Here is a 144,179-nt window from a genome sequence, read left to right as displayed (position 1 = left end):
AAGATGTCATAAAGATCTGAGCAGAAATAAATAAAAAAGAAATGAAAGAAACAATAGTAAAGATTAATAAAACTAAAAGCTGGTTCTTTGAGAAGATAAACAAAATTGACCAACCTTTAGCCAGAAAGAAAGGGAAGAATCAAATAAAATTAGAAATGAAAAAGGAGAGGTTACAATAGACAATGCAGAAATACAAAGAATTATAAGAGGCTATTTTGAACAACTATATGTCAATAAAATGGATAGCCTGGAAGAAATGGACAGATCCTTAGAAAAGTTCAATCTTCCAAGACTGAACCAGGAAGAAATAGAAATTATGAACAACCAGATTACAAGCACTGAAATTGAAGCTGTGATCAAAAGTCTCCCAAAAAACAAAATCCCAGGACCAGATGGCTTCACAGAATTCTATCAAACATTTAGAGAAGAGCTAATGCTTATCCTTCTAAAACTCTCAAAAAATTGCAGAGGAAGGAACACTTCCAAGCTTATGCTATGATGCCACCATCACCCTGATACCAAAACCAGACAAAGACAACACAAAAAAAGAAAACTACAGGCCAATATCACTGATGAGCATAGATAAAAAAATCCTCAACAAAATTTTAGCAAACAGAATTCAGCAACACATCAAAAAGCTCATACACCATGATCACCCTGGGTTTATTCCAGGGATGCAAGGATTCTTCAACATACACAAATATCAGGTGTATCAGTCAATGTGATACACCATATTAACAAATTGAAAGATAAAAACCATATGATCATCTCAGTAGATGTAGAAAAAGCCTTTGACAAAATTCAGCACTCATTTATGATTAAAACTCTTCAAAAAATGGGCATGGAAGGAACCTACCTCAACATAGTAAAGGCCATATCAATAAGCCTATGGCAAATATTATTCTCAATGGTGAAAAACTGAAAGCATTCCCCCTAAGATCAGGAACAAGACAAAGGTATCCGCTTTCACCACTATTAGTCAATATGGTTTTGGATGTCTTAACTACAGCAATCAGAGAAGGAAAAGAAATAAAAGGAATCCAACTCGGAGAAGAAGTAAATCTCTCACTGTTTGCAGGTGACATGATACTGTACACAAAAAACCCTAAAGGTATTATCAGAAAATTACTACAGCTAATTAGTGAATTTAGCAAAGTTGCAGGATACAAATCAATACACAGAAATCACTTGCATTTCTATATACTAACAATGAAAAATCAGAAAGAGAAATTAAGAAATCAATCCCATTCACCATTGCAGCAAAACAAATTAATTATCTAGGAATAAACTTACCTAAGGAGACAAAAAAACTGTACACAGAAATTTATAAGACACTGATAAAAGAAATCAAATATGGTATAAACAGATGGGGAGATTTTCCATGTTTTGGGTAGGAAGAATCAATATTGTGAAAATGACTATACTACCAAATGCAATCTACAGATTTAATGTGATCCCTATCAAATTACCAATGACATTTTTCACAGAACTAGAATAAAAAATGTCACAATTCATGTGGAGACTCAAAAGACCCTGAATAGCCAAAGCAGTCTTGGGAAAGAAGAATGGAGCTGAAGAAATCAACCTTCCTGACTTCAGATTATACTACAAAGTTACAGTCATCAAGACAGTATGGTACTTGCACAAAAACAGAAATATAGACCAATGGAACAAGATAGAAAGCCCAGAAATAAACCCATGCACCTATGGGTACCTTATTTTTGACAAAGGAGTCTAGAATATACAATGGGGCAAAGGCAGCCTCTTCAGTAAATGGTGCTTGGAAAACTGGACAGCTACATGTGAAAGAATGAAATTAGAACACCTCCTAACACCATACACAAAGGTAAAGTCAAAATGGATTAAAGACCTAAATGTAAGACCAGAAACTATAAAACTCTTAGAGGAAAACATAGGCAAAACACTCAATGACATGAATCAAAGCAAGATCATCTATGACCCACACCCTAGAGTAATGGAAATAAAAGCAAAAGTAAACAAGCGGGACCTGATTAAACTTAAAAGCTTTTGCACAGCAAAGGAAACTATAAGCAAAGTGAAAAGACAACCCTCAGAATGGGAGAAAATAGTAGCAAATGAAACAACTGACAAAGGACTAATTTCCAAAATACACAAGCAGCTCATACAACTCAATGCTAGAAAAACAAACAACCCAATCAAAAAGTGGGAAAAAGACCTAAACAGCCATTTCTCCAAAGGAGACATACAGATGGCTAATAAACACATGAAAGGATGCTCAGCATCACTCATTATTAGAGAAATGCAAATCAAAACTACAGTGAGATATCACTTCACACTGGTCAGAATGTCCATTATCAAAAACTATACAAACAATAAATGCTGGAGAGGGTATGATGAAAAAGGAACCCTCTTGCACTGTTGGCGGAAATGTAAATTGATACAGCCACTATGGAAGACAGTATGGAGATTCCTTAAAAAACTAGGAATAAAATTACCATATGACCCAGCAATCCCACTCCTAGGCATATACCCTGTGGAAACCAAAATTGAGAGAGACACATGTATCGCATTGTTCACTGTAGCACTATTTACAATAGCTAGAACATGGAAGCATCCTAGATGTCTGTCGACCAATGGATAGATAAAGAAGCTGTGATACTTGTACATGATGGAATATTACTCAGCCATAAAAAGGAACCCATTTGAGTCAGTTCTAATGAGGTGGATCAACCTAGAACCTCTTATGCAGAGTGAAGTAAGTCAGAAAGAAAAAGATAAATATCATATTCTAATGCATATATGTGGAATCTAGAAAAATGGTACTGAACAATTTATTTACATGGCAGCAATGGAGAAACAGACATAGGGAATAGACTCATGGACATGGGGAGAGGGGAGGAGAGGGTGAGATGTATGGGAAGAGTAACATGGAAGCTTACACTACCATATGTAAAATAGAGAGCCGACGGGAATTTGCTGTGTGGCTCAGGAAACTCAAACAGGGGCTCTGTGTCAACCCAGAGGGGTGGGATGGGGAGGGAGATGGAAGGCTGGTTCTAAAGGGAGGGCATATATGTACACCTATGGCTGATTCATGCTGAGGTTTGACAGAAACCAACAAAATTGTGTGAAGCAATTATCCTTCATTAAAAAAAAAATTAAAAACAAAAAGGGAGCTTGGTGAGCCTCCCAGACTCACTGATGTTGCTAGTACTCTATGAAGATAAGAGGCATAGGAACTTATGTCGTGTCCATCCGTCAGTTCAGTTGCTCAGTCGTGTCCAGCTCTTTGTGACCCTGTGGACTGCAGCATGCCAGGCTTCCCTGTCCATCACCAACTCCTAGAGCTTGCTCAAACTCACGTCTGTATAGTCGGTGATGCCATACAACCATCTCATCCTCGCTCATTCCCTTCTCCTGTCTTCAGTCTTTCCCAGCATCAGGGTCTTTTCAAAGGAGTTAGTTGTTTGCATCAGGTGGTCAAAGTATTATAGCTTCAGTTTTAGCATCAGTCCTTGAAATGAATATTCAGGACTGATTTCCTTTAGGATTGGCTGGTCTGATCTCCTTGACGTCCAAGGGACTCTCAAGAATCTTCTCCAACACCACAGTTCAAAAGCCTCCTCAGCACTCAGCTTTCTTTGTGGTCCAACTCTCACATCGATACATGACTACTGGAAAAACCATAGTTTTGACTAGATGGACCTTTTTTGGCAAAGTGATGTCTCTGCTTTTTAATATGCTGTCTAGGTTAGTCATAGCTTTTCTTCGAGGAGCAAGTGTCTCTTAATTCCATGGCTGCAGTCACCATCTGCAGTGATTTTGGAGCCCAAGAACATAATGTCTATTTCCATTGTTTCCCCATCTATTTGCTGTGAAGTGATGGGACTAGATGTCATGATTTTAGTTTTTTGAATGTTGAGTTTTAAGCCAACTTTTTTACTCTCCTCTTTCACTTTCATCAAGAGGCTCTTTAGTTCTTCGCTTTCTGCCATAAGGGTGGTGTCATCTGCATATCTGAGGTTATTGATATTTCTCCCGGTAATCTTGATTCCAGCCTGTGCTTCATCTAGCCTGGTATTTCACATGATGTATTCTGCATATAAATTAAATAACCAAGGTGACAGTATACAACCTTGACATACTCCTTTCCCAATTTGGAACCAGTCCGTTGTTCCATGTCCAGTTCTAACTTTTGTACAGTTTATGAGATTTTTCATATTTGTGTAGAAGCATAAATCTTGTCTTTGAATCCAGACAAGTGAAAATCTTGTCTCTGAGTCAGTTTCCTTAGCATATTTAGGAGGTCAATTTTATTTGTTCACAATCTGTTCTTCTCATTCATCATGTTAACAAAGTCTTGCATGCTAAGTGGCTTCAGTTTTGTCAGGCTCTTTGTGACCGCATGGACTATAGCCTGCCAGGCTCCTCTGTCTGTGGGATTCTCCAGGCAAGAATACTGGGGTGGATTACTGTGCCCTCCTCCAGGGGATCTTCCTGACCTCCAGATGGAACCTGCGTCTCTTATGTCCTGCATTGGCAGGTGGGTTCTTTACCACTAGCACCACTAGCAAAACCCAAAGAAGTCTTACAATAACCTATAATTACTGCAGAGTCTGCAGTTCCTCCCCACTTTGCGTTTGACATATCCTCTGCTTGTAATGCTTTTCTCCTAGATATTACTGTGGCTGACTTCTCATTAAGTTGTTGAAGGTCACCATCACAACAAAGTCTTCTCTGATCTTACCCTATTTTCAACTGAATGCCTGTCCCCTTCTCTAAACCTGAAAATCATTGTCCTTTCCCTTGTTTTATTTCTTTTACACACTCGCTTACCATCTTTATTTTCTGTGTATTTTATTTCACTTAACTATCTCATTCATTACATTTTTCCTTCTTCTAGAACGTAATTTCTATAACTGCAGAGGTTAATTTTTTAGCATTTCTTAACTGCTGTATATCCAAAAATTTTAAGAGTGCCAGGTTGCTCAAAAATATTTGTCCAATGAATCTTCACTATGTGTCTGGTTGTGAATCTAACTTCACTCTGTCATTGACATTAACAAAGAGAGAGGAACGGGTAAAGTCCTTTAGATCCTTCTTTTCATCAGCCTTGAGCTTCGTTTGTATATATCAGTCACCCAGCACAGTGAACTAGGCTTCTGAAGGTGTTTTTATTATTTTTAACTTCAGTATCAAATTAACTTGAGGAATCAGATTGCCGTAGCACTTGGAACACAGGAGAATAACACTTAGGCTAACAAAATGCTCAAATTCACAATATTAGAACTGTCTACAGAACTTACCAAGATTTTATATGTTGGAGTATGACCTCATGCAAAATGAGAGCAGTGCTTCACGCACCACCCAGTTTTGTTGTCAAGAGCAGCTCATCTCCATGACTCTCTCAGCCCTAGACTACTTTGCTAAGTGTTGATGCGGAGTTATGGCTGGAGATGCAGGTGGCTATGCAAAGTCTTTCTCAGCATGTACTTCACACATGCGTTTTTATGGACCCAGACACCTTAGCTGGTGTCCTATCTGCTCATTTGCATCTTCCGTTAGAAATGAATGGCTGATCTGTGAGCCAGAAATGACTCAGAGGGAGAGCTGGAACTGTTATCTTCTTAATTTGCTTCAAAGAGGGATTAGTCCTATTGTTAATAATTCTGAAACACCAAGTAGAAAGGAACATTTTGTTTGAAGACATAAATGTTCAAATTTTCAGTCTGGTCACCAACTTTGAGTCCAGTGAACATCTGGCTTAAGGGTGTAAGAAAAAATAAAACTTTAAAAAATAATTAATCTTCATTTCTTTTATGCCAATTTTTCTCATGAGCTCGAGTCTTACTTAGCAGTCCCAAGTCAAATCCTAGGTCTTACTATGAGACATGAGGAGGAAAGATAAAGAAGCAGAAACTTCAAAGTGAATCTTTAGTTTATGGTGCTTGTGCCTTTGGCTTCCCTCCAATTACTTGGGGTCTTTTTAGGTTTCTGCCGAATTTTCTGTAATAAGTGGGGCCTGACATTTCCTTATCCTATCCAGGAGGTCAGTTTTATTTCTTGCACAGACTATTTATCTCATTTATTACATTAACAAACCATCGAGATGAGAAACAAACTGGTCTGGACAGAGGCAGCTTTCCTAATTCATGTTAGCAGATGAGGCAAGATTGCAACATCAACCCTCTTTACAGAAAACAAACAGCAAAAACACAGAAGGTCCAAACCCACCGCCCAAGCGAACAAAAAGTCCACTTTTATGAATTTTGCAGACTCTCCAGGTTGTCAGAAGGATTTTTGCTCATCATGCATTGTAGACATTGAAGTTTCAGTAGGATTTACCTTCTTGTTCTTTTATTTTATGGAGAACCAGATCTTGTAGAAATGTCTGTACATTATTTGAAAGAAGACTGATTGGAAATAGAAGCCAGCACTGAGCCCTGAAACATGAAATCCTGAGCCTGAATGGTGACTTAAAAATTCATCCTCTCAGATAACCTTACTTGATGAAGCTAGGCTGATGAGAATCTCATATATGATAGGCCGTGTTTCTAATATTAAAGGTCTTTTCCTTTACTTTCCTAAATATGTTTTTCAATTTGGTTTCAAGTTGATTCAGCTGCCTCAAGTGGCGTACAGCAAAAGCATAACTGCCCTGAAGATGACAGATAGCTAGCAGCTGTTGTTGAAAAACTGACATTGCATTGGAACTGTCTCAGCAGCAAAGCTGTGCTTTGCAAAGGCAACATGCTCTGAAATATTTGTGTCTGTGATAAGCTTTTGCATGAGGCCTCTCCTGATGGTAACCCTGAGAAGGTACATTTGCCATCTTCAGTTTTTGAATCATGAATCTTTCCAAGAAAGCAAAGTAAACCATGAGATGCTATGTAAGTTTATCAATTCAGGCTCAACATTTTCTACACTAATTTCATAGATATTTTTGTTTCCTATACCGTATATCACAACAGACTCCATCTATGTACGTTTGAATTTACTTTATGACTTTTGGCCTGATGAATGTATTTTCATGTAGGTAGATAATATGGCAATATGTAATGTTAAGTGGGTCTTTGGGAATAAAATGGAATTTATAAAAATAATCTAATCCATTTAGATATTTTTCAGCTCATCTTGGTGATCTTTTAATCCAAGCTTTTTCTTAAATACTGTATTTGCAATTTAAGCACTGCCACATGCCGCCACTGCTGTTACAAAGATACATTAGATTGATAGAATGATGCTGCATTCTTTATGACTGGAGAAAATAATGACTTCCTCTGTTCTCTCTAATCATGTTTTTATGGTTTGTTTTCCAAAATACTGCATACTTGACCTTAAAAGGGGATAAAGACTGCACATTTCATTTAACGAGTAATAAAAAGTTGGGTTCTCATTTTGCATTTAAACCTATGGGGAATGCATTTTACTATAAGATATTTTCATTATGATCCCCAGGTCTCAGACAATTCTGGCTGACTCTGGCTGCTTAAGGACTGTGTATCTCAATAATTGACAATAGATGCAGTGGACTTTGACCTATTTTACTTTCTGTGTCTCCAAGTTGAAAACTACTTTTTAGTCTTCCATGAGATTTTAAGAAGCCACTATTTCAAGGAAAAGGAAAAAACAAAAGAAAACTCACGCTTCATTTTTTTTTTCCAGTTCTTCACTGCTACCTTTTCATGGTCCTACCATTATAAATCCTAGAATGAAAGGTGAAAATGTTGCTGTCTGTTGCACCTTGTTTAAAAGGCAGAGAATATCAAATGTGCTTTCTAAGAAAATCATGTTATTTGAACAGTTTTTTGCTTTAAAATTTAGATTTAAGAAAACAGGTTTTCTTCAGACCTTCAGATCTTACATGAGATAATTTGTGTCTCCAACATTATTCATGTAAATGGGAACAGACTCAAACAGAACACTAACAATAGTTAAAATAAAACTCTTTTGAACATAATAAAAAGCTGAAATACTCCCTTCCTTTGGAAATGAAATGACGTTGTAGATAAGAAAAAAAATAGTTTGAAACTGTACTTTATTTGGTTATGAACCTGACTTCCCCCAATTTTGGCTACCTTAGACTTTACTCCTAAGTTGTGAGGTTGAGGGCAAGAATGGATTAAAAGAAAAAATAAAATAAATTTTCAGAATTTCTACCTGTCAATTTGGGCCAGAGATTTTTAATGAAAGTGCATTATTATTTGTGTACTGAAATGTCCAAAGCACTTCAGTAATGTCCATTAACTCAATAAACTGCAAAATTTACATGGTGGTGGTGGTAGTTTAGTTACTAAGCTGTGTGCGCCTCCAGGGACTGTGGCCCCTCAGGCTCCTCTGTCCATGGCATTTCTCAGGCAAGAGTGCTTGAGTGGGTTGTCATTTCCTTCTCCAGGGGATCCTCCCAACCCAGGGATCAAGCCCGGGTCTCCTACATTGCAAGTGGTTTCTTTACCAACTGAGCCACCAGGGAAACCCAGAAAATTTATATATGGCAGAGTACATCATGAGAAACGCTGGGCTGGAGGAGGCACAAGCTGGAATCAAGACTGCCGGGAGAAATATCAATAACCCCAGATATGCAGAAGACACCACCCTTATGGCAGAAAGTGGAGAGGAATTATAAGAGCCTCTTGATGAAAGTGAAAGAGGACAGTGAAAAAGTTGGCTTAAAGCTCAACATTCAGAAAACTAAGATCATGGCATCTGGTCCCATCACTTCATGGCTAATAGATGGGGAAACAGTGGAAACAGTGGCTGACTTTATTTTTCTGGGCTCCAAAATCACTGCAGATGGTGATTGTGGCCATGAAATTAAAAGACACTTGCTCCTTGGAAGGAAAGTTATGACCAACCTAGACAGCATTTTAAACAGTAGAGACATTACTTTGCCAACAAAGGTCCGTCTAGTCAAGGCTATGGTTTTTCCAGTGGTCATGTATGGATGTGAGAGTTGGACTATAAAGAAAGCTGAGCATGGAAGAATTGATGTTTTTGAACTGTGGTGTTGGAGAAGACTCTTGAGAGTCCCTTGGACTGCAAGGAGATCCAACCAGTCCATCCTAAAGGAAATCAGTCCTGGGTGTTTATTGGAAGGACTGATGCTGAAGCTGAAACTCCCAATACTTTGGCCACCTCATGTGAAGAGTTGACTCATTGGAAAAGACCCTGATGCTGGGAAAGATTGAGAGCAGGAGGAGAAGGGGGCGACAGAGGATGAGATGGTTGGATGGCATCATTGACTTGATGGACATGGGTGTGGGTGGACTCCGGGAGTTGGTGATGGACAGGGAGGCCTGGCGTGCTGCGATTCATGGGGCCACAAAGAGTCAGACATGACTGAGCCTGTCAGTCAGACTGAACTGAACTGAACTGATGATAACGCATATGGGCTTCCCGGATGGTTCAGTGGTAAAGAATCTGCCTGCCACTGCAGGAGGCACAGGAGACACTGGTTTGATATGTAGGTCAGGAAGATCCCCTGGAGGAGGAAATGCAACCCAATCTAGTATTCCTGCCTGTATAATCTCATGCACAGAGGAGCCTGGCAGGCTGCAGTCCACGGGGTTGCAAAGAGTTGGACACGACTGAGTGACTGAGCCACACACATGAAAACCCATACAATTGTTGCCTTAATTATTGAAGATGGTACAGTATTCATCTTTATGAAGTCTTTGGAAATTTCAAGTAATTTATTTATTTTAGAAAATGTATCAGGGATCTGTAAGCTTTATTTTATTCTGACTAGCAACAAATGAGAAGTAATTTGATAAGTATATTTATTTTCTTCTTGGACTGATTGTAGAAAGATGCTGAGAATTTCTGTTATTATGCTTCTCTTAGCTTTAGTAGAGTATTGAATCCATGTTCTGTTGCCTCTTTTCAGAATAAATTATTAGCTTTAATGAAACAAAATATTCATAATTCACCTAATTCATTATTGATCATTCACAAATTTGATGTTTCTGTTGCTTTCTAACACAGTGTAGAAGACATGCTTCATTTACATTGATTTGATGAATGCCAACTTATTTTCAAAATATCTAAGTAGATCAGCGTTAAAAATTTAATCAGAAATTTGTGACTAAATTATGACTCAGCCTATACATAATCCAGGCAATATACTGCCACTTTCTAAGAACATTTTCAGATTTGTTTTGTTCAGTCTTCACAATTGACACTCATGACTTCCCAGGTGGTCCAGTAGGTAAATTTCAGCACTTCCACTTGAAGGGGCGCATTAGATCCCTGGTTAGGATCTACGACCCCACATGCAGCGCAGGGCGGCGCTCCCCAGAGAAGCTCACAGGTGACACTCGTAACCACAGGAAGCCTCACTCCGTAAAGGCGGACAAGCCGCAGAGTCTGTCTAGATGTCCGCGTGTGCATAGAGGGGCAGCTCTGTGGGTGGGGAGCTGTCGCAGAGTGCCCGGTATCACCGAGCGTGCTGAATAATTGCACGAGCCTCATTTCTGTGATGTGAGCTCGTGTGCTGGGGAAGGACGTCGCACCTTGACGAAGGTGGCTCGTGCCTCGTCTCTTAGCTCTGACTGTTGGTTGCTTTCCTTGTCTCCGCTCGTAGTGAAATGACAGAGCAGGAAAGCCGTGGGGATGTTCTTATAGATCAGCAGATTTAGTTACAGGGTCTTGGAGATGTTAGGGGTTTTAGAGCTCACATAATCCAATTCCCTAATTTTACAGAGAAGGAAACTGGGACTCAGGAAGGTTATGCAACTTTTTCAAAATACCAGTCACCAAGTTATGGGCTTGTCAGTCTTCTGGACCATTTTCACGCATTCCAAGTGTCATTTCGGTGGCGTGTGGATAGACTTTCTTAGGCTGAGGATCTTTGGATTAGATGGATTCCCTTATTTTATTTTTAGACATCCATCTTTGCTTTCTCTGCCATCTTGTTCCATTTCCTCTGGTGACATGTGGATCTCAGCAAGTGCCCTGCTGTAGCTTTGCTGGGATTGAGGATTCTGAGAAACCAAAGCAGAAATTGGACACCATGCGGCTCAGGTGAAAGTGAACCACGACTTACCGGGTATACCAGGGAGCTCAGCCGCAAAACTGACGCGATAACAGCCGAAAGCTGCACTTCTTCCCGCGTGTTTCAAAATGCATCCTTTCGTGCCTTCATCACCTGTTAAAATTTTATCAACAGTTTTTTATTCAAGCCAGAGCTTGAAGAATGAAAAGCGTAGGAAAGGACCACAGCATTTATTCCTCAATTTCCTTGAGCTGTGGTATGAATCCCTTGACACTGGTGAATCTATTCATAGAAACGTGTAACCTTCTGAGAAAAAGAAATCACCCAGTATCCAATCCAGTCAGTGAAACACTCATTCCTTGAGTGTGTGTGTGTGTGTGTGTTAAGATATTATTTCTGTAAGCCCATACTGTCTTTGTCCTGGCATTGGGATACTATTACTCAACAAGCTACCTTGAATTCATTGTGAAAATAATCTCCCCTGACAATTTAACAACTATTTTGTAATTTTTAACTTAATAACTATAAAAATTGAAATATCTTAAGATAGCACCATGTTTATTATAATAAATGAGAACGCCTTCCTGACTCCCAGCTTTCATCTTCATGAAGTTCTTTTCTCAGTGATTGTTTCTGGCACGTTTGTGCCATTATGGGTTAACGTGTTTCCACCTTCTTATTACACAAGAAGAGGGCTGCTCTTGAAAGTGTGTGTGGGTGTACTTAGAGCTGGTTTTGGGTGACACAACTTAATTAGAAGTATAAATGATTACATGACTCTTCCATTCTTCACTGGGAGCTGCAGTTAAAATGCTGGCACTGGCTAATTAACAGGCTCGATCCTGCCTTGTCAGTGAGGCTAGTCCACAAAGGATTTGATGCTTTCTTTCCTGAAACAAACAAAAACAGCTTTGGAACTGTCAGGAAATAACAGCAGCTCTTGAAGGCTAATCATTACCAGCTTTTGTCATGTGGTTGTAATTGTTGCATGAATTCTGCTTCAATCAGGAAAAAAATATGCTTAAGTGCCAGTAAAAGTTTTTATGCTGCTATGAAATTTTGCAATTTATGGCTTTGTACAGATCAGCTTGGGTTACTAGGCAACACTGAATGTGTCGTTCACTCAAATTATTCCTTAAACCCCTGCATTGCTACAAACTCTAGCAGGAAAAAAAAAAAAAAACCCCAAACTGTAATAAACTATGATAACATAGGGTTAAATCTGATGAGAAAAGTGAAATGGAAGTTGTGATACTAAAAAAAAAAAAAAAGCAGTATTTAAAAACTACCCTGAATGGAAAGCAATATGAATATTTAGAGCTGTTTACCTCAGGAAAAAAAAAAAGTAGTTCCAAATGAATTTAATGATCGTGTAGTTCTCTGATTGGCCATTAAGCAGGCCAGGTTTTTGGCACTTAAGCTATCATATTTGTGATGCTGGTTTTAATTAAGAAGTACACTGTAGGATATTCAATGACCAGGGAAGTGTGGTGTTGCTGCTTGCTTGCTGTGTACCCATATGCATTTGAGAGAATATAAAACCCCAAGATATAATGACTCTCTCTCTCTCCATCTTTAAATAGACAGTCTGCCTTTAAATAGACTGCTGCACAGGCTGAGTCTTAGAGTCTACATGAAGTCTGAGCAGTGTCATTTAATAGGCAAGAAATTGCAACTTGTTCCTCAAAGCAGTACCAAATTAAGTGGCAGGGACAGAGCCATAGACGCTTCTGGGGTGTCTGATGACTCAGAAGGATATCGTGGCAGGGACAGAGCCATAGGCGCTTCTGGGGTGTCTGATGACTCAGAAGGATATCAGGGAAACCCGAGAATCAGTGTGGGAGTGGCTGTAGTAACCTCGGTTTGTGGTTTGGAAGCTTTCTGGTTTGAATGGTTTTAGTGTTTTAAGTTTCTGTTATGATTATTCTCAAGCAGCCAAAATGATATCTCACAGTCATCATGTCAAAAGTAACAAAAAATGAGTTTTGGCAGAAGCTCCCCAAATTTCATTTTAGCCCAATGTTTGTATGTGGGACATGCTTCCGGGGTGAGAGCATGTGGCTCACATACCTTGGAAGCAGGAGACTGGCATTCAAACTCTGACTGAACTCTGACTCCCGTGCTGGGTTGTCACGTTCAAGTTTGAGGAGCACTGCTTCAGATTCCTCCTCGATGGGAGGGGAGGCCCTTTGCTTTGCTGGTCCAGTGTCTCCGTTGCTGGGAGTCATGACCCTGGGGGCCTGTGGAAGTTGTCACTATGAACTAACCAGGACGAGCTGCTACTGAGCTGGGTTTGGCTTATGAGAGCTGCTTCCACGTGGAGCTGGGTTTCTCTTTCCAAGGTGCCTGCTAAGTCACTTCAGTCGTGCCCAACTCGTTGTGACCCCATGGACTATAGACTGCTGGCTCCTCTGTCCATGGGAGTCTCCAGGCAGGAACACTGGAGTGGGTTGCCATGCCCTCCTCCAGGGGATCTTCTCCACCCAGGCAGCAACCCAAGTCTCCCATGTCTCCTGCCTTGCAAGTGAATTCCTTACTGCTGAGCTGCTAGGAAGCCCTTCTCTTTCCTAATTACCTGCAAACCAACCTTTCCTTGTCTCCGTTCCCAGATCCCCTGGGGTTGACATGTCATTTCCTTTAATTACCTTTTTCTATTATCAGAGCTGATCAATGGTACAATTTTAAGAGTCCTAGAAACATCTTCTGCTCCAAAGTTCTCTTTCCTCGGATGATGTTTAAGAGTTGCCATTCTGCTTCTGAAATTCCATTCCTTGTAAGGCATTGTTCTGTGTAAAAGCAAAACGCCTCTGGAAGGCCAGGTTCACCTTCCAGGGCTATGGTGTCATTAATGAGGAGGTTACAGAAAATCACTTCCAGTAACTTCTCCTTTCTTATAATTGATGACAAAAGAAACTTTATTAGAGACTTTCTGATAGAACTGACTCTTAACTTGAAAAGGGGCAAGGGAAGAAAATTTTATACAAGTAAGGTATTTTTAAGTAAGAGGATAACCAAGAAGATTATGAAAAGAACGTATAGTTCAAGGGAACAAAAATTAATTTTTAAATTCAGTAAATTAATATATCCCCCCAGTATCTTAAAAAATGTAAGGTTATATTGACAACATCACTAATTTTTATGTTTGCACGTAGTAAACAGAAAATTATTACTTAGAACGTGTAGTTCTAGTTATTAGTTACATCAGTTCAGTTCAGTTCAGTCGCTCAGTCCGACTCTTTGCGACCCCATGAATTGCAGCACACCAGGCCTCCCTGTCCATCACCAACTCCCGGAGTTCACCGAAACCCATGTCCATCGAGTCGGTGATGCCATCCAACCATCTCATCCTCTGTCATCCCCTTCTCCTCCTGCCCTCAACCTTTGCCAGCATCAAGATTATATTTTAAAATAAAGATGATGTTTAAAATTTTTCAGATAACTGTGGAACATGGGAACTTCTTAAAAACTAATCCCAATGATATGTTAAATGGAGATAAGGAGAAAAAAGGTTGAAAAGGTAGTACCACTTAAAAGTTCATTGGAAGAACTCCATGAGTGTGTCTTCATGAGGGGATGTCCACAGAGATCATGGGGACCCTTCCATACACAAAGACGTGGATAGTCCCTGGCATGTAGGAACGGCAGGAAGTGATGTATCAGATTGTCAGAAAAGCATGGGGATTGATGGAGCATGGATCCTGAGTAAATCAATGATGGGATCCTCCATTCCATGAGAAGTTTTTCTGCTTTCTGCCATTAGGACTGGCACTGCTACTGTTTGAGGATCACTGGACTGTCAGTAACGGGTAAACAATCCTTTATCTTAGTGGTGTGTGCTGAAATTTCTCTAAGGAAATATTCTGAGAGTCTACTTTGGGGAGATGAGTCTCTGCCTCAGGCAAGGCTAATATTCATCACTGGGGAGCTTGTGACGTGAATGACTAGGTTGTTTTCTGTCAGAAAATAAGAGAAACTGGATTTGCTTCTTCCAAGGGAATTGGTGATGAAAGAGTGCAGAGAAGGAAGGGGATGATGTGTGAGATGGGGTGAAGATGGGGACTGCACGTCCATAGAGATGGGGGGCTTTTTTGATTTAAGGGTATCCCTTGGTTCTTATAGATGTGTGTGTGTGTGTGTGAGTGAGTAATTGGAGCTGTTTCACCTTTGTGTCCCATAGAACAGGGATATTCTGGTTTGGAATAGTGAGATGTTATCTAACGTGAACTAGGGGAAGCAGATGTCTATAATTAGACCACAGAAATGAAAATTTCTGAGACTTCTGCAGAAAATTCTAGACATCTTGGACTTTCTCCGGGAATCTGAGTTGATCTCATCTAAGACTTTAATGGACCTAGAGGTCCCACTTATGTCACAATCACTATACTATGTATGACTCACATCACAGTACTGGATACCCCCACGTCACCACCCCCACTGAATTGTCATGCTCTCAGCTTTTATAGAACATTACAAGAACAATATAAGAATTACACCTAAATGAAAAATGTTGCTTAGAAATGATCTGTGAGGTGGCTCTACCTCTCCATCCGCAATTATTTGTGAGAAATTCCTTTAGGAATTCAGCATCAAGAAGACTCTGCTCCATCTCAGAGCCTTGCCTCTTGTCACTTCAATGAAAATTGCTGGAGATGTTGTGATATTTGTCCCCAGAAGGTCAAAACTCAGTATTTTTCTCAGTCACAACTACTCTGTTAAGCCTGCATTATCAGTGGGTTTTGCGTCTTCCTTTTTCCCGTCTTTATTTCTGATTTCTAGTTTTGTCCTGTTTTAAAGCCTTGTTTATTGAAAGTGAAAGTGAAAGTGAAGTCGCTCAGTCCTGTCCGACTCTTTGTGACCCCATGGACTGTAGCCCACCAGGCTCCTCCATCCATGGAATTTTCTAGGCAAGAGTACTGGAGTGGGTTGCCATTTCCTTCTCCAGGGGATCTTCCTGCTCAAATCCTCTAAGGAAATATTTAGAGGAAAAATAGTTCACCCTGATTTTGTTCAATAAAAATTTTGTTAGAATCACGTCAAATGCTAGAAATACATAGAGTGTCTTGGTGGAGCCACCAACTGCACCGCCGTGCCCAGTCGTTTCATTTCTGCATTTAGCGTCTTCTCTGTGGATCAACTGCCCAGTGGAACCCACACCTTCATGTTGTTTTCCATGGCAGTGAGGATGTAACCATTGGTTTTACATCATGCTACAAGCTGGCCTTTGGTCCTAATACTCGAGTGAATTTAACATATACAACGTGGGGACTTCCCTGGTGGTACATGAATAAGAGACTGTCTGCCAGTGCAGGGGATGTGGGTTCAGTTCCTGGTCCAGGAAGATTCCACGTGCCTCAGAGTAAGTAAGCCTGGGCGCCACAGCTACTGAACCTACGCTCTAGAGCCCGCGAGCGGCAGCTGATGAAGCCCATGCGCCTAGAGCCTGCCGCCCCACAGGAGACGCCGAAGCCCAGTCACTGCGGCCAAGAGTAGCCCCCTGCTCGCTGCAACTAGAGAAAAGCTGCCTGCAGCAGAGGACTCAGTGCATCCAATAAAATAAATAAGTTAAAAAAATAAAATATGCAACCTGTCCCACCAGCCTTAATAGGTTTGACGGCTTGTCCCCCAGCACGCAACACTGCTCTTTTTAATGCAATTTTCCCTGAAATATATTATTTGGGTGACGTTCACATGCAGTGACATTGGAGAAGGTGAGTAGGAGCACAGAAAAGAGGTGGGTTACATCTCATGGAGGATAGAAATCAGGAGACCAGTACTTCCAGAGGATTCCATGCACAGCAGGTAATTCACACTGCTGAAACGGTGCCCTTCCCTTCCTGCTGGACCCCAGGGATTCTCAGCTTTGACCCTAGTGACATTTTGAACTAGATCCTTTTTTTTTTGTTTGTTTGTTTTTGCTATATGGGACTATCTTGTGCATTAAAGAATGGCTAGCAGCTTCCCTGGTCTCTAAACAGTGGACGCCAGTAGCACTTTCCTCCCCTAAGTTGTGACATTCACAGCTGTCCCCAGACGTTGCCATGTTTCTCTGGGGCGTGTATCATTCCCAGCTGAGAATCACGGGTCTACCTCTTTGCTCAACTTTTCTATCATGATATGCTGTATTAATACTTTCTTCATTGCTACGTTTTCTGGATGTTTGCAAGTTCTGTCTCGTTATTTATTGAAGCACGGTTGAGTTACAGTATTAGTTTCAGATGCATGGCACAGTGCCTCTGTTTTTATAGATGATATAAAATATCATATATTTTAGATAGATATACTAAAAGCTACTTCACGTAATGGCTGTGATTCCCTGTGTTCACACGCTTGTCCATCAGTCATGTCCGACTCTTTGTGACCCCGTGGACTGTAGCCTGCCGGGCTCCTTTGTCCATGGGATTCTCCAGGCAAGAATGCTGGAATAGGCTGCCATTTCCTACTCTAAGGGTTCTTCCTGACCAGGGATTGAACTTGAGTCTCCTGCATTGGTGGGCGGCTTCTCTATCACTGAGCCACCTGGGAAGCCCATGTGTGTATATACACACACACAATATCTTCTTTATCCATTCGACTGTTGATGGAAACTTAGGTTGCTCCTGTTGTAAATGTTGCTGCTATGAACATTGGAGTACCTGAATCTTTTTGAGTTACTGTTTTCATTTTTTTCCAGATACATACCCAGGTGTGGAATTGCTGGGTCACACGGAAGTTCTATTTTCAGGTTTTTGAGGAACTTGCAGACTATTTTTGCATAGTGACTGCATCAATTTACACCCCCACAAATAGTGTACAAGGATTTCCTTTTCTTTACATCACCAACATTTGTTATTTGTAGACTTTTTGATGGTAACCATTCTGACAAATGTGAGGTGATATCTCACTGTGGTTTTGCTGTAAATTTGTCTAATAATTAGTGATGTTGAGCATATTTTAATGTTCCTGTTAGCCAACTGTATTTCTTTGGAAAAATGACTATTTAGGTCTTCTGCCCACCTTTGATTTTTTTTTAATTGAGTTTTATGAACTGTTATATACTTTAGATATTAACCACATGTCTTTCAATTCATTTGCAAATATTTTCTCCCATCCTGTTGGTTGTTTTTTGTTATTTTGATGGTTTCCTTTGCTGCGCAAAAGGGTTTACGTTTAATTAGGTCTCATTTATTTATTTTTGCTTTTATTTCTTTTGCCTTATGGGCAGATCCAAAAAAGATCACTATGATTTATGTCTGCTTATGTTGTCTTCTAGGACTTTCATGGTTTCAGGTCTCACATTTAGGTCATTCATTCATTTTGATCTTATTTTTGTTTGTAGTGTGAGGAAATGTTCTAATCTCATTATTCTACATGTAGCTGTCCAGTTTTCACAGCACCACTTGTTGAAGAGACTGTCGCTTTTCCATCATATATTCTTGCCTCCTTTGTCATAGATTAATGACTATGAGTCAGTGGATTTATTCTTGGAGTTTGTTTCACTGATCTGTACGTCTGTTTTTGTGCCAGTACACTTCGGTTTGATCACTGTAGCTTCGTAGTATAGTCTGAATATAGGGAGTGTGATACTTCCAGCTTTGTCTGTTTTTCTTCTTTTCAAGATTTCTTTGGCAATTAAGTGTCTCTTGAAGGTGCATAGAAATTTTAGGACTACTTATATTAGTTCTGTGAAAAATGTTATGGTATTTTGATAAGGATTGCATTAAGTCTATAGATTGCCTTGAGTAGCATGGTCATTTTAATAATATTAACTCTTCCAATGTGAGAGCCTGGGATATCTTTACATTTCTTTGAATTGTCTTCTTTCCTTGATCTGTGCTTTATAGTTCTCAGATGACAGGTCTTTCACCTTCTTGGTTAGGGGTATTCCTAAGTATTTTAATTTTTTGACATGATTTTAAATGGGATTGTTTTTACCTTATTTTTATGATATTTCATTGTTAGTATAAAGAGAGGCAAACATTTCTGTATGCTAGTCTTATATCCTGTTACCTTCCTGAATTCATTTACTGGTTCTAATTGTTTTTGTGTGTAGTATTTAGGGCTTTCTATGTAGAATATCATGTTATCTGCATATAAAGACAGTTTTAGCTCTTTCCTTTCAATTTGGATATCTTTTATTTCTTTTTCTTGTCTGATTGTTGTGTGTAGGACTTTGATACTATGTGAATAGAAGTCATGAGAGCGAGTATTCTTGTCTTGCTCCTGAATAAAGTGAGAAGGCTTTTGGCTCTTTATTCTTCAGTATTATGTTGGTTATGGGTTTGTCTACAATGACCTTAATTGTGTTGAAATATGTTCTCACTATACTTGGATAAGAGTTTTTATCATGAATGGATGTTGAATTTCATCAAGTGTTTCTCCTACAGCAATAAAGATGACCATATGGGTTTTGTCTTTCCTTTTGTTCATATAATGTATCACATGGATTGATTTGCATATATTGTACAATCCTGTGACCCTGAAATGAATCCAACTTGATCATGGTCTCTGATCTTTTTTGTGTATTGTTCTATTTAGTTTGCTAATGTTTTGTTGAGGATTTTTGCATCTTATATTCATCAAAGATATTGGCCTTTAATTTTATTTTCCTTTTCTTTTTTTTTTTTTGGTTTGGTCTGTTTTTGGTATGTGGGTAATGGTGGCCATGTAGAATGAATCTGGGAGTGTTTCATCCTCTTCAGTTTTTTTCCGAATAGCTGAGAAGGGTAGGTATTAACTCTTCTTTATATGTTTAGTAGAATTTCCCTGTGAAGCCATCCAGTCCTGGACTTCCATTTGCTAGGTTTTTTTTTCTTTAAATTGCAAATTCAGTTTCACTACCAATGATCAATCTATTCAGCTTGTCTGTTTCTCTTTGATTCAGTCTTGGCAAGTTATATGATTTTAGAAAAAAGTCCGTTTCTTTTAGGTTGTTATAATATTCTCTTATTTGTGTGTGTGTGTGTCTCTGTGGTATCATTTGTTATTTCTCCTCTTTCATTACTTATTTAAAATCTTTTTAAATTAAAAAAATCAAACTTTTTGCTTTATATTGGAGTATAGTCGATTAAGAATGTTGTGTTAGTTTCAGGTGTACACAGAGTGATTCATTAATACGTATATATGTATACGTTCTTTTTCAAATTCTTTTCCCAGTTAGGTTGTTACAGAATATTGAGCAGAGTTCCCTGTGCTATTCAGGTTCGAGTTAGTTTTCAAAGAGAATTATTTCACGTGTGGATTTATTTTTGACATGTTCACGGGGGGCGATGAGTTCCATGTCCTACTCTGCCCATCTTGATTCATCTCCTCTATTGCTACTTTCTGATTCACACTGGCTGTTGGAATGTTCGTCATGTCGTGGTCGTCCTCTCAGCCTGTGGCTGAATCACCTTGCTTTTAAGTGTTTCTGGGTAACCACCCCTTTATACCTGTGCTGCACCCGAAGCAAAGGTGAAGGAGTGAGTATCCGTTTCCTGAACTGTTACGCTCTCTTCTTAGCTTTCACTGTTCTGAATAGTATCCACTGTGAGATGATTTTCAATGATACGGCTAGAACTGTCTTCCAAGACTCATGGCTGTGATCTTACTGCCTTTATTCTTCTGGTCTCTGGACACAGTTGAGATAAATTACACTTCTGTTTTCATTATTCCAGGTATATTCTTCATCTAAATTTATTGCCAAATCTAAGCTGTATAACTTAAAAGGAAATCTCTCAGAATGTAATTTCTCCAGAATGTTTTCTCAAAAGAACATCATTCCATTAAGTTGTAAGAAGATAAAATTTGACATTAAAAATTAATTTAGGAATTTCTTTCCCCCTTCCATTTAGTAAATGCTGTCTAAATTCTTGGCTGCAACAAGGACCAGAGCGTTGAACTAATTACTGTGGCAGTTAGCAATCATAACCTGTTTATTTGCTAGACTCAATATAAACTCATCCAAAATCAAATTACAATAAATGTAAAATCCAGTATTATGCTATATAAGGTCAATTAGTCCTTTCCATTAATGAGCCAAACTTTCATGGACAAATATTATTGGAATTCTAACTTGAGACCTAGTAACTATGTTTAAAGCAAAGCAAAATAATACACATGTTGATTTTGTGTAAACAGACTTGGGCAATATTTTGGAAGGTACCCACATGATTCATATTTTGTGATGCTATTTTCTTGGAAGGGGGCAGCATAGTTTAACAAATAAGAACACAGATTTTGGAGTCAAAGTGTCTGGGTTCAGATTTCAGTTCTGGCATTTGCTAGTCATGTTACCTTGGATCAGTTATAAAAATCTCTTAGCCTGTTTTGTCTCATTGGATGATAACAGAACTGATAAGACCAATTGTTTTTAGGATTACATAATATAATGCAGATAAGCAGAGAACTTTGTCTTATATTAAGAATTTGATAAATGGTGGCTATAATGATTTTGCTGAAGATTGGATTTTAGTGGATTTTTTTGACAGGAAGCTCATCCCCAACAAGCTTGAGAAAAAAGGGGAAGTTTGGAGGCTAGTGCTGGCTCCTTGCACAGAAAGTCAGTTCTTGAATGGTATCTTAAAGGCTTGGTTCCTCTCCAGTTCTTGGTCCATTCTTTCATTATTTTGGTCTCATACATTGCCTTTGTTCTTATGTTCCCTGTGAAAATGAGAGAAAATTTCTGCCTTGCCTTTTTAGTGACCAGATGCAACATCTGCTTCTCACATCTACTTAATAAGTTCTGTATGATGAGAAGTATCAATAACCTCAGATATGCAGATGACACCACACTTATGGCAGAAAACAAAGAAGAACTAAAGAGCCTCTTGATGAAAGTGAAAGAGGAGGGTGAAAAAGTTGGCTTAAAGCTCAACGTTCAGAAAACTAAGATCATGGCATCTGGTCCCAGCACTTCATGGCAAATAGATGGGGAAACAATGGAAACAGTGAGAGACTTTATTTTTCTGGGCTCCAAAATCACTGCAGATGGTGACAGCAGCCATGAAATTAAAAGGCACTTGCTCCTGGGAAGAAAAGTTATGACCCAGCTAGACAGCATTTTAAACAGTAGAGACATTACTTTGCCAACAAAGGTCCGTCTAGTCAAGGCTATGGTTTTTCCAGTGGTCATGTATGGATGTGAGAGTTGGATTACAAAGAAAGCTGAGCACCGAACTGATTCTTTTGAACTGTTGGTCATAGCTTTTCTTCCAAGGAGCAAGCGTCTTTTAATTCTGTGGCTGCAATCACCATCTGCAGTGATTTTGGAGCCCCCCAAAATAAAGTCTGCCACTATTTCCCCATGTGTTCTCCAGCACATTAAAAAGCAGAGACATTACTTTCCCAGCAAAGGTCCATCTAGTCAAGGCTATGCTTTTTCCAATAGTCATGTGCGGATGTGAGAATTGGACTATAAAGAAGGCTGAGTGCCGAAGAATTGATGCTTTTGAACTGTGGTGTTGGAGAAGACTCTTGAGAGTCCCTTGGACAGCAAGGAGATCTAACCAGTCCATCCCAAAGGAAATCAGTCCTGAGTATTAATTGGAAGGACCGATGCTGAAGCTGAAACTCCAATACTTTGGCTACCTGATGTGAAGAACTGACTCGTTTGAAAAGACCCTCATGCTGGGAATGGTTGAAGGCAGGAAGAGAAGGGTACAATAGAAGATGAGATGGTTGGATGCCATCACTGACTCAATGGGCATGAGTTTGAGTAAGCTCTGGGAGTTGGTGATGGACAGGGACACCTGACATGCTGCAGTCCATGGGGTTGCAAAGTGTCGGACACGACTGAGTGACTGAACTGAACTGAACTGGAGAGTTCAGCCAGGATTCCGATTTCTTCTATTGTTCAGTTTTTTAAAAAAGCTTTGTAAGACATGAAAAGAATCAAGAAATGGGCCCGGGGCATATATGCCTCATCATTATTTTGATATTTGAAGCAAAGCAATCGTAACAGCAAACTGGCTTTTAATAGTTTCAAAATTAATATCATTTATTTATCAAATTTAACTCTTGGGCACATAGATAAATATTTTCCTGTCATGCTGTTTGAAGGGCAAATCTCGGGGTGTTTAAACCCTTAGAGAGTTATTATGCAAAGTTTCTTTATATGAATGACTTAGAATTAAATATTAATAAAGCTAAGTTCTTTCATTCTAAGGTTTTTTTTGCTTTTTTTTGGTGGTGGTGGGGGAAAGACAGTAATCTAATTCTGCCTCTTTCTGATTGTGAAAATTCAGTTATTTCTCAAGTAAGGTGGGTGGACTTGTTGAATGAAGGCCTTTGCTGTTTTATTTGGACAGGGTAGGATGCAGTGTTCACAAGGCCTGTTAGATCTGGAGAACATCCAGATCATGGAGAGAAGGCAGGGGCCAGGTAGCATGTACACCATATATTTGAGCAGGAGGCTCAGGGTGCTCATTTCCTCTCTTTACTTATATTTAATGGTTCACTTAGTACTTACGATTTCTCTGGCAAGAGAAGAGTGTTTTATCAGTGTGACACCTGAGGGGGAGATCTCCGTTTATAATCATTTACACTAGTGGGTGTGTAGTACCCTTAGTGCCGGCTAAATTTGGGTCCTCTATCAGCACACCTCTTCCCCTCTAAAACACTACTGGGTGTTCTGGTCCTCACCCTTTCACAAGGACACTTGTGAAAAAAGGACAATCCACATGATCCCTTATTAAAGATAGAGTTCAAGATATTTGGGGCCTAGACTGGTATCTTCTTGCCGGATCATCAGTGGGTGATGTATTGACCGTAACAGAATGGAGATTCGTCTTGGTGAAGTAGGAAGGAACCCATGCAGATCTCAGCTCCAGAATACTGTATTCTGTCCTAATTAGAGACATGAATGCTGGTTCTAAGTATAAGGTGGGCAGAGACAGAGCTGGGCATATAGCACAGAAAGATTCAGGGACTCAGGTATCTCTAGAACTTCTTGCTCTGTTAACTTCACTCTCAGTAGAGACTAGATTTATCCAGAGTGGCAACATGGTTGCTATTAGATCCCAAGCTTACATCACACAACTTCTCTCTCAGTAACTTTCAACACTGGAGTTGGACCAACTCATCAGTGTCTGTTTAAAAAGTCCTGAGGGAGAAGGCTGTGAATAGTTCATTCCAAGCCTTATTGATGAACTATGGCCTGGGGATAGAGTTAGGTAGGAAAATGGACATATTCTTGGGTGAGTTGGGAAATCCCCATGGTAAGAGGAAAGGGACATTGTACAGACAATTCCACAGTGTCCTCTACACAAATCCATCAACAAGAGTGGCTGCCGTTATGGATGTCATATTTTAGCTGATTTAGTCACATTGTTAAATTTGGAGAGTCTGGCTCTCTGATCATCATCTCCAATATCCCAACTCTTCCATTTCCCTTTACATTCATTTTCAGTCTCATCAAAACCAACAGTGGATAATTCAGAGGACTTTTTCTTTCCCCAAATGCAGCCTGCAATATATAAAATTTGTTGCATTTTCCCCCATACCATTATCTGCTGTTTATCACTTGCTTCCCTTCCTGATATTTAGATTCTTTCTTCCTCTGGTTGGTCTGGATCCAGGGGATCCACCGTGGTTCTAGTGACTTAAGCGTCCGTATGCAGCTCTCCTGGAGGCTTGCACCCTGACTTCCGAGGCCGTTTGTGGCTGCACCCAGGCCTCCGCCACTTCTCAGGTTTTTCATATCTCATCTGCTCTTGATTAATTTTCTTCACTGCTCTCAGGGAAATCATCCTTTATACCAGTGTTCAAAATCCCCTGGGACTCCATTTTTTCACTCATTTCACTTCACTTTTGTGACCTGTCTGAATCTATTTTCCCTTCTTTGGAGACTTTCTGTGGATTGGCAGTCAAGCTACTTCTCACTTGGCTTCCTTTCATATTCCCCATAACAGCTGGTTGAAATGTTTACTGTGCATTTTAAGCTGTATGTTACATAACTCTAGTCCCCTAGCATAGAATAGGTAACCATACAAAATTTATTGAATCCATGAATTGATCAATTATTGGCTGAAAAAATGAATTTATCATGGGGGGGAACTAGGATTGAAATGTAAATAGGAATATACAAATACATATATTGCACTTGAGTTCCATTAAGCACCTAGATCCTCATGGTGAATATTCCTTTCTTATTAATTTACAGAATATTCTAAGGAATAATGAATCCACCTAACCTCTAAATATGTTTATAAATAATAAACCATGGCATACCATCTTAAGATTTAGGTTAAGTAGTTTCAACTTCAATATTAAGTTGGTCTCACTGAAAAAGCAAGATTAATCATGAAGTTATCAATATCTATTTCACAAAATGGGGTGGGGAAAACCACTGTATAATTTGATGAAATAAAAGTGAAAACAAGACCTGAAACTTATTTACACCAGTTAATCAACACGTGAGATAGAGGTAGAGGGTATCTGAGTACAATTATTAATATGTACCAGAAATCTTATCAGCTATGACTTATAAAATGTTCTAGCAAGTTTGAAGTACTGGTAATCATTTAGCTTAAATGACTATTGAATAAAAAATGAACTGTTACACAGCGGACGTGGAGGGAACTCAAATAGGGTAAGTTTATGCTATCATTTGGAGAAGGCAATGGCACTCCACTCCCGTACTCTTGCCTGGAAAATCCTATGGACGGAGGAGCCTGGTGGGCTGCAGTCCATGGGGTCGTGAAGATTGGACAGAGCTGAGTGACTTCACTTTCACTTTTCACTTTCACGCATTGGAGAAGGAACTGGCAACCCACTCCAGTGTTCTTGCCTGGAGAATCCCAGGGACGGGGGAGCCTGGTGGGCTGCCGTCTATGAGGTTGCACAGAGTCGGACATGACTGAAGCGACTTAGCAGCAGCAGCAGCATGCTATAATTTGAGACCAGCTAGAATTTATTTTTTAGAAGTGATTGTGAAAATAGTAGAGGATCTTTGGAGTTAGTGGCTGGTATTATATATCAGTGAAATTTAAAAAATCATGTAAAAGGAAAACAAGGCACATGTAACCACATTTATTCACTAAATAACTGTATCCTTGGGAATGTGAACATAATATGATGCTTCATGAATTCTGCCTAACCCCCAAGGCCTCTGTAAATGCTCCCCCCACCACACCTCCCATCAGCTCCTTTATTTATCACACTAGTCTTTGGCCACTATTGATGGAGTCAGATGAGTACCTCCACCTGCTCTCTGCGGATTCTCCAGAACAACGGCCTCTAGGATGAGGCAGCTGCCAAGGGCAGGAGAAGCATTACCGCACTTTGTTCAGTGCAGTTGCACCCCTGCTTTTGCACATGGCACTTGCATCCTTCCAGTAAATTTTCCTTTTCTGCTGAACTCTAATAAACATTCCTTGCTGCTGAGGCTATGGTGAGATATGGTAGCATTGAAAACAGTTACTTTTTCTGGAAAATGTTTGGCAAAAGCTATGTTAAGAATATTAAAAATGTTCATATCTGTATAATCATTTATACCACTTCTAGGAGTGTATCAGAAAGGATTTATCAGATTCATGTACTTGAATGTTTATGTACAATACAATTCATGATACTGAAAAATCAGAAAAAATTAAATGCTCAAAAATTTGAAACTGATGTGTCTATATTTGTAATGTTATACAGTTACTTATTTATTTTTGCATTTATTTGTTTGGCGGTACCCAGTCTTCGTTGTGCACACAGGATCTTTAGTTACAGCTTGTGGGATCTAGTTCCCCGACCAGGGGTCAAACCTGGGTCCCCTTCACTAGGAGCATGGAGTCTCAGCCACTGGACCACCAGGGAAGTCCCCTACAAAAAGACCCAGTAACTGTTTTTCTAAAACAAGTATTAAATTGTTTTAGAAAAAAAAATTTAATGGTGTAGCAAACTACTATGCTATGTCATTAAATGGAAAATTTGCATACAAAATACATTATGATTTCTATATCATGATTTAAACATGTATGTGTGTATAATGAATACAAGAAAAGTAGAACAAGGTACCCAAATGTTAAAATGGTAATTTTTGAGCAGGAGAACTAAATATGACTTTTTTTTCTTATATATTCTTATATGTTCTATATTTGTTACAATTATCATGCATGTGAATAGAAAAACCCTATTAAAATTTTGTGTAAAATAATGTATTATTTTAGTGTTATAAGGAACGAGTTTTTTCTTTGTTGCATGACAAACTTTGGAAAACTCAAAATGGTATATTTATTCCATGTTGTGCACTGGAAGAAAGTGTGTTCTTTGTATTTTCAATAGCAGGATATTGAATCTAAAACCAACAGTATTAAACTATCAGTTGTATCAAGATTTAATTAAATGGAAATACATTTATACTTATTCACAGTTGTCTTGTTTTAAAAATAAACCAACAATCTACTTTAAGTAATGAAGATTAAATACATTGCAATAACATTATTTTAATGTGACTATAACTTCGCCAAATTTTAATAAGATAACAGCAGTTTAGAGAGATACATGCACAGGTTGAATATATACTTTTTTAAACAGTAAGGCATATTTTATGATATATAATCTTTTCACCACAAAATATATATACTTCTCAGATCTGAAATAAAACTAAAACGACTACCTGGGACTGGAATAACACCTTTACAAGTAATTTAATTTTTATACATGACTACAGTAACATCATTATACAAATAAGCCACTCAGCTGGCATACTTTGGCAGTGTGAATCTATAAGACACGGGTTGGATTTCAGGAAAGCTTCTGAAACCTGACAACTGCCGCTTAGCGAGTCTTTGTATGAAATGTGCAGTAGCAGGTACAAGCGGGCCGCAGTTGCTAATAGCTAAATAGGCACGAAAGCTTTGCTGCCCTTTGGAAATTGGGCATGGCAGTCTTAAGCTCTCTCCTGTTGCTCCTCTTGAGGTTTAACATATTCTAAGTACTTTCATGTGGAAATCAAAAATAACAGAACAAGAGCAGCCTAGGGAGAGGACACTTCTCCCAGTAAAATTTCCAAATCAACGCTTTCATCCAGTTTCTGACATCAGTTCTTTGAGTGGGCATCAGCTGTCTCATGCAAAACATGGCAGAATGTGGCTTCGCGTTGCTGAGTTGCAAAGGGCAGAACGTTTGTTCAGGGCTGTAGACGCATCAGTCCAGTCCACATGATCTATTTCTCCTTTAATTCTGAAGTGTAGCCCATGCTCACTTGGCAGTGAGGTGTTGCACAAGAATGCTTTTCTTGCTCCTTCTTTAAGGTGACTTCGCAGACAGGCTTCAAGGGTGTCACTCAACCTCAAGGCATGGGGCAGGCTTCTTGGTAGAAGAGTTTCCATTTTCCGAGGGGCGGTAGGAGAGTGTGCTCATTTTTGTTGACAGGTTTGAGTGGGATTTGGTCTTTGGGGGAATGTATTTCAGAAGCTGTAGAAAATATTTTTTAAATTTTTTCCCTAGAAAGCCATAAAAGAGAGGATTCAGGCAATTGTTAAAATAAGCCAAGCAAATAGTGATGGGCATGGCCGTGTCAACAATATCTTCAATTTTACAGTCACGGATGAGGCCCAACTGAATTAACACATCCATAAAAGTGAATATCTGGTGCGGAACCCAGGAAAAGAAAAAGAAAAGCACGATTGCCAAAATTATCTTGAAAATGTCATCTTTTCTTGGTTTGTTCTTCTGAATTTCATAAGCCTTCTTGAGGGTCTTCCAAATAAGAGTGTAGCTTGTAAGAATGATCAGAAAAGGAAACAAGAATCCCAGTATATTCTTGGTGAGGCCCAATCCTACCGGGAGGGTAGAATTTTGGGATTCGTAATGGAAAGCACAAACTGTGATATTGGTATTCTCGATGAAAAATACATTGCGGTGGATTATAGTTGGCAAACTGGCCAAACCTGCCAGCAGCCAAATAATGATGCAGGTGACTTTGGCTACAAGCATTGTGCGCCGGAGGCGGGACTTCATTGGGTGAACAATAGCCAGGTAGCGGTCAATGCTTAGGCATGTGAGGAGAAACACACTGGCGTAGAGGTTGAAACTGACGCTGGCTGAAGCGATCTTACACAGGTAATTGCCGAAGGGCCAGCGGTATTCCATAGCAGTGTAGACAGCCCACAGTGGCAAAGTCAGTAAAAAGCATAAGTCAGCCAGAGCTAAATTCAAAAGAAAAACACTGGCCACAGTCTTCAGTTTCATGTAAAAGTAAATGACAATCACCACCAAGCTGTTTCCAAATATCCCCACCACAAAGATAATACTATATAAAGTAGGGATCATGATGAATATGTAATTGTGCCTTCCAGCTTTGGGACAATCATCTTGGATTCTTTTAATACCATCTTCGGTGGAAGAGTTGAGGATCATTTTGATCTCTTGGGTTAGTCAGTCTCAGACACTATGCCAAATGCACTAGAAAAAATAAAAATGAAAAAAATGAAAAAAATGAAACGTCCAGTTGTAAACAAATAGTTTTATTTCTTATTCATAAATACAGTACCTTAACTTTAGTTTTAGGAAAAGAAATAAGATCATATTTTCTGGAGAAAAGCTGTGAGCAGATAAAAATCTAAGATTGCACATTTAAATTAAGTTTCAGAACACATTGCTTTTCTAGGGAATGATAAATATCCCCCAGATCAATGGAAGTGGGTTCCTAGGTGAATACTCACATAGGTCCTTTGCCTTTTTTTCTAAGACTAAATCCTAGATTAAAAAACATAATATAAATCTCAGAAAATACTACTGAATTAAATTAGTTATTCAGAAAGACTTGAGATTTTCCTTAGGTAAGCAAAGCTAATTGTCTTAAACCTCAGAAATGTGACATATCTGTACCTTATTCTTTGAACCATTCCTTTCATCTCACAATCTTAGGTATAAAGATGATTAGCATCCTCTCTTAAGTGGTTGGAATTCCTGCCTCTAGGTTGAGGAAGGATTTGCCTGAGGAATTGATTTAAGAGGGGATAAAAGGGAAGGCTGAAGGCTTTGGGGAACAGCATTCTCTGTATGGTTTTCCAGGTCATTACATGCAGTCACCACTTACTCTTTAACTTCCAACTCAGTGTAGCAAAAGGGCCTGAATCTCCTAACTTTGTGCCCACAAGCCATTTCTGGAGTTTAATCTCAATTAACCATTTGTTTAATAAAGGATGTAAAATGAATAGATTAGGTCAGGATTAACAATAAAATGTGTTTTGTCAGGGTTCAAGGCAGCAGCAGCAGTTCTTTAGGATTTTAGGAAGAATCAGATACTCTGAAATGAGCTCCATAAAGACCTCTGCAAATATTTGCTCCAATATTTTACATAATCAACAATCAAGCTTCTCATTGATGTGATTTAGAGAAGCATCATATTCTGCCGTATACAAGAGTCTATCTAAAAACCCTTGGAGGGAAGCTGAAGGTGCTGTGAGGGTCACATAGCAGGATGGGGCACAGGCACGCTCTGAGTTGAAAGACAGCCCCAGGCATTGGCAAGGCTGGCCAGGCAGGGGAAAGTTGGCTAAAGACCCCATTGCTCCACCAGGAGTGTGTCCCTGGAAGAGCATGGGTCCCTAGATTTGCTTCCCCTTGTAGCAAAGTGTCCAGGGTAAGAAGAGGAACGGGAATAAGACACTTCTAGGCTGCCCAGGTGTTCCTGCCTGGAGAATCCAGGGGCGGGGGAGCTTGGTGGGCTGCCGTCTATGGGGTCGCACAGAGTCAGACACGACTGAAGAGACTTAGCAGCAGCAGCAGCCTCCCAGGAGAGCTGCATCTAGTGTCTGGGAGAGCTGGCTGAGCACAGGCACCTAAGGCAGTAGTGAAGTGGTGCTGTGAGAAGGATGAGTCTCGATTAGCCAGATTATAAAATGTAACACTGGGAAGAAGAGGGTCTTAAGTGGTCTCTCTGCCTCCCCCTGGGGGGCACTTATTCTCCCTACCTGAGGTTTTTGGCTCTTCTCCTTTTGTAGTCAGAACTGTATGAACTAAATCCCTTTCTTATCTTTTCATTCACAGGGGTCTCAGCATCCACCCACAAGCAAACGCCACATGCTCCGTGGGGCCTTCCTAACTTGCCTGGGCAATTGGCTGTTCCCTTGTTTTGTGCACTTTGGATGTAGGTTTCGCTCAGTGTGTGATAACGACATGTTGACTTATCTGTCTTCTCCGCCCGTCTGTCAGCGGTTTGAGGATAAGGCCTATTTGGCAATCATCTTGCTCACTAGTGTAAACCCTCATACCTTCCAGAAGGCAGACAGTAAATGTCTGATGAGTAAGAAAACAGGTGAACACATGAATGGGTGAATATTATATAACTTAAAGCTGTAAGCAGACAGTATTGAGACTAATTTCTAGGGGGCTAATGAAATCAATTCACACTCTGCTCCCAAAGAATCTGATAGAAAATGCTCAGTGTCAACCTGAGCCTCACCTTTGATAATAAGCTAAAACCTAAACCCAACCCAATTTAAATTGACAAAATAAACCCTTGGCATTTTTAGAAATCTGTAGTTTACAAAACAAAAGAAGATGAAAATAAGGAATAATTTAATAGAAACTAGGGCTAAGTTACCAGGGAGGTTTGACCTATTTCTTTTTCACCCAGAAGGATTTCTCTACACTTTCCTGATTTTTCAGTTTTTAAAAAAGTCATAGTTACTAAAATTATGCCAATTTAAAAGTATATATTCATTTAGGTAAACAAATATTCTCTATTAAAAATTAAATACTTCATAAATGGCTAGCAGTCATTTACACCTTAATGTGGATTAATTATTTGTTCTTCTAATATCTAGTTGAGATAAGTTGGATTTCGCCTAGGAAAAATTGAAAATGTCAAGGTTATAGAATCTCAAAGATTAAAAATGTCCTGGGTTGAACTCCATAACTCTGTAACTGAACATAGGGAGAGTTAAATATTTGTTTCACTTTGGGCATAAGGGCACTAAAAGGAAGGAATAAATTTGGGTGCCCTGAGTTGGGTGCCCAAGAGCAGGGAGGAAATTCTCTTTCTTTTCTTCATCTTACTTTGAGGGCACATAACTCTGGTTGGTTCCATTAATTTTTGTCTAGAGGGGGTAAAATTTTATTGAGTAGGCCTGAAATGGAACCATCATTTATAAAAGAATCCCTGTGGAAAATTTTGTATTTGAAAGGACCAATTTATAAACATGGATTTATAGTCCAATTCTTTCACATTGTGAGGTCAGCCTTTTCATAAGTTTCCATCGATCTGTATTGACTAATATAAAAGGTTGCTCTGAGCAGCTAGAGCAACATCCCTGGAAATTTGAGTGAGGCATCTATTGTTTTAGTGAATATTACTTGAGAAACTCTGAGCATAGCACTGAGTATACTAATTGGAAGAACCTTTTATATAAATGTTTATGTAAGTAATGACCAAGACTTCCTACCTAGTGAGGAGAGAGGGAGAGGAACTTCAGTGATGAAAACATCAGGGACAAGCACAAGGAAGCAGAAATGCAAACGGTGCATTCATCAGGCCGTTATCCTTTCATCCCATGTTCACTCAACACCTGCTATGTGTTGGGGTAAGGAGTGCAAAGTTAATAAAATCACAGTCCTTCTGCTCCTCCTCATAGTCTAGCTGGGGGATTAGGAGTCTTAAAGCCAGAATTGTCTCTAATGTGTTGAATCCTTATACCATACCGTAGGCATGTGAAATGTTCTGTATTTATTACCAACCCTGCCTAGTGGTGAGGATTTTTGAGAATGATCAGGGACGCTTCCCAGAGATGGCGCGTAGGCTTTGGAGGATGTATGGAAATCAGAGTGGTTAGCACTTAAAGGCAAGCATCTGGCCAGCTAGGGTAGACTAGAGATGTTGTCATCGCTTGAACTTCTCCTTCTTTATGAATGCCTGCAGCTTCATCTACGGGAAACGGCTCCGGTAAATTTATAGATACTGCAGAACCTTCTGGGCATGGATGGTGTATGAATGTGTCCTGGATGGAAGGGTGCCACGGGCCATGCGGGTGTGTAAAAAATATCGTTCTCTTAGTCTGCACTGTTACCACCCATAGCCTTCCCTGGAGAGAGCTGGTTCTAAGCAGAGAAAAATGGAACTCCTGTGAGTGGAGTCGCCTTCGATTGATAATAAACAAATGGAGAAGACTAGGCTGCTTCTCTTTGAAGCTTGAGAGGATGCTGTTTTGGTGAGCAGCTGAAAGAGGAAGAGATGTGGGCTCCAAACTTTTGAGTCTCGGAAAGCAGCTATTTTTTTGTTTCATTCTGCTGCTTCTCCCAGTAGGGTCACAGGCGGGTAGGATGCTGAGTGAAAACGTCGGGGCGGGGGGCCCTCTCTATTTCTGGGTCTCGCTGTAGCTTTTACTCAGGCTCTGCGCTTTACATGAGCTCCACAACATCATCTCTTGGGGAAAGGAAGATGGAATTCAGAGTCAAAATGCTTGTCAATAAATCTTCCTTTCCCACGCACAGGTATGTGGACTCTGAGTAAGTCATCCCATTTCTCTGGATGTAAGCCTCAGTTTCCTCATCTATAAGAAATAGGAGCAATGCCTCTCATTGCACTAAATTGTTGTAATTAAATGAGATAACTTAAAAGTACTGGGTCTATCTCTCAAGCAGTAAGTATTTAATAAGTGTGTTTTATGTGGATCTTTACTATTATTATTTTGAATGCAAAGCAAGGGCTGGTTCAGCCATAAGTCAAAAAAGCATGAGCGATTAAAAAAAAAAAAGTTTATCACTGGTAAGCTCTTTCTCTGGCCATTAAAAGGCTAAAAACACCAAGCGGTTGTTCTAACAAAGTATTAGTAAAAACTAATCTTAAGCAGCTGAATACATTTTCCATGAGTCAGGTGGGAACTCTCAGGCTGCTGCAAACACAAAGTTGGCTCATGGTGGCCACACCACATTTACCTACGGGTTGTTTAGTAGGAATTACCTTGCAATCCTTGATAACTTCTCTGGTTCTTAAAAACAAACCCAAGAAAGATTTTCTTTTTATCTTTTTTTTTTTTTTAATTCTAAGAATATTTCCCCAAGACATTCGATTAGAATATTTGTTTGACTTTTCAAGAACAGCTTTGTATTTTTTCCTTAATTTTTATTGGAGTATAGTTCCTTCACAATGTTTTGTTAGTTTCTACTGTATAGCCAAGTGAATCAGCTTCACATACACATATACCCCCTCTTTCATGGATTTCCTCCCCATCTAGGTCACCACAGGGCACTGCTCAGACTTCCCTGTAGAGTGGGTCCCCATTAGTTTCCTATTTTCTTCTTAATATCAATGGTGTATATGTGTCAATGCTAGTTTCCCAGTTCTCCCCACCCCACCCTTCCCCTTTGGTATCCGTACATCTGTCCTTTATGTCTGTGTCTCTACTTCTGCCTTGCAAATAAGATCATCAGACCATTTTTCTAGATCCCACATACATGAGTTAATATGTGATATTCACTTTTCTCTTTCTGACTTACTTCACTCTGTATGACAGTCTCTAGGTTCATCCACATTCCTAAAAATTGATTAGAATATTAATACCTCCTTAAGCTTTTATTCAAGCCCAAACCAATCTAATTAAATTGTCCATTAGAAGCTCCTTTTTAATTAATTATTTATTTATTTTTATTTTATTTATTTATTTTTTTAGAAGCTCCTTTTTTAAATGAGTTTACAATCTGAAGGGAAAAAAAATACCACGAAGTTTCCTATGATAATAAAGAGAGAACTAAGAGACCAAGTAATTATATTTTAGGATAATCTATCAAAGTATCTTCTTAAATATCAGAAAGAGTAAGGTCAGTGTTTGTAAGTTTCTTGTCGTGATGGAGAGCTCAATAAACCATCCTGTTCAAAGGGCATTCCCTTTATTGAGCTTATGTTATAATTCAGACATTAGAAAGCAACTGATTTTGCTCCTGTGTGTTTTTCCCCCAGTAATGAGTGAGGTATTCTACAGGGAACAACTTTAAGTCAGTATCTATCTGTGAATTCATTGAATCATAGAAGCTGGCACTAAAATTTTTAGAGTTTTACTTGTTTCTTTTTCAAATCCGCTTGTTCCTATATCTTAACCTTCTGTTCTTATTTTATGGGATCTATTTCAATCCTTACCTCCTTAAACATTTTGAACATCTGTATGTTAAGAGCCCCTATGCAATTGCTTTACTGTTTGTAGTTCTTCAGATGTAAATTCTATTTGTTTCATCTAGAGACATTCTTTCTTGGCATTTGCCTTCATTTTAGGTTTTGTAGTCTTTGACTGTGAGCCCATCTCTAGTGAAGATTAGCTTCTTTAGGAGGTCTGAGTGTCCGGGTGGTGGTGGTGGGTGAAATTTCCGCTTGGACATACAACACTCAGTTGATTGGAAAAGCTCTTGGAGCCAGTCCTCAGCCAGGTTTGTGACCCCTTACTTTGCAGATGCTGCGTGTTAGGCCCTCTGTGCTCTGCTTAGTCACTCAGCTGTGTCGTGTCCGACTCTTTGCAACCCCATGGACTGCAGCCCACCAGGCTCCTCTGTCCGTGGGGATTCTCCAGGCGAGAATACTGGAGTGGGCTGCCATTCCCTTCTCCAGGGGATCTTCCCAACCCAGAGATCAAATCCAGGTCTCTTCGTTACCATCTGAGTCACCCCCAAATACTAGAGTGGGTAGCCTATCCCTTCTCCAGGGGATCTTTCTGACCCAGGAATCTGGGGTTTCCTGCATTGCACACAGATTCTTTACCAACTCAGCCACCAGGGAAGCCATTAGGCCCTCTACCCTAGAGGTAGAGGTAAAAATTCTCACATTTTTACTGGTCTACAAAAGTTATTTTAGTCTTAGATCACAGTGGGCAGTAGTTTTCCAGTTCCTGGCTTTAACCAGGAAAGCCAGTTTCAGTTGCCTTCAGTACGTGAGTCTAATGGTCTTTACTTCCATTCTGGTAAAGTCATTAGAACTTTATCTCAACTGTCTATCTGGTGTTGGTTTGTCCCTGGCCCATGTGGTCTTAATTCTTATTCGGTGCCCTAACGTGATATTTAAAGTAGAGAAAAAAGGTTAATATCCATGATTGCGTAATCCATTGTCCTCATCTTGACTGGAAGTTGCTCTGCACATTATTTGGTGATAACAGTTAAGTTGCTTGGATCCAATAAGCTTTAGACTATAGTCTTGTCCTTCTTGCTCCACCCTCTCCATCATGGCCTTTGATGAAGCATCCAGGTCTTTCTGGATGGCACTCTCATTTATGCTGGGACTCCTCGCAGCCATGTAGAAGAAAGCATGGCAGAAAGTCTATATTATAAGGCATGTGACCTACTGTCAAGTCAGATACACAGGAGAATGCCATGCTTTTGGTTGATAATCCCAGCCTGACTCCTTCTCTGTTACTTTCCTTGGAGATGATTTCGTTTGCCCTCTGCAATTCCCTGATGAATCTTTCTCTTAATACAAAAATATGTAGTAAAAGTTTTAATGTCATTTTAATTAAATACTTAAGATTCAATCTTCTCAAACTTAATGAATACAAGTGTGGTATGTCTAAGTGGTTAAATATGGTTTCTGACCCTCTTACAAAATCAGTATCATCCACCGTGGCCTGCCCTCAGAAGAAATGAAAGCAGTGCAAACTACTTTCTTATTTCTGTTCATACCAAGTGTAACCAACTCTGATGACAGTGGTTAAATGTTGTGTCATCCTCAACCCGTCCTGCCCTTTGCTTTGTCCAAAATAGGCCGGGAAGCTGAAGAACTCAGCGTTATGAAAGGAAATTCAGAAGCTCTTTCCAAGTTAGGGTATAAACTTCAAGGAAAGTATAATGTTAATACAAAACTTCTCCTTCTTGGATATTATTCAATACTTTAGTATCTAATAATGTAACACTGCCGGGAGAAATATCAATAACCTCAGATATGCAGATGACACCACCCTTATGGCAGAAAGTGAAGAGGAACTAAAGAGCCTCTTGATGAAAGTGAAAGAGGACAGTGAAAAAGTTGGCTTAAAGCTCAACATTCAGAAAACTAGGATCATGGCATCTGGTCCCATCACTTCATGGGAAATAGATGGGGAAACAGTGGAAACAGTGGCTGACTTTATTTTTCTGGGCTCCAAAATCACTGCAGATGGTGACTGCAGCCATGAAAGTAAAAGACGCTTACTCCTTGGAAGGAAAGTTATGACCAACCTAGACAGCATGTTAAAGAGCAGAGACATTACTTTGCCAACAAAGGTCCATCTGGTCAAGGCTATGGTTTTTCCAGTGGTCATGTATGGATGTGAGAGTTGGACTGTGAAGAAAGCTGAGTGCCGAAGAATTGATGCTTTCGAGCTGTGGTGTTGGAGAAAGCTCTTGAGAGTCCCTTGGACTGCAAGGAGATCCAACCAGTCCATCCTAAAGGAGATCAGTCCTGGGTGTTCATTGGAAGGACTGATGCTGAAGCTGAAACTCCAGTACTTTGGCTACCTCATGCGAAGAGTTGACTCATTGGAAAAGACCCTGATGCTGGGAGGGATTGGGGGCAGGAGGAGAAGGGGACGACAGAGGATGAGATGGTTGGATGGCATCACCGACTCAATGGGCATGAGTTTGAGTAAACTCTGGGAGTTGGTGATGGACAGGGAGGCCTGGCGTGCTTCGATTCATGGGGTCGCAAAGAGTCAGACACGACTGAGCGACTGAACTGATCTGAACGGAACACTAGTCTATAGTTAAATTTCTCTCCCCCTGAGAAGCTCCTGTTAATCAGGAGCTTAAACAAGATGGTTGTGATGAATATCCCAATCTCCCCAAACAACTCTCTTCATTCCTATGGTATTTTCTCCCACTCTTGTCTGTCCTAAACTCTTGGGTATTTCTGTTGTATGAGTTTTCTTTTCTTTTTTTTTTTAAGTTCAAAAAGAAAACATAGGGATGAAAGATATGTGATTAAGTCTAATCAGGTGCTTAATAATTTTCCTTTAATATGTTGGTGTTAATGAAAAATATTCTTATGTTAAATATAGAAGGTCATGGAAGGTTTTCTAATGAGTATAGAAAGAGGAGTACTCCAGAGACTAGGCTGCTGCTGCTAAGTCGCTTCAGTCGTGTCCGACTCTGTGCGACCCCATAGACGGCAGCCCACCAGGCTCCCCCGTCCCTGGGATTCTCCAGGCAAGAACACTGGAGTGGGCTGCCACTTCCTTCTCCAAAGCATGAAAGTGAAGAGTGAAAGTGAAGTCGCTCAGTCGCGTCCCACTCTTAGTGACCCCATGGACTGCAGCCAACAGGCTCTTCAAACCATGGGATTTTCCAGGCAAGAGTCCTGGAGTGGGTTGCCATTGCCTTCTCCCCAGAGACTAGGAGAAAAGGAAAATAACATCTAATTTGGAAGAAATCTTGTACATAAATGAACCGCTGTCCTTTAATACTCCCAAATTCCTCAAACTTATGGACTCACAGAATTTCCCCCCAGGGAATCATAATCACATTTCAGAAGATCAGTATCTCAGCCACCAAGGAGGAGGCAACATCATTTTAATGCTATGGCTTTTGGAGACTGTTTACAAGCCTCTTTTTCAACACAGGAAAGAGGCAGTTCCTAGGTAGGCATCTCAGTCAACAACAGCTGCTTTATCCAACTTTGTGAACAAACCCCCAGATTTCATATGTGAAGCCATTCCATATTTGCATCTTTGAGACTTTAAATCAGGAGCAGAAACTGTTTACTTCATTTCAAATTCCACTTTAAGAGGCATGAGGAAAGTTATTGGGAAGGAAAGGATGCACTAATTAATTTATACTCCTAAGAAATGATGATAATATTATAGAATTTCCATGTATTATGAATTTTATGGTAGAGATTACTGGCCACATGACAATTCATTGCAGATTAAAGTTTTTAATGTTATGCAAATCACATAGCCATAAATTTTAATGAAGCTAGGAGGATTAAATATTCAGTATATTATACATGTTCCCCCAAAGTGCCCAATTTCCTGATTGCAGCAGGAATATTCTTTGAATGATAGTCTACAGATTGGTCCTGCACAATGTGTAAGGAGGCCTGGGTTCTAATTTTGGCTTTTCAGATCATTAGCTAGGTGACTTTGCATGAGCCACTTAGCTTCTCCAGACCTCTCTATTGTCATGCTTCAAAAAACCTCCTGAAACACTGAAATTTCATAATCTTTCTTCTGAATAGGTATGCATCTTTTGAAAACAAAGGCAATAATGGCTTGACAAGTAGAAATTACATGATAAATCATAAAATCATCCAACTATTTATCTGTTGATATAGGTATTATTAGTGTCACAATGATTTAATAACATTGTATAACTAAATCTAAGAACTCTTTTTTTATTAAAAATGAAATGAAAAGAATTTTACCTTTTACTGAAGATAAGTAAGCTCTACTTAAGATCACTAACCAGAGTTAAGCTGACTCACTGGAAAAGACCCTGATGCTGGGAAAGATTGAGGACAGGAGGAGAAGTGGGTGACAGAGGATGAGATGGTTCTATGGCATCACTGACTCAATGGACATGAGTTTGAGCAAACTCTAGGAGATAGTGAAGGATAAGGAAGCCTGGCGGGTTGCAGTCATGGGGTTGCAAAGAAACGGACATGACAGAGTAACTAAATAACATAAGTTCATTATGTTATAGTGATAGTGGGTTTTTCTTCCCATTTTTTTTTTATATTAATTATCTACCCAAAGAAAGGTTTCCTCAGCAGAGCATTTGGATATCTGGTTGTGACTCTAGGTTGATGAAGTCAAGATTACAGGTTTGGACATGATCTAGACAGAGGATGAGATGGTTGGAAAGCATCACTGATTCAATGGACATAAACTTGGGGAAACTCTGGGAGATGGTGAGGGACAGGGAGGCCTCGCGTACTCCAGTCCATGGGGTCTCAAAGAGACACGACTTAGCAACTGAACAACAAGAGCATGATCTAGACTAGCTATTTTTACTCCATTTATGATCAAAGACTGTGAACCTCTCCTGTACCCCTGCATTATTCACTGGCAGTTCTGGTTGCAAGGTAAAGACAGACTGGTTCATGGTTGCAAGACAAAATTAAAAGCATACTTTGCTGTTAGGGAGCCAAGATAACATCAATATGAAAAAAGCGGCACAATGTGTTATTATTAAAATAATTTATTTGAAACGAACCTACTCTCAAATTATTTGTGGAGAAAACACAACTTTTTAAAGTTTAGCAAATGCTTACAGTAATTCGGGCCTTCCCTGGTGGCTCAGATGGTAAAGAATCTGTCTGCAGTGCAGGAGACCTGAGTTTGATCCCCGGGTTGGTAAGATCCCCTGGAGAAGAGAATGGCAACCCACTCCAGTATTCTTGCCTGGAGAACTCCATGGACAGAGGAGGCTGGCAGGCTACCATCCATGGGGCTGCAAAGAGGCGGACACGACTGAGTGACTAACACTTGCACTTTCTTATAGTGGTTCAGTTGCCTAGGTAAAACATAGAGGTGAGGTCAGAGTATTACAAAGGAACCTCACAGTAATATACTGTGTAGTATAGTACTGCAAAGTATTATACTAGTTAATACTTTGAAGAGTTAAATGGACTTCTGTGCTAAGAAAATGAGCCGAAGAATGCATGCTTTTGAACTGTGGTGTTGGAGAAGAGTTTTGAGAGTCCCTTGGACTGCAAGGAGATCAAACCAGTCTATCCTAAAGGAAATCAGTCCTGAGTGTTCACTGGAAGGACTGATGCTGAAGCGCCAATACTTTGGCCACCTGATGTGAAGAGCTGACTCATTAGAAAAGACCCTGCTGCTAGGAGAGATTGGAGGCAGGAAGAGAACGGGAGGACAGAAGATGAGATGGTTGGATGGCATCACCGACTCAGTGGACAAAGAGCAAACTCTGGGACAGGGACGCCTGACATGCTGCAATCCATGCAGAGTCAGACATGACTGAGTGACTAAACGACAAAGGGTGATGTTCGTTACATTTTGATTTTATCACAGTCTTTTTTTTTTTTTTCAAATACATTTCAATTTGTTACTTTTAATTTATTTTTACATTACAATGTTGTAGAGATGGAAAGTAAAGATGCAGAGTGGCTTGGCAGAGAAAGGCCTGGGCTAGAGACTAGTCCAAGGGCTGGTTTTGTCCTGAAACTCAGCGTTCTCAGTGTGAGTCACTCAGTTGTGTCTGACTCTGCAACTCCATGGACTACAGCCCGCCAGGACCCACTGTCCATGGGATTTCTTTAGGCAAGAACACTGGAGCGTGGGGCCGTTCCCTTCTCTAGCGGGTTTCCTCGACCTGGGCATTGCACCCATGGCTCCCGCAGGCAGATTCTTCACTGTGTGAACCACTTCATAAGTAATTTAGTTTCTTACTTTATTATCTCTTAAATATTACAAAATATTTTGTATAAGAATACCAACACCAGTTCTCACTGCTGTTTCATAGATTGTTAAAAAGTTAAGTCTTTGGAAGAAATGAAGGTACTTTGAAAATATAACCTTTCTATAATGCAAGGATAAGTGAAATGAATTTAATGAAAGAAAACTGAGAACTTCAAAAGACTGATGGGTTTTTTCATTCAGAAGTTCAACAGAAATATTTTTCATTATTATAATCTAATGCTTTTACTTCAGTGATTATAACATGGTACTTGATTAATGCTGAGAGAAAGGTAAAATGATATTGCATAGCATCTGTATTATATTGTAGCAGCAAATGTCTGGGTACAGAGTGAGGCCCTCAGGCTCAGTCTGACCAACAGATGTATTTTCTTTGGCCCCCACAAAGGGTTTATAACTTTTGGGATTTGAATGTTCTGTGGTTCACTAATACCCATCATTCTCTACTTTCTGATTCTTCCAGCCAGTGCTGTTCAAAAGAAAAATGTTAGCTACACATGCAATTAAAACTTTTCTAGTAGCCACATTAAAAATAATAAATCTAAAGGATGTGAAAAGAGACAAAGAAGGACACTACATAATGATCAAAGGATCAATCAAAGAAGAAGATATAACAATTATAAATATATATGCACCCAACATAGGAGCACCGCAATATGTACGGCAAACACTAACGAGTATGAAAGAGGAAATTAATAGTAACACAATAATAGTGGGAGACTTTAATACCCCACTCACAACTTTGGATAGATCAACTAAACAGAAAATTAACAAGGAAACACAAACCTTAAATGACACAATGGACCAGCTAGACCTAACTGATATCTATAGGACATTTCACCCCAAAACAATCAACTTCACCTTTTTCTCAAGTGCACACGGAACGTTCTCCAGAATAGATCACATCCTGGGCCATAAATCTGGTCTTGGAAAATTCAAAAAAATTGAAATCATTCCAGTCATCTTTTCTGACCACAGTGCAGTAAGATTAGATCTCAATTACAGGAAAAAAATTGTTAAAACTTCAAACATATGGAGGCTAAATAACACGCTTCTGAATAACCAACAAATCATAGAAGAAATCAAAAAAGAAATCAAAATATGTATAGAAATGAATGAAAATGAAAACACAACAACCCAAAACCTGTGGGACACTGTAAAAGCAGTGCTAAGGGGAAGGTTCATAGCATTACAGGCTTACATCAAGAAACAAGAAAAAAACCAAATAAATAACCTAACTCTACACCTAAAGCAATTAGAGAAGGAAGAAATGAAGAACCCCAGAGTTAGCAGAAGGAAAGAAATCTTAAAAATCAGGGCAGAAATAAATGCAAAAGAAACTAAAGAGACCATAGCAAAAATCAACAAAGCTAAAAGCTGGTTTTTTGAAAAAATAAACAAAATTGACAAACCATTAGCAAGACTCATTAAGAAACAAAGGGAGAAGAACCAAATCAACAAAATTAGAAATGAAAATGGAGAGATCACAACAGACAACACTGAAATACAAAGGATCATAAGAGACTACTACCAGCAGCTCTATGCCAATAAAATGGACAACTTGGATGAAATGGACAAATTCTTAGAAAAGTATAACTTTCCAAAACTGAACCAGGAAGAAATAGAAGATCTTAACAGACCCATCACAAGCAAGGAAATCGAAACTGTCATCAAAAATCTGCCAGCAAACAAAAGCCCGGGACCAGATGGCTTCACAGCTGAATTCTACCAAAAATTTAGAGAAGAGCTAACACCTATCTTACTCAAACTCTTCCAGAAAATTGCAGATGAAGGTAAGCTTCCAAACTCATTCTATGAGGCCACCATCACCCTAATTCCAAAACCAGACAAAGATGCCACAAAAAAAGAAAACTACAGGCCAATATCACTGATGAACATAGATGCAAAAATCCTTAACAAAATTCTAGCAAACAGAATCCAACAACATATTAAAAAAATCATACACCATGACCAAGTGGGCTTTATCCCAGGAATGCAAGGATTCTTTAATATCCGTAAATCAATCAATGTAATACACCACATTAACAAATTGAAAGATAAAAACCATATGATTATCTCAATAGATGCAGAGAAAGCCTTTGACAAAATTCAACACTCATTTATGATTAAAACTCTCCAAAAAGCAGGAATAGAAGGAACATACCTCAACATAATAAAAGCTATATATGACAAACCCACAGCAAGCATCACCCTCAATGGTGAAAAATTGAAGGCATTTCCCCTGAAATCAGGAACAAGACAAGGGTGCCCACTCTCACCACTACTATTCAACATAGTGTTGGAAGTTCTGGCCACAGCAATCAGAGCAGAAAAAGAAGTAAAAGGAATCCAGATAGGAAAAGAAGAAGTGAAACTCTCACTGTTTGCAGATGACATGATCCTCTATATAGAAAACCCTAAAGACTCTACCAGAAAATTACTAGAGCTAATCAACGAATATAGTAAAGTTGCAGGATATAAAATTAACACACAGAAATCCCTTGCATTCCTATATACTAACAATGAAAAAACAGAAAGAGAAATTAAGGAAACAATACCATTCACCATTGCAACAAAAAGAATAAAATACTTAGGAGTATACCTACCTAAAGAAACAAAAGACCTATACATAGAAAACTATAAAACACTGATGAAAGAAATCAAAGAGGACACAAACAGATGGAGAAACATACCGTGTTCATGGATTGGAAGAATCAATATTGTCAAAATGGCTATTCTACCCAAAGCAGTCTATAGATTCAATGCAATCCCTATCAAGCTACCAACGGTATTTTTCACAGAACTAGAACAAATAATTTCACAATTTGTATGGAAATACAAAAAACCTCGAATAGCCAAAGTAATCTTGAGAAAGAAGAATGGAACTGGAGGAATCAACCTGCCTGACTTCAGACTCTACTACAAAGCCACAGTCATCAAGACAGTATGGTACTGGCACAAAGACAGAAATATAGATCAATGGAACAGAATAGAAAGCCCAGAGATAAATCCACGGACCTATGGACACCTTATCTTCGACAAAGGAGGCAAGGATATACAATGGAAAAAAGACAACCTCTTTAACAAGTGGTGCTGGGAAAACTGGTCAACCACTTGTAAAAGAATGAAACTAGAACACTTTCTAACACCATACACAAAAATAAACTCAAAATGGATTAAAGATCTAAATGTAAGACCAGAAACTATAAAACTCCTAGAGGAGAACATAGGCAAAACACTCTCCGACATAAATCACAGCAAGATCCTCTATGACCCACCTCCCAGAATATTGGAAATAAAAGCAAAACTAAACAAATGGGACCTAATGAAACTTAAAAGCTTTTGCACTACAAAGGAAACTATAAGTAAGGTGAAAAGACAGCCCTCAGATTGGGAGAAAATAATAGCAAATGAAGAAACAGACAAAGGATTAATCTCAAAAATATACAAGCAACTCCTGCAGCTCAATTCCAGAAAAATAAATGACCCAATCAAAAAATGGGCCAAAGAACTAAACAGACATTTCTCCAAAGAAGACATACAGATGGCTAACAAACACATGAAAAGATGCTCAACATCACTCATAATTAGAGAAATGCAAATCAAAACCACAATGAGGTACCATTACACACCAGTCAGGATGGCTGCTATCCAAAAGTCTACAAGCAATAAATGCTGGAGAGGGTGTGGAGAAAAGGGAACCCTCTTACACTGTTGGTGGGAATGCAAACTAGTACAGCCGCTATGGAAAACAGTGTGGAGATTTCTTAAAAAACTGGAAATAGAACTGCCATATGACCCAGCAATCCCACTTCTGGGCATACACACTGAGGAAACCAGATCTGAAAGAGACACGTGCACCCCAATGTTCATCGCAGCACTGTTTATAATAGCCAGGACATGGAAGCAACCTAGATGCCCATCAGCAGATGAATGGATAAGGAAGCTGTGGTACATATACACCATGGAATATTACTCAGCCATTAAAAAGAATTCATTTGAACCAGTCCTAATGAGATGGATGAAGCTGGAGCCCATTATACAGAGTGAAGTAAGCCAGAAAGATAAAAAACATTACAGCATACTAACACATATATATGGAATTTAGAAAGGTAATAACGATAACCCTATATGCAAAACAGAAAAAGAGACACAGAAATACAGAACAGACTTTTGAACTCTGTGGGAGAAGGTGAGGGTGGGATATTTCAAAAGAACAGCATGTATACTATCTATGGTGAAACAGATCACCAGCCCAGGTGGGATGCATGAGACAAGTGCTCCGGCCTGGTGCACTGGGAAGACCCAGAGGAATCGGGTGGAGAGGGAGGTGGGAGTGGGGATCGGGATTGGGAATACATGTAAATCCATGGCTGATTCAAAGAATAAAAAAAAAAAAGAAATAAGATAAAAAAAAAAAAATAAATCTTATTTAACCAGATTATCCAAAATATTGTCATTTCAACATGTAATCAATCTAAAAATTATTGAGATACTTTATTTTTCACCAAGTTTTCAAAATCCAGTATAGTTTTTTTTTTTTTTTCCCCCCCAGCACATTCTAGTTCAAATGTGGCTAGCCACACTTCAGGTCTCAGTGACCACTTGGGCCTGGCCACCGAACTGGACAGCAGAGCGTAGGTGCTTCTTTCACAGAAGTCACTTACCTGACCCTTCTAACAATGGTTCTGAAAATGTGGTCCCCGGAACAGCAGCAGCACCACCAGCTGGGAATTTCTTTGGAATGCAAATCTTAGGCCCCATCACAGATCTACAGAATCAGAAGCTCTGTGGGTGGTGTCCAATAAGCTATTTTAATGAGCCCTCCATACGATTCTGGCACACAGTTTTAAAAACCCTTAGAAAACTGGAAATAGAACCGCCATAAGACCCAACAATCCCACTGCTGGGCATACACACCGAGGAAACCAGAATTGAAAGAGACACATGTACCCCAGTGTTCATCGCAGCACTGTTTACAATAGCTAGGACATGGAAGCAACCTAGATGTCCATCAGCAGATGAATGAATAAGAAAGTTGTGGTACATATACACAATGGAATATGACTCAGCCATTAAAAAAATGCATTTGAATCAGTTCTAATGAGGTGGATGAAACTGGAGCCTATTATACAGAGTGAAGTAAGTCAGAAAGAAAAACACCAATACAGTATAATAACACATATATATGGAATTTAGAAAGATGGTAATGATGACCCTATATGCAAGGCAGCAAAAGAGACACAGAAGTAAAGAACAGACTCTTGGACTCTGTGGGAGAAGGCGAGGGTGGGATGATTTGAGAGAATAGCACTGAAACATGTATATTACCATATGTGAAACAGATCGCCAGTCCAGGTTTGATGCACGAGACAGGGTGCTCGGGCTGGTGCACTGGGATGACCTGAGGGATGGGATGGGGAGGGAGGTGGGAGGGGGGTTCAGGATGTACACCCGTGGCTGATTCATGTCAATGTGTGGCAAAAAACACTACAATATTGTAAAGTAATTAGCCTCCAATTAAAATAAATAAATTAATTTACAAAAAAACCCACTGCCATATTGGCGTCTTTTGCAACCTTTGCTGACAGGCTCTGTGCCTTTCATAACTCACTGTTGTTGTCTGGTCTCACTGCGTTGTGCCTGACTCTTTGCGACTCAATGAGTCTGTAATCCGCAGCACTCCAGGCTCCTCTGTCCATGGAATCTTCCAGGCAAGAATACTGGATTGGGTTTGCATTTCCTTCTCCAGGGGATCTTCCTGACCCAGGGATTGAACCCGTGTCTCCGGCATCTCCTGCATCCGCAGGTGGATTCTTTACCCCTGAGCCACCTGGGAAGCCCTTCGTGATTCACAGGCAAAATCAAATCCAAAGCACGACGAAAGCACCGTCAGCTAAAATATTTTCGTTTGACCCTTTCAAGGTGTTAAAACCTGAAGAAAAAGAACAGCTTCCTAAATGCAGCTTGAGAATTACTCATTAAGCTGAGTATTTCTTTTAAACATTCAGGACTAGCGGAGCTTAAGTGCAGCCCAACAGGAGGTCATCTAGTCAGATAACTCTCGGACCTACTCCTAGGAGTTTCTTTAACTGGATGATACCCATTTAGCTGGATGATACCCATTAAATGGTGATACCCATTTCTGTACTCTCATTAGAACCAAGATCTTCCTGGGGGAGGAGACACGCTGACTCGGGTGAGAGTCAGAGTTAAAGGTTGTAGAGGATCGTGGGGCTGGGAGTCAAAAGTCAGAATCAAGTCCACAATTTTCCTCTCGTGAGCTATGGAGCTTTAGTTTTGTACTTAACCTGTGACTCATCTTATTCATCTGGAAAATGACGATAGTGAAGCTCATGATGATAATGATAATAATAAATGATAATAATGTTATAATAAATGATAAATAACAATGATGATAATGAAGCAAAAAATACCTGTCCCTTCTGGCTCACAATACCATTGTGAGAATCAGATGAGGTCATATATGTGGAGATGCTATGAGGTCCTGTAGCTTTAAGACTTTCATTAGCGTTGTTAAAATCACACTGTGGTGTAAGTGACTAATTTTTCCCCTGCAAGCAAATATGGTAAGAAGGATTAGAAAACTGCGTGTGATTCTGAAAATAGAAGAAGCTTAAAGGACCGGAAAGAGGTGGAAAGACCCAAAGAGGGGGTCTAAAAAGGCACTGCTGGTAAGCTTCTTGAACAGTTGTTCCAGCTCTCATCATTCTCTTGAGTACCTATAAAAATTATCTTAATTTTAATTAAATTTATTTATTTATTTTTAATTGAAGGATAATTGCTTTACAGTGTTGTGTTGGTTTCTGCCAAACATCAACATGGAGCAGCCATAGGTGATTACCTATATAATTTTAAAATATAAATTACAATGATACTACACCACTGATTTTAATTGAAAAGTTCAGACCATCCTATCTCCCATTATTTATCTCTCCATTCATTTCTATGTGGGGCTACTTGTGTTTTCTCATTAATCAGCCTGTGATAAGAGGCATAGATGCTGGGCCAATGAAAGGTAAACACTTTGCCAACTGAAAAATACAATGAGATGCCAGTGGCTGCTGCTTCCTGTGAAAACTTCATTAGCCATAAATGAGGTACCAGATGTCACACATCAGATTTGAAATTAAAATATATTCCCAGTATTTGTGTGCAGTCTGAGCAGGAGGGAAAAACGAACTCTTTCCGAGAGTTGCATAAGATAAAGTACTTCTTCACGTTGGGTTGTTTGTTTCTCCTGTAAATGTAGAATAAATGCGTCCCTTGGTTTGTAAAGGGGAATTACAGCATTTCTGCACAAAAGCTATGCAGTGAGTTGCACGTAACTCACCCAGCAACAACCCTCTAAGGATTCGGTGAATGTCCTCAAACATTCTGTGCCACGCCATCTCGTTTTTAACTTTGCCATAGCAATTCCTATCTTTCCTTGCCTTCACCTTCAGCAAGCAATTTCTGCTTTTATTACCAACAGTAAAACTGTTCAGCTCAGCAACTGTCAACATTAACTCTATTCTTCCTGAGCTCGCTATAACAACAACCCTATTAGCGCTTCCCTTTTTTCATAAGATATAAAACCTCTCCTCTTGTTCTTCTAGCTAGCTAAGCTGACTCGGTTCTGTTTCTTGAAGCTACAAGCCTCCAATTGGAAAGCACTCGTGGTTAAGGAGAAAACCCCACAGTAGGATATGGGGCGGCATGGGTCCACTTGAGCCAGCAGAAATTTCGTATGATAGGCCAGTGTGGTGGAAATACCTAATCTCTAGTTTTTATAAATAAATATTTTTGGCAGAAGAAGGCCCATGTTCCTTTGCAGTTTCAAAATCTCCACAGTTATTTGGTTCCAACTGAAGACCATGACTGTTTGAAACTGTTTATTTCCTTTCTTTCCTAATTTATTTTTGTTCTTATCTCTTGTAAGACTGGTGAAACCTATAAGTCAAATTAAGGGGGTGAATGTGAATTATCACTCTCAAGCCTCCTCTTGGAGAAATATTTACATAGAATTTCTTTATACACAGAAATTTCCCAAAGCACTTAAACATTTATTTCTGGATCATTTACTACTCATCAAATGCTAGAGATGCTGAATCTACTGCCCTTTGACCTTTGCATAAGGGAAGCCAGCACATCTTTGAGATAATTATCTATGTCAGTGGGGAAAATATCTGTTTAAGCCTTTCAACTGTGTAACTTTAGCATAAAGTGACACCCAAGTGTTCAGATAAACTTATTCAATGTATAACCATTTTATACTCTTTTCTGTTTCTCCTGGTATCTGATTCACATAGAGGACTTATGATAATAGTGGCTTAATATTAACAATAGTAATGTTTATGATATTGAATGCTTACTGTATTTCAAGTATTGTGCTACTTGCTTTCATCTCTGTAAGAGTCCTGTTAGGAATGAACTGTGTCTTTCCCCGCCCCGCAACAAATTCATGGGACTTCCCAGGTGGCTCGGTGGTAAAAAATCTGCCTGTCAGTGCAGGAGACACAAGAGGCGCAGGGTTCAGTCCCTGGGTTGGGAAGATCCCCTGGAGGAGGGAATGGCAATGTTGGTGGTTTTTGTTTCATGTATTATATTCATATCTTCCCAGGGAAACTATAGATTCCTCAAAAGATAAAATTCTGTCAGGTGGCCTTCAAAGGTTCAAGGTCATGTTGAATACTTAGTAGAGGGTCCAAAATTGTGAGCTGACCAAATATCTGTTATGTCAGATCTTTCTAGAAATTATCCTCTTTGAGTGTTTTCCAGAATTCTAGGATTCTGTACAAGAACAATGGAAGAGAGAATTTGAACTTAGACTCATCATAAGGTCTTCAAGGGATTTGCTGGTTCCTATTGTGACTTCCCTGGTGGCTCAGAGAGTAAAGTGTCTGCCTACAACGTGGGAGACCCGGGTTCAATCCCTGGGTCAGGAAGATCCCCTGGAGAAGGAAATGGCAACCCACTCCAGTATTCTTGCCTGGAAAATCCCATGGATGGAGTACATGGGGTCGCAAAGAGTTGGACACGACTGAGCAGCTTCACTTTATTTTCAGATAGTGACCCCAGTTGCCTCTGGAGGGAAGCGATTCCGGAAGTCAAACCCTGCCCCCTGGTGGCATCACCGCCATAGGCAACTGCTGTGGCAATCCACATTAGCGTCCCAACTGATTTTATAATATTTGAATGTTATGTCATTTTCGGATTGGACCTTAGGCTTTTTTTGTGATTTTATAATATTTGAATGTCATTTCATCTTTGGATTGGACCTTAGGCTTTTTTGTGATTTTATAATATTTGAATGTCATTTCATCTTCGGATTGGACCTTAGGCTTTTTTTTTCTCTGTGGAGCAATACACTGAATGTAGCCTGTCATTAAGGCTCTCAGAATTAAATCAAGTAATAAATGGAAGAAAAAAAAAGAATTAAATCAAGTAAAGTAAGAGAGGATAAACATACCTAGTTACAAACAATAATCTCGCCAAGTCTGTGAACCAGAGTTTCAATTACTTAGTTTGAGTCTCTGTCACGTGTCTCCTCTGCCCAACTGCTTTTTATGATCCATAAGGGCAATGAGTAGTTGTTTCTGTAGCTGAAGAACATTTCTGGGAAAAAGAGTTTCTAGAGGAAACTCTATTAACCATATTATTAGAATTCCATGACCAAAATTTTAATTGGTGCATTGGTTCCTGTGGTCCTTTCCCTACAAATTTCTTATAGACTAGTTCTGCAAGAAAAGCACCATTGTGTTTGAAATACCAGCTAAACCTGAGGAAATTATACTTCTCCTTTTCCCCATTAAGAAGTCTGTTCTCTCACTAGGAAAACACCACTGCACTTCTTATCACAGAATGCAGCCTTTTCTGTATACTGATGCCAAACGGGTAACATTTTAGTGGGGTATTTGAAGTTGTGATACGCATCTCCATGGGAGACAAGCAAGGTCATTCAGAAGGTCTTTTCATTGAGAACATCAGAGCTTTCAAAAGACGCAGGCAGCCTTTCCTGGATAATTGGGGTAAAACTGAAATAAAGCAAAAACCCCATAAAGTACAAAAATAGGCGATCGGATGGAAACACTCAGAATTAGGAGGTAAAAGATACAGTAAGTGCTGCTGCTGAGTCTTATAAATATACAAAACCAATAGCTTCGAGTAAAAAGTGACATAATTCAAGAAGTTGAAGGGCAGAAATCAGTTGATGCAGGGTTTAGCAGAGGGAGAAAAAGGAGAGAGAACTAACACTAGTCTGGAACTGAGAGATGGAGGACTGCGTGGCTTCTTCTTTGCTGTTCTAGAAATCGAGACCTTAGGCAAATCATTAAACCGTCACTGGACTTTGCTCTGATAAATGGGAACGAGATTTATCTCGTTAAAACTCCTACCTTCCCTTGTAAGAACGTTGTGAGATTCTATATTTAAAATAGTTTCCTCAAAAGACAGCTTGTTACAACCCATACACATGAATAGACTATATAACATAAAAACAAGTTTAATATATGGCTGAAGTGGAAAGCTAGTCTTATGTCAAGAGGTATATATTCAGCACTGAGACTCTTAAAAGGGAACATTAATGTTAGCAGGGTCTGCTGGCTGGCAGGCCTCATAGGAAGCAAACCATAGGCTCTGCAGTCACAAAGGTCAGTTAAGATCCTGGCTCAGCCTCTGACTATACTTGTGACTGGTTAAGTTACTCATCCTCTTTGAGCCTTAGTCTCCTCATCTTTTAAAACAGGATAAAAATTTGCTGTTAAATGAAACTTGGAGGGGGGGAGATTGCTATATACTAAACATTCAGTAAATGTTATCTGTTATTACTGTCATTTTATATGTTTTCAATATATATTCATATGTCTCCATCAAATACTAGGTGAATTACCCCATAAAATTATACTTTAAATATATAATTATGCATATGTATATAACTTGTCACATTATTACACATGGCCAAGAAACAGGTTGGAATAATGTTAGAGCTCTGTCAGTCCAGTCCAGTATGGTGATACAACTTGTTATTAATCAGTAAAGCAATGGAAAAGATCCAGGAAGGATCCATTTCTAAAATAAGTGAAGGTATAAACATCTAAAGTTCAGATAATTTTAAGTTTACTTTAAGCTGGCAGGGGGAAGATATCACACTATAGACCTTTGGTTGGTGAATCATACCTAATTAAATGGCAAAAATTTCCTTCAAAGTGCAGGATTCAGAGAAAAAACTTTCTTTGCCAATAGCTCCCCTAGTATTCATATAAGTCTCTTCCTTGAATTATCTGATTTAACATGTGGTAATTGTTTTTTTTTTTAATATGACTTCACAAGATTCACTGTCTAATAATTATAAAACATTATATTGTTTCTGGTAATAACATTTCTGATATTACTTTATTACTGTATAAAATAATGGAAAAACAAATTAGGCTAAATATTTTTGTACTCAGAATAGAGCAGGCAGATTTGTGAAGTTCATTAGAAGTTTGTGAGCATAACATAATATGATAATAATTTTGGATATGAAGAGGTTCTAATCCAGAGAAAATATGTTTAGAAATCAGTCTATTTCAGTAGGCATTGTAATATGCATGCCAACCATCAGCTTAAAGCCATTTTCTAGATAAATTACATGGTTCATGTTATACCAGCAAATTAAGATGTTCTCTGCATAAAAAGTCATTCTGTAACTCTGGACTTTTGATTCAGGTTTGGAGTGTAGCTTCATCTTAGTGTGGATCAGGAACTCACAGAAATATGCGCTACAAGAGTAAATATAGGGGTCAAATTTATTGCTTTTCTTTTTGAGAGAAATATAGGAATATATATCTATGCCCTTAGAAACACCAGGGAAGGCAGAGACACAATGGTGGAGGAGAAGGACTGGAGCTTATCTCCTCTTATGAAAACATCAAAATCACAATGAATTGCTAAAGAACCATCAGTAAAAATAATAAAGATAATACCAAAAAAGATATTCTACATCCAAAGACAAAGAAGAAGCCATGAGAGAGTAGGAGGGGAGCATTCGTGATATAATCAAATCCCATACCTGCCAGGTGGGCCACCCATAAACTGCATGTATGCCCTTTATCCCTGTAAACATACACAATTGCTATATTCTCAATGGGGTCTTTGTTGTCAGACGAAAGTCTATTTTAACCTATAATGTAGTTGAACCTGTAACCTATAATGCTCTACCGTCTTGTGCTTCCATTGAAACAACTCGAATTAGAGATTTATAACATTTTATTGCTGGAATGGGCCCTGGAAATTACATGCTCTGGGGTTCACATGTTTAAATACTTACAGGGGCTGGGAGTAACAGAGATGGGTGAAGCAGGCATGGTGGTGGACCTTTCCCCTTTCTCAGAGGATGTGGGCATGGGGAATCTTGATTGTGTCAGTTGTGATTGGGGGAGACACAGGCTGGGTTTTTTTTAAGGCAAGCTGGAAATTTCAAACTTTAAATGGAATATCCTATTTTGAAATGTTTTCAACTAAAGTAAATGGGAAAAAAAAAGCAACACTGTGTGGAACTAAGAAGAAGTCTTTAGCAGATCAAATTTAGTTCTAGGAGCGCCAGTTTACAACTTAGGATCCAAATTTACAAATAAGAAAACAGATTTCAAGCCCCAGCAACATGCTGCAGACCCCCATTCCAGTGTTTTTATAATAAACTAAATACTTCAAGTATACCGTCATTAGACAACTCCCTCCCCAAATTCCATTTCCACATGCAACAAAACCCATGGCTGAGGGTTTTCAGGAAGACGCGGAGATGTGAGGGGGCTGCCTGGGGGCTCAGTGGTGAAGAATCTGCCTGCTCATGCAGCAGGCTCAGGTTTGATCCCTGGGTTGGGAAGGTCCCCTAGAGAAGCGAATGGCAACGAACTCTGGGGTGGGTTCTCCTGGAGAACCTACGGACCAAGAAGCATGAAAAAGCAACAACTCCCACGAGACTGGTCTGGTGCAGAGGCTGAGAACTAGTGCAGAGTGGCAGCCAGGACTGCATCTCCCTGATTCTTTGATCTTGGTAGCAATTTATCTTTCCTTTATCCTTTTTATATTTTGGAGAATATACTGTTGTGTTTTCTAGAGCTGTTGTTGCATTTCACTAAAGTGATGTCTCCATGTAGGTGAATACAGCATACAATCTGTGAAATTTGGTTACGGAATGTTATTTTAACGTTTATTCAAATATATCATCTAGTGCCCAAAAGATGGTCAGTAGTGAAAGCACCCGATGCCATTTCATAGAGCCAGAAGGACCAAATGGTCCTCGTTATATAACTAGTGATGAGGTTAAATTTTAAAATATTTTTAGTAAATACTGAAAGATATTTATTTTTGTAAACTTCCTTGTCAAATGTTTTTAAAGTGAAATGTGATATTCCAAGCATGAAATTATCTACACATTTGTGTTTCAAGGCTGCATTTGTGTTTCCGATACTATTTTCTAAATTCATTCACTGTGGTTTAGGAACACACACACACAGAAGTGCATAGAGAGACTATATGTGCTATTGATTAGGTCAGTACATTGAGGGTTACCCATGATTAATACTGGAGGAATATGGAGTATTTCTGATGAATAGTAACATTTGGCTAGCACATGCATTTCCTGGGATCTTTAAAGTGAAATGTTAGTCACTCAGTCATCTTCAACTCTTTGCAGCTCCACGGACTGTAGCCCTCCAGGTTCCTCTGTCCATGGGGTTCTCCAGGCAAGAATCCTGGAATGGGTTGCCATTCCCTTCTCCAGGAGATCTTCCCAACCCAGGGATTGAACCCGGGTCTCCTACATCACAGCAGATTCTGAGCCACCAGGGAAGTCCTAGCCCTAATAAAACTTTTCAGACAAGTAAGTTTATTTTTTAACTTGGTTGGAAAAATAGTTGAATTCTCATGAGCATATTCTGAATTCTGTAACAAGGCAACACGTACATTTTGGTTAACTGTTTCATGATCTGGAAGAACACACTTCATGATTTTATACGTAGTGCCTTGGATGGGAAGAGTGGAGAGCTACGAAAGTACTAACTTCCATTTTAATTTCATTTTGGGTGAAGAGAACAAATTTCATGCTTTTTCAAGCTGTAGAGTTTTCTCGTGAGATGGAAAATCAAGATAGGAAATAGTGGACCGATAATGTAAACTCCTATAATTCAGAAAATGCCATGTTGAGGACTTCTAGCTGCTACTTTATTGAGGAATCTGTGCTAGAGTGGAGTGTCAGCCCATCCGACAACGGTGCCTTGTGCCTCAGGAGCCAGAGGCAGGCTGCAGGGAGTCACAGTGGGACGGGAAGGGGCCGGCGAGGAGCCCTGCAGGAAGTCTGCTGTCTTTAGACGGTGAGCCCCTCTTAAAGGGAGTACTCACCTGGGAATTTCAGTACTAAGCAAGTATGAAGCATGAGGCTGCTCGGATCAAACTCACGATACAGGGAAGAATATGGTGCGGGCAGTGGAAGGAACATGGTCAAACCAAGTTTGAGTTTTCAGCTCCAGAAATTCTATTTCAGAGTTTTTAATATTGTCTATGTTGCTTCAATATGTTCAAACATTCCTCTGGCTTCTTGAACATATGGAATGTAGTTAAATAGTCATCCAGTGTCCTTGTAGATGAATTTTATCATCTGTGTCATTACTAGGTCTGTTTCTATTAACTGACTTTTTTTTCCTTTTTATGGAGTTTTGTTCTCATGCTTTTTGCATGCCTGGTAACCTTTGAATGGATACTAAACACTGTGAACTTTGTTTTTACTTTGTTGGGTATTGGATGTTCTTGTATCGCTACATAAATTCTCCAACCATGTTCTGGGAAGCAGTTAAATTGTAGTTTGATTCCTTCAGTTCTGGCTTTTAAGCTTGTTAGACGGGACCGGAGCAACATTTGTGTGTGTAAGTTGCTTCTCAGTGATGTCCAACTCTTCGCGACCCCATGGACTGTAGTCTGCCAGGCTCCTCGGTACATGGGCTTCTCCAGGCAAGAATACTGGAGTGGATTGCCAAGCCCTCCTCCAGGGGATCTTCCCAACCCAGGAACTGGGAAGTCTCCTGCATCGCAGGCAGGCTCTTTACCATCTGAGCCACAAGGGAAGCCTAGAGTAGCATTTAGTCTAATTTTTTCCCTATTCCTGAAGCAAAACCCTTCCACGTATGCCCCCTGATGCCGCATGAGTTTTGAGTTCTGCCCCTCTGGCTGGTGGGAAATGCTGGTTCTGGATCATCTCTGGGGTTGTCGCCTCTGATCCTTTTGGGAGATGACTCATTCACAAGCACTGCAGGGCGGGCCTTTCAGATCTCCATGCTCTTTCTCTGTCAGGCTCTCCAGCATCTGGTACTTGGTGCTGTGAGCTCCAGCTCCTGGCCTCTCTGGACACCAGCTCCATCCCCTCAGCTCAGGGGGACCTGGGAGCTCCTTCTGGACTATTCTTTCCTGAGTTATGGCCTGGCACTTTCTCCAGGCAGTGATCTAGGCTTACTCCTCGTCTCCCCCCACTCAGAGAACACTGCCCTTTGATGGCTAATGCCCACTGTCTTGAAAATCATTGTTTCATATATACATGTAAATAAAGTGCTATCTATATGGCTATATAATATTTCAGTAGCTGTTTAAGGTGATAAAGTAAACCCCTCTCACTCCATTTCAGCTTGAGTTTGACCTACTTTTTGTATGTTTTATTTTGGAAGAACCATGCAGCCCCCTCCTCTGTCTACTTGTGAAATAAGGGTAACAATATAATGACTAATCAGTGTAGCACATAGGGTAGAACATGTTACAGTCTATAAGATTAGGCAAAGGGGCAGCCATACATTGAGGGTGGACTCTGAAAAACGGACCCATGTGGGGTGACGTTCACAGGATCTCCTGAGCTCTCCTCTCTTGCCTGAACACGGATATGAGCCTTTTTTTTGACCACATGTGAACTAATAACCCTGTCCTTCACCTTGTGGACCTACTGATGAAGGGTCTCTAGGCCAAAGGCAACTTTTCTCCTCTCAGAACCAATGGGGCAAAAGCAAATTTATCTGAAACACTTTGCAAAAGCTATACTGCCACACACCTGTAGTACCTCAATAGAGTATATGTGATTTATAGTTTAAAAAAGTGGATTTAAAAAGTAGTTTAAAAAAGTAGTTTTCTTATTTACACCTTCATTTGAAATAGATGACCATATTCACCAAACTCCTGTGAAGCAGAATGCGTAATACTATTAGTTGAAAATATTTGCCCCAAATTATTAGCATATAGAATTCATTCAGCTTATAGTTAGTGGATCAACATTTGAAAAGAAACATTTTTTTAAAAGGAAAGGTATCTTTCTTCTGAAATATTACAATTCCAACTTACTAAAGTAGTAATGTGAGTGGCTACTCAAAATTCTCCAAGCCAGGCTTCAACAGTACATGAATTGTGAACTTCCAGATGTTCAAGCTGGCTTTAGAAAAGGCAGAGGAACCAGAGATCAAATTGCCAACATCTGTTGGATCATTGAAAAAGCAAGAGAGTTCCAGAAAAACATCTACTTCTGCTTTATTGACTACACCAAAGCCTTTGACTCTGTGAATCACAACAAACTGGAAAATTCTTCAAGAGATGGGAATTCCAAACCACCTTACCTGACTCCTGAGAAATCTGTATACAGGTCAAGAAGCAACAGTTAGAACCGGACATGAAACAGTAGACTGGTTCCAAATCGGGAAAGGAGTATGTCAAGGCTGTATATTGTCACCCTGCTTGTTTAACTTAGATGCAGAGTACATCATGCGAAATGCCAGGCTAGATGAAGCACAAGCTGGAATCAAGATTGTTGGGAGAAGTATCAATAACCCCACATATGCAGATGACACCACCCTTATGGCAGAAAGCGAAGAAGAACTAAAGAACCTCTTGATGAAAGTGAAAGAGGAGAGTGAAAAAGTTGGCTTAAAACTCAACATTCAGAAAACTAAGATCATGACATCCAGTTCCATCACTTCATGGCAAACAGATGGGGAAACAATAGAAACAATGACAGACTTTATTTTTGGGGGCTCCAAAATCCCTGCAGATGGTGACTGAAGCCATGAAATTAAAAGACGCTTGCTTCTTGGAGGAAAAGCTATGACCAAACTAGACAGCATATTAAAAAGCAGAGACATTGCTTTGTAAACAAAGGTCCATCTAGTCAAAGCTATGGTTTTTCCAGTAGTCATGTATGGATGTGAGAGTTGGACTACAAAGAAAGCTGAGCACCGAATTGATGCTTTTGAACTGTGGGTTGGAGAAGACTCTTGAGAGTCCCTTGGACTGCAAGGAGATCCAACCAGTCCATCCTAAAGGAAGTCAGTCCTGAATATTCATTGGAAGGATTGATGCTGAAGCTGAAACTCCAATACTTTGGCCACCTCATGGGAAGAGCTGACTTATTGGAAAAGACCCTGATGCTGGGAAAGATTGAAGGCAGGAGGAGAAGGGGACGACAGAGGATGAGATGGATGGATGGCATCACCGACTCGATGGACATGAGTTTGAGCAAGCTCCAGGAATTGGTGATGGACAGGGAAGCCTGGCGTGCTGCAGTCCATGGGGTTGCAAAGAGTCAGACACGACTGAACAACTGAACTGAACTGAACGTGAGTGAAGATATAATAAAATCATATGGCTGTTTTATTGTATGTTTATTTAGGCCAAACCAGTATGAGGCAGCTAGATTAATTACTTTTATACTGTTAAGTACTGTACATAGTTAATTATTTCATCCAAGTCATGTCTGAGCCAAACCTGTGAATTACTGTTCATGCAGGGCAATGATAATTTATGTACTCCCTCCATACTACAGCCTGTTAATATATTATTTTTGATTTGAAATTAGATGTTAAAAGTTTGCAAGAGGGCTTTCAAGACTATTGCATGACATAAGTTCTAAAATTAAGGATTTCAAAATTAAGGTTGACAACATGCTATGATAGGAACTTATTTAGACGATGCATTTTATCTGAAAAATATTTTTCCCACATTTTACTCTGACCCGTTGACTCTTATGGTTTCAGCTTGTGCTTTTTATTCTGCCTGATTTTACGATGTGGATGTTGCTTTGGACGCTTAGTAGTTTCTTGGCATGCACAAAACGTGATCTCACGCACCCTCCAAGTGTGGCTAATCAGATTTTTAATGGTAGTTACAAATGCCTAATGATTGAAGTGCTAGCGAGGTGCTCACAACCACCATGAACTCATCAAACTAAACAGATGACACCGAATCCATTCTTAAAATGTAAGATCAACTTTACATTACTCGAGTAGCAAGTTCCCAGAGATATGTGTACATAGTTGAATGAAAGAGAACTTTAAAAGTCTTATAAAGTAAAAAATTAAATTTTGTGAGTCCAATAAAATACAAAGAAGAAAACGATGAAAAAATCAGTAAAACACAAAGTTTAATACAAAAAAAATAGAGATATTATAGAGTACCCTTGCTGCTCCCCATGTGGGCCTGCAATGCCAGCATTAGCATCACCTGGGAGCTCTCTAGGAAAGCAGTCTCAGGCCCCACTCCACCTACTGAATTTGGCCAAGATTTTCGAGGTGATTTGTGTACTCATTCATGTTTGAGACGGACTGGTCTAGAGAGACATTTAGTAATCACCAAAGCTCGTGCAGGGATCCAACAGTTAGCCCCTCATATAGACAAACCACCCCAATCACCAAGCCCCGGCCCAGGGGAGAGAACCTGGGAAGGGACAGGCCAGCAGTGGCTGCGTCGGTCTGTTGCATTTTCAGAGGGAGCCCTTGGAGTTTAGAGGAAGAAGAGGCTCATGGAGGCAAAACTGTGTGCCAAGGTAAATAAAATCTATTTTACATAAAGCTACTATCTGCTAGCTCCATACCTGTAACACGTGAATTGGATATTAACCTTTCAGAAGAAAAACAAGATAGATTCAGACTCCTTGCTGGGACTTTGATGGGAGGGTCCTTGCTCATTTGGGGAGAACTGAGAGCCTCTAAAAGGATGGGAAGCGCTGCATCTTTCCTGGCTACACATTATTACCTTTTTTCAATATGTAGGAAATATGTGAATTTTGTAACGTGAGTAGTTTTAACTAGCAACTGTCTTTCCTCTTTAAAATGCAAGCGCTTGATGTACCATTTCCTTTCCCTGCAGAGGTTTTCAAGCTGTTCAACCACTAGAGGTCTGTATTACCTATTTTAAAATAATCATCCTCAACTGGTTGTCCTTCAGGTGTCAATTTCAACACCTATTTCTGTGTTTTAAGATTTAAAATCTTCTAAAAACATAACAGCAGAGAATAAAAATCACAACACTTTAGGAAATGAAGGAGAAAAGCTAACAGGAACCCTTCCATTCAGAAGGGTGCCAGGTCTTTCCCCCTCTGACTAGGAGACAACCGAGAATGCCTTCATACTCAGAAACACAGAATCAACAGCCAGGCACAAATCCGGGGGACAAATTTGTTTTCTGGAAAATAGTTTTTCCCCCAATATATTTTAAGATCTCTGTCTTCATTTTAAATATAAAGCATTTGTTTTCTTACCCAAAGCAATTCAATTCTCAGTGTAGTTTAAGATGCGCCCTGCCCCGCCAATAGTTCTTAGAACACCAATTTTACTACTTTTATGAGGGTTTTTAAACAAGAATTTCTTTTCTTGGTGACCCAATGTTAGACTAAAATTAATGCTCTTTCACGCTTAATTTATAAGACTTTGCTGCAATTTTATAAACAAACGCATGAGTCTTGGGCTAGCCTGGTTGAAGCTATATTAATGGAATAGCTAGTGGTCTTGACTGCAAGTTGAGTCTCCCGTTTTCGCTGGGTTCCACGTTTGCCAGGGAGTTTTCGCTAGCAGAGCCCACTTTGGGTCTGCCTTCTGCCCCAGCAGTGCTGACTCTAAGCCTTCTGGGAATGTTTACAGGACACCCGATTAATAGTGATGAAACCTTTCCGTAGCCTTATGGGGTGGGCCTCCTAAAACACTACACACGCATATATTCACACACTTAAATGGAACGGCTGAAAACACTGCAGCGGTAAGGAGCTATAATTTACTGAGTATGTGTTGCACCAAGGGTTTGGGATTTCGAGGCTGGATTTTCATAGATTCTAATTACGCCTGCATTTGGAGTAAGTGGATACATTTGTTGCCAGGCAAGGTGTAATGCTATAAGCCTTGCCATCTTAAAAGGCGTTATTGCATGATGTTCCTGGCCTGGAAAGCCTCCAGAAGCATAAGCCGGTCTTGTGTGGCTTCTCTCTCAGTCTGTCACTTTATTAAAACACAACAATTTGCAAGTGCTATTTAGCAGATCAGCTGGGTTCATTTCAAAGGCTAATATTTAACAGAGGGGACAATAACTTATCCTAATCCTTTTAAAAAGTGTTCTTTATGTCTTCTCAGGCAGCTTGCCTAGTGTTTTCTATAGATCTCAAAGCTAGGATTTAAGGACAGTTCTGTAATGTCTTCTACTGCGAATCTATGTAACCCAAATGATCAGTTCTACAGCAGAAGGAAACTAATTCACAGTGCAATATGTTATACTAGAGACCACATTATTTAAAGTGGTTAAGCTTTTCATTTCCTGTTGCATTTCTGCGTATGACTGGTGGCATATGAATTAACAATTTTCTCACTGAAATGTGACAGAAAAATATCTGATTTACCCAATCCTGAACATTACTTTCAGACCTCCTGACTCTTCTATTATTATTCAAAATTATGCTAGCTTATACTTGCATCTAATGATGTATAAACATATTAATCAAATATTCACACAGTGTTTACTTGTGGTAATGCTAATTTGCTTCAGTCGTGTCTGACTCTCTGTGACCCCATGGACTGTAGCCCACCAGGCTCCTCTGTCCATGGGATTCTCCAGGCATGCATATTGGAGTGGGTTGCCGTGCCCTCCTCCAGAGGATCTTCCCCACCCAGGGATCCAGCCTGCGTCTCCTGTGTCTCCTGCATTGGCAGGTGGGTTTTTTTTTTTTTTTTTTTAACCTCTGAGCCACTTGGGAAGTCCTCACTTGTATACACACACATATATAAATGCTGAGAGTGTAGCAGTTAATTAAAAACAGAGGAAGGAAGACCTCAGTCTTTGGAGAATTTGATGAGTTACATCTGGGGGAGAAATGAAAACTAGGATGTTGGAGTTGGTCCCAGATTCCAGTTCTTGTCTTGGTATCGGTTAGCAATATGATGGACGCCTTAGAATCATGGTGAAAACTGGTGAGAAAAACCTAACTTGCAGCTTTGTTTTTGTGAATTAAGTAAGAAAATGGAGATGAAGTGAATGACCCGGTGCCTGACCAAGTAAGCATCCAATTTAATAGATGTTAACTAATGCATTCTCTTTGTGTCTGCATGAAAAACCCAGCAATATAATACAACAGCAATAATCCTAGTTATTTTTAAGTGTTGTAAGAAGGCAATAAGACCCAGTATATGAAACAGTATTAGGCTCTTCCCAAACTGATCTCCCAAAAAGTTTCACCCATGAAACTAGACTGTAGGTTGGGAGAGTTTTAAAGATGACTCATTCTTGAATTTTTATTTTTTTTGAGTAAGAATATTGTACCATTTTGATTACTTTATAAATCTCACTTATTTTTTTCTGCTCAGGATGATGACTTAAGTTTGCAACTCTACTAGACTGAGAAGATATAAAGTTACCCTGAAATAAGAGTTAACTACAAACTATTTGCAGGGCAGTTAAAAAGATGAAGTTAAGGATAGGTTCTACCTCAGGGAATTGAAAGAAAAAAAATGTGATGCTTAAAATGCTATTTTCAACCCTTATATTACTTTACCCCCCAGGACTGAGATAAGTTTTGCCTAAAATGCTGAGTAGTGTCTCCTTTCAGGAGAAAAATCTGAGGGAGAGGAATTTTGAAGGAAGCTGTGACCAACCAGCTTTTTATTAGGGACAGAATGCTGATTAAGTTTCAGGTGTTATTTTAACTCTACTTGTCTTCCCAGTACTATTTGGGCTTAGTGTGAACATTGAGGTATTTTGCAACAACCACTGGCGAGCGCAAAGACCAACTCCTGACATAGAACTGAAAAGTTTTACTCAGAGGAGAAGGACTAGACTTTGGCAGTTTGGCCTTTATGCAGCAATTTCCAAGGACACTTGAGTTTCAAAAGAGATACGTGCTTCCTGAAATCACAGGCCCTCGCCTGGACAAGTCCATGTCAATTCAAGCCAACTTTCATGTTTCTGTGTGAGAAAAGGAAAACTCCTCATTTAAAGTTGCATGTTTAAAAAAAAAAAAGTTGCATGTTGTATGTTCACAGAATGTTCTAGTTCTTTGGCAAGGGCTGATTTTATGAGATGTCAATGATATGAGGGGTCCTGGGAAATAAATTCCTACATCATTGTAAATAATTGTTTATCCCATCAGCAGCCCTGGGACTTGAAATTGTATCAGAAGCTCTTCTGGGGTTATATTTCAGTTTAGAGAGCCGGTCACGTATTAACACGTAAGGACCGAGTCCCTTATCTCCTGTCAACTCAGCACAGCCTTGTCCTGAAGCCTCCTTCCATCACCACCACTTTGGAAATCAAATCTGCATTTCCACTTCAAACTGCGTGCCCTATAACTCTCCTCATGCACAGGAGAAATGTACAAAAATATTTGACTATAGCATTTTGAACTATAGCTCTTGGGTATTGTTTTTCTAGAATAAAGGAAATCACATTTTGCCCCCTCATTCTGTCCACAATCACTTCTCATTTCTCACCTGGGGGACGTCTCTAATGGACGCCTGTAAGGCATGGGCCTATTTGGGGGAAGCATGACATCACAGATGATTCTGTCCTTGGCCCTATCAGCTGGAAATAGTAACTAAGTCCTTTGTCTAAGCTGGTAGGAGAGGAGCTGCAGAAAATCAAATTAGCAGGAGAGAAACTATTCGTCTTCATTTTCTTGTTTCCAGCCTGCAAATACAGATTGTTAAATATGCCTGTTCTCTAATCCTCATTAGGAAATCTTGAAGAATAGCAGGACAGGAAAAAAGGCATGGGGGTTATGAGAAAACACCACCACTAAAAAATAATACAAAGTCAGAATCGTTCCTTCTCATTCAGACTGTCTTATGTTTTTAGAGGTGGTAGAATTTGAAGTTTTCCATTAAATTATTTTATTTCAGTTATATGTGGATGGATGCCATGTATACAATCCCAAACATATCATTTTATTTAGAATTTTCTTTTTCTTGGACTTGAAGAGAAAATAATTTAAATGGAATACCCAGTGTATGAAATCATTTTGCATTCAGTGGTAGCCCCAGGAACTGTTAAGTTCATCGGTATATTAGTGTCAGAAGGCAAAACCTTCACTGACAACAATCTAACGGTGATGCCATGCGCCACTAAATCTCTGTTATGGGGGGTTTTATTTTCAGGCACACAGACATGGGATTACAGGTCAGTGATAGCAAAGTATTCTTGAGGTATACCAAAGGCGCCAAACATATCAGTGGGTGGTCCAGGAGGAACTGACATCAATTGTAGGTTTTTAATGATTCGAGTTCGAGTCGTAGACACTGATGATGATGGCTACTGAACCGGTCATTGGGGATTGAATCATGTACCCGACTTCTCTTCAAAAATCTCTCCTGTGAAAATATTTCACTACGTTTCAAAGCAGCTTCAATCATGAAACCATTTCAGTTTAAAAATGTCATTTGTTCCCCTCTTCTGGCATCCATTCTAAATTATGTCTCTAGTCGACCTGTCAGTTTATACCCTTCAAGTTTTGCTTTCTGGATACTGGCCTGTTTGCTGTGTCTTAAGTCTGCCAACGCATTGCTACCTCAGGGCCTTCACACTTGCGCTGCTCTCTGCATAGACCCATCTTCCTCCACACAGCTCCTTTGTCCTTAATAAGGAGGCTTTCCCTAAACTCCTTTTAGAGCTGCGCCCTTCTCCCTCACTCCTCTACACTCTCTTTCCATTCTTCATGTCATCCAACATATTCTATACTTTAGCTTTTTTTTCCTGTCCAAATGCGCTGGAATGTTCTATGAGAGTCAGGATTTCTGTCTGCTTTGCTCACATTTTGTCCTTTATGTTGGGAATAGTAACTGGCATGTAGGTGTCCAAAGAAAATACTTATTGAGTAAATAACAGCAGAATCTGTTGTAAACTGCAGCCCTAAATAGGAATGCCTTGTGTTTAATATAATTTTCATTTAGAAGACTGTACTCTCATGACATTTCTTTGATTTTTGTATTTTTGGAGTCAGAAGAAAGAAAGTTTAGGGTTACGCCACACCTGCTCTGTAATAAACTTCTGGGTCACAGTAGTTGCAAACTGAAATGCCATCAGGATTTAGACAGTTAAATATAGGTGTGATGCATCATTAAGGACTGCTGGGGGCTGTGACAAATAGTTGAGTTCATGTACTATTCCCCCTAAAGGCATTTAAATTTGAAAAAAAAAAAATTAAGCATAGCCCTGTCAGAAGAGAACCTGTCTACCTGTGGTTTTAAAGGTCAATAGGACCATGAAGACATTTCTAAGTCATGCTGTTTTTTCTACCTCTTTCCAGCTATTCACTCAGGCTTGGGTATGTGCCTGATTCCACTTTAGGCCAGGAATACTCAACTGATCAAATCTAATTACATTTGCTTCTCAACTAAATTGCACGTCACCTTCCCCTCTTGTGACGGAAATGGCCCCTCTTGGGTCCTCAGCGTCTGATTATTGCAAACCTAATTGATTTGCGACATTTCATTAATAAAGTTAACTAAAACTAATTATACATATTGAAAAGAAGTTTCCTGTGAAATGAATTATTCTATTTAGCTTAAGGGTTCTTAATTGTTAGAATGAATTGTTGAGGAGGATTGAAGCATTATTTTCTCTTGAGATCTTTTTATACATATATAAAATACATATACATGTACATGTAATATAAATATGGATTGATGGATGTTTATACCATAGTAACGGAAAAAAAGAAGAAAATGGTTAAAAATGAAGGTTAAAGATAACAAAACATCCTCCTCAGAAGATAAAAATCACAAAATAGGTTGTGCATAGATCTCTTCATTTTAAGATGTCAAATTAGGATCTGTTACATTTACCATACAAAGGAAGCTAAAATCAATTTTTAAATTGTTTGACATGTATTATTTTATTCACAGCATAAATTTCTCTTCACTGAACTGGTTCATGTTGTATTTCTCACTCTTTAGTTCAGATGCTACATGTCTAATTCACCAATCTAATTAAATCAGAATTCTAGCATAAATCCAGAGGGAGCCTATACTAACTATTTCAATTGCCCCAAACCAAGCAGATGCATTGTGGGTCAGTACTTTTCACAGGGTCACTTTCAGCATTCCCTATTTGTCCAGTTATATGTAGATAAATATGTTCTACATAAAATGAAGATGAGCATTCATTAATGGTTTAGAGCTGAATAAACGATGGCTGGGCCATTACTGTTACAGAATAACCTTCTGTATCACATAAGAAGCTGTTCTCATCAATGACTTGAATTTGCATTGCTTTCACACTGCCAAAGCAGGTGCCAGAGAATTTCCTTCTTTGCACTGAGTAAGACACAGTTGTTCTATCCTTTCTCTGCATCCTGACTGCACTGGACAGACCATGAGGCAGCAAAATGCCCATCCTGTTCCCCCCTTGGCCTGGAGCATCACTGAGGGGTCAAGGTCCAGACACTAGGTCAAAAGACAGCCTTCACCCACTGCCTGCTTTTATCTACAGTGGCTTTATTTGCTTTTTATGGCGCCCAGCGCTGTGTGCAGAAGTATTTTGGCTTCGCCTGGGTAAAAGGAGAAGGAAGGCTGCTTCCGATGGGACTTTGGACTTGCGATGTGACATTGTTCTTCTTGTCCCAGGGACGCCCTGGGAGAGTCCCATATTTTGTTTCAAATCTGGAAAAGTGCCAAAGACCTAATTCTAGATAACTGGTTATCATCTGCCAAGTTTGTACTGTACTATTACATTTCTGAGATATTTTAGATATTCCCTGAATTTAAAAAAAAATGACTCATATATCTAAATCGTTTTAAGAGCCTTAAAAGGAATGACTAGCTAGTTGAAGGGAGAGGATGACAGCACTTCTAATACTGGTGAAAAGTGCTTCCTGCCAGCAAAGCCAAACCGTGAAGTTTAGAGGCCAATTCTCTGAGCTCTTTTAATTATTAAAAATATTAATGGTAATCCAGTTTAAATTAGAATCTCCTATATAGTCGTATGGTGTGCATATGTAGCTATATTATTGAAACCTAGGATGAATGTTACTGTGAGTAAACTATATGGATGATAGGTTATTTACAGTAAACCTGTTATTCTATAAAGAAAAGCTATTTTTTGGTTTATTAAAAAAAACCAAAAACTCCACAGACGGCTAACCTTTACTCTGCCTTTTTTTCATTGGTAAGCTTTGGATTCATATTTAACAATTCAAAACTGGATCTACCCTCTATTATTTATGCTTTCACTGAAAAATGATACTATTAAATGTGTAGAGGAATATTGGCTGAGTAGTTATGTCTTTTTCATAGCTTTTTATATAGCTATTTCAAATCCTTGATGCTTCAATGACTCAAAGATAAATTTGCTTTTAATTTCTTACCTTATGTAACATATAACCATTAGTCCAGGAACCAAATTTAATTGAACTGCTAGATATAAGTGACTGGAAAATAATTGAAACTGATATTAAATGATGGGATCATAGTAGAGGAACAATGGTGAATAAGAAGTTTAAGTCTACACTGTAGAGGGGGTGATTATATTAACTAAATTATAAACAAGCTATTATTCTTTGTTATACAATTAGTTGGAAATCCAGAGACTATTAAGATATTACACATTTCCATAAATGATATGGAAATAAATGATCTAATAGTTATTTTTTTTGGTTCTTCAGTTGCTTAAAAAAAAATGAAGCTTTAGTAAAGTCGATATGATTGAGACCCATCTATCATTGTAGGAAAAATAAAATCTTACAGAATATAAAGAACAAAGAAAAAATACTGGCCTTTAAAAATGATCCTACATCTTTTCAAGTTTTGCTTACTTGGAGACGTCAGTGATTCAGTAAAAAAGCTAACAGCCATATATTAGGTCAACATAACTACGTGTACAACTTTTCACAATTTTTAAGGAAACAAAGCCCTCTAATTTTGTAAGAATACATAAAATATTTAAATAAACATTTAAGCAAAACATTTAATTCCACATATCTTAATATGCAAATAAATAGGAAAGAGAAAAGGGGCTTGTGAGAGCCAGGCACCAGATAACCTACAGCTAAGAAAATTAGCATTTAAAAAATATTTTAAAATTTCCAAAGACATATAAAAGAGCCCAAAACTTTCTTACCAAGTAGCAATGAAAGTCTACTGCATTATTAATAATTTTGTTATAATAGCACTGTCCGGTAGAACTTTCCATGATGATAGAAAGGTTCTATATCTGTGCTATTCAGCACAGTAGCCACTACCTACATGGGTCTATTGAGAACTTGAAATGTGGCTAGGATCACTGAGGAACTCAGTTTTTAAACGCATTTATAATTAATGTAAACAGCTACATGGGGCAGATGATTACCATCGATTTTAAGCCCCTGAATATTTTTATTCTTTTATATGTATTAACCACGTTTTCCCATTTATCATAAGTAGGTTTCAGCCTAAGTATTTTTGTTTCTACAATATAAAACAAGCTCTGAAATGCTGTTTACTCATTACTGGTTGAAATCAATAAAAGATCAAAGTTCTGTAGTTGTAAGTTGATGAAAGTTTTAAAGTGACAATACAAAGTTCAGAAGGCCCTCGGAAAACACTTTTTGTATTTCAATATAATGACCATGGGTTGGGACGGGGCTTGGAGATTCTTCCAAAGGCAAAGTTGCTAGTTAGTGGAAGAATTGTATGATGTTAGTTCTTCAGTGGAAAGTAACTTCTTAGAATTAAGCATGTTTTTGCTCATTCATCTGAAACTTAAAAGTCTAAAAACGTTTAACATTGTACAGGATGTTTTGTTCAGTGTTTTCTTATTTGTAAGCAAAATGTCATAGTTATTTGGAAAGTTTTACTACAGATGTGTGAATGTTAATCAGAAACTTAGGGGCTTCCAAAATATAGGAGGAGAGGCTGATCTAAGGACCATTTCCAGGAGGAACACCCCTGCATTATTATCCTGATTCTTCTGCTTTAAGGCTGAGGGGGTGAATATGTAAAGAGCTCCTTCTGTCCAGTACTCTTAGGATGTAAAAGAAAGCTTCTAGTTTTTGTATCTTCCTAACTGGGACATATATTTTAATATATTTTCCCAGAGCTGGATTTTTGCTGAAAATGTGCATAGCCCAGCTTCTGAAATTTCAACTACACCTAATAAAAAAAACCCCTAAAGATTTCCAGCGGCAGAACTCTGCAGAACGTTACTATTTTTGTCTTCCAAGATTAAAGCAGTCCTAAATAGTTTTTTAACACCACTGTGGACTGCCTTCCAGCAAGTGTTTCCTACTTGTCAGTCAAAAAGACTAGTTACCTCTAACATATGTTTGCCTACCCACCACCTATCTTATCTACCTTCTACTTTGAAAAAATCCAGCCATGACACATTCAGAAAGGGACAAGCTACTCTTTTCATTTTCCTTGGAGGAACTAGGGAATGTCTCTCCTGTTAATTTGGGAAGCTGAGGATTGGTTCTTTGAGCTGAGTTTATGTCAGGAGAAAAAAATCCTGCCAGCTGGGTAAATCAAGGAGTCTTGCTATGAAAAATCTCGTACGGTCTGTTGATAGGAGTTGAACCGACAGAGCACCCCCCTAGCTGCTCTCTGAGGTTCTGAGTGGAATGCCCCGCGGTGTGACTCCATGGGGCTGACGTCTACCAGGGGTTAAACTGCTTGGGAGTTAAAGGGTGCCTCTGTACCCAGTTTCAGAGACCTTTTCCCTATACCTTAAAGGAGTAAGGGAGAGTTTTGTAAGAAGGAAACTCTGAGACATTCGGGTTTTCTGAACGTGAATAGGTGGTTTCAGGGTTTATAGTCTTTAGACATATGCCTCAAGAAGTGAGATCTTGGGATCACAGAACCCCAGCGGCCCATTTGGTGGCTGATGAGAAAGCATGGTCATTTCCCTCCTAAAGCCCTACATCGCATAGAAAGCACTGCTCAGAACAGCCACCTATGACCGTGAGGAGGTCCCTGCCAAGGGGCTGCAAATCTCTCACATGGTTTACCATCAGTACATGAATATCTTGGTAATTCTGACTCTGCTGCTGCTGCTGCTAAGTCACCTCAGTCGTGTCTGACTCTGCGACCCCATAGACGGTGGCCCACCAGGCTCCCCCGTCCCTGGGACTCTCCAGGCAAGGACACTGGAGTGGGTTGCCATTTCCTCCTCCAATGCATGAAAATGAAAAGTGAAAGTGAAGTCGCTCAGTCGTGTCCAACTCTTTGCGACCCCATGGACTGCAGCCCACCAGGCTCCTCCGTCCATGGGATTTTCCAGGCAAGAGTACTGGAGTGGGGTGCCATTGCCTTCTCCGATTCTGACACTGTTTATACTTAAAATCATGTTGGGGGGACTTCCCTGGTGGTCCAGTGGTTAAGACTTCCCCTTCCGCTGCAGAGGATATAGGCTCAATCCCTGGTCGGGGAGAGAAGATCCCACATGCCTTGGGGCCAAAAAGCCAAAACATGAAATGGAAGCAATCTTGTAACAAATTCAATAAAGACGTTAAAAATGGTCCACATCAAAAAAATCTTTAAAAAGTAAATTTATATTATTAGTAATATGTATGTCCTTTATATATTGGAAGGAATGGGCTAAGAATGCCATTCTTTTCTACTGCCTCTGTTTCTGCCACCTGACAATAGTCTGTATGGCTTTTTGTGCTACCTTCACTGTTGCCACATTAGAGAAAATTACTGAGATGCAGTGTTGCAGGTGTAAGACATTTACCTGGATGCAGACCTTCTGGGATGACTTCAGTGACTTAGTCAGATAAAACCTCAGTCATTGTAGATCAGCTTATCAGGTGTCAAATCTGGAAAGAAAGGAAAAAAGAAAGATTAAGTGATTCACTAAAAAAGGTCAGATTTTTATTTTCTAATTTATAAAATAAACATTAACACTACATCTTAAGAATGTTTTTGAATGGAATGAGGCCATCTGTCAACATCAAGAACATATTTTTCCTTATTCAGACTTAGCTCTGCTGGGTGACTATCTGTCAAGGGACCTCGTCCTCGGCCTGATTATAGTCAACATCTTCCCTCACACCCTGGTAGGTGAAGGCTAGAGGAGGAGAAAAAGAGTTTTGGGGTCAACAATAATGCAATTTCTTAGGCATTTCTGTAGGTATAACTACTAAATATAAGAAACATCCTTATAGATTAGATTTTTACTTGTAGGTTAGCAAACTTTGATATATGATTGTCAGAGTACAATTGCTATAGAACGTCCTGTTAGTTTCTGCTGTATAACGGAGTGAGTAATTTATTTGTACACATATATCCCCCTCACTCTTGGACCTCCTCCTCACCACCCCCTGCTCCATCCGACCCATCCAGGTCACCACAGAACAATGAGCTGAGTGCCCTCTGCTTTATAGCATGGTGGTGTGATTCTGTTTTACACATGTAGGCAGTGTGATGTATAATTCTTTGCATATAAAGCTTATACAAGTGTTGTTGTGTCATAATTTTGAAAAGAAATCTCTTTAAAAGTTTTTTTTTCTGTTTTAATGTTTCATAGAAGTAATATATGTATGTGGTACAAGTGCCTAGTTATGGAAATGTATAAAGTAAAAGTACACATCTCTTTATTCTCTAATTGTCTCTCCAGATCTACTTCCCAGAGATACATACTACTAATAGTTTTTTTATGTACCCTTTAGAACTTTAAAAAAAAAAGTGCACCCATGCATATAAATGTGTGTATCCATAGTTTCTCATTTTATGCATGATATGTTCTGTACTTTGCTTTCCTTTAAAAAAAGAACAGTCATATCGCTCGCAGAACTTTCTACATCAGATACACAAATCTATCTCACTCATTTTGATAGCTATATAGTATTCTATTCACTGCACTGAAATATGATAATTGATATAATCAGCCCCTATCGTGGGCCTTGGGGGCTTTCCAGGTGGCTCAGAGGTAAAGGATTTGCTTGCCAATGCAGAAGACTCAGGAGACACAGGTTCAGTCTCTGGGTGGGGAAGATCCCCTGGCGGAGGAAATGGCAACCCACTCCAGTATTCTTGCCTGGGAAATCCCATGGACAGAAGAGCCTGGTGGGCTACAGTCCATGGGGTTGCCGAGTCAGACATGACTAAGTGACTCAGCACACATCATGGGCCTTAAGGGTTTTTTTTTTTCTATTTCCCTTTTCTGGATGTAAAAAAAAGCCTCAATGATCATATTTATACATATGCATCTTTGTACTTATATGATTATACTGGTAGAATAAATTCCAAACATAATTGTTGCTACAAATTGTTCATACACTCTAGGTTTTTGGAAGATACTTACAAAATGTCCTCTATAATGGCTATATGATACCAAAAATCTGACTTGTATAAAATTTTACACTTTTTTCTCAGTCTGATAAGTGAAAAATAAATATTTGTTTTGGCTTACATTTTTTTTGGTTATGAATGAGGTTGAGCTTCTTTTTATTTTTTGCAGTTATTTTTCTACTAGTTTGCCTAGTTATGGCCTTCACTCATTTTCCCACTGGGTTCATTGTTTCTCGTTTTAAAAAGTTCATGTCGAAAATTGGCATTTTACATGTAATGTGTGGCAAATGCCTTTCCTAAGTCCCTGTTTATCTTTTGTGTTTGTTTCTGCTGCTTTTTACTACACAACCATTTAAAATTTTTTATGTAGCCAAATTCATCAATATTTTTCATTATGGTTTGGGGATTTTTTTTAAGTAAGAAATTGTTTAAAGTTAATGAATTACTCAAAAAGACTGTGTAGAGGTTTCTTTTTTTTTTCTAGCAAGAACATACACGAGTTTTACTATCACATTGTGGTACAGGAGAATTTTGGCATTAGAAGAATATATTTTTAACTTATTTTTTGGTGGTTTTGTTGTCATAGCAAAAATTTTCCCATGAGATGTTTTTTCCTATAAAATGCCACTCTCATGTAAAATCTGTGAACTCTTATAGGGCTCTAGTGTTCCTTAGGGGAAAAAATGGAGACAGGGTTGACTTGCCAGGATCATTCTCCAGAGGGTTAATAGTGGTTGTCTATGATCTGAAATCTAGAGTGAGTTAGAAGGAAAGGAAAAGAAAGTCCAAGATAAACAGAAGTAATAACAGAGGCTCACGATAGGAAAGTCTGAAAGTACATGCCGAAAAAGGGGAAGAAAAGTCACCTTTGATCTTAGCCTTGATCTTAATAATCCTCAAAGCTTTAACGATTTGTTGTATATTTTGCCTAGTGTTTCTTATCTGTTCTGCAAATATGCAGGCATTTAAAAAACCTCTAAGTGATTCTGCTCTCAAACCAGTGCTAGTGTAACTAAACTATTTTCATTAGAACACCAATGACCCAAATAAGAAATTAATGGCATCTTGACAAGAATCTATCAAAGACACACACACACATACACACACACTCTCATTGGGTTTATGTTTTATACACTAATGTATTCACTTGTGATTATCTTCCCTTGTCACTAGGTATTTTAAAATATATACATATAAAATACACAATGACTGTATAATATTCCATCATATGGCTTAATGTAATGGGAATTTAAAAGAACAGATTTGTATTTCTTGCAAAAATCCACTCTGTTAACCCAGTAGATCAAATGCTAGAACACAGTCAGGAAATTATTACATAGGAATCACATCAGATTATTTTCCATTCCTGATAAAGTGGCAGCAATTAACTGTGTGAAGGTTAAGTGCTGGAAGACATCATGGTACGATGTATTTTATGTGACATGACATCATTTGAATGAATGGAAGGAGAAATAGATGATTAAACCTGGGTTAATGGAACGTTCTTGTTCTAGCAGCATACCACGTAATTTACAAGTATGTAAGATGCATCTGAATTGTATAGCAAGAAGAGTTTGGGTTCAAAAGGGAAGAAAAGCATATATGATGATGAAATTATAAATGGATGAAATTTAGAAGAAATGCTGTGAGTTTTTTTTTTTTTTCCCCCAGTTTCTTTAGGAAAAAAACCCTAGTGTTGATTAAACACAGCCACACTCACTATTTGGGGTTAGTGAGGCGAGCAGGACGGTAGAGAGTCACGGGAGAATCCCCAGTGCTTTATCACTGATGAGCACTAAGAGACTGCCTGCTAGTATGCAGGATGTCTCCTGGGCACAAGTTCCCTTCTGAGCCCTCGCCGCGTGGTTTTATGGCATCCCTGAGTTGATTTTTGCCCTCATCTATAACTTACAAGTTAGACACTGTACTATTAGTGCTGCTGAAAGTTCTAGATCTAAGCAGCTGGTGACATTCTGTCTCCCAAGGATGTCCCTTTATCACAGAGAAAACCGTTGCTGCTCAGTTCTGTTGACATACCCCTCCTCTGAAAAAACACGATCACAGGGAGCCCAGACTCACCTCGGTCTTTTGACCCCCATCAATGAGCCCCTGTCAAAACAACAGACATTTGACCCAATCCAACTGACAGCTCTCAGACAGTCTATGTGCACTGGGAAAAATGTTTCAGAGACTCATCATTTGAGGAGTCACTGGCTTAAAATAAGGCACCCTTGTTTGCAGACTGACAGATTAGTATTATATTCAACGAAAGTTTTAGAAATTCTGCTTATAGATAAATGTGTTTATATTAAAACTATGCTTATAGATAAATATGTGTTTATAGTAAAAGCTGAAAAAGTGATATATAATTTGAGTTGGAAAGATAAACAGTTTATATATGTAGGATATGGGTTGTTCAACTCAAGAACTTTTTTTAAAAGTTCATCGGAACACAAAGGTAAAAAAGATAAATTTCAGGTAAGTTTTGGGAAAATAGAGATATCAAATCTTAAGTTTTAAATTATGAACTATCATAGTTTTCTTACTTGTTTCTCAACTAAAGAAGGAATTCCTAAAATTCCTCATTGTTAAAGTTAAAGGTAAGATGACAGGAAAATGTTATAGATCTTGCTTTTTTCTATGAGGAAAACAGAACTTGATTTCCAATTATAAATTTCCAATAATTATCCAATAACTAATAACTAATTAATTGGTCCAATAATTGCTGCTGCTGCTGCTAAGTCACTTCAGTCGTGTCCGACTCTGTGCGACCCCATGGACTGCAGCCCACCAGGCTCCCCCATCCCTGGGATTCTCTAGGCAAGAACTCTGGAGTGGGTTAAACTGATCTTAAAAAGCAGACAGCCTGATGCAGAGCAGACAGTGTGGGTGGCCCCAAAGAGCACAGAATCAAAACAATGTTCAAATCTCGGCTCTAACAGTTGGCAAATCTGGGTAAGCTACTTATTGCATTACTCAGCATCCCGATCTATAAAATGCAGATGAGGCAGTGACTTTTATATAGGGATGTTGTGAGGATTAAATAAAACACAGTATTGAAAGGCTGAACATTGTTTGGCACATTGTATATGCTCAATAAATGTTAGTTTTGTTAAAAATGTTATTTTATTAAAAAGCCAAGAAAATAGCCTCTAGATAATCATTTGAGCAAGCCAGAGGTACGGTCACTTATGCTTTTCTAGCTTTAAAGTCCTTTTGAATCATGTGAAGATCTTGCTAAAATGCAGATTCTGATTCAGTCGGTCCAGGTGAGGTCTGAGAGTCTGAATTTCTACTAAGCTCCCAAGTGATACTCATGATGCTAGTCTGGGGACCTTGACACCTGCGGTAATGTGGCGGTTCTCAATAGGGAAGAAATGGGGAAAGGAGAAAAAGGGAAATTGCAGACAATATGTACAGATTTAAAACACTTCCCAGGTGATTTTCATATGCTTGCCTTACCTGCTCTTTGATGCCTGAAGAACCACTGCTTTGATATTTCAACCTTTTATTCTTTTCATAGCTCTTTTTCTTATTCTTTACCTTTTCCTTGTCTTTTTTTTTTTTAATTTATTTATTTTAATTGGAGGTTCCTTGCCTTAGACTTAAAGCTTTAGATTTAAAGCAACTGTATTAATGCTTAGTTATTCCATTAGTAATACTAAAGCAACATTTTTAAGTCATTTATTGTAATAGGAAAGGTTTCTAACATTTCTACAATATAAGGATCTGAAATTGTATTTAATGTTTTCCACAAATTAAGCCAAAATCAGACAAACAAGCAAGAAAGTGACTTTAATAACAGAATACAAGGTTGCAGTTGGGTGTGGTGCATACTATAAAAGGAGTTAAAACCCCATGGGGATTTTTATGGTGGTTATTATGGAAGGGGCCAGAATCAAACATGTAACCGCATTAGATATTCCACTCGGTCTGAAAGTTAGTAAGACAGGGTTGTTTTTAAGTGGCTTCCTACCCCAGCGGCACTGAGATGATGGGCGAGACCTATATCTAAATATGTACTTAGCTTGACCAACATCTCTCTAGGACAAAGACCATTTTAATACTTTGGTGTGTCCTCAGGGCCTAAGCTCTGTCAGATCCATTGCATTCCCTCAGTAAATATCTTTTACTATTGTTGATATATTTCATACATATAATTCTTCCTTTTCCAAGGCAGATAAGAGGAGCTTTGATTAAAATAAGAAATAACTAAAGAAAACTTACAGAGGAAATGAGCAATCATTAACTCTCTTTAAAAGTACGGAATCATATCCATATAACTTTTATTATAGTATATTGTTACAATTATTCTATTAAAAAAGCACAGAACCAAATGTGTATTCTTCAGTATTCTTACTCTGAAGTTAATTTAACTATGTAGTCAAAGTACTTTAACTCATTGATCTAAATGAGATTTTAACATCATCTGATGAAGAACAAAGCAGCTTTGATTATATGAAGAGAACAAGAAATCCCATAAAACCTGACCCAAACTGAATGGTTATTAATGCTATGATTTTAAATATTAAGGATATGTAGAATTGGGACTTAGACTATGAAAAATAAAGCATACCTATTTCTTACCCATTTTTCCATTTTGTGTTAGGGAAGAAAATGGGCAACACAACTTAAAATATTCTTGACTATAGGAAGGAAAATCAAATGATAACTGGCAGATTCTAGACACTTACTTCATACACACACACACACACACACACACACACACACACACACACATTCTTTGTTAAATATTTTGAAAAAAATTTTGGTTTTCATAGTCAAGGAAATTTTTTCCCACAGTGATCATCTGCTATGAAGAGAAAGGATCAAAATCAGATAGAAAACTTTTAATGTTAATACAACCACAGCTAAGATTCACTTGTCACGTTATGATTGTTCTAAACATACATTTTGTTTTCTAACTGTCAAGTTTGTCATTAAAGTAACCACCAAACAAAGCATCTGGCAAATTTATAACTCTTTAGAAATTTTTTTTTGCTGTGATGTATTTTAGATGTATTTTAGAGCTTTAATAGGATAATAGTAGTAATTTGCCAAATCATTTGCCTATTACCTTAAATCCATACAGATACTTCTAGATAAGATGGCTTTGTATATTAAGCCATTGAAAAGTTGATTTTTCATAGCTGAAATTCATATTGTGATTAAAAATAAAAAATGTAAAGTGATGGCTAAATTTAGGTGGGAAATGGAACAAAATTTACCTTTGCTGTGGAAGCTTTAGTGTACTGTTTTAATAGACACTAAACTGTGTTATCCAATGACTTCAGACAGTTTTGAAAGAGAAAATTTATAATCATTCTGAAGAAAATAATAGTACCTCCCAGTAGTGATGGGTTAAGAAGCTGACTTTTCCAATTTGCTGGATAACACGGGTGGAAAGTGTTTGGTCACTTTTTTACACTTGGACACTTCATTATATTTTTTTGCTCTGCCTCTGTATTTGTTTATTGCCACAGTCTGTCTTCAAAACAGCTTTTTAATTTTTATAACACTTGGATGTACTTCAAACTTCTAAATAAAATTTTTAGCTTTTCAGCCTGCTCTTGAGAGACTCTGGCATTGCTCAGTCATGACTGAGCAGGAAAAGGAATAAGTGAACTAGTGAGCTTGGGGCAAAAGACCAGGCGCCTGCATCAGGCAGCCAAAGCATCTCAGCGTGCTGGGTCTGGATCTTGGTCCCTGCATCAAATTTGGAAACTTGAACACAAAACACAGCAACTGTCAGCGGCATAAGAAGGACTCTGACAGACAGATAAAGCCACAGGAGGCGTGAATCGTGCGTTTGAACTGTGAGTTTCAAACTCCTTTTTGAACGTGTGGATGTGTAACTCACTCAGTCGTGTCCAACTCTTTGAGACCCCATGGACTGTATGTAGCCCGCCAGGCTCCTCTGTCCATGGACTTTTGTAGGCAAGAATACTGGAGTGGGTTGCCATGCCCTTCTCCAGGGGATCTTCCCGACCCAGGGATCGAACCTAGGTCCCCTGCATAGCAGGCAGATTCTTTACTATTTGAGCTACCCGAGAAGCTCTCAAGTATTTTACCTGGGCTTTGGGTAAGCAGCAAATTTTCTTTCATTATTTTTCATCTAGCATAGGACAAGAATTAGTCATAGTAACCACAACAACAGTAATAAGCAGCAGCAGCCCCCAAATAACCCCAAATTATATGCCAGCACACACACGCAACTCTCACTCAAAGTAGGAAAAGAAAGAACAAAGACGAAACCTGAACAATGCACAAAGTCACAGTCTGAGCGCTACAGCAGGGTAAGAGGGGGATAGCAGAGATTTGAGCTCCGAGCTTTTGGGACGCAGAGCATTGCCAGAGCAAGAGTGACTGGAAGTCACCTTATAACACTTGTCTCCCTTTGGCGTCAGTGGGAGCAAACCAGCTTTCTTTCGGGTTGGATGATGGGACAGTTGATTCAGTTTAAGATCAAAGAAGAACTGAGCTAGAAATCGAGGCCTCATGATGTTCACAAAAAACAAGGAAATCAGGAAGAATAAAAGAGGGGGGGTGCAATAGAGTAGATAATGCACTAGATACTACTAATCACGAAAACTTTAGCAAAGTGTTGAGATCCAGCAACTTGGGGCCCCGCCCTGAGCCTTAAGCCAGGTTGTAGAAACTGCCAACTGTAATCTGGGGGATGGACACTTGGACCCAATGATTTTCCAGAGCAGATAATTTACCAGGAGAGCTATTTAGACAGTTTTGAGGAGCACAAACATGGGCTAAAAGGATAATTATTTTAGACTTTATTTTTTAAAGCAATAGCTAGGAAACAAAAGGAATCAAGGAATTTTATCACTGGAGGTATGAGTTGTGAAAAAACTCATGGTCAGTTATGTGGGAGTCTCCATTCCCAGCTCTCTCTGCTTCCTTGCCCCTGCTCTATCTTCCAGATGGGTGTTGGAATCCATCACAGTCTCCAGAGAGCTTATCCATGTGGTGGGGCCTTGAGAGCTAGGAAGACATGAGCAGGCAACAAGGGAAACAGGCAGTTTCCTTTTTGAAGAAGACTTATAAAGGTGTTACAGCTTATGCTAAGGAGACTAAACCCTGGAGACCCAGGGCGGTGTAACTACCAAGAGAATCATATTGGGGAGGACAGCAACTTGAAGAGGAGATAGAGGTTGCTCAAAAAGTCATAAAACAGAGCAGCAGGGGGCCAGATTTCCTCCCTGCCTCATTGTTACTCTCTTCCAGGAAAGAAACTAGAAGTACCCAGGTGGGAAATGTGATCCGAAGGGAAAGTGAGCACCCAAACTTTCACCAAGAAGAGAGGGCTCTTGGGTGTTTGATTCTTAATCAAACCATCAGCAGAGAAAGATCAGGTTAAGAGGCCCGCGATGTGTTCAATAACTCAGGGCAGGAGACTCTTCTGGAGACAAAGCATCTGGCACTGTGGATAGATCGGCCTGGACATTTACGAGAACTGGAGAATGGGGTGCTAGGTAGAGGGGTGTATGAAGGGAAGGCGTCAGCAAGAGGCTCTGCTTGGTCTTGGAAGCAGAAGAATTTCTCCTAAAATCCCCCTCAGTGACAAACGTGCTCTGGCCAGGGTTGTGGGGATTGGCGTGTGTGGAGAAGCCCCGTTTTTCTTCTCCCCAGTTAATTCGAGGCGGACTCAGCATCCCGGGCCAAGGACCCAGGTTATCATTTGTAAAGACGGGTGGGTGGTGGGGAGGTGAGCCTTGCCGGTGCCCGGCCGGCCTGGTTAGGAGAACGTGCGGACAATCAAGTGCGCCTTTAAAGTGGCACAACTTTTAAAGGGACTCCCGCCTCGCGGAGTCATATGCTCAGATCACAGTTTAAAGACATGAGTTAGCTAAAAGCCTCGGGAAGAAAGTTTCCTTGGTTGCATCCCATCTCTGCAGACTCCTCACTTGTGCTCGACAGAGTTTGGTCAAATCAGAGTGAAAAGTCTGGGGCATGCGGCAAACAAGATCAGATGGCTTCTTCCCACGTCTGATTTGGGGCAGGTCCCCCACCTCCCAGCGGGCGCCGGATGGAACTTAGCTCGCTGTCGGCACCGTCCCGGGAGCCTCCCGGCGCCGCGCCCGCAGCTGACACCCCCGCCCCGGCCCCCAGGCTGGCGGGCGGTCCGCGCCACTCACCGCACTCACTCGGGACGCTGTGCCGGCGTCGGGCGGGCCGGCGGCGCCGCTTCAGGGTGTGCGCTCCCGCCGGGGTCCGCTTGGGTCCCTCCCCCTGGATCGCCGCCTCGGGTGGGCAGAGCTGCTGGTCGCGCGTCTGCCCGGGCGCGCAGTCGCCTCGGGCCCTGGGCTGACTGGCGCTGGAACCGTCCTCGCTGAGGCAGCTCCAAATTTATAGCGAGGGGCGTTGCTGCTTCCAGGGCTCCAGGGGCGAGGCTGTGTTTTGCACTCTCTCCTCCTCCGCCCCGCCCGGGAGACCCTCTCGGCCCAACCCCCTTTCCGCTCCAGATGCTGACGGAAGCGGGATGATGCCGCAGTCATCCCCGATGTCACTTAACTAGATCTGCGAGTACCTGGCACCGGACCCGGCCTCGGGCGAGGGAGTGGAGGACGGGGAGAGAGCCCAGGCTGCGGGACCAGTCATTCACACCGAGATCCGGGCTTCTCCACCTTTTCCTTTTTAAACTTGGCCAGTGTTCACCGCAGCACTGTTTATAATAGCCAGGACATGGAAGCAACCTAGATGCCCACCAGCAGACGAATGGATAAACTTGGGAAACTTTTAAGGATGAATTAGGGAACTTCTTTCTCTTACCTGGATGTAGCTCAAACTTTGATAATACCATTGTTGATCAAAGATTGCTGCCATAGATTGTAATCTCAGAGTTGTTACAAAGTGAAAGGGTGGACATTAGTTTCCTTCTATTGGGGTGTGCTGTTGGAGTTACATTTTTTAAAATGTAAAAAGTTAAAAGAACAAAATATGACTAAATATTTAAGGAATAATTAATATAAATTCTTTCTCAATTCTTCCGAAGATGGAGATGATCACTTTGCAACTCACACTATGAGGTCAGTATCACCTTTATACCAAAACAAGATGAGACATGAGGAGAAAATCTCCCTGATGAATGTGGATAAAAATCCTCAGTGAAATATTAACAAATAGATCTAGTAACATATTAAAAGGATTATACACCATGACCAAGTGAGATTTATCCCAGAAATGCAAGGTTAATTTATCAAAAATCAATTGTTATAATATGCCAGGTCAACAGAATAAAGTACAAAAGCCACAAGATAATCTTAATAAATTAGAAAGCATTTGACAAAATCTAACACTTTTTATGATAAAATCATTCAGCAAACTATGATAGAAAGGAATTTCTTCAAACTATGATCTATCTGTGAAAACTCACTAACATCATACTCAATGTTGGAAAATAATGTTTTTGCATCCAAGATCAGGAAAAAGACAAAGTTCTTTGCTTTCCAGATATCTATCAAACATTGTTCTAGAGGTTCTAGCTAGGGCAATTAGGCAAGAAAAAGATATGAAAGGCATCCAGATTAGAAAGGAAATGAAACAATTTTTATGTGCAGATAGCATGGTCTTGTATTTAGAAAATCCTAAGGAATCAATTAAAAAGCTGTTAGTGCTAATAAACAAGTTCAGAGAGGCTTCAGGATACAAGAGCAGTATACAAGATCAGTTGTATTTCTGTATGTCAGCAATGAGGAATCAAAAAATACAGTTAAGAAAAAACTGTATTCACCATAGATCAAAAATATTAAATTTTTTAGGAATAAATTGAATAAAAGGATGCAAAAGTTGTACTCTAAAAACAGAAAATTTTGTTGAAAGAAATTAAATTAGACCTAAATAAATGAAATGACATTCCATGTTCATGGGTTGGAAGACTTAGTATTGTTAAAATAGCAATAACCTCCAAGTGATATACAGAGTAAACACAACTATATCAAAATCTGAGCAAGTTGTCTTTGAAGAGATTACCAGGGTGATCCTAAAATTTGGGAAAGCACAAGGGGCTCAGAATAGTCAAAATAATCTTGAGAATGCACAAAGTTGGAGGACTATAACTTGTCTCATAATATCACAGACATTTGGAATCATTTATCCTAAGACTTTTTGTAGAAAAGCCAAAAGTAGGTGACAAATTCCAGAGTTTGTGAGTGATATCAGGAAATGTTCCTGTGATTATTGTTTTAAGAATCAGGGGAGCTTTATGTTTTTCAAATGTATTTAGTGTTATAAATCATTAACCATAGTCATACCTGTACTAAATTCCACCTTGATTTTAGAAATGATCATAGTTTTGAGAACTGGAAGTTTGTTACAGAGTCAGTTGTTTTGGGTGAAACTTCTCAAAAGGGTGGGGTTGACTCACTGGAATGTTATATCATCAGACACAAGCAGATGAAAAGGAGAAGATTCCAAGAAATTAATGGCATCATTATTATTGTGCTGAATCAGCTGGGAAATAGGATGGGTTAAACACCCAACACTTAAGCTGAACCCAGCTTTGCTGCTTGTTAACCTTGTACACAAATTTATGCTCTGATATGGATTTTTAAACTATTTAGAGTAATAATGTTCTTGAAACTCTGGTTAGGATTAAGAGAAAGTGTACATATAAAAGCTTCAGATTCTGTGCCTGGTACCTAGTAAAGTGCTTAATAAGCTGGCGTCATTTTCAGTGAGTAACCGGCTGTTGTCCATGCCCGTCAGGACTGTACTGATGTATTTTTGATGCTCTGAAAAAGAGAGAGAAACCTCTTGATATCTTTCTGATGATTAAATTTGTTTCCGGTATTTAAAATTTGAAATTTTGCATAAATAAAATCTTCTCATACAGTGGACGAAGGAGTAGGCTTTTTTCCCTCTTTCTTCTCTATCTATGCCATGTGAGGCAGAATCAGTGAACCATCAGCATGAGGCTGGAAGTGGGAACACAGAAGGAAAGGGCAGTGGGCTGTTGAAATGCTAGGTGAGCAAAAGCAGAATGCAGAGCCTCACTGCTGCTGAGGCCAGAGCTAGGCTCATGTCAGATGATAGAGCTTTCAAGGAAGACTCAGTTTGGAGTAAAAACACAACAGGACATGGAAAAAAGTGCCGTGCCCAATAAACATGAAAAAGTGTTTACTCTTCAAAGTAATAAAAATGAAATTTAAAGCAAAACGCTGCAGTTTTTTGCCTATAAACGCATCAGAGATTAAAGAGAAAAGATAACACCAGAATTCAATTTTTACAAGGTAGTAGTTTAGTTGGTACTCTCGGAAGTATAATGTATATTACATATATATATTATATATATATACATACACACATACATATATATACACATGTGTGTATGTATGTGTACACACACATATACATGTGTGTACATATGTGTATACACACATATGCATGTGTGTATGCATGTGTATACACACATATACATGTGTGTATGCATGTGTACACACACGTGTGTACGTATGTGTATACACACATATATACACGTGTGTATGTATGTGTACACACATATTCATGTGTGTACGTATGTGTATATATATACACACATATATACATGTGTGTACGTATGTGTGTATATATACACATACATATATACACATGTGTGTACGTATGTGTATATACACACGCATATATATACATGTGTGTACGTATGTGTATATATATATATGCGCACACACACACACACACACACATATACAATGCTGTAGGATTGTTGCATGGGCTTCCCTAGTGGCTCAGACAGTAAAGAATCTGCCTGCAATGCAAGAGACCTGGGTTCGATCCCTGGGTTTGACCCCTGGGTTGGGAAGAACCTCCGGAGAAGGAAATGGCAACCCACTCCAGTATTGTTGCCTGGAGAATCCCATGGACAGAGGAGCCTGGCAGGCTACAGCCCATGGGTTTGCAAAGAGTTGGGCATGGATGAAGTGAGTTTGCATGCTTGCATGCATCCAAATTAAGTAAAACACACACCCACACATATACACACACACATATATATATACACATGCATATGCATGGGAAAAAAATCAATGTATAGTCACTAAAATATGTACAGTGGTTTATTCTGAATGAAGAATGCAGTAATTATGGACGCTTTAAAATTGTATTTTCTTTGTATGTTTGTCTATATTGCTCAAATTTTACATTACAATTAAATAACCATTAAAAAGTTAGTAGAATGAACAATAAGGCAGGGACAGATTGGAGATCGAGGAACGTTGAGGGGCACCTCTCTTGGGGACAGTTTTTGCTGACACTAAACTTGAAGGCCCCATGGCTTCAACTCTGTGAATATGCTATACCTGTACTGTTTATGAATATATAAAGTTGCATGAGTTTATGGGATGGTATGTTAACTTGGAATTCAGAGACCTGGAGCCCACTCTCCATCATCTCTAGAGACATCAGTGGAGCTAGGCTAAGCTAGCTGACATCTACAGCTCTCCTTAAAAAAAAGGTTTTCCAATATCCTATTTACTAGCTGTGTGGACTTGGGCAAGTTATTTAAGTTCCTATCTTTTAACTTACTTATCAGTAAAATGTATTAATAACATCTAATTCAGTTAGATGAGGATTAAATTAATTAATGTAAAGCAAATAGAACAGTACCTGCTCTGTTGTTAGTACTCAATACATATTAGCTCAAAAAAAAGTTAGCAGTAATAATTCTACATATGTATTTTGTCCAAATATTCAAATACAGTCCCTAGTCTAAGAAATCCTTTTAATAAGACAGGGATTTATCTTACTCAATATACTTTACCAAAATTGATATCCCTGATTTAGTTTTACAGGAATATAAAAAGATGAATATGACAACCAAATAGCATTGTTAGCATTCTTGACTGGGGGATGTCAATGGTCTCATTAAAAATAACTGAATTTTACATACCATGTATTTTAATGAGGATCTGTGCCTCAGGAGGTTTATTTCAGTTGTCCACATAGTATACTGCAGAAACTGATGTGTGGAGTGAATAAACAACTGCTTTACCCCTCTTACTTTCTAAGTTTTATAAATCTCACTGCTTTAAAAAAGTAGTTCTAAACTTCATAGATCATGTCTGTGGATTCCATAGATCATAGACAGGCTTTCTGTTTTCTTACCACCCCATTTATAAAGATGGAGAATGAATATTTTCAAGGTTCTGTAACTCACCAGAACTTAAGGATATTATTCAGTGAATATTAGCCAATAATACTGGAAAATGTGATACCATTTGCAGAGGCTTGGAAGACTCTAACAGAAAAAAATATGTTAAATAAAGTTAATTTTGCTCTAAGTATGAATTAAATTTTAAAAATTATTTAAATGCTTATGAGGAAAGAGGAGAAAGGTGGTAGGCACAAAGCTATTCTTAATGTTAGAAATGAAGTAAGAGGTAGCAAATGAAGATGGATCAATTTTGCATAGAATTAATTTCTAATAAAGCAAGGTTGCTATATTCACCAATTAAGTGTTGCTAGATAATAGGAAAGAATGAAACATTTTATTTGCTACACAAATATAATTCCCAACTGGATAGTTGTAGTATATGACTATTTCTTGTATATGAACATCATTGTTAATAAACATTGAATAAATCCATCATACTCTGTATAGAGGGACTGACATACTAAGAGTTGAATCAATTTCCTAGAATTTAACTTTAAGAGAAGGAAGTTTTATATAGTAAATGCTAAAAAATGGAGATACTTAAAAATGAAGTATCTGGGAAAAGCAAGGTCAGTATATAGGATGGCAAGGAGGATATATTAATATTTTGACCCACATGAAAGTTCAACAGACTTTCAGATATAAAAATTCTAGAAAAATGTATGACATTTGCAAAACTGTGTTTGAATGTAGCTTTCTGAGGAAAGATACAGAGAGGAAGCTGTCCCAATTTAATTTAAATTCCCATTGTCTTCAGAAAACAACCCAAATGTTTTCCACTGTATTTCTTATTTTGTTCAATTCTGGTGAGTGGTTCCTTCTTTCCTGTCACATAGTTTGCTCACACAATCGTGTTGTCAGTTCTGTACTCACAGCAGAGGTCACGATCACAGACTGTCCGCTGTGGCTGGCGCTTCTCTGGCACACGGCCGCCTTGAGAACACCCTGCTGGCTCACGGCACACTTCTGCCCCGCTGTTGGGCTGCATGATTCCTGGTCCAAGCAGAAGGTTCTGCCCTAGTCAGTGAAAGGCTTGTGTTTGACAGAGGGGGATCCTTATAGCTGATCTGAGCTCCACTGATCAGAGAGAACTCCTAATGAATAAAGCTTCTCCTGGCCCAATGCTTAGAGTTTTCAGCTTGACCCCGCAGTCCGAATATTTCCTAACACACAGACAAATTCTGTTCAAGAAGTAAAACTTGATGCACTCACCTGGGTTGCTAGCTGTTCTCATCTTGTCAGGATTCCGTCTCCACTAGTTTTCATGCTGGAGTCATGCACGAAGAAGCCCATATTTAGCTGACTTGAAAGCCACTTATTAGCAGGACTTGGGCGAATTGTTTTTTGGGAGATGAAGTATGAATATTGAAGTAAGGCCATTGGCACTCATATGCATTACTTGGAGTTTGGTGGTGGAGGCGTGGTTGGGTTGAAGATATCTTCTGTTAGCAAGTTTTTAAAATAAGTACTGTCTTTTCTAGTATAGCAGTCAAATGTTAATTTATACTTATCCTTATAGGTTTATTTTAATTGAAAACACTTTTCCACTTGACTGCTGGTGTAATTTTATAGACAGATTCCGGTTTTTCTTGGCTGACTCTGCTTACACTAACACTTTTTGTTTGCTGTGTATCTCACGATCTTTCTGCCTGGACTCATGCTGGTAGTTGCTCATTAAATTGTTCTTGCCTAAGTACTTCCTGATCAATTCCATTATTATTTGTTCTTTTCTTTCCTCATATTGATGTTAACTGCTTGGTAATTTCCTGGATCTCCCCTTTGGCACGTCCTAAAGATGAGAGTAGTTTTAATTATTTTCTTGACACTTTCTGCAGTCCATCCATCCTTCTCTATTTTCTGCATTGTTTATGACTTAAAGGTCTAGAGAATATAGATGTGTTATTCATATAAAGCAAATATCTTATTGTAAGAATAATATTCTCAAATATTTCTTAGCAAAGATATTTGTATTTCACTGAAATATGCTTTGAAGATACTAAAAGAAGGAACAATTTAGAGATCAAGCATTAACAGCTAAATATGTCTTTATTGGCAGGTCATTTAGCTTTTTCTGAATGAACAAAGTATAAAAGTAAAATTTTAAAAGTTTATAACTTAAATATGCAAATAGCATATGATTTTGTTCATATTATTTATACACGAGCAATATATGTTGTCTCTAAGTATATTTTACTGTGTAATTTTTCCCAATATTGCTTGTTACAGTTAACTGTAAAACCAGTTAAACCAACTTTCGTCCTTAGTCACAGAAGAGACATAACTAATTAATCAAAGCACCAATAATGCCACTGAATTAGGTGTGGGGACCTCAGAAAGACACAGCCCCTGAATATAAGATGTCCACACCCGGTGAAGGAAGAGCAGCAGAGGTGTGTAAATGACAGAGATAAGCTCAGAGAGCAGAAAGAAGGCCAGCGTTAATTCTGATATCCTCAAGTTGGAAAAAGTTTCCACAGCAGAGGAGGTATTTTAGCCATTCCGAGAAAGTTAGGGTATTCTAGAGAGAGATCGCAGCACGTGCAGATGGTGCTACGGCAGTGTGCCTTTCCTAAAATGGGTTGGGGGAGAGGCGATGGGACTTAGTTTAATCTTGATCTCGTCTGCTGGATTGGAATGCCTCAGCAAGCTGAGACTGTTCTGGTCTTATTCACTGCTATGCCCATGGTCTGGCATAACACTTGGCACATGGTATATGCTCAATAAATATTTGTTGACGGAATGAATGGAGGATTGTGAAAGTCCAGGTGTGTTTGGATTCATCCTGTGGGTAGGAAGAGTTGAAGGGGTCACTGAGCAGGCAGTCCCTATAATTGAATTTGTTGTGTAAGAAGATGAAAAGTGATTCTGGTGGAAATGTAGAGGATAAATCCAAATGGGGCCAGCCTACACGCTCACCGATTTTGAAATTCCAGAAAAGAAATGAAGAAGACTTAGCATGATGACTTTGTGGATGGTGGGATAAGCTTCTGAGATGCAGCAGAAAGGATTCATTGGCTAGTTGAAAATGAAGGGTGAGAGAGAGGTGGAAAGGAAAGGATGAGATGTCTGGGTTGGGAGAGTGAGTGGCTGGCTATGCTATTAACTGAGATCAGGAGTGTGAAAAGGCAACATGTTTTCAGAGGAAGGATGAGTTCAATTTTGGGTGTCCTCAGCTTGCTGTCTTGAAGGGCATCCAAGTAAAGCAAGACGTGGCCCAGGATTTGTAGTTTTGGAAGTCATGAGTATGGAGAAGATGCCCAAGGCCATGGGAGGAAATGAGGTTTATGAGAAAGGATGTGAAGAGAAAAGAGGCACAGAATGAAGATGAATCTTGAGGAACACACATCTAAGGAATAGATGGAGGGGGAGGAGTTTGCAGACAAGAGTGTTCGCATTGATTGAGACACAAATTGTGGGACAGATGCTGTATTAGGTGCCCTGAGTACGTTGTTGTGTGTGATCTTCACAACAGCTCTGGGGGGCCCTTATTGGAGAAGGAGTTTTACCAGGAAAGGCATCCTGACATATTGTCTGGAGGGAGTTCAAGTAATGTATATGCAAACTTTTTCTCTAAAGGGCCAGATGGTAAATATTTTAGGTTTTTTGAACTATACTGCCTCAGCAATAACTACCCAACTCTGCCTATGAGGCTGAAAGAAACCACTGTTGTTGTTCCCTTGCCAAGGAGTGTCTGACTTTTTGTGACTTCATGGACTGCAGTATGCCAGGCTTCCCTGCCCTTCACTATCTCCTAAAATTTCCTCAGATTCACGTTCATGGAGTTGGTGATGCCATCCAACCATCTCATCCTCTGTTGCCCCCTTCTCCTGAGGCCCTCAGTCTTTTTCCGGTGACTCGGCTCTTTGCATCAGGTGGCCGAAGTATTGGAGCTTCAGCTTCAGCGTCAGTCCTTTCAATGAATGTTCAAGGTTGATTTCCTTTAGGATTGACTGGTTTGAGCTCCTTGCTGTCCAAGGGACTCTTAAGAGTCTTCTTCAGCACCACAGTTTGAAAGCATCAATTCTTCAGTATTTAAGCCTTCTTCATGGTCCAGCTCTCACATCTATACATGACTACTGGAGAAACTATAACTTTGACTGTACCTTTGTTGGCAAAGTGATGTCTCTGCTTTTTTAATATGCTGTCTAGGTTTGTCATAGCTTTCCTTCCAAGGAGCAAGCATCTTTTAATTTCATGGCTGCATTAAGAAAAATAGCTATAGATAAGCAAATAGAGATGACTATGTGCTAATAAAACTTTATGGACACCACCATTCAAATTTCATATAATTTTTCTGTGTCAAAAATATTCTTTTTTGACTTTTTAAACTGTTTAAAAATGTGAAAACTACTTCTAAGCTCAGGGCTTTATTAAAAACAAGAGCAGGCTGTGGTTTGCCATCGCTTGTTTTAAAGAAAAAGAGAGTGTTAAGTGTCAGATGTAGACATATGAGCCCTAAAAATATCACTGAATGTTGCAAACAGGAGGTAGTTAATGACCCAGTAGGGATGGTGTTAATAGGGTGAAGGGGAAAAAATCCTATTGTAATAGGATGGGGAATAATTAAGAGGTCAGTAGAGTAAGTATAGGAACTTTTAAAAAACAAATTTGGCAAGGATGAAAAGATAGAGTTAAGGTGATTCTTTAAGGGAAAGGCAATGCCCAGAGAGGTTTTTTGTTCTGTTTCCGTATTTTAGTATTTAGGCAGTTTGATCATTTTTTGAGTGTAAAGGAGCCAGATTAAAAAAAAAGAGAGATTACTGATTTAGTAGAGACAAAATTATTGGCAGAACAACATCATGTGGAAGACAGGAAGACATAAAGTTCTGTGCACGGGAGACGATTACTTTAGGTTGAGATTTGGACTTAGCCATCATATCCTTTTCTGTGATCCCTGTTCTGAATGGTGTTTTAAAACAGCTTCTGTGATGGCTAAGAGAAATTCTATTTGATCCTTAAAATAATCCTCCATGACAGATAAATCTGGTGTTACCCTTCACATTTTACAAGTGAAGAACCAAAGGATCAAGAGTTAAATGTATCCAGAGACATCTAGCTAACAGATGGCAGATTAGAACCTAATCAGGCTAATTCCTGTTCCGGTTCTCTTTCCATTGTATTCTGTTTCCTTTCCTACTTCTAAATAAATTTGCCACACTTAAGAGAGTTTAGTGGGCTTTCCAGATAGTGCTGGTGGTAAAGAACCCGCCTGCCAATGCAGTAGACCAAGAGATGCAGGTTTAATCCTTGGATCAAGAAGATCCCCTGGAGGAGAGCCCGGCAACACACTCCAGTATTCTTGCCTGGAGAATCCCGTGGACAGAGGAGCCTGGTGGGCTATAGTCCATGGGGTCGCCAAGAGTAGGACACGACTGAAGTGACTTAGCATGCATGAAAGAGAGTTTAGTGGTGATATTTTAAGTAAGATTTGAAGGAAGCGTTCATGTATTTACTGATATTTAGAGATCTTTTGACTAAGGGCTTATGTTAAAATGGAGTCATATCCCTGTAGTTTTCTATTCTGGAACTCTGAAGTAAATAAATATTGATTTCTTTTATAGTTAGAGTTTAATTTTTGGATTCTAGTTGTTCAGATCTTTTAGGAACTGTGAGTTATAACTCTGAGCTATTTAACTGTGTTTAGGTAATTCCTATATACGCACACAGGGGCCTGATCTGTTGATATCCAGAGTACAGTTGACTCAGCATGGCCATTTCTCAGTTCTCAGTTCTCAGAGCAGGCATAATTACTGAGTGTTAAAAAAATTTGCCAAAAACATAGGGATGTTTGTAAACATTTGAAAAATAATGGAGGGAGTTTATTTAACGTATCCTGAAATAATTTTTGTATTTACTATATCAAAAGTGCAATTTTCTTTTTACTTTCAAAATAATTGAGGAATGTTGTTGAGACATTATGAGAGAATGTTGTGAGACCTTATCCAAAAATAGCGAGGGAGAAGCAGCAGTGATGTTTAAAAACTAAGTCCTACCTGCAGTTTGAGTTTCGCCAGGGCCGCCATTGGTCCAAAGCAGCTTGGAGACTAGGCTGTCTCACCTGCCGAGTAGCTGTCTTTCCTTTGGCTGGCCCCTTCCCCTCCTCCTCACCGGTGGGACAACCTTACTTCAGTTCTGTCAGTCCTTAGTGTTTGCTCACCAGAAAAGGCAAGAAGGCTCCAGGGAAAGTCATTTAAAAGGAAAGATGAACAAACTTAACAACAGTTCTTGTATTTGGAAACCTTTTCGGTCATGAGGAGAATATGCTGGGAAAAGGAATTTGACAGAGAAGGGTGTCTTTGTGTAGCTTCAATACACATTTTCGTTTCAAAAGAAAAATGGCAGTAAAGGCTAATACTCAAACCCACTAAGTTATTATTTAAATATTTTATGTAAGTGACATCTCTGACATGCTTGTATATGAAAGAAGAATAATGCCAAGATATAATGGAACTTTTCTAAATTTCAAGAAGTAGAAATCAAATATATTATATTAAGACTGGATTAGCCTTTGACTAAATTGTTTCCCAGTTCTAATTAGGATTCTGTGTTAAGTTACATTTACTTTCATCAGGCCCTTTCCCCCTGGTCCTAGACTTGCTCTCTTTTCACTTCTCTGGCTGCGTCCCTGAAAATATCACTTTCTCGTCACTAACCTCGACCCTTACCTTGATAAACCCCTGAGCCAAAAGTCACCCAGAATCCAACTCTATGTATATTTTGGCACACTAGCATTATTTTAATTATTATTTAATGGTGTTTCCATACCCTAATTCTTTTCCCCTGAGATCACATTGTGCAGTGATATTTTCTATGCTCTATTTTGTTCCATAGGCAGATGCTTGGCACATGTGTTCCGGGACAAGTTGTCTTCATCAAGAGAGAAACACCTAAGATGTCTTTTCCAAAGAGGTTTCATAGACAAAATGTTTTGGATTTTTCCTTCCAATTTATTATATTTAGTGAGTGTTATAATTAAAGATTAGGAACCAAAGGAAATTATTTCAGAGCTCAGAGTTCCTGGAAAGGAATGATTTAATTACCAAGAAGCTACTCATTGTAAAATTCAAAGTTTTCAGGTTAAAGAAACTCAGGTAATAATTTTAAAAACATTTTTATTGTGAAATATCATGCACATATAAAAAAATACACAGAATAAATGTACACTGTGGTAAATAATTCTAAAGCGAATATCCGTGTAAGCACCACCTATTATAGAAGGGATTGCATCCTCCCAAAATTCATGTGTTGAAAGTCTAAAACCCAACTGTATTTGGAGACAGGGCCTGTAAGGAAGTGATAAAGGTTAAGAGAGCTCATGAGAGTGGACCTTAATCTTTGTTGGACTTGCATCCTTATGAAAAAGGAAGAGACACAAGAGAACTCTCGCCTACTCCACAAGTGTGCAGAGGAAAGGTCATGTGAGGACACATTGAGAAGCCAGCCATCTGAAAGCCAGAAAGCAAGGCCTCAATTACTTCCTAAATGGCTCAGTGGTAAAGAATCTGCCTGCCAATGCAGGAGATGCCGGAGATGCAGTTTCGATCCCTGGGTTGGGAAGATCCCCTAAAGTAGAAATGGCAGCCCACTCCAGTATGCTTGCCTGGAGACCCCCAGGGACAGAAGAGCCTGTGAGCGCTAGTCCACGGGGCCACAAAGGGCTGGACACAGCTGAGAACGTGCACACTGCACTCTGCAATGGTAAAGGCTAACTCGGTGCGTGTGCACGGCCTCAGTGAAGAGTGGCACCTTGATCCTGTACTTCCAGCCTCCAGAACGTGAGAAAATAAACGCTGATTAAGCCACTGAGGCTGTGGTATTTAGTTATGGCGGCCCTAGCAGACTAATACACCATCCAAAGCAAAAACTAGAACAGGGCCAGAACGTCAGAGGCCCCCATGTGTCTCTTTTCTATCATATTCCTTTTAGAGGTCACCACTATGCTTACCTTCATGGCAATCATTTCCTTGCTTTTCTTTATACTTTTCCCACATATGGATGTATTTATAAAGAACATAGATTTTAAGCTTCGTATAGATGGAACCTACTGTTAATGTGATCTGCCTGAAGCAACTTAGCTCGCATGCACTGTTAGTGTATTTGTCTGCTTTTGCTCAACATTATGTTGGTAAGAAGTTTCTGTGTTTCTATGCTTGGTCCTAGTCTGTTCATTTTCGTTATGATAGAGTATTTCATCGTATAAATATACCTACCACATGAATTTTTATTGTGGGTAGACGTTTGGGTTGACATTTTGGCCATCGTGGGTATTGCCGGAATGCACACCCTTCTCCATGGTTCCACTTGTATACACATTTCCCTGGAGAATAGCTGGGTTACCAGAGTCTGTTAAGATAATAAATTTCAAGGGTACATTATTTTAGAAGTGTAGCTTCATTCTTCTGTTCTTCACCTCAAAAGACAGGATCATCCCTTACTTCAGAGAAAAAGTCCCCACAGTAGAGTCATAAGTTTTAATTGCCCATCTTGTAATAGCTTCATAGCAACCACTGTCTTAGAAAATACATTTAAGTGTTTTTGTTTAATTTTTTTTTAACGTCTCTTGCTGTTTTTACTTGGTGAACCCAAAGAGCATCCTGTTTAACTGACCACCTCTCTTAAATCTAAAGGGCACTTGGCTCTTCTGGTGTCTTGATTAATCTTCATCTGTTCCCCCCACACCATCTCTCTCCTCTATCCTGAGTGTATTGACTCCTGCTGAGGGCATTGCTGCATCTTCTCACTGGCTTATGGCTTTGAACTAAAGAAGATGGATTTAGATTCTGGTTCTGTTGTCTTGTTGGCTTTGGCTAACAGGAAGGAGATCTCAGGGGTGAAAAGTTGGAGTATTTTTCCCTGGCTTCTTCTCAGCTTTGACATTGAGCCTCTAGAAGTATTTCCTCTCCTGCATGTGTCTAGTTCTTTCTGGGAGGTTCATTTTTCTGGTCTCCTGTTTTCACTGACCTCCAGGACCACCATTTCATTCCCTGGTCTCTTTAGTCCTGGGGGGTGGTAATGACTTCTCACTATTGCTTGTCTCTAAGCTCATTACTGTACTGTATTTGTTTTCTTAACCCTACCTAGCCTTCTGTAGAGCTTTTGAAGATCTTTACTAATCCTCTTGGGGTAAATTCTGTTTCTTACTGGGACCCTGCCTGATACTTGGATTTTAAATTTCTGTTAAGTAGAAAGAGTCCCTTGAACTGCAGGGAGACCAAATCAGTCAATCCTGAAGGAAATCAGTTCCAAATATTCATTGGAAGGATTGATGCTGAAGCTGAAGCTCCAATATTTTGGCCACCTGATGTGAAGAACTGACTCATTGGAAAAGACCCTGATGCTGGGAAAGATTGAAGGTGGGAGGAGAAGGGGATGACAGAGGATGAGATGGTTGGATGGCATCACAGACTAAATGGACATGAGTTAGAGCAAGCTCTGGGAGTTGGTGGTGGACAGGGAAGCCTGGCACGCTGCAGCCCATGGGGTCACAAACAGTCAGACACGACTGAGTGACTGAACTGAACTGAAGTAGAAATTTCAAGTGTTTTTCAAGCACAATGTCCGTCCAAATTTTCCAAATAGTTGTTACATTTTGTTTTAGGTTTAAGACGGAAAGCGTTGCTAAAAATGAAAACCCCAATCCAAATATAGAAGGAGGTACTAGTGTAATTGAGTATCAAGTGATGTACCTGAAACTGAATTGAAATAAACAGTATATGAATTAATTCAGGACCATATATGCTTTTTCTGCAAGTTGGTGGCCAGTCAAATTTTTCTTGGTTTTCTAAATCTCTAATATTCAAGGGTTTCTTATTTACCTCACTTTTATAAGATTAAGCTTTAAGTTTAGGAGGCTCTTCTTTAAGATCAGCTAAGCTATTCTGCATTTTATTTGGTCTCCTTTTTTTCTAGTCTCTGAAGAGAGCACATCATACTCATTCAGTGTGGTAAGGTGGCTGGGACTTTGACAGAATCAAGAATTTCAGCGTTTTTACTGGCTAGAGGTTATACTGGCTTCCTAATGGAACAGTGGGTAAAGAATCCACCTGCAATGCAGGAGACCCAGGAGATGCGAATCTGACACATGGGCTGGGAAGACTCCCTGAAGAAGGGAATGGCAAACTGCTCCAGTATTCCTGTCTGAAAACCCTGAGGAGCCTGGCCGGCTGCAGCCCAAAGGGTTGCCGAGAGTCGGACACGACAGCGACCCAGCACGCGGAGGTTTTACCTCTGTTTCTGACGCCTGATCGCGGAAGGAGAAAATAGGCGCAGACATTCCAAAATTTCTGTTCTGTTGAGCTCAGTATAGTGCATAACCCTAGCTTAGATTTTAGAGGCATTGTTGGTATTGGTGTCTCTGTTAGGCACGGATTCCTAATCTATACTGAGCAAACACCTATGATTGCTAGTCTGTTTTTATCTTGGGTATTCTGATTTTATCAAACTCCAGCGCTAAAGACTAAAGGAGTTAAAGAAAAGTTGTTTAATTTGACTATAATATGAAAAAACCGTCTTTTTCTGGCACCGTTTATATTATTTCTGAATATAAAAGCAGGAACTGTTCAAGCACAGATACCCAAACACCCAGCTGCTCCACACCTATAGAAAGAAGAAAAACTAAAAAATAACAAGCTGCATATTCAGTTCAGTTCTGTTCAGCTCGGTCGTGTCTGCCATTTTGCGACGCCATGGACTGCAGCACACCAGGCTTCCCTGTCTATTACCAACAGCTGGAGCTTGCTCAAACTCATGTCCATAGAATTGGCGATGCCATCCAACCATCTTATCCTCTATTGTCCCCTTCTCCTCCTGCCTTCAGTCTTGGCCAGCATCAGGGTCTTTTCTAACAAGTCAGTTCTTCGCATCAGGTGGCCAAAGCTACATATTCAGTTGACACCAAATATACTATATTACTCTTGGGTAGGGTAAGTGGTAAAGATTTTATTTGTTGAAATATTTTAGTTGGGTCCTTGTGAATACACGAACCTTGTATGTATCTAAAATAGTATAAGAAATCTTGGTCTTGGTATATTATTTCTAAGGAAAACAATGTATAATATTGCTAATGATATCCCTAGCACTCAGAACAATGGTTTGCACAACGTAGATGCTCAGTAAAGATCACATATTGCTGTTGAGAAAACCAAATGTCATCCATTCACTGAAGAGATCCATTCTGATTCTTCATACCTGCCAAATATTTACTACCATATGAGCCTCATTTGGTATTCTAACAGTTCTGTTGCTTATAGCTCTAGTGTTTTGCATGCAGTGTGAAACAAATTGTAAAGATGAACTCCTTTGGAAAATGCTGTGTTTGAGGCTAATTCCCAACCACCAAGATGCTATTTGTATTGCTTAATAGCCTCTGAAATCAGTGTGAGACTAATGTACAGTTAATAATTTTACAACTGTCCTCTCCTAACATAAAACATATGGCTTTTAAATAAAGAGAACAAGTTTAAATATAATTTGCATCAACACATTACAGTAACATTTGCACCTAGGGAAAAGAAAAAGAGTGTAATGGGTTTTAATGCATATTGCAGTCCAAGTAGACACTGAGCATTGCTTTGACCTTGCAGTGTGTTTATAGTTTTCAAAATTAATTATTTTCCCCTTTCTACTAACTTTTAATTAAGGTTCTTGAATAAGTGAAATTTCTGAAGATGTAGAATGAATCTATTGTTGTTGTTTGTGTGTGTACACACACATGCATGCGTATTAATTTTTAAAGTTTTATCATTAATTGATTCTGGCTTCTGATCCTTGAGTGTATTTTAATTGAATGGCATTCAAGACTTGGAAAAATACAAGATGAAACCAATTAATATTATGGAAAAAACCAGCACCTAAAGTAGGATGCCAAAGTGGAAATAGAGTATAAGTAGCATTAATAATAGAAGGAGCAGGTTTAGCAGTGCCCAACCAACTGATTTAAGTTCTTGGGTGCTTTACAACTGTGCAACAACAGAGTTTGCATATAAAAACATTTATCACAATCTGGAACCTGGAGAGAGCTAAATGCATTATTAGCAATATTCATCTTCACTGTCTTAGGGAAATAATATCCCACCTAGGTGATATGTTGTAATTCACCCATATATTCTTTAAAGCTTCCCTGTTGGATAAAATTTGTATAGATTTTTGTTTTTCCTCACTGCAGACTCAGGAAAGCACAAGGGGAGTGTCCTCCTGTAAAGACATCCTGGTTTATTAAATTAAAGCTGTAGAGATCTGTACAGAACTCGCAGTGTCCTTCCTTGTGCAGGAGAGGATGTTGAAGCCTAGAGCAGAAGCAACTCATTTAGATTCACTTGTTACTGATAAAACCAGGGCCAGAACACAAATCTCCTAACTCCCTATCCAGTGCTCTATTATTTAGCACACATGAAATGATGAATTAAACTGAAAAGAATTATAATAGGTTAGGAAAAACCCACTGTTCTTAACTCCTCAATTGATACTCATAAGCATTACTATAGGACAAATGTCTTTCACACACATACAAAAATGAGCACTAAAAATAACAAATAAATTCTAAATATTTTAAAGGAAACAGCATGATCTGAAGAGAAAATAAGAATTTTTACTATTGCCATACATTTCCACAGGTTGATAACTTCACTGTTTTATAGAAAGCAAAGGAGAGAAGAAAGAATATAGGAGAAGACTGTAGTTCTTGTCCTGGAATTTATCATGTCTTCGCCATTTGACTTTGGAAAGATTAACTTTTCTGGGTCTCACTAATTTCAGCTTGACAATGGATATATTTTTTCCTTGGTTTTGGTGAGAAAATCCTGTTCTCACAGGATTTTGTAAGCTGCAAAGCATTACATAATGCAAGGCGATATCATTACATGGTAGAACTTAGTACTTAAGAATGATGAACTACACTGTCTGTTTCTGTCACTTATTGGGAAGTTACCTCTCTAGGCCCCATTTTCCTCATCTGTAGAAGGAATAGAATAAAAGTGCTCATCTCAAGGATTTTGTGAAGATTAAATGGGTTAATTTACATGAAAGTGCCATAGTACCCGGGGCATTCCAGGTGGCACTATTGGTAAAGAACCTGCCAAGTCGGGAGGCAGGAGAGATGCAGGTTCCATCCCTGGGTGGGGAAGATCCCCTGGAGGAGGGCATGGCAACCCACTCCAGTATTCTTGCCTGGAAAATCCCATGAACAGAGAAGCCTGGTGGGTTACGGTCCATAGGGTGGCAAAGAATTGGGTCAGGAAGCAACAGTTAGAACTGGACATGGAGCAACAGACTGGTTCCAAATGGGAAAAGAAGTACCTCAAGGCTGCATATTGTCACCCTGCTTATTTAACTTATATACAGAGTACATCATGAGAAATGCTGGGCTGGAGGAAGCACAAGCTGGAATCAAGATTGCCAGGAGGAATATCAATAATCTCAGACATGCAGATGACACCACCCTTATGACAGAAAGTGAAGAAGAACTAAAGAGCCTCCTGATGAAAGAGGAGAATGAAAAAGTTGGCTTAAAGCTCAACATTCAGAAAACTAAGATCATGGCATCTGGTCCCATCACTTCATGGCAAATAGATGGGGAAACAGTGGAAACAGTGGCTGACTTTATTTTTGGGGGCTCCAGAAATCACTGCAGATGGTGATTGCCCCCATTGAAATTAAAAGACGCTTACTCCTTGGAAGGAAAGTTATGACCAACCTGCTGCTGCTGCTGCTGCTGCTGCTGCTGCTAAGCCGCTTCAGTCGTGTCCGACTCCGTGTGACCCCACAGACGGCAGCCCACCAGGCTCCTCCGTCCCTGGGATTCTCCAGGCAAGAACACTGGAGTGGGTTGCCATTTCCTTTTCCAATGTGCAAAAGTGAAAGTGAAGTTGCTCAGTCGTGTCTGACTCTTAGCGACCCCATGGACCGCAGCCTACCAGGTTCCTCCATCCATGGGACTTTCCAGGCAAGAGTGCTGGAGTGGGGTGCCTTTGCCTTCTCCGATGACCAACGTAGACAGCATATTAAAAAGCAGAGACATTACTTTGTCAACAAAGTTCCGTCTGGTCAAGGCTATGGTTTTTCCCGTAGCCATGTATGGATGCCAGAGTTGGACTATAAAGAAAGCTGAGCGCTGAAGAATTGATGCTTTTGAACTGTGGTGTTAGAGAGGACTCTTGAGAGTCCCTCGGACTGTGAGGAGATCCAACCAGTCCATCCTGAAGGAGATCAGTCCTGGGTGTTCATTGGAAGGACTGATGCTGAAGCTGAAACTCCAATACTTTGGCCACCTCATGCGAAGAGTTGACTCATTGGAAAAGACCCTGATGCTGGGAGGGGTTGGGGGCAGGAGGAGAAGGGGATGACAGAGGATGAGATGGCTGGATGGCATCACCAGCTCGATGGACATGAGTTTGGGTAAACTCTGGAAGCTGGTGATGGACAGGGAGGCCTGGTGTGCTGAGATTCACGGGGTCACAAAGAGTTGGACATGACTGAGCGACTGAACTGAACTGAAGCAGCTTAGCACAGCGGAGCACACCATGGTATTGATACATTTTTGAACACTGTTGGTAATGACATCAAAATGGTCTTATGCTATAAAATTGATATTTGTTGCATTGCACAATTCATAATATGATACAGTAGCAATAATTATTAAGAAAGGAAAATATTATTCTAAAACATTTCATCCAGCATGTATGGCTGAAGCCCTTCACTGTTCATCTGAAACTATCACAACATTGTTAATTGGCTCAACCTCAATATAAAAGAAATAGCTAGAAAAAATAGCTCATCCGTTAAAATGTATGAAATACTGGTCAGAAATCAACAAAGAGGAAGTTCCTTAAATAAATTCACATGGAGTCATTCAAGGATGAAGATGGCTATTTAAAAATCAGTCTATTAAGTAAGTATCCTTAGCATTCTTCTCATTTCTTGGCTCAACTGACCATCATGACCTTATTTGTCTTTATGATGATTCTTCATTTTATTCTCAGCTGTGCACCGTGTCTCAGAATCATACAGAAAAAAAAACGGACAGATTTTGGCCTGAGTCTAGTCTTTAGAGAGAATAATTAAACATGTAAGGATTAGTAAAGCAGTCTGTAGTTTGCATGTGAACAAGAAGGAAATGAGAAGCAATAAGTGTCAGATAGACAAGGTTTTAAATAGTCTGGTAAAATTTTTGATCACTGGGTGAATTCCTCTCCAAAGCTTAGCACTGTAACTTATTCAGTAAAACCTTTTCTCCGTATAAAACATATTTTGAAAAGAGAGAAAGAAATTCAGTTTTTGCAGAAAGAAACTATCAGGAACTCAGTTTGTAAAAGTTTTGAGTTGATAGTGGTGTAGATTCTTCAATTTGGGGGAAAGTGCATCACTGAGTGAGATCTTTTTTAGTGAACATTAATGAAAATGTGATCTGCCATATAATTTTAGGGAAATTTTAATTGCCTCATTATCATTCTTTGATTTTGAGAGAACCCATTGTTGGGCAGACCAGGGGAAGTGACCCTCTGAGGCCCCACCTGGCTCTAAAGAGGAGCATTTATTATAGGAAACTCATAGCAAGGGGACTCTCGCAGGGGTATTGCCCAGCACTCTGAGGACACACACAGAGACCTCATAGTATCATACGCCACTGCCGGCTGCCAAGAGAGAGAACTCTGGGGCTGGGGATGCATACGCTGAACAATTAGGGAAGACTGGTCCTCACCTTGCCATGAGGAGGAGTTGAATGAACATCCCTCAAGGATGACGAGGGGACTTCATATCCTCTTTTCATTTGTTCATGGGATAGTTTTATCATGTTAGCTAGAAGCATGACTTTGTTATCGTTATTGTAGTCACTCAGTCATGTCTGACTCTTTTGCAACCTCATGGACTGTAGCCCACCAGGCTCCTCTGTCCATGGGATTTCCCAGCTAGGGTACTGGAGTGGGTTGCCATTTTATTCTCCAGGGGATCTTCCTGACCCAGGGATCAAACCCACATCTCCTGCTTGGCAGAAAGAGTCTTTACCTTTGAACCACCTGACTTCCTGTTACTATTTTTATCTGGGTGCTAAATGTGGCTTAAAGGCATGTATAAGTGCCTCTCAATTTCCTTCACTATATGCATCCAATTGGGATAGGCCATAAAAGATTTTTTTTGCAAAATTTGGAGGATGGAAAAGAAGCAGTCCTCCATATTGTTTTTACACTCAGATCAACGCAGGTGCTATTACATACAGCTCACTCTTGTCAGTTTGCTTCTGTGGGACAGCATCTGGCACCTGCTGCTGTTCCTCCTTCCTCTGAATTTGCTTTCAGCTTCCTCCACTTCTGGGCAAGATGTGTGTTTGGTTCATGATGCCAAGCACCAGCTTTTTGATAAGACACCCATGTCATCCAAGTCAGAGACAGTGACAGTCTGACGGGGTTGCCGGCTATCTGTAGGCTCCAGCCCTCTCTGTAACCCATGAGAGGGTAACTCCCTCCATCTTATATGCATTTTCTTAATTGCTTACCCAGTAGACTTCAAGCTCCAAAATCAGATATGAAGACAAAAACATTGCGGAAAGTTTTATGCTAACTCCTAAAAATACATAAGGGAAAATTCTGTAATAATTCATAATATGACTGTGCTTCTGCTTCTCTTGCTGAGCTCTTATTAATATAGCATTTGGTACCTAGAGTATGTTTTTCTTTGAAAGAATTCTGTTCTGTATAAGAGGCAGGGAAATGGTTTAACTGTAGGGAGGATGAGATGTGGCACAAATAATGTATTAGGAATGCTGAAGAGAGTGAGAAATAAATTTGGCTGAGCACTGGAAAATGCTTCTTAGAAAGAGCAGTATATAAGCTGTGCCTGAACATGTGCTTAGACATGGAAAATCAAGGGGGTGTAACATTTTAATAGAGTGAGTGTCACTAGTAAAGCCACAGGCTAGTTGCCACTTTTTAACATTTTTCACTATATATCTGATCACCAAAACCAGTGGGCGTTGCCTTTGATTCCTCCTTCTCCATCAAAAGTAACAAGATAGTCAAGTTTATAGCAGGAGGGGACTTAAAAAACCCAAGTCAGAGAGAATAGGTACAGAAAGGCCGACAGTGAGCCCTCAATGCAGTCAGTCACCCTCCGTACCTAAGAAGCCATTAGCTCAGCTGAGTAAACCTTCTCAAATTCTCTTGAACCTGTTTCCTTGTTGGTCTTCTGTCCCTATCTTAGCTTTAGCCTAGCTTCATCTTTTGACTGGGATATTGCAATAGCTCCTATACTGGGATGAATAGCATTTCCCTCCTGCTACATTTATGCTCAGAATGTGAGAATGTAAGCTTATTTGGAAATAGGATCCTTTGTGTTAATTAGCAAGTTAATAAGTAAGCTAATTCATACTTGCTTATAATTCCAGTGGCTGGTGTTCTTAAGAGAAGAGGGTAATTTGGAACAGACCCAGAGAGGAGAATGCTATGTGAATGTGGGGACATGCAGAAAGAATGTCAGGTGAAGATTAGGCAGGGAATGGAGGGATGCATTGACAAACCACGACACTTACAGGATTTCTGGCAGCTTCCAGAAGCCAGGAAGAGACAAGGAAAGGAGGCGTCTCCCTCTTTTAAAGCATTTAAAATAATAAATTTTATAAAAGTGTTTTTTTTTTTTTTTATCGTAACGCATAGGAGCTAGTCAAGCAATGAGTGTCCATTTCCCTCCCCCTGGGATTTAGGCCACACAGGAGTGGGGATCTGACTCGCTGGTTCATTGATATCTGCCCAGGACGTAAGACTGTGCCTGGCATGCAGTGCACACTCAGTTAGCATTTGTGGGATAATATCCATGAGGCTGGTTTGACCATCTTAATGAGGTTGTCGAGATTGTTAAACTGCCAAAATTTTTAAGGGAGAAATTTGATTATTTTTTGTAATATTTTAAGGATCGTAAAGATTTAGTCTGCTTCTTTCTGTTTAATAACTTTGCTGGGGTTTTAAGATGTTACCTTGCTTTCCACTGCTTTTTTCATAGGGACAAACATGAGCATGCAATTTCGTAGAGTGTTGATTGAAGTGGACTCTCTTTTCATTGATGAGGTATTTAAAATCATAATAATGTTGTTTTATGTAACTTTAGAAAGTGGAGTCATTGTTTTCAATCATTTTCTCTTTCATCCCTCCTGTGTGGGTGTATATCTGACTATGGACATACACATCTGTGTGTGTTTGTATGTACGTGTGTGTGTATGTACATGTATGTGTTCCAGGAATGGAGAGGCTATATAAAATCAACAATTATTTTATAGTTAACACAAATTTTTGCTAAGTCATTTTATCATCTTGACTTTGCTGTATTTGATTTCAGGAACTTAATCATATATACCTGGTTAGCACTTAAAATTTAAAGAATAAACAATTATAAAAGCCCTTCACAGAAACAAGTATAAAACATGGAGGGTTTCTTTCATTTAAAAAAATTACTCAACTAATTTTTTTTGTTTTCGAGATGTTCTGTGTGAAATTATTTCATATCATTTTACTCTCCACATTAACATATATTTATAGATTTGGTTAGTAGTGTTTTCTTTGAAGTAGCATGTCACTATAAACAAGTTATCAGTAAAACTGAGCCATCTACACTGCTAGTAATTTACTTAATTTATTAAAAAATGCATAAGTTCCTAAAATTTATGTATAAAGTTTCAGATACTTGAATGATGGACAGTTTCTCAGATCATTTCTTGTCCTGCAGTAATAAAAACCTGCTTTGGCCAGGCAAAATAAAGGCAGAAAATTCCAGAAATAAAGGCTAATTATCAAAAAAATTTTCCCTTATTGTTTTCTTAGAATTCTCTCCAGCCTTGCCATCACTCCAGTCACGTAGACCGCATGTCACTTCTTAAAGCAGACTGGAGATGTTCAAAGACTATGTTTCGTCGTATCTGTCCATCTGTCCATCCACCCAGCCATCCATCCATCAGTCCGTCTTGCTTGTTCGTTCATTAGCTGCAAATATTTACTGGGTATCTGCCATATGCCATACACTGCTTCTACCTACCTTTGTTATAAATGTATCAGTTCAGTTCAGTTCAGTCGCTCAGTCGTGTCCGACTCTTTGCGACCCCATAAACCACAGCATGCCGGACCTCCCTGTAAAGGCTAATTTTCTCCATGCTGTCAGCAGGGGAGGCGCAGAGTTCAGAATCTTGGCTACACTTGCTGTCTGGCTCTGAACTATCCTCCCTGTATGTGCCCAGCATGACTTTTGCTCTGCACAGCATTTTCAAGTACACAGTATTTCACACGAAACAGGGATAAGAAAATTCTAATAGTTTATAGATGGAAAAATAATGTAAAAATAAAATATAAAAATCCTAGATTAAAAATGTGACATAAGTGTACCATGTTGTATCACAAGTTAAAATTTGGAATAAAATAGTAATAATAAAGCTATTTTTTTTTTTTTGGCCACATGATTGCCATGGAGAAAGAACATTAAAGGAAGATGAGAATGTTGGCAAGTGATAGTTGAAGAACAAAAATACTGAGGCTAACCTTGAGAGGAAAGTGATGAAGCATGACGGGATTGGTGGCTTAGAATAAAGTGGAGGGCTTGTGGGACTGGAGAAACCAGGAATTTAAGGAACAGAAGGAGAAACTGCAGCAGGTAGCTGGTAGGAATGAAGTCTGTGGTTCAGAAGGAGGATGAATTCGTTTACTTTCGGAGGGGCCAATTTCAAGTCCCAGGGTGGCTGTGAGTGAGCTGGACATCTGGGTCCCTGCCAGTGAGGAGACCAAGGAGAAAGGTCAACGTATTGAGTGGTGTGTATGAATGTTGATGTCCCCCAGGATGACACCAGATCTAGGGGTGGAGAAATACAACAAGAAGGGGTACCATGATGTCTTCCCAGAGTGATGGTGGTGTTGAGGATATTGCCAGTGAGGGAAAGCCTCAAAGAGGCAGATGTTTGCTGCCCACGTTGGAGAGAGGGCTAGGGGTCTAGAGGTGGCCCTGGGGAGTGAGCGAACTCTGTCTCCCCTTGTGAAGCCACAGAGACTGTGGTGTCTCATGAGAAAAGCCAGTTTCCACACAGGGAGGTGGGAGATGTAACGTTCAGTCAAGAATCTGAGGACAGTTGACACTCTGCTTATAATTCCAGAGATGTTCCACGGGTGGAGCGGGGAGGTCTGAGGGGAAGGGTGGATCTGTGGGGGTGAGAGCCCAGTGCAGGATGGGGTTCTGCAAAGGAGAGATGTGACATGAGGTTTTCACTGCTCCCACCGTGTTCCCAGCTGCCTCCTGGGGTCTGATGGGAGGAGAGGGGGACCAGGCCTCTCAGGAGGGATCAGCTGCTTCCGAGATGAGCCACTTGTCCTGGGAACTCTTGGTACAGATCAAGCTGGTCCCAGGATCTTCACTGCTTTTATGTCTAGTAGCTAAAGTGATTTGAGTTTTACACGAATGATTTGCATGTTTTACTCAAACGGTATCGTGGTATTAAAGCGAAGTGCATGCGGGACAGAGTAGTTAATTCCAGACCCCTTGATTTGTATGACTGAATTTCCACCACGTGCTGTATTTCTTAAAAAGGTGAATTTGACTTTTCCAGTTAATTGTGGACTAGAGTTAAGTCCTGTGAATGGCAAATGACAGAGAAGCACTGAGGGGGCAGTAACTGCCCTGTGTGAGCACTTTCACCCCCAGGGTAGACGAAGCAAACGTGGGCAAGTGAAAGGTGGTGTTAGAGAGAGGTAAGGGTACCGGGTTGGTGTTGAAATTTAGAGGAAGAGCAAGTACCCCAGACTGTGAGGGGGATCAGGGAAAGTGTTTGCCTGGGAGTTTCTTCCTGAGTTGTCTGAGCTGAGGAAGTCTAGGCAAGGGGCTCTGCGGCCAATCCTCTTGATCAGATGTAGGCTAAGTGGGAATAAAACCTTTTCTGGACACCAGTATCTTACCGACAAATTCTACTGTAGCTCTGAGACTGTAAGAGATGAGGGTTGTGGGCATTCAGGCATTGTCCCGTTTCCCCAGGTGGAGCAAGGGGCTAGGGCACTGCCCCAGAAGTAGAGTGTGTGGAGTATCATTCAGGTGAAATGCCACCAGGTGCCTGGGAATATTAGGAAGAGCAGAAGTCATACCAGGAGTAGAAGTCAAGTAAGACGGTTGGCAGCTAGACTGTGAGTCTGGTGCTGGGGTCTGAACTTCACATGCTTTATAAAGAAGATACCAGGCATTACAACCGTGTTGTAGCTTATATACTCACGGAGTTGACAAGACTCTGGGGTTTTGGAAATGGAGCCGAGCACAGAATACCTTCCCTTTATTCTCAAGCAATGATGTAGTGACTTTTGTCTCCAAAAAGCCCAAAGAGCTTCTGATGCTAGTGACTCCTTCTGATGAAATCCCTGGCCATCCCAAACAGTTTCAACCCACTTCTGCTATCAAGAGAAAGAGCAGTGTTCTTATGGAGTGTTAAGAATCTGTCAAGATCTTTGCTGGGCAATTTAGCAAGTCAATGGGTAAATAAACCACTGCTATCTCAGGGCAAGGAAGAAATTATGGATAATATAAAACTCTACCAAGCTGATTTGAAATGAAAGACTGTATCAGAAAATAATTTCAACTCTTTCCCAGGAAAAGCATAGAGATGATCTTTTTAATATTATAATAAAATTATTAAACTTTGCTTTTATTGAATTTAACAAATAGGAAACAAAATAATTAATGGAATATGTATGTATATGGGTGGCATCACCGACTCAGTGGACATGAGTTTGAGCAAGCTCCGGGAGATGGTGAAGGACAGGGAGGCCTGGCGTGCTGCAGTCCTTGGGGTCACAAAGAATCGGATATGCCTGAGCAATTGAGCAACAACAACAGTTTATTAAAAGTACGGAAATGAGAATACTTTTGGAAATTAGGACTGTTTCCCCTTGAAAGGAAATTAGGAAAGTTTCCCCTTGAAAATTTGAAGAAAGACTCAATATGTTCAAGTACTCTTCTCCAGCACTGATTATATATTTCCAGAATAGATGGACTGTGTCTTCATAATTTTTGTAGCATCCAAGAGCAGTGGTCATTAATCGATAATTATTAGTTAAATCAAATTGAATTAAAGAGAAGTGTAGTGGCAAGTTCAATTAAGTACAGTAGATCATATATTATTGTACCTAATATTATGGAGATATCAAAAACACGTTGTCACATTCAGAAGGAAACCTGTTAGTCGATTCCTATGCTGAAATTGTATTTTCTCTGTTCTGTGTTTATGATGTTATAACATACTCTTAGGGTTTGCCAAAAGAGAAGAACTCAGGCTGAAGTGCTTTTTGTAGCTTTGATACCGATGGTATGATTTTCAACTTATTCCTGGTAAATGGTTGAAGTGGGGAATGAGCAGGGGGAAATGGGGGGCTGAGTAGGGAGAAAGGAAAGTAGAATCTGGTTAGAGTAATAAGCTGAGCTCCCTTCACAAATTTTCTATTTAGAATACTAGAATACCATTTAGAATCCAGACCCATAAAAACCATCTGGGATTTCATTTTTCTTAATCTTTTAGGTTGACCTCTCAGGAAGTGCAAGAATGCTCAAGTAATAAATGATGAGGAAAGAACAATTTGAGCCCTTACCTGAATGCATTTGCATAGTTTGAGAAAGAATTTACTAAAAAGGATCATCTAACTACCTGTCTGTTTATTTTTAGATTTCAGATATAGAGAACAGAGTTAATCATAGCCCTCAATTCATGTTGTAATATCCACATTGGTTGACCCCTGCAAGACCTCTTTTTATTTATTATTTATTTATTCATTCCCCTTTAAACTTATTTTCCCACCAAGACAGTGATTCCAATGTGTTTGATATGCTTCCTTTTATTTATGTGTGTTTCTGTAATTGTGTGGACTTGTTGATATACATGCATATTTAATTTATACTAATGGTGTCTTAGATTGGTCTCTTTGGAAGCAGAGCCAGAGACAGTAATTTTCATTCCTGTGATTTACTGGGGGAACATTTTCAGAAGGGGAATGAGGGAAGTGGGGATGGGTCAGGAGAAGACCAAAGCAAGAACATGGCTTCAGAGACCAGTTTCAGTCTGATTTCCCAGGGAAGCTCTGCTCTGCTTGTGGTTCCCCTTGAAGCTGGGGTGGTGGTGGTTTAGTTGCCAAGTCATGTTTGACTCCCTGTGACCCACGGGCCATGGCCCGCCGGGCTCCTCTGTCCACGAGATTTCCCAGGCAAGAATACTGGAGTGGGTTTCCAGTGTTCCATTTCCTTCTCAAGGGGATCTCCCAAACCCAGGGACTGAACCCAGCCTCCTGGTTGGCAGGTGGGCTCTTTACCACTCAGCCACCCGGGAAGCTGGGGAGGGGGTGGTTTTTGCGTACTTGGCTTTCTCCTCCAGGTGGGTTGGGGGTTGTACTGGTTTCCAGGACCAAGAAGGGGGTGGTTGTGAGCCATTAGCGGCTAGCACACACACCAACTCGGAGAGCGTTGCCCCAGACAGACAGGGAATCGAGGCCACCGGGCATCAGTGGTCTCCATGACAGTCTTCCTCTTGCCTCCCTTGGAAACACTTGCTTTCACCCTAGTTTTACTCTCTCCAGAACCAGCTTCTCCAGGACTCTGTGTGATTACAATCTGGAAACTTACAAGAGCACTTTTGGTACAGCATCCCTGATGCTGTCGTGGGCCCCCAGGCTGTAACTAATTCTCATTTCCATCCTCTATCCACTCATCCTAGAGCACCTTCCCTTTGGTTGCCCCTTCTTCTGGACTGGATGTGAGTTTGAGAATATCCTTCTGTGGAAACTCTCCTGCTGGGAATCAGGGCGTCTAGTCCCGTAGCCTTGGGAATTGCATGGATAGGATGCACAGATTCCCCAAGCAGCTCCCTGGGAGTGATGGTTTGCAGTCCACTCCTACTCTGACCTTTTGGTTTCTGGGCCCATGGATTTACCAGTCAAGAGTACAGCATCATATAATGGCTTTGGTTTAATGTGCATGTCCCATCCTGAAAGGTGGTACCTCAGCCTTACAGGAAGTCATATTCAAGCTGACCCTCAGCTGTGCCTTCAAGAGCCTATGTGCTTGCTGATCAGTCAGACTGGCAATTCCTGGATTGTGTGGTATGTGATAGGATTATTGAATCACCTTCTCATTTATTCATCACAGCATTTCCTTTGCTTTAAAATGAATCTTTTGGCTGAAAATACTATGTGGGATTCCATGAAGGTAGAGCAGATATTTTATGATGCCTTAGATGGTAGTGCTGGCCAAGGTACTGTGGCCTGGAAGGCACCTGTATCTATAGAAAGTGAAGTCGCTCAGTCGTGTCCAACTCTTTGCAACCCCGTGGACTGTAGCCCACCAGGCTCCTCCCTCTATGGGATTCTCCAGGCAAGAATACTGGAGTGGGTTGCCAGTTCCTTCTCCAGGGGATCTTCTGACCCAGGGATCGAACCCAGGTCTCCTGCATTGCAGGCAGACGCTTTAACCTCTGAGCCACCAGGGAAGCCCTGTATCTATAATGCATGTTAATTTTGGTCAATGTGAAACCAGGGTACGCAGGGCTCAATGTGATCATTTCCTGCGAGGGATGGCACCTCGATAGGGAGCTCAGGGTTGGTCTCTGTTGCTGGCAGGTCATTTGGGTAGTAACTAGGTCAACTTGGAAGATAGTAGGACCAAGCTGTGGGAACCAGCCAGCACCTCTAACTTCGCCACCATGGCTACCTCTTCTTGAGATAAATGTGCAAACACCAGGATAGCTGTGAACAGAGGCTGACGGACAACCATGGGCCGGGCCCTCTTGGATGTTTAGCACCTCTCATATAGTGGATTGTCTTTGGAGGGGTGTTAATTTCAATAAAAAATATCTTCATGCTTTATGGTCATTCTGATCTGTATTCCCCTTCCTCAGTGTATGGATGCCTGAGTATGTGGCACCCCTTTCAGGGGAAAATTTGAGGAATCACTGCTATACATATTTGCTTGGTGTTCCATATTTCTTTCTTATAGAATATTGCCTTTCCCTCAGTTGATAGTTTATACGTTTGAGAATTAGTCATATAATTCATGTGTGTGTGTGTGAGCATAGTCATGTCCAACTCTTTGTGACCCCATGGACTGTAGCTCACCAAACTTCTCTATCCATGGAATTCTTCAGTCAAGAATATTGGAGCCAGTTGCCATTTCCTCCTCCAGGGGATCTTCCCAACCCAGGGATCAAACCCACGTCTGTTACATCTCCTACATTGGCCATCCCACTGTGCCACCCGGGAAGCCCTAATCTAATTCATACTAATACTCTAAAGATTTATTTTTTTAATGCAAAAAAAAAAAGGAAACTCTTAAATTTCAACAATAAGAAAACAAATCTGACTAGGAAATGGGCTAAAAACTGTAATAGATACCTTACCCAAAAAGAAATGCAGTTGGTGATAGGCACATGAAAAAATGTTCCACATCGTATGTCATCATGGGAATGAAAATTAAGACAACATTGAGATCCCACTACGTACCTTTTAGAATGGGCAAAAAATGGGGACACTGGCAACACGAAATGCTGCTGAGGATACAGAGCAGAAGCCCGTTCTTTGCTGGCGGGAATGCAAAATGGTACAGCCACTTTGGCGGTTTCTTACAAAACTAACCCTGCTCTTACATAAGATCCAGCAATGGTGGTACTTGGATTTTCCCAAAGAACTTGAAAACTTATGTCCACACAGAAACCTGCATACAGATGTTTACAGCAGATTTATTCATAATTGCCCAAAAGCAACCAAGATATCCTTCAGTAGGTGAATGGAGAAATAAACTGTCACATCAAGACAATGGAATATTTTTCATTCATATCTTTCATAAAAAGACATAGGGGAACTTTAAATGCATATTAGCAAATGAAATAAGTTAGTCTGAAAAGTCTGCATAGTATGTGATTCCAACGACATAACATTCTGAAAAAGGCAAAACTGTGGAGTTGGTAAAAAGATCAGTGGTGGCCAGTGTTTGGAGAGGGGAAGGGAAGAGACGAATCGATGAAGCATTTCCAGGGCAGTGAGAGTACTCTGCATAGAGCCATTATGATGGATGTGTGTTATTATAGATTTGTCCAAACACACAGAATGTGCAACACTGGGAGGGAACCCTAGCGTGAACTGTGGACGTTGGCGGCTGTAACGTGGCGAGGCGCGTTCACCGGCTGTACCCGTGTGCTTGCTCTGGTGGGTGATGTCAGGAGTGGCAGAGGCTGCGCAAGTGTGGGAGCAGGGAATATGTGCAAATCTCTGCACCTCTTCTCAGCTCTGCTCTGAACCTTAAACTGCTGTGAATGATAAAGTCTTAATATAAAAAACTGGACTGTAACCAGCATTTGTTAAGTACAAAATCGGAAAAATGGATTCCAGAGGAATAGTCCATGGGAATTACCACAGTAATTCCTACTTTCAAGGAATTCACAATCCAATTAAGGAATCAATATCTATATATATGGAAAGGTTACTAAAGTTTGTTGAGTTAGATTGCCTGTTACATTTCATCATAAAAGAATTTTCTGAATATTTTTGAGCTCACTCTACATTGTTGTGGTCAGAGAAATGAGATTTCAAAATCTGCTTTTGCAAGATTAATGCTGGGCCTAGCACAATATTCTGTGTATAAACTGAGAATCCTTTGCAGACTCAACTCCTCTGACAAAATGTAAATTATTTTCTTCTCCAGTTTAGGCAGCTTTAATTAGAAGGGCCACATATAATCACTTGCTAGGAATTGAATAAATGCAAAAATCCTGAAATTGAATGGTTCAAAAAAGAGGAAATAAGAAGCCAACCTCTTCTTTTAACAAGTAAATATTATACAATCAGCATGGAAAACCCCATGGAAATGCAAACTAAATTTTCTCTGTCTTAGGGGTATGCTTCCCCAATATTAGTCATATCTCTTTTGGTTCCCAGGAGATGCTATTTCCAGGAAATTATCTAGAGGAATCTATAGGAGGTAATTTTCATTTGGTTTAAATGATGCACCAGGGATTTTTTAAATCTAAGCTTAAATAGATTAAATTTACTTTTATTTACAATCTCTTCAAATAACTTTCTGTAAAATCATCATTCTTTTAAATAAAAATTTTCAGTCACCCCAAGTTCTCCCTTAATCACAAAAAGCTCAGTAAAATGCTTCCAAGTAAAAAAAGGTTTTCTTAGTTTTCGTGATTAATTTTTTGAAAGGTAGACCTTAGCTGTTTCAGTGTGCTTCTTTTTCTTTTTGCAGCCTTCACAATTGACCAGCTGCCACAGCCATAGATGCATGTGTACATGTAGTAAATGTAAATATTTTAATGTCAGATGTTTTAAAATTATATGCACTATGGGCTTATAACATATAAAACATATAATATATACATATATATATTTCATGGGCTTCCTTAGTGGCTCAGTGGTAAAGAATTCTCCTGGGTTGGGAAGATCCTCTGGAGAAGAGAATGTCAGCCAACTCAGTATCCTTGCCTAGGAAATCTCATGGACAGAAGAGCCTGACGGTCTACAGTCCATATGGAGTCGCAAACAGTCAGACATGACTTAGCGACTAAACATCAATAACAACGTGTGTGTGTGTGTGTGTGTGTGTGTTAGGCTCTCTTCTATAGCAAGGGGTGGTAGAAAGAACTTTCCTTGAAATTATACGTACTTTAAAAAATTATAATTTATCCAATTAACTTCCAGTCTAAGAATTAACAATAAAAGGAATACAATTCCTAGAAACAGTGTCCTTAAATGTCATCAAGAAAAGGGAGTTAAAACATGCTTTAGTAACATAGAAACAATTGTAGTCTCCATTGCACGTGTTGCTCTGTCTTACCTGGGGAACTTGGTCATGTTTTACCCTCTTACATATCTCCTTTTCTGCAGGTCTCCTTTGCCCGCTGCTTTCTCACTGTTTAAGCCCAGTTTAATTGCCGTCTTATCCAGGAGAGCCTCTCCAATACCCACGCTGCACTGACTTCCACGTTTGAGTTCTTGGCCTGTGGTTTTCTCCATCAAACCATGGACTCTGGACTCTCGGGGACTATATATCTAGTGAGGTGCCCTTCATGGGATTCTGCCAACAAGATGGCATTTTTGAGTTAGTTTCATGTGTTTAATGAAATTCATTGTTTTAAATAAGTCCTAAGGATTTTTTTTCAAAGTTGTGCAAATATTGTTCATGACATGATAGACGCTATTGGGAATGTAAATATGATTTAAAAATATAGTGGGCACCAACCATAAGTGATATAGAAGCTAAAGAAAACACCGCTGGCTTCCCCATGATTTGTTTCTCCCATTGAGAATAATTCTTTGTGAAATTTAGTGATCTAAAAAGTCTGTTTGTTTTTCCCTATGTGGTGTTTATGAAATCCTGTGTTTCACACAGATATTTTTCTGAGTTAGATAAATCCCATAAAAATTCATCCATGGAAGCACAAAACATGTGACCTTCATTTCATTTCACTCTTCTAATCAATCGAATGTTCCACTAGCCTCACTCCCTCGTATTTCAATGTTCATCCTACCCCTTCTCCCGCCCCTTCCCCTCAAATAACCCTCAGAGGAGGAACAATTATTTGAGAAAATGAAATCAACTAATAAGCTCTACTAAAAGAGAAACCAAGTAGCCAGCCATATTAAAGATATGTGGGGTTTGTGTGTCTGGGTAAAACAACAATAAATATTTATTGTGATCCTTTTTTTTTTTTATGAGCATTTCAGGGCCCATCTGTGGTATTAATGGCTTATCAGGCAAACCTATGCATTAAGAGAAACTGTTTTCATTTAGACAAATGAAAGCAGAGGCAAAGGAAAATGATGCAAGGTTCACCTTGTAAAAGTCACAAATTAGATACGAAGCACTGCCACAGGCAAATTTGAATTCAATAGAATAAAGCTGGCAGCCATGAACATAAAGTAATAGGCTTATCAAATGAGGTTTTGTATTTTTTTTTAATAATGTACCTTTTATGGGGACCAGTGTAAAACTAGTCAGTAACATAAAACATAATTTACAAAGAAAAATTCAATGAGAGATTCTCTTTCTAAATTGAAAAGCAATTTGTCTCAAATTTGCACGGAACGAAGGATGCAGAGAAGTTTGTAAACAGGCTCCCTTTCCTCGTAATGCCTTATGACCATCCACATCTCTTATTCTTCTTCCGTGTATCATCCTCCAACCCTGCCTCAAAAAAAGCATGAAGAGGAAGAAAGATCAGGTCAGCACTTAGGTTATAAAACCGCATAGATTTAGCTTAAAAAACAATTATTATTTTAATCACTGATATCATTCTGTAGGTGCATTTGTTGTTTGTTTAGTCACTCAGTCGTGTCTGACTCTTTGCGACCCCATGGACTGTAGCCCACCAGGTTCCTCTGTCCATGGGATTTCCCAAGCAAGAAGACTGGAGTGGGTTGCCATTTTCTCTTCCAGGGGATCTTCCTGACATAAGGATTGAACCCGCATGTCCTGCATTGTCAAGGGGGTCTTTAATGCTGAGTCACCTGGGACATCTGTAGGTGCATTTACCCAACATTTACTGAGCACTCATTATATTTCAGGTCCTATCCTAGATGCCTTTGCATGTGTTACCTCATTTAATCCTTACAAAAATTCTAGCAAAAGTCGGGATTACATCTTTTAAGTTAACAGTTTACATATATTAAGATACAAATACTGCATGCCATAAAGGCTTTATGTTGCGCTAGTGTTATTGACCTAGGGAATCAGACCTTACCTGTGTATCAGGATCCTGTTTCTCTTGTACTTATGCCAAATTTAAAAATCTGTAGAGGTGCGTGTGTTTTTTTTTTTTTTCATTTTCTTATTTGCAAGGCTGTGCTGCTGTTACTTATTTAGTGAGTAATTAGCTGCAAACATCAGGATTCCTTCCCTTCATGTCTGTCCACATCTTCCAGTGGCTAATAGATTCTGTTTATGATCCTCCATGGATCAGATTAACTTAAAATAAACAGAGTCCCAGTCACATAGGAACCCGGCCTATAGTCGTAAATCTTCTCTTATGTAGCACCACCCTACCAGGAGCTTTAGAGTGTAGAAACATGATAAATGTGTACGTTGTAAAGGTGACGTATTTATAAACAGAGAATTCTGAAAGACTGTGGTGTGTAGACGTGGAATTGTGTGTGAGCCAAGGAAGTGCATGTCAGGAGTGGAGCCCATTGGCAGAATAGTCCTCACTGAACATTAGGGGTCGGGCTTCTGAGGACTGATATGACTCCATCAAGGACAAAGGGCCAGGAGGAAGGATAAGTGAGAAAACTAGTATTATAAGAGAAGGTTCACTGTCGTACCCACAGAGAAGCATGCACCTGTCTGGTCGATCTGGAAAATTGCACATAGGTTGTTATTGCTGAAACATAAAGTGCAGTTGGTAGGGGATGGTCTTTATTGGTATAATCCTTGCTGCTGTAATAAGTAAATCTTCAAATTTCAGAAGCTTTACTGAATACCCGTTTATTTCTTATCCTTTTGAGGGACCTGTAAATGTATTTCTGATTGAAAGTGTCTTCTGTGCCCATAGAGTGAATCAAGGACCTAGGCTCTTTTCATCCTGTGTTTCTGCCAGCTAGGACTTTTTCTTCCCTTGTATCCAGATGGCGAAAAATGAAAGAGGGAGGGAGGAAAAGGCACATATACTTCTTCAAATATTTTAGCTCTGAAGGACACATCTTACTTCTGTTGACAGTCCATTGGCAAGAACTAGTTGCATTGGCTTCACCTAGATGCATGGAGAACCAGGAAATGTAGTCTCTGGTTGGGCAGCCACTTCTTAGCAGTAGTTTAGATTGTGGAATGAAGGAGCGCCCAGTGTGGTGGACAGCCAGTTTTCTCATCCGTGAGGAACAACTTGTTGCTTTAACCTGTTGACCTCTCACCGATCAACTTAATTAAAAGCTGAAATTAGAGCTGAAGAAGTATGGTAGCTGGTAGAGGGGGCATTGATGGTAGAAGGATAATTATTCTTTCTACCCTTCCCGAAGCCCCTAATCTTCCCAGAGCAAGTGGGGATCCACTGAAGGACCATATCTGCATCTTCTGAATCAGTCTTACCTTCAATGGATCACAGTTGCTCCAGAAAAATTTGGGGCTTCAGGAAGGGTGCAAAGGACAACTGTTTTGTTCTCCTAACAAGGTTATAACCTGTGATTAATTTGAGTCCAGTTTAATTGAGATGTCAAAGAGTTAATGTTCATTTTACTAGTTCATTGATGGAGATCTCAGGTTGTTTTATTCAGAAGCAGTGTTTATTGTGAAACCACCTGTCACACAATGATTTCATGAAATTTCAGCTGCAAATCAAATGTCTAAGTTTCGAGTTCATGTGAAAAGCTTGCATTTATGTGTGCACTGATTCACTCATTTTATTCAGCAACTTTTCTTGAACACATTACATACTGGGCATGGTGCTTGAAGTGGAATAGAACTGTAAGTATACCTCCGGGTGGGTGGAATTTAGAAGAGTATTTCTCAACTTTTTCTGTATAAGCGGACATGAGGGCTACCACATATTCACAGTCAACAACAGTGGCCCTTTGTGGCATTGATTTTCAACCTACAAGAGATGCAGTTCTCTCCCACTCCTGCCTGCCAGGGGAAGCAATGCCAAGTCTCCAGAGATGGGTATCTCTACACGTAGCTTGACAAAGAACTGTGAGTGGTTCCGTGACATTTTTGGCAGACCATGTCCCTGTCTTGTGTCCCACTGATAATTACTGATCCTGAGATTCAGCTACTACCTCAATAAAACTGAATGTGTTCCACATGAGTAAGACCGAGACCTCAAGAGCTAGGAAGCAGGGACTCAAGAAAAGAGAAAAGGCAATAGGAAACAGTGTTGTAACAGAGACTGCTATATCCTAATAAAGAATTGCTTTAAAAATACTACATCCTGACTCTAGCTAAACCATCCAACTGTGCAATAGCTACCTAATTACCAAAGACAACTTTTGACAGATATTATCTGTGGTATTTTTCACCTGAAATTAAAAGGAAAAATATAGCAGTATGCAAATTTAAGATACAAAAATACAAAGAAAACATTTGAGAACTTGATGTTCTTATGCAGTTCAACAATGTTGATGTGATAGAGCTACTCTTGAATAAAAAGGCCCAATGACAATGGATGTTGGGAATGTTCAGTGAAATAGGTCCCTGGTGAGTCTCAGGTCTTTTAAAAAGTGTGCATTATATAATCTATAAGAACTGCTTGCACAAAATCAAGTGCCTGGCCGGCATATATTTTGCTACATAAAACTCTCTCACATTTTTTTAGATGAATTAATAACCTCTACAGTTTCTAGCTTCCGAACAGGCAGAGTCTCTGTCTTGAATGTTTACAGAAGGAAACAATTTGCTGCTATTGTGGATAGATATCAATTGCCAACTTGGGTTCCATGAGCCTGGAATAGTTTCTTTTTACCTTCTGTCACTTTGGGGTCAGTTTCTTATTATGAATGAGAAGCTGCCTTTGCCCTTCAACAAAATGCGATAAAACTAGAATAACCTTCCTGATTCCACTGCCTGCCTTCCTAGCCTAGTATTTCAGCTTCTGAGGAGTTTATTTTTGGATGTCATTAAATATAGCTAGTGATCCTTTAAATGAAATGGATTAAATGGCAAATGGCTTCCCATCTTCCACCCTTCAGTTAAGTCACCTGAAAAAATTCACAATTCAAAATATGATTTATAAAGTAACCCTAGCTCATTTCTATTTCTATCATTTCTTGGGGAAAAAAATCTTTCATTGATGATAACACCATGATGTGAGCATCTTTCATCAGTATCTTCTTACGACAGAAGAGAATCTAGTCTCTTCAGGGTGTCTGTCTTCGGGTTTGGAAGTTGCCATGGCTTTCAAGATTTACTGGGGGAGGAGAAATATGACTACCCCCAAAGATATAGCATATCCATGGAAAGTTTATTCTCTTTAGGAATTTTCATGGATGTGTGATGTTTTGAGCTATGTATTTGTTAATTATGATAATCTTTTACAAATAGTTTTATCTGCAAAGGCTAGGAATATACTGTAGTTTTATCTATTATATATAGCTTAGGTGATTGTATATACACATGTTTATGAGTCAGTATATATAAATTATATGTATGTATATAGCCATAGATACAGTTGATGAAATTATTTAAACATAATAATTGAAAACTAAAAGTCTTTTTAAAGCTAAAGAACATAATATCACACATATCCTTTCTTTTGTTATTTCAAAACTGAAGTCTTTTCTTTTGTGATGAGATTCAGAATTGATTGAACACATGCAGAATTATGGACCTAACTGTCATTTGTCATTAAGGGGAAACTTGGGTTTGGAAATTTTTTTGTTTCCTTTTTATTTTTATTTTTTTAGCAGAACGAATTTGTTTATTTGTGAAATTCATTGGATTTAACGAATAGGTATTGAACATCATCTATATGTGAAGCAGCCAAGTATTGAACAGAGGTATATGTATGAAATACAGAAGAAATCTCTGGGTTCCCAGTCCTTCAAAAAGTGTCAGTTTAGGACCAGGCTTAATTATGGGGCTTCCATGATTTGTAGTCAAAGCTATGGTTTTTCCCATAGTCATGTACAGATGTGAGAGCTGGACCATAAAGAAGGCAGAGCACTGAAGAATTGATGCTTTCGAACTCTGGTGCTGGAATAAGACTCTTCAGAGTCCCTTGGGCAGCAAGGAGATCAAACCAGTCCATCCAAAAGGAAATCAATTCAGTTCAGTTGCTCAGTTGTGTCCTACTCTTTGCGACCCCATAGACTGCAGCATGACAAGTTTCCCTGTCCATCACCACCTCCTGGAGCTTCCTCAAACTCATGTCCATCGAGTTGGTGATGCCATCCAACCATCTCATCCTCTGTCATCCCCTTCTCCTCCTGCCTTCAATCTTTCCCAGCATCAGGGTCTTTTCCAATGAATCAGTTCTTTACATCAGGGGGCCAAAGTATTGGAGTTTCAGCTTCAGCATCAGTTCTTCCAATGAATATTCAGAACTGATTTCTTTTAGGATTAAACGGTTGACTGGTTTCCTTTAGGGTTGATCTCCTTGAAGTCTAAGAGACTCTCAAGAGTCTTCTCCAACACCACAGTTCAAAAGCATCAATTCTTTGGCACTCAGCTTTCTTTATAGTCCAACTCTTACATCCATACATGACCACTGGGAAAACCGAAGCTTTGACTAGATGGACCTTTTTTGCAAAGTAATGTCTCTGCTTTTCAATATGCTGTCTAGGTTGATCATAACTTTCCTTCCAAGGAGCAAGCGCCTTTTAATTTCATGGCTGCAGTCACCATCTGCAGTGATTTAGGAGCCCAAGAAAATAAAGTCTTTCATCATTTCCATTGTCTCCCCATCCATTTGCCATGAAGAGATGGGACTGGATACCATGATCTTAGTTTTTTGAATGTTGAGTTGTAAGCCAAATTTTTTACTCTCCTCTTTCACTTTCATCAAGAGGCTCTTTAGTTCCTCTTCACTTTCTGCCATAAGGATGGTGTCATCTGCGTATCTGAGGTTATTAATATTTCTCCTGGCAATCTTGATTCCAGCTTGTGCTTCATCCAGCCTGGCATTTCCTATGATGTACTCTGCATATAAGTTAAATAAACAGGGTGACAATATACAACCTTGACATACCTCTTTCCTGATTTGGAACTAGTCTGTTGTTCCATGCACAGTTCTAACTGTTGCTTCTTGACCTGCATACAGATTTCTCAGGAGGCAGGTCAGGTGGTAAACCATGAATATTCATTGGAAGGACTGATGCTGAAGCTGAAGCTCCAATACTTTGACAAAGAGCTGCATTGGACTTATTGGAAAAGACCCTGATGTTGGGAAAGATTGAGGGCAGGGGAAGGGAGTGACAGAGGATGAGATTGTTGGATGGCATCACTGACTCAATGGACATGAGTTTGAGCAAACTCCGGGAGATGGTGAAGGACAGGAAAGCCTGGCGTGCTGCAGTCCATGGTGTCGCAAAGAGTCAGACACGACTTAGTGACTGAACAACAACAATTTGTATGAAAATAAATCAGAATCTAACATATCACAGTCATTTTCCTCATATTTTTTCTCTCTCATTATCAGAACTGCTTTAATAGCATAGGATGTATAGAAATCAACCTGACCCAGGTATTAGGAAGTCAAGGACAATAACAGGGAAACTGATTTTTTTTTTTTTTTCACATCAAGTAGACTCACCATATGGTTTCAGCTAAGAGATTATATGTCAAAATATTTTTAGCTCAGCCTTCTTCTTTAAGTCTCCTCAGTTACACAAGAAGATGAGCAGAATAGAAGTGCAGGCAGGGAATCTGTGGAAAAGTGTGGTTTGGTATTATGATTAATAAAAATGAATAGACTGACAATTCCACGTCTAATTATGCTTTAGAAATGATCATTGACTAGGGGAGAAATAGGTGAGTATTTGCAATGCAGGCAATCGGCTTGAGAAATACTGATGTATGCAAGTATGGGATAGCCATCCTCTGTCTCACCCTTGCTGACAATAGGATTATCATTTTGTTTATCCTGTCCAGATCAGTAAAGATCAGAAGAATACTGTGGCCCAGAGACAGACGAGAGGAGGGCTGGTGGTTTGAAACAGATTTTCATGGAATCCGATGGTAGGAGTGTAAAGACAGAAAAACTTTATGGAGACTCATTTGGTGAGAGAAATCAAGACTTGAAAATTCTTTTTAGCTCAGCAGTTCCACTACTAGGACCTTATCCTAATGGGAAAAACAAAACAAAAGAAAACCACACAAAAGAATGTACAAAGACGATTATTCATCATAAGGCTTTTGTAATAATGAAAAACCACCCCAAACAGGGAATTGTGAAAGGTAACTGAAATCAGTGAAGGAGGCTGGGTGTGGGACAATAGGGATTCGTGGCGAGTTGGGAATGTGGCGGATCATACAGGCAGCTCCGGCAGAGGCTGCCCTGTGGGGGTGTTGGCTCAGGCTTGCCAGAGTTTTTGATTTGCCAAATAAATTAGAAATCCATATTTTTTTGTAAGCTATCTTCCAACTTTAAAAATTATATGCAGGCAAAATTATGGTAGTTGTAGGCCCTGAGTCATGGGCTGTCATATACAGCATTTTAGCAAATAGCTTGCATGAAAATCTGTGGTGGAACAAAATGCCATTAGTAAAAACTGCCGCTACAATTGTATCTTTATTGACCTATAAAGATGCTCCAGATGCTACAAAGCAGCATAGGTAGTACGGTCACGATTTCTGCACATACACAAAACATAGATTTGTTGCGTTTATATGCAGAGCGAAAGGCTTACATTACATCCACTTAAATCATCATGTCTCTCTCTGGGTGAGGAATTCAGGGACTTTTGGGTTTTTGTATTTCTTAATTTTTCTTCTTTGAGTATACATTGTATAATAAAATTTAATTTAAAAATGTAAAATATGTTTGATTCTACAATGGAGGATATAATCCAGAGTATAGCAGAGCAGAATGAGGAAAACCTGAGGATGGCAGTGAATTTAACAGGAGATTAGCAATGCGCTGAGACTGTTGAGGGAAAAAGTTAATGCATTCAAAAATCAATTTGATAAATTTGTTTTATGTTGCTAGCAGGGTTATTTTCTAAAAGGGTACCAGAGTTACAAAGATAAATAAGATGGTGTCTCCTCCCTCTAGGAGTCCACAGTCTAATGAGGATCTCCCAGCATTACCTTTTAATTGTGTAACTTAGAAATGTAATCACAGAATAAAATAAGGACTTAAGAACAAAGCAATTTAGAAAGCGGAAAAACTGCAATTTAAAAAATTTTGTGGCCTGTTTTAGAATGTCAGGGTAAAAGTCTAAAAAGCCATATCACTATAGAACTATACTTGATCTTAACCAGAAAAATGTTATAATTTAGAACTATTTTAAAATACAGGGGAGATTTGAATACTAATGATTTTACCAGAAAATTCTGCACAGAGAATTTACAGCGGTGTCTGTCATTTGTTTTCTTGGGATTACAAACATAATTAGGTAAGTGGCATGTTCCAAATACAATGGTCACTCCCTAAAGTAAGTTTGTCTTGGACAAAAATCTAAAGTTTATTTGCCAAAAATGCTCTTCATCATTAAAGGTGTTAAAAGAGTCGCAGCCCCAAAGATAACACTTTCAGGAGACTTTGGTGTGTTTTCTTACTGTAATGAAAAATACTGAAGATATTTTTAAGAAGTTAAAGTTTTACCTGGTTAAAATTTTAACTCTTGCTTTATAAAAGCATCATGTAGAACCTCACATGAAGCATTAAAGACAACTAAAATATATAAATGGAGCAATCACTTGCAAAATGAAACATGAATTGACAATGATGAAACGTGTAGTTGACGTACAATCATGGTGAGGGATGCTGGGTGAAAAGGTCGCCATAGATATGAGGGACCTTGATAACTAGAAAGAGCCTATGTAAATAAGTGCTATCTGTAATTCAGTAGATAGAAATGTAAGGTAATAGTCCTAGACACTAAATTCAAAACAAATGTGCTGTCAGTAGCCATATGCTGCAAAACATTTAAGAGACAAAGAATCTCTGGGTATTAGTCAACAAGCACATAGAAGTTTCTGCATAGGTTTTCATGGCAACAACCCCCATGAACAATTCCATAAGGCACAAATAAAAGCACCAGTTTAAGTAGAATTATAAAAGGATTTTTTAAAATGTCACTGGGATTATGTTGAGAAAGCCACATGTGCTTTCTTTTACTTTAGAGGTAGAAAAATGATAAAGCTTAGAAAAACACTACAATACCAAAATGATAAAAACCTAAGGTTTACTGAGAAAAGGAGATGATACACAAAAAAGTACCAATCACAATCAAGGCTCAGAGAAAGGGTTTAGGTCACAAATTAGTATTTTTCTAGGGCTATCTCTTTTAAAAATCACATTTTCCAATTTCTGTTATTTTTATAAATACCCTTTCTTCAATGTTTTATCATACTGACTTTTTGAACACTGGACTCTCACCATGAGAAACTAAATTGACAGAATAAAGAGGCTCCTTAAAGACTCTTCCTGGAGGTGCTGAACTTTCACGTTTATCCTCCTGTTGCGGGATATTGCATGTTTCCCACTAACTTCATCAGGCCGTGTTCCCCAGACATGCTGGACTCTGTGGAATGAGATCCTGGCCTTTGCTTCAGCTCACTGGGCAGAGGTCTGGGTAAGAACACTTGCTGAATCCAGCCAGTCAGGCTTCAGGGCCCAAACGTTTTTCTTCCCTCTGACCCTTGTTATCAATTCCTCTTCCTTCAGAACCAACTGCTTCCCTCATGTGAAGACCAGGGTGCAACCCCTGTGTCCCAGATCATTTCATGCAGGCTAAGAACAGAATAAGAATGGAGTACTTACTCAGTGAGAAATTGCCTATATTTTATACAAATTTGCATGATGGTAGTTTGAAATATGACAAAATATTAATGAAACCTTAACTGTTATATCAAATTAGAGAATTGACTGACATCACTGTGATAACTTTTCTCACACCTTTCTCACAACCTCCCAACATTCTGGAGGAATCTGAGGTCCTACTTGCATGTTCTACATTTATGCCGAAAATCTCCATCCAGAGTTTCCTCCTATGCTCCAAATCAAAAACAAAAACAGGACCAACAAAGTCGAGACTTGTATAATTCCGATGCTGACGGGTCCGGCAAATGTCAAACGAGGCCGTTTCTTCCACAGCTGGTAAACAAATGACAACTTACCATATCACAGTTTTCCAGAGACTGGGACCTCTTAGAGGGAGGGCTTTGTTTACTCTTTTACTCTTCTTTTAACCTTCACAGTGAGTATATTTGACATCTTAAGAAATACTGTCTAACAGCGTCACGAGCACTCACCAAGCGGTGGAGCGGGGACTTGTGCTGAGCATCTCAGCTGAGCACCGGTAACTCTAGAACCAGAGTTAGAGGAGAGGGAAGTACTGCCACACCCGTTCAGAAAGGAGCACTCTGCGGAATATCCGTGATAATGTTGAGAAAATCAAAAAAGCCACAATAAGCAAAAATGCATTCTCAAGATTGTGCATTTACCCCCCCTGTCTTGTTATTCAGTCTCTTAAGTCAGGTCTGACTCCCTGCGACTGGATGGCCTGCAGCATGCCCACCTCCTCTGTCCTCTGCCGTCTCCTGGAGTTCGCTCAATCTGATGTCTGTTGAGTCGGTGATGCCATCCAACCATCTAATCCTCTGCCACCCCCTTCTCCTTGTGCCTCTAATCTTTCCCAGAATCAGGGTCTTTTCCAATGAGTCGACTCTACATCAGGTGGCCAAAGTTTTGGAGCTTTCCCAACAGTCTTTCCAGTGAGTATTCAGGGTTGATTTCCTTTGAAATTGACTGAGTTGATCTCCTTGCAATCCGAGAGACTCTCAAGAGTCTTCTCCAGCACAACTCTTCAGCATTCAGCCTTCTTTATGGTCCAACTCTCTCATCCATACATGACTACTGGGAAAGCTGTAGCTTTGACTAGACGGACCAGCAAAGTGACATCTCTCCTTTTTAATACTCTGTCTAGGTTTGTCATAGCTTTTCTTCTGAGGAGTAAGCATCTTTTAATTTGGTGGCTACAATCACCATCTGCAGTGATTTTTTGAAGCCTAAGCAGATAAAATATGTTACTGCTTCCACTTTTTGCCCTTCTATTTGCCATGAAGTGATGGGAGCTGATGCCATGTTTTCCATTTCTTTCTTTCTTTGGAGTGTAGTTGTTTTGCAATATTGTGTTTGTTCCTGCTGTAAGCAAGGTGGATCAGGCATGTGTATACACATATACCTTCCCTTTTGGACTGTTTCCCCATGCAGATCACCACAGTGCATGCAATAGAGTTCCCTTGCTGTATATTAGTCATCTATTTTATACATATCATGGGGGTTGCAAAGGGTTGGACAGGACTGAGCAACTGACCAACAAAAACACATACTATCTATAGTGTAGAGGTGTCAATCCCAATCTCCCAATTTCTTCCGCTCCACCCTTTCCCTCTTGCTGTCCATGCATTTGTTCTCTATGTCTCTATCTCTGCTTTGCAAATATGATCATCTATACCATTGTGGCTCAGCTGGTAAATAATCCAACTGCAATGCGGGAGACCTGGGTTAGATCCCTGGTTTGGGAAGATCCCCTTGAGAAGGGAAAGGCTACCCACTCCACCTGGAGAATTCCATGGACTATATAGTCCAGGGGTCGCAGAGTTGGACATGACTGAGCAGCTTTCACTTTCATACCATTTTTCTAGATTCCACTGGCACGAGTTAATATACAGTATTTGTTTTTCTCTTTCTGACTTACTTCACTCTGTATGACAGTCTCTAGATCCATCCACATCTCTGCAAAAGACCTAATTTCATTCCTTTTTATGGCTGAGTAATACTCCATTGTATTTATGGGAAAATTAATCTTGAATAAGGCAATTATGGAAGGACCTTCAGGAATGCTTGCCTTCATCACACAAAATCAATCACCCTCTAGCCCTAGGATTGCCAGGGGAAGTAACTAATTGTAGCCTTTCCTGTCCACTGTACCCTGACTTCCATGCAGGCTGGGAGCAGCCCTACCGCCTGGAGCCTCAACTTGCTTTGATAACCCAGACAAGATAAACCAGAAAAACATCAGCGCTGGGAAATCTGCCTGCAGCCCCACTTGTTTCACCGCTGCGTGGTGTCACAAAAGCAAACTTAGTTCAGTTTCTATAGTAATAGGTGATAAATCAGCGTCCCTAACTGTGTTCTTTAAAGACTTCTTTTGTTTTCATATTTATTTGTTTCTTTGGCTGCATCGTGTCCTAGATGTGTCACGTGGGGTCTCTTGTTTGGTGCATGGGTCAGTAATTGTACTGTGCAGACCTAGGTGCCTTTCAGCATGTGAGATCTCAGTTCCCCCTCCAGGGATTGAACCCCTATCCTCTGTATTTCAAGGTAGAATCTTAACCACTGAACCACCAGGAAAGGCCCCAAGATTTATTTTCTTTAGGTTGACTTGTTTGTGTAAAAAATTTTGTTGGGGGTGCAGGAGCGGTTTGTATATTAATAGATCACTGTTGTAAAGCCTGGATGTATCTTCCGGTCTAAATCCTGAGCGTAATTAGGGACATGGGCCTCATCTATTATACTAGCATCCCCAGTTTCTTATTTTGTGCCTGGTTGGTGCTTGATAAATACATCAAAATGATGAAAAATATGAAATATGTTTTGTGGTCTTGCCTAGCTGCCTAAACAATATTCATAGCATTTCATCTATGGTAAAATACATTCTGAGCTCCCAACTCAGAACTAAGTTACAAATGCGCTGTTGGAACTTATTCTGTTGATTTAAAATGAAGTTGGTTTATAAACAATAAATTGAGAAATGTTGCTGCAAATGGATTATTTGTGTTCACAATTACAGGAAACAAATATGCCATATCTTTTAGGCAGAAAAATCCCTTTCTAGTCAAGCTATAACTGTGTTTTTAACATCCCCCATCTTCAAGAAATGAATCCATTCTTTTCAGCTGTAATCATCTTGGCTCAAAAGACCTAGGTGTTTTGTTTTTATCTCTCTGCAAAGGCTCTGTGATTCATCATAAGAAATGGAAACTGGCCAAGAGAAATTGTGCAAAAGTTACCCAGGAAAAGGAGCCACATATCTAATTGTGGGTTTTCCAGCTGATGCTCTTTCTATAAGTTAATTGTGTTGTTTTGAAGTCACCAAGGCAAGCAGAACACAACTAACAAACAAAAACTATAGCATTTTACCTGGGACATTTTGTGCATAATAATTTTGTACTTTCAATTCCAGTGCATGTGTATTCATGTCAGTACTAGAAAATAATACCCAGAGAGTCTGTGAAATTTCAGCCTCTGGAAAGATGTATGCATCACTGTCATACTGTGTCTTGTCCTCACGTTGGATCAGAAAGATAAATACATCTAATGATTATTGAACCACCTAATGACCCACTGGATCCATAAGAGATTTTTATAGGTCAGGTTCAAAGAGCTCTGAAAAGCAAAATTATGATTTGAGTACAAAGTCAAGATCTGCTGGTTTTAACAAAAGATCACTAAAGATGGAAAGCGTCTTGCAAGCTGGTGAACATGTGTGGCTTAAATTAAATTCCCAAATTTTCATGTTTCTTTTTTTTTTTCATAGAAAATCCAGATAGAACTTTAAAAATTTACAAAAGGAACTCAGATACAGCAAGAGTGTAAGCTAACATGGAAGATGTTAATGGTGCTATTAGCCAGTGTGATTTCTGTCATTATCAGCCATTATTCTAAGAATGGTAAGTGGCAGATAAAGAGCTCAGCTGAAATTTCCATCTTTTTTGTAGTCAGCATGTACAATACATATCCTCTGTCTCTAAATCGTCACCCTTTGTCACAAATCGCTCATTATGTTTGCTTAGACTTATGAAATGGAAAATATTTTATTTAAAGGAAATAAAGCAAAGAACATTGAGTAAAAACCCTGTGATTTTTTTCTAGAATGTGTATTTAAAAAATCTTTAGCAGTGGTCATAGACTATGAATGAGTTGATAGAAGCTGGTGGCTCAGATGGTAAAAAATCTGTCCACAGTGTGGGAAAGACAGGTTCGATGCCTAGGTTGGGAAAATCCCCTGGAGTAGGAAATGGCTACCCACTCCAATATTCTTACCTGGAGAATTCCACGGACAAAGGAGCCTAGTGGGCTACAGTCCATGGGTTGTAAGCAGTTAGACACAACTGAGTGTTTAACTTTTTCTTTCCTGGCAATTAAAAAGAAGAAAGGAAAAGAAAGAGAGAAAAACGAAAGCTGAACTGTGACTAATGCATTCTAGAGAGGAGCTCTAGTTTTTTTCTTTTTTTTAATTAGAAGTAATTTTGAAAGCCTCATTTGAAAGGGGCCTCACTGAAGCAGTTCAGAAAGCTTTTGAAATCATGTGTAAGTGGCTTACTTCGATCAAGAGTTGCTCTGGTTAACCTTTGGTGATTATATGTACATTTATGTGTGACTATAATACCACACATAAAAAGTTGTTAATACTTAGATGTCATATTAAAGGATCAAAATGTAGATAGAATATAATAGAATTTTGGTCCGGTCTAAAGGTCAGAAGAAAGAAAAAGAAGTGAGAAAAAGATAGAGTTCACATTGTTCTTTTTATGAGAGAATATAGCAATATTAATTTAGTTCCAGGATACTGTATTACAATCTTTGACATTTAATTTTTAAAAGTCTTGCGGGGCTATTTCTTACACGCTTAATGTTGGGGCAATATCTTGACAGCCAAAAGCCAGGAGAGAGTATGTTGCAGAATTCCAATTTATGTTAAACTTCCCTTTATGCAGAATTCAGACAGTTTGTAAAATGCTCAGCAGATATACTTGAAATGCATGTATTGTACAGTGAGAATGGCTATACATAGCAATAATCCACAAACTAGCAGATCTTCAAATGATTTTTGAAGCATCATCGGGAAAAAATTAAGTTTCGTTCCCCAGTTGCTTTACACAAAACATATTTTGACTGGACTTGAATTCTGTACGAATTTTTACTATGAATATAACATGTATGAAATCTCTCTCAGCATATCAAAAATTGTTAGCTATCTTCTGCCATTCTGAATGTGTTAGAACTGATGGCATCTTATTATGATATCTAAAAATGCTATTTAAAGGCAAAAATGTTTCATGTTGGGTTGGCTTTTATAATACAGAGGGCATTATTGCACATTTTATTTTTAATATTTTTGTGAGAGACCAGCACCTTTACTTATTAGAAGCACCTTAAACAAGTAACTAGTTAGACATCCACCGTTTTAAGCCAACACCCTAAAGCATTGCATCAGCAGTGTGCAGTTTCTAACACATGCTTTTTAATCATTCTTCTTGCTTCTTCAAGAAAAAACAACTTATACTCATCGGCATTAAATGACAGAAATCACAGTGCGCAATTCTGGTTGAAGTCTTTTGGTAATACCTCATATTTATGAAAAAATTCCCTGTTCTAGGTTATAATGTGTACTGCAGTTGAAAGACACAAATGGTACCAGAGAGCATATGCTTTTTTAATTTCCTTAAAAATAAAAAGCTAGGGAATTAAAAGCTTGCTAATGAAGTGTTACATTTCTTAGTTTTCGGCAACTCATTTTAATTGAAAAAAATCCCTTAAAGTGTCTCCCATTTTCCTATTCTCAGAAGAGAAATAAGAATGATCTATAAAAGAACAAGCAGTTCAATGACTGAAAAAAAAAAAAAGGAACTAAAGCAAAAAGAGGCATTTAAAAATTCTTGTATTCCTTTTATATACAGGGAAGAGGTGCAAGGTTCAGGTATTCATAGATTCATTTTTAACAGACTTTTCAAACATTCAAATAGCTATTTCAGTAGAATAATTTTAGTAGTTTATGGGAGTGACAATTGAACGATTGAGGCTCACCTTACCCCCGGCAACACTGAACTAAATTACTTGTTCTCCAAACAGAGCCCTCTCTACACCTTCTTCTTCCTTGGAATGCCTATTAAAACAGCAAGAGGCTGATGAAATATATGTTGTGTTGACACAGGGACAAAGTAATAATGGAAATGTGCAAAATCATAGTGTGGCTCTGGGGCCAGGTTGGATTGTAAGATCCAAGCAGACTTCTGAGGCTTGTGGCATCCACAGGGGCTGGTGAGAGGCCTGGAGACATCTGGAGATGAGCACCTGAGGGCTGCAGGGCTCATCTCTGTGTGTAAGGGACCGCGGATCACCTGGGACACCTACTTTCTCCTCTGTGCTCTGCCCTTGACTGAAGACAGCAACTCTGCTACTCATCAGGATTTGTGTTCTAACAGTATCCTTGGTTTTGAGAAGCTTTATTCAGTTCAGTTCAGTCCAGTCACTCAGAGGTGTCCGACTCTTTGCGACCCCTTGGACTGCAGCATACTAGGCTTCCCTGTCCATCACCAACTCCCAGAGCTTGCTCAAACTCATGTCCATCGAATTGGTGATGCCATCCAACCATCTCATCCTCTGTTGTCCCCTTCTCCTCCTGCCTTCAATCTTTCCCAGCATTAGGGTCTTTTTCCAGGAGTCAGTTCTTCCCATCAGATGGCCAAAGAATTGGAGTTTAACTTCATCATCAGTCCCTCCAATGAATATTAAGGACTGATTTCCTTTACGATTGACTGGTTTGATTTCCTTGCAGTCCAAGGGACTCTCAAGAGTCTTCTCCAACACCACAGTTCGAAAGCATCAATTCTTCGGCGCTCAGCTTTCTTTATAGTAGGACTTCCCTGGTGGCTCAGAAGGTAAAGCCTCTGCCAGCAATGCAGGAGACCTGGGTTCAATCGCTGGGTCAGGAAGATCCTCTGGAGAAGGAAATGGCAACCCACTCCAGTACTCTTGCTTGGAAAATTCCTTTGATGGAGGAGTCTGATGGGCTACAGTCCATGGGGTCGCAAAGAGCTGGACATTACTGACCGACTTCACTTCATTTTCCTTCATAGTCCAACTCTCATCTCCATACATGACTACTAGAGAAACCAAAGCTTTGACTAGACGGACTTTTGTTGGCAAAGTAATGCCTCTATTTTTTAATATAGGTTGGTCTAGGTTGGTCATAGCTTTTCTTCCAAGGAGCAAGCGTCTTTTAATTTCATGGCTGCAGTCACCATCTGCAGTGATTTTGGAGAACAAGAAAATAAAGTCTCTCACTGTTTCCATTGTTTCCCCATCTATTTCCCATGAAGTGATGGGACCAGATGCCATGATCTTAGTTTTTTGAATATTGATCTTTAAGTCAGCTTTTCCACTCTCCTGTTTCACTTTCATCAAGAGGTTCTTCAGTTCCTCTTCACTTTCTGGCATAAAGGTGGTATCATCTGCGTATCTGAGGTTATTGATATTTCTCCTGGCAATCTTGATTCCAGCTTGTGCTTTATCCAACCCAGTGATTCTCCTGATGCACTCTGCATAGAAATTAAATAAGCAGGATGACAATATTCAGCCTTGTCATACTCCTTTCATAGTTTAGAACCAGTCTGTTGTTCCATGTCCGGTTCTAACTGTTGCTCTCTGACCTGCATACAGATTTCTCAGGAGGCAGGTAAGGTGGGCTGGTCTTCTCATCTCTTTAAGAATTTTCCACAGTTTGTTGTGATCCACACAGTCAAAGGCTATGGTGAAATCAGTAAAGTAGAAGTAGATGTCTTTTTCTGGAATTCTCTTCTTTTTCGACGATCCTACAGATGTTGGCAATTTGATCTCTGGTTCCTCTGCCTTTTCTAAATCCAACTTGAACATCTGGAAGTTCACATTTCATGTACTGTTGAAGCCTGGCTTAGGGAATTTTGAGCGTTACTTTACTAGTGTGTGAGATGAGTGTAATTGTGTGGTAGTTTTAACATTCTTTGTCATTGCCTCTCTTTGGGGTTGGAATGAAAACTGACCTTTTCCAGCTTTATTAGCTGTGGAATGAATGTATAAGCCCAGAGAGGTAGTAGTTGCTGTTCAGTTGCTATGTCGTGTCTGACTCTGTGATCCCATGGGCTGCAGCATGCCAGGCTCCTCTATCCTCCATTATCTCCCAGAATTTGCTCAAACTCATGACCATTGAGTCAGTGATGCCATCCAACCATCTCATCCTCTACCACCCTCTTCTCCTCCTGCCCTGAATCTTTCCCAGCATCAGATCTTTATTAGCGAGATGGCTCTTTGTATCAAGTGGCCAAAGGATTGGAGCTTCAGCCTCAGCATCAGTCCTTCCAATGAATATTCAGGGTTGATTTCCTTTAGGGTTGACTGGTTTGACTTCCTTGTAATCCTAGGGACTCTCAATAGTCTTCTCCAGCCCCATAGTTCAAAAGCATTAACTCTTCGGTGCTCAGCCTTCTTTATGGTCCAACTCTCACATCTGTACAGGACTGCTGGAAAAACTATAGCGTTAACTATACAGACCTTTGTCAGCAAAGTGATGTCTGCTCTTTAATACTCTGTTTAGGTTTGTCACAGCTTTCCTTACGGGAAGCGAGCATCTTTTGGTTTCACTGCTGCAGTCACTGTCTGCAGTGATTTTGGAGTTCAGGATGTGGTCTCTGCAGCCCCTCACAAAGCAGAAGAAGGCGAAGGCGATAGGGACTAGAGAAGAAAGAGGAGCGGGGAGTGTCTGAAGGGAACGCAGGCAAGGAGGAGGAGGAAGGAGGAGAAGGAGAAAGGGGAAGAGGAAGTGGAGGAAGAAAAGGAGAGAGAGAGTGGGAGAAGGCTGATGTCTCTCTCTTTTCAAGTGGAGCATGCTCACTTAGAATCTTTCCACAAGGGTCAAATGCCACGTGTGTGCACACCTCTGTGTGTGAGGGTACGCTGAGCCCCCACGAAAGCGCATGTACAGTCATTGCTGACCCTCCGTCTCCCCCCCCAGAGTGCTGAGTGGGTGCCTGACCTCAAAAGGTGGGGGGGCCTCAATGGCACAGTGGATTGGGTTCTGTGTTCCCCGAGGAGACTGTGGATAGGTCTGTCAGGCCTATGGGACTTTGCCACATGTTCAGGCTGAGAAACTGTCTTTTCTTGCTACCCCTAAACCCTCGGCAGTTGGTTATCCAGTCTCCAAAATTCTGAACATGCCTATAACATATTTTTAACTTTGTTATAAAGGAAATTTCAGTACCTGAGATATCTTGGTATCCAACCATCTGACACAGCTGATTTACTTACCTAGTCCCTGCCTCTTCCTGGAAGGATGCTGTATCTCTTAACTGGAATAGGGAAAATGATAGTATCTGCTGCAGAAACATGAAAATTAATGGAGGCTATATCTGAATGAATTTATCTTTTTGATAGGAATGTACTCTTCTAGAAAACTTGAGCTATTTACAGCATTCAACTTTCACACATCTCCCCAGAGTACAAATATTTCTTTTGCTCATTTACTGTGAACCTATTTTGCCATGGAATTCAAAGCAGCAGTATGTGCATGGGGCTGTCACTTTTTGAAAATGGATCATTAGTTGAGCAGAAGATAAAGTAAGAGGTGAATAGTCCTATAATAAATTAATTTTAATTTTTATGAATCAGTTCAGTGATGAATTCTTTTTAAAAGTCAAGGTGACTGATCATTGATTTATTTGACAAAGATGAGGGAAAAGATGAAATTGGAAGTTAAAATATGTAGTTAGGTACCACACATGGATGAAGATCAATTACAATAATGGTAGAGACAGAGAAAATATTTATTATCAGAACTTAACAGTTCTCATACATTTCCTTCCAACCTCAGAGCTAAATTCTGAGACGTTTGGGGAACAAGTTACAAATTGGACAAATTCAACCAGAAGCCTTATTGCATGGGGGCTGGGGCTTCTCCTTTGGAAAGCACTTGCCCTGAAGAAAAAGGTACCTGGATCAAGACATTGAATGAGAGAGAAAGTCCTTTTCAGTAGGACACTGTAATTGTCCCACAGCTTTATTTTCTGGTTCAAGCATCCCTACCTGTGACCCATGGTCAAGCCCTAAACCACTTAGAGACCTAGTGACCTGAAAGCTTTGTAAGTTGTTGGACCACAAATAGCACAACTTTAGAGATGCCTCTAATATAGTGAAGCAGGAAGGGGGCCAGGTACCTTGTGAGCCCTAAAGTGCTTCGGGATGCTGCTTACCTGAACACCGGAGCATCAGTTGGAAAATTCGGTTCCTGGTGAAAGATAGAAGAACATTTTCACAGCTTGTTAGAGACTGTGGTGCCTTGTAGGAGTACTCTTGTTTTTGAGACAATTCTTGGAGACCCCCACAAGTATTTGATGGGGATTTTGTAGGGTGCTGAAGGTTTTGAATCTTCTGTCAAAGGCCAGAGCCAGTGACATGTGAGTTACAATTTTTGCTGTGATTCTATTCTTTCATGAATCCCTGTAATACTGAGTTTAAGCGAAACTATATTTTGGGGTAAGATGAGCTGGAAATGTTGGCCTGGTTTGAAGTTTTCATGGGCTTACAACAACAACACTGGCTTGCAGGCGTTTTGGATGACCCTCATGGTAGGGAAGAGACTCCTGGTTTAAATCTCAGAAACTGTCAGAATGATTTAGCACTTCAGGGATCTAGACTGAGAGTTATGGTCTTGGCAATGGAAACTGGGATATAAAACAACGCTAGGCTCACAGTTTTAAAAGCTTAAACCATGACCAATACTCTAGGAGCTTTCCTGAAGTGGGCCTGAAAAGGGCCTCTGCAATGCAGAGCCAGTTGCCACACCAACCACACTCACTTGGGAACACAAATCTGGCATTCTCGTGAAACCCCTTGTTATGTACATCTCTACAAACCTTATTTAGAGTACTCCTTGAAATCCCAGCACTCTCTGTTTTCTGGAAGGCAAACTCAGAAATAAGCAAAAAAAGATTCTCGAGTACCCAAAATAGCTTCCACATCCCCAGACTAAAACCATGGACTTCCCTTCTTAAAGGGTTCTGGCTTTCACTTAGAGGTTGTTTATTCTTACTTAACCGAAGCCATAATAATTGTGGGTTTTCTGCCTGTCCAGCTCAAAGTAGATTATAAATAACAAATTAGAAAGGGGTGAGAGAATGTTAGAGGCAAGCAAACTGGAAGGAATGAAATGGCAGTTGTTAAATAAGGAAGAAGAAAGCAGAAAATTAAGAACACAGACAGGAACTGTGTGTTTTACCAAATTATGCAGTGATGGTGGTTCATTATGATGGTGCAGTTATGAAAAGGCCAAATTATGTCCAGCAGTTGCTATTTTTTAAAAGACAGGGGAGAATTTAATAAAGGTTTCAAAAATTTACATAAAATGATATTAAAAAAAAAAGGCTGAGCGTCCAAAGGGGTAAGTGTGAGCATTCTAGATGAAATGTGTGGCTGGCCGCCATCCTGAAGATGATTGCTGTATTTGAATTCTCAGAGCACTCAATTTGTACCTTTCTAATGGGGATTACGTTTTCATCATATTATAGTCATTTGGGTTCCTGCTAAATGCCATTTAACTCACTCTGAGGCACGGGGGAAGCTGGATTTCGTGTCTTATCATGCCATGATGTACACGACTTTGATGAATTGGTCACTCTGTGCTTTAGCTTTTTTCATTAATGAGATAGGTTTGGAACAAATGAATTTGAGGTTCTTCCAGTTTGTGAATTTTATTCCTTTATAAAGTAAATGATAAGAATTTTATAGTGAGGAGCTGAGGTATAGATGGATCCCAAATTTATACATTAAGGACATCTGTAGTCATAACCAAGCCAATTATATGGATGTATTGCCTGATAAACAGTCATCTCTTGCAATGTAAATAAAGGTAATTTTTTCCCAAAGTTATATTTGTAGTCTTTTTTGTTCTTACTTGCTTGGCAGACCTGACAAATGAAATAAGCCAGCCCCTAGGGCAGTGTAATTGGTTCAGTGATGGACATGTGACCATGCTGATCCACTAGAAAACAACCCCAGGACTTTTTCTAGAACTATTGACATAGCCAGGAAGTATGTAGAAGTTGTACCTTGTTAATGATTTGTATTTTCTGTGATGGTGTGCATGCTAAGTTGCTTCAGTAGTGTCTGACTCTTTGCAACCCTACGTACTGTAGCCCACCAGGCTCCTCTGTCCATGGGATTCTCCAGGCAAGAATACTGGAGTGGGTTGCCATGCCTTCCTCTAGGGGATCTTCCCAACCCAGGGATTGAACCTGCATCTTTTATGTCTCCTACATTGGGAGGTGTGTTCTTTACCACTAACACCACATTTCTATAAAGATACAAATATATTGCTGAAATATAGCTCCCATTAACTTATAAATCAACATATACCAACAATTAAAAATATATTTCTTTCATTCTCTAAATAAATTAAATTATTTACTAATAAAAATGGGTCATAAATCATCCTAATGAGCTCCTTATTGAAGTGACTTTTTGTAATATACATCTGTGCCCTGCTTATAATGTCCTGTCCAGGCCATGATTTGAAATAATAACGACGTTAAACCCTTCCAATGACTTTCCCGTCCTCACAATCTTGCTTTAGGACATTATCATTCTTCCCCAAAGAAACTGTAGCAGTCATGCCTTATTCCTTCTCCACCTGCATCATCTCCCTCCTCTCATAGCAACCCCCCACTGACCCTAAGCACCCACTTATTTGCTTCCTATCTCTATCAGTTTCACTATTTTGGAAATTTTGTATAAACATTATGCAATCAGACAACATGTGGTCTTTTTGGCAGACTTCTTTCAGTAATATGTTTTCACAGTTTTATTAGTGCTGTAGCATGCATACCCTGCTTATTTAAATTATGCAGAGTACATCATGCGAAATGCCAGGCTGCATGAAGCACAAGCTGGAATCAAGACTGCTGGGAGAAATACCAATAACCTCAGATACGAAGATGACACCAAACTTATGGCAGAAAGCAAAGAAGATCTAAAGAGCCTCTTGATGAAAGTGAAAGAAGAGAGTAAAAAAGTTGGCTTAAAACTCAACATTCAAGAAACGAAGATCATGGCATCCAGTCCCATCACTTCATGGCAAATAGATGGGGAAACAGTGGAAACAGTGAGAGACTTTATTTTCTTGTGCTCCAAAATCACTGCAGATGGTGACTGTAGCCGTGAAATTAAAAGATGCTTTCTCCTTGGAAGGAAAGTTTTGATCAACCTAGACAAGCAGAGTATATTGAAAAGCAGAGACATTACTTTGCCAACAAAGGTCTGTCTAATCAAAGCTTTGGTTTTCCCAGTAGTCATCTATGGATGTGGGAATTGGACTATAAAGAAAGCTAGGTGCCAAAGAATTGATGTTTTTGAACTGTGGTGTTGGAGAAGACTCTTAAGAGTCCCTTGGACTGCAAGGAGATCAACCGAGTCAATCCCAAAGGAAATCAGTCCTGAATACTCATTGGAAGGACTGATGTTGAAGCTGAAACTCCAATAATTTGGCCACCTGATGCAAAAAACTGACCTTTTGGAAAAGACCCTGATGCTGGGAAAGGTTGAAGGTAGGAGAAGGGGACGGCAGAGGATGAGATGGTTGGATGGCATCACCGACTTGATGGACATGAGTCTGAGCAAGCTCTGAGAGTTGGTGATGGACCAGGAAGCCTGGCGTGCTGCAGTCCATTGGGTTGCAAGGAGTCAGACTGAGGGACTGGACTGAACTGACTGAGCATGCATAAGTACTTTATACATTTTTTGGCATTTCCTTTTCTTTTATTTTGACAAAATTTTGCAATGGTTATCCTTGGAATTCATAAATCCCTCTACAGTATGAGTTTTGGGTGACTGTAGGAAACAGGAAGAATAAAAGAAAAGCAGGCCCCAGCAAGTGCCGCAGAAGAAATGTATAGTTATTGATAACCTGGATGCTATACGGCATGAGACTCTTGGAACAAGTTCAGAGGGAACAATTCATAATCTTGAAAACCAAATATGATCCTGGGGTTGGAAAACTGACCCCAGACTCTTTCTCAACTGATGTCTCAGAGTCACGTGTTTTATGTATCTAGTGGAAAATCTATAGATAAGAATATTAGTCTTAGTTACTGATTTGTTATTGATTACTATTTCTTAATTACTCAGTGGTTAATGATCATTGTGTTCTCTGGCCCTGAAGGCCACATGAGTTATAGCTTAACTCCCCGCATGTTCTTTCCTTCACGGCTGAGAGTATAATAAAGCTGGCTTGGATTCAGGTTCGGCACCTTCACCTTGGAGCCGTGTTGGTCCCCTGATCCTCGCCTTTCTCTGAACTCATGTGTCTCATTTCTCATCCTCTCGCCGTATCGCACTTTCTGAAACCTGCTTGTCGAGCCGATCTTGACAGGTGACTTAGTTTATACTTAAATAAAACAAATGGAAAGCTTATTCGTATTCACATAACTCAAAGATAATCCTACAGTCAGTAGAATTAGTATTTCATTCGTTTCACATGGATTCAATGCTTTGTTAGATTTGTGCAGTACGCTGTCTTACAATCAGTAGATTCATAGTATTGCTTGTTTCCCATACTACCCGACCAGTGAATATTTCCGGGGTTTCTTCCCAGGCTGTGTGACGGTAAAGAACCTGCCTGCCAACGCAAGAGATACAGGAGATGTGGGTTCTTTCCCTGGGCTGGGAAGATAGCCTGGAGGAGGAAACGGCAACCCACTCCAGTACTCTTGCCTGAAAATCCCATGGACAGAGGAGCCTGGTGGGCTACAGTCCATGGGGTCGTGTCGTCAGACAACTGAGCAACTGAGCACATACAAAGTGAGAATTTCCTCCTTCCTTCTTTTTAAAATTTGAGGTTAATTGCTTTACAATGTTATGTTAGTTTCTGCTATACAATAACATGTGTTCCTTTTATTGTTAGCTATATCCCGTTGCATGGATATGCTACATTTTATCCATTCATCAGTGACTAGAAAATCTGGCTGTTTCCATTTTAGGGGTACTATGAATAGCACTACTATAACTATCTGTGTGCAAGTTTTGTGTGGACATGCTTTCATTTTTCTTGCTTATATACCTAGGAGTGGAGTTTTTCAGATCTTAAACCCAGGTCTGTCTGACTGTGAGCCCTGCTTTCTTCCCGTTACTCAAGACCACTTTTCCATCTTCCATATAATTTCTATAGAAGAATGTGGCTCTGAGATTTTGACTTCAGCTTTGTTCTTGCTTTTATGGGAAACTGAATGAATAGCAAGCAATTTTTGTCATTCTGTCCCTCACATTGCCTAGCACACTGCCTTTAAAAAGGAGTCTTGTCCATTTGTTTCTGGATTTCTTGCCCCAAGGGAAATTAAAGCTACTTTGTGTTTTAAAAGCAATGAACAAGCCATGGAGGCCATTTGGGGAAAGGATGCATGAAAGGAAAAGGACTGGGGGAGTGGAGGGTTTGGGTTTGGTGAGTTTCTATGAGATACTGAAGGTTTGTTCTCTAACTGAAGGGAGTGCTTGTGTTTATTTGTTGGGAGGATTCTGGGGAGCAGTTTTCTGTAGTGGAGAGAGCCCCTCAGTGGGTGAGAGTCATGTGTGACTGTGGATGGCTGTCAAGGGGACCCTGTGACCCGTCTGGAGATACAGCGAAGGACCAGAAGGCGGCGATGCCACTGAAATGTCAGTGGGATTGTAGTGACCACCAAGGATCGGGTCCATTCCCTGGTATTCTGGAGCCATGTGAATTCCCAGGGTCCATGTTAATCTTAAAGGTGATAGCCTCAATAATGACAAGAACTGGACCAACTCTGCCAAACCTGGCCATTTTGATTTAGGAAAAAATACTAAAACAAAACAGTATATGACTTAGGTGCTGAAAAGGGACCAGTTATACTAGTTTTAAGTTTACAAAGGATGCCAGTTTATAAGGAGTCTTAAGATATACAAGCTATCATGCTTTTAAATCACGTTAAGTTGCACTATTATTGGCTGTATAATTTCCCTTATTCTGAATAAATGATAGCTAATAGGGGAATTTTACTGAGCCATAGGGAAAATGATTGCGAATGTAAGGACCATATTACATTTCATAGTGTCCAGATGTGAAAATTGGCAGCCATACTCATAACTTTTTCTCCTAAGCCATTGGAAAGCCATTTTTAAATCAGGAAATATTTATATGAAACTTGTTCAGCAGTGGATGTTTAACAAGTTACATTAAAATGTACACAACCTTCAATGCCCTTTTTCTTCTTTGAAAGCTTATTTTGGCCTCAGTGTTTTTCACACATCTCATTGTAGGTACATATGTGTGTATATAAACAGTCACCTTGAGAAAACAATAACAGTTTATTAATTTACTGATTTCCTACTAGCTCTTGACACTTGCTGGATACTTTACATACATTTTTTCCTTCTTATTTTTTACAATGCAAGTTTTTGGTGAATATTGCTTTCATCCATGAATTGATAACAAACAAATAAACAAAAAGCTGGGGGCTCAGAAGATCAAGGCAAAGGCCAGGAGTCATACACAGAGGAAGTGGCCGAGCTAGCTTTTGGTCTTGGCCCTTCCGCCATGTTTTGCTGGGAAATATCAGTTATGGTAAATAGTTCAAACTGTGCTCCTGAACCTGCCACGTGCCAGCTTCCAGGCTTCCAGTGTCAGGGATAGAGCCGCTCTGGCTGCATCCTCCCAGTTGTCACTTCAATTTTAACTGTCACCAGCCATTTCCCTCTCATCTCTTCCCTGGCTACTTATTTCTTCCTTCCCATCCTCCTGTTATATGCCGTCAGCACCACTGCCTTTTTAATGGTATCCTAACCGTACACTTCCTGCTCAAGATGTTCTAATAAAACAAGTTATAGATGACATAAAACAAGCAAGGAAAAAAAAAAAGAGGCAGCGAAAATTCAGCATTGCATTTACCGGACTTCCTGGGAATGGCTGAGTGTGAAGGTTGAACACAAATTTAAGATTTAAGGAGCTTTAAGGGAAAATGTTAAGCACTATATGGACATTGGTATATTTTATGCCACAATCAACCAAAATATATCCATAAGACTTTTAAAGTCTTAATGTAGTAAATTGTAGTTACAGAAATGCAATGTAGATTGAAGATAGATTCAGCAAGTGGAAAATGCCAGAATCATTTAAGGAATTAAACCTAAACTCATTCTAAATCACATGGATTCATCCTCTTTCTTATAAATTTGGAAACCTGGAAGAAATTTATTTCTTGATTAGATTTTGGCCATATACATAAACACCAAGAAAAATAAACTAAAAATATGAATGTGGGGCACCATTTCTTAGAACTTTCTTTTTTTTCTCTTTTTTTTTTTTTTGGCTTTTTAAACATGGATTTTATTTCCAAAAATATTTTATTAAATGTCTTCAATCTCAAAAATAATTACACAAGTGAAAATATAAGTAAAGAACTAAACTAACAATCAATACCTAGAAAACATTATTTTAACATTTTGCATATATCATTTTAGAATTTTTTAAAAGGAAAAAATATATGTAAAATGTACTGTGCTATAAACAAAATTTTAAGAAATGTTATTAACATATTAAACCTTATATATACAAAGAGAAAGGAAGGAAGGAACGGTAGAAAGGAGGAAGAAAGGGAGGAAAGGAAGAAGAAGAAAAAAAAGAAATAAAAACACAGCCAAACAAAAACCCTCAAATGCCAAAAATAAACCAAAGTGAGACACCATGTAAAATATTTCTTCCTTCTACACTAAATGTTTTTGTGGGATAAGTCAGCTTGAAAGAATTCAAGTTCTGTTTTGATTTTCACCACTTACATGGCTTACTCCAGGGACCCGTGTCTTGCCCAACTTAGGACCAAAATCCTGAAAATAGAGGAAGCATTTGGTGTGTACACCCCCACTTGAGGAATGAGACCAAATGCTTGGAATGGGTCTGTAGATGAGGGCTGTGTCTGAAACTGTTTACTTTTGCTGATTTGATAATTAAATTTTATGCCATATGTTATTGTATACTAACAGTGAATTAGTCTTGTTTAAAAGCAAATGCTTAAAAATTCTCATTTTTTGATTACTTTGTTTTCAATAATTCCTATGCTCCATCATTTTTTATGTTGTTTTTTCATTAGTGGAGACAACATTTTATATCGTAACAAAATTATAAAAACACCTCATTCTCATTTTGCATTGGTTTAACCTCTTATCTAAATGTGCAACTGTTCTTCATTATTTTTTAAACACATTTTCCTTCATGACTGCTTCCTTTAGTGAAAGAGGAATGTATTGAAATGATCCAAGTCAATCAAAACAGATTCTTTTTTTAAAAAAATACATGAGTTTCTCTGCCTGTGAAGAGAGCATCACATTCATTTTCTTTAGCAAGTTAACATGGAGTAGTGTTTTGGGCATAATTAACCAGGGATGGAGTCTATTATATGTTTGGTATTTCATTTACCATTACCTTAATATACTTGGCTTCCCCGGTGGCTCAGATGGTAAAGCGTCTGCCTGCAATGTGGGAGAACTGGGTTCGATCCCTGGGTTGGGAAGATCCTGTGGAGAAGGAAATGGCAATCCACTTCAGTACTCTTGCCTGAAGAATCCCATGGACGGAGGAGCCTGGTAGGCTACAGTCCTTGGGTTCGCAAAGAGTCAGATATAAATGAGCGACTTCACTTAATGCACTTGAGATTTTCTTTCTTTTTTTTTGGCAGGGGGGATTTTATTTCTTTTTACACTGTTGACCTTTCTAATCATTCCCAATTAACATTTAACATGTAATTTTTTTTCTTTTAAATTATGATGACATTGAGAGAGTATAGGCTGTATGATTGTTTTGGAACAATTGTTGAAGAGGTACTTAAAAAAATAATTTAAAGGTTGCAAATGTATTTTTAAAAGAAACCTTCAAAAAAGTTACATACTTCTACATATAGAAAAATGCTTATATTATGTGTATGTTTCAATCACAAAGTGAACAGACCCACCCAATTCAAGAGATACAGCATTGTCAACATTCAATAATCCTCCCTCCTTCCAAATGTGACATTATTCTGGCTTCTAACACCAGAATGGTCTTCAGTGTTTTTAAAATTACCTTCTAGCACAATGATATTTAGGTCTGAGTTTTTTCACTCACCATATGCTTGTGGAGTCATTCATGTTCTTTGTAGACGTTGTTTTCATTTTGTAGTGCATATCCTTTTATGGTATGATAGTGAGTTATTTAATTTTTTAATCATTTTTACTACCTGTGGGACTTTAAATTGTTTCCAGTTATTAGTTATTCCAGTTAATGCTACTATGGATATTCTACTACCAATGCTATGAATATTCTTGTACATGTCTTCTCACAAACATGGGCACCTTTTTCTATTTGGTATATACCTAGGAGTGGAATTGGAACAAAGGGTGTGCATGTGTTCACTCAGCTTCACTAGATATTGTTAGATGTTGTTTCAAAATGGTACCAGTTTATATTTTTACCAGCAGAGTATTAGAGGTGAAACTGTTCTGCATTCTCAATATCACTTGGTATGGTCTTTAAAAAAAATTACCCCTTCTTTTTGTGTAGAATGATGTCATATTTTTGATTAAATTTGCATTTCTTTGGTGACTAATGAAGTCGAGGACCCTTTACTATATTAATTATGTATTTGAATATCCTCCTCTGAAGTGTCTATTCCAGTCTTTTGCCCTTTTCTATTTTTCTTGTCTGTTTCACATGATTTGAAGTTCTTTATATATTTGAAGCGTAAACCCCTTGTCAATTATATATCAATTACCTTCTCTACCTTGTGGCTCATCCATTCACATAATTAATAGAATATTGTGTTGAAAATAA

The 144,179-nt window shown here is 39.5% G+C and overlaps 1 protein-coding gene across 2 annotated transcripts; it reads right to left on the bottom strand.

Annotated features, from left to right (window-relative positions):
* Positions 1-27,296: 27,296 nt before the first annotated feature.
* On the bottom strand, positions 27,297-81,231 carry AGTR1 (angiotensin II receptor type 1). 2 transcript variants are annotated; one of them, XM_043875094.1, is made up of 4 exons: positions 80,924-81,231; positions 71,215-71,299; positions 32,314-32,439; positions 27,297-29,327 (listed from the first exon to the last, which is right to left on the bottom strand). In XM_043875094.1, the coding sequence occupies exon 4, from the start codon at positions 29,279-29,281 to the stop codon at positions 28,202-28,204; it is 1,080 nt and encodes a 359-aa protein (XP_043731029.1). In that variant the 5' UTR covers positions 29,282-29,327; positions 32,314-32,439; positions 71,215-71,299; positions 80,924-81,231; the 3' UTR covers positions 27,297-28,201. The 2 variants fall into 2 exon arrangements, with proteins under 2 accessions (XP_043731029.1, XP_043731030.1); XM_043875095.1 differs by lacking the exon at positions 32,314-32,439 and having other exon boundaries at positions 80,933-81,231.
* Between the last annotated feature and the right edge of the window lie 62,948 nt (positions 81,232-144,179).

The sequence above is a fragment of the Cervus elaphus genome, chromosome 19 (assembly GCF_910594005.1).
Source record: "Cervus elaphus chromosome 19, mCerEla1.1, whole genome shotgun sequence".
NCBI classification, from domain to species: domain Eukaryota; kingdom Metazoa; phylum Chordata; class Mammalia; order Artiodactyla; family Cervidae; genus Cervus; species Cervus elaphus.
The sequence above is the reverse complement of the archived record's forward strand: the minus strand, read 5'-3'. Positions and strand labels throughout refer to the sequence as shown.

What these genes read in the sequence shown, in the direction of transcription:
- AGTR1 (XM_043875094.1), bottom strand. Translation starts at nt 29,281, where the DNA reads ATGATCCTCAACTCTTCCACCGAAGATGGTATTAAAAGAATCCAAGAT.